General features: G+C 39.5%; 1 protein-coding gene across 1 annotated transcript; it reads right to left on the bottom strand.

Moving 5' to 3' along the window:
* Positions 1–7,345: 7,345 nt before the first annotated feature.
* LOC109041728 (serine-enriched protein) lies at positions 7,346–94,439 on the bottom strand. The gene is made up of 10 exons (XM_072296258.1): positions 94,239–94,439; positions 76,057–76,342; positions 75,434–75,590; positions 57,317–57,482; positions 55,760–55,893; positions 46,906–47,065; positions 37,983–38,158; positions 35,059–35,211; positions 12,701–12,879; positions 7,346–7,622 (listed from the first exon to the last, which is right to left on the bottom strand). The coding sequence occupies exons 2-10, from the start codon at positions 76,227–76,229 to the stop codon at positions 7,439–7,441; spliced, it is 1,482 nt and encodes a 493-aa protein (XP_072152359.1). The 5' UTR covers positions 76,230–76,342; positions 94,239–94,439; the 3' UTR covers positions 7,346–7,438.
* Positions 94,440–104,811: the final 10,372 nt, after the last annotated feature.

Consider the following 104,811-nt stretch of genomic DNA (forward strand, 5'->3'; position numbering starts at 1 on the left):
CCGTTTTAAGTTGTTTCTCTGTTACTGTTTCGGGCCGATTAAGTTGTTTTTTATTGATGTTTCGAAACGAATGAGAAGGGGGCGGCAAAATACAGGTGGCCCATAGGCAGCAAGTAGGTAAATCCGGCCCATGGGCGGCAAGTAGGTAAATCCGGCCCTGTTTTTTAAATGAATTTTGAGTCAAATTTACGTGAGAAATTGATTTACCAAGATTATTTTTCTTAATTAAAATTAACTTTCTTTTTAATACAGTTTTTACGTAAATACATTTGTTCGTAATTTCCAATACTTTTTACGAAATTTTTATGTTAATTTAATTGTTATGTAAATTTGACTTCCTTTTCCGACTTTTTTCTTTTTTCGCGTTTTTCTGTGACTTTTAACAATTTTAGACTTTCTTTCCTTACTCTAGTAAGGATCTAGTCGTCAGAATCTATCCTGAACGACAACTTACATTCATGGAAAATAAAGCTTTAAATGTTCCTGACCATTTTTTACCATCCAAACTCACTAGAACACATTGTACAGGTATATGAAAAATTTGAAGAGCATCGCTGTCAAAAGCTAAGTTCTCCTTCAATTTAGCTCTTTTTGTATGGTCTACAGGTAAGGACAAAACTAACTGTTTTTGCTAAACGCGTACTGTTTTTTATTCATAAAATTTGAAAGTCTCAATGAAAGCAAAGCTATGTCCAATCACAGCTATAAAGGTATTTTTATTTTGAGACTGCACATCCCAACTTCTCCCACTTTTTCAGCCGAACTATTTTTTTTTTTTGGGCTAGATTTTGGTTGGTGCAGTAATGCTGATGGTTATTTTTACGAGGGCTGTCCCAAAAGAAACCGGACTTTTGTCATAGAAGGCGAACCGAGCGTCGTAATGAAGTTTTCTTGGGCTTGTTTGAAAGCTGATAAGCTACTGAAGATGCTTGTTTTTACAGAATGCAAACATTGGTCTTGGTAAGGAAACTACACGCTTTGGAATAAAGGAAAGTCAAACTCGAGTTTGGATTTTTGTCTTTATTTCAAGAAAAATTTAGATACAACTTAAAAAAAAAACCAGGTTTTAAGTTAAAAACTTCGTTGCAATCTTATTCAAATGCTTAAAAATAAGGAAATCAACATTTTAAGCAGCTTACCAAGTCATCACCTATCCCCTTCAAAATACTCGCCAGCTTTGTCGATGCATTTTTGCCACCGTTTCTTCAATTGGGAGAAACACTGTTGGAAATCCTCAGGTTTGAATGATCGCAATTCCTTCAAGGTGTTCTCTTGAATTTCCGGAATGGTTTGAAAACGTCGACCTTTCAAGGTAGATTTAAGTCGTGAAGAAAAAATCACACGGAGCCAGGTCAGGTGAATAGAGGGGATGAGGGAGGACACTCATGGCATTCTTTGCACAAAATTCGCGAATTTGGAGGGATGCTTGGGCAGGTGCGTTATCATGATGCAGAAACCAGGAATTCTCTCTCCAAAGCTCGGGCCTTTTTCTGCGGACATTTTCGCGTAATCGTCTCAGAACACCATTGTAATATTCTCGGTTGACGGTTTCACCTTGAAGGAATTGCGATCATTCAAACCTGCGGATTTTCAACAGTGTTTCTCCCAATTGAAGAAACGGTGGCAAAAATGCATCGACAAAGCTGGCGAATATTTTGAAGGGGATAGGTGATGACTTGGTAAGCTGCTTAAAATGTTGATATTCTTATTTTTAAGCATTTGAATAAGAGAGCAACGAAGTTTTTAACTTAAAACCTGGTTTTTTTTTTAAGCTGTATCTAAATTTTTCTTGAAATAAAGACAAAAATCCAAACTCGAGTTTGACTTTCCTTTATTCCAAAGCGTGTAGTTTCCTTACCAAGACCAATGTTTGCATTCTGTAAAAACAAGCATCTTCAGTAGCTTATCAGCTTTCAAACAAGCCCAAGAAAACTTCATTACGACGCTCTGTTCGCCATCTATGACAAAAGTCCGGTTTCTTTTGGGACAGCCCTCGTAGAAGACTATGATGGTGAAACCTAAATTTTCCAGTGATATTTTATCAGCATAGTAAACTCAACCACGACTTCAATCATAAATAATTCCATTTAGCGAAATCAAGCTGAAAGGCACAAGTAAGGGTTCATGAAAGTTGAAGTCATAGCTCAACATTATAGGGTAGGTTCAAGTAACTTTTAACGTATTTTAGACTTTTTTTCTTACCGTAGACCCTGAAAAACCACTTAAATTCAAGGAAAATAAAGCCTTAAATGTTCATACCCATTTTTAAATGTCAGAACTCACTAGACCACATTATATTCATGATAAATTTGAAGAATATCGCTGTGAAAAGTTGAGTTTTCCGTAGATTTAGCACTTTCCGTATGGTCTTTAAGGTAATGACAAAAAGTGCTAAATTGAAGGAGAACTCAACTTTTGACAGCGATATTCTTTAAATTCATCATGAATATAATGTGGTCTAGTGAGTTCCGACAGTTAAAAAATGGTTATGAACATTGAAAACTTTTAGTTCGATGAATTGAAGTTGTCCCTTAGGGTCCATTAGCGCTAAGGAAAAAAATTCTAAAACTTGTTTGAACCAACCCTATAATATTCTCCACAGGATTCACTTTCAGACAGTAATAATTAATCAACATAAACATCAACCATTACTGATAAATCATCAAAGATCCTATTGGGCGAAATTCAGCCAAAAAGCACCAGTTTGGAGTCTTGACATTTTGGCCACCATTGGTTGCTTATTTACGCTATTAAACTGTGACTCGATGATAAAGAATGCCATAGGGCGACATTCCGCCGAAAGGCACCTGTGTGGGTTCTTTACATTATGGTCACAGTTGATTGCTAAAAGCTACCAAACCATGGCTAAATGATCGGAAATTCCATTTGGCGACACATGTTAACACTCTTTGAACATCTGAGGTATGAGTTCTGGAAATTTTGGCTATACTTGGTTGCTAAACGCTACTTAACAGTAATTGTTCAACAGTGACTTGATGATAAAGAATGCCATAGGGCGACATTCCGCCGAAAGGCACCTGTGTGGGTTCTTTACATTATGGTCACAGTTGATTGCTAAACGCTACCAAACCATGGCTAAATGATCAGAAATTCCATTTGGCGACACATGTTAACACTCTTTGAACATCTGAGGTATGAGTTCTGGAAATTTTGGCTATACTTGGTTGCTAAACGCTACTTAACAGTAAATGTTCAACAGTGACTTGATGATAAAGAATGCCATAGGGCGACATTCCGCCGAAAGGCACCTGTGTGGGTTCTTTACATTATGGTCACAGTTGATTGCTAAAAGCTACCAAACCATGGCTAAATGATCGGAAATTCCATTTGGCGACACATGTTAACACTCTTTGAACATCTGAGGTATGAGTTCTGGAAATTTTGGCTATACTTGGTTGCTAAACGCTACTTAACAGTAATTGTTCAACAGTGACTTGATGATAAAGAATGCCATAGGGCGACATTCCGCCGAAAGGCACCTGTGTGGGTTCTTTACATTATGGTCACAGTTGATTGCTAAACGCTACCAAACCATGGCTAAATGATCAGAAATTCCATTTGGCGACACATGTTAACACTCTTTGTACATCTGAGGTATGAGTTCTGGAAATTTTGGCTATACTTGGTTGCTAAACGCTACTTAACAGTAAATGTTCAACAGTGACTTGATGATAAAGAATGCCATAGGGCGACATTCCGCCGAAAGGCACCTGTGTGGGTTCTTTACATTATGGTCACAGTTGATTGCTAAACGCTACCAAACCATGGCTAAATGATCAGAAATTCCATTTGGCATATTGCATGTGTGAGGAATTTGCGATTTGACTGTTGAATCTTGTGTAAAAAGTCACGAGAAACACGATGGTGCCACTGGTTTTCTCTGAAATCATCTCCCAAGCTCAAAAAAAAGCACTCAAGTTGAGGCCAAAATGGAGGGAATATCCCACCCTACCCTGAGAGTCAAAGCCTAGATCAAGACCTATTCTCCATGCAAAGATAGGGAGCTAATACTTTGACAGGGCTACCAATTTATCTGGGGACTCCAAAACTGAATACACGGCAACCCTGCTAATGTATTTGCTCCCTATCTTTGTATGGAGAGTTTGTCTTCATGTAGACGTGGACTCTCAGGGTAGGGTGGGATATCCCCTCCATTTTGGCCTCAACTTGAGAGGTTTTTTTGAGCATGGAAGATGATTTCAGAGAAAACCAGTGGCACCATTGTGTTCCTCGCGAACTTTTATACAAGAATCAACAGTCGAATTGCAAATTCCTCGCACATGTAACATCTCCATTGGGCCAAAATGCACCGATATCAATACCTCATATGTTACTTGGTTCCTCGAAAATTCTCCTCTTGGACTTAGCCTAAAAGTGTGGACACTTTTTAGCCTCCGGCGAAACCTAGAGTCTATACGGCTTCGCCGCACGACTAAAAACAAAAAAAAAAAAAACAAAAATGAGAACCAAATCACTCAGGGTGACAAGCTGATCGTTGGCAACAACAACGCGAAAATCCCCCAACCTCAATGACCTCCCGGATGCACATCCAGAACCACCCCATTGCTGGCGGGGTAGTTCCGGACGCTACAAAAAATTCACCAATAAATTTTGACAATTTTTTTCTCAACAAAAACTAGCTTGACTAGCTCTCCACAATATGAGGAACTGCCTGATCCAAAAAAATTTTGAATTCAATCAGTTTGACTGGTGGAAACCAAGGGTCAAAGTACAAATTAGGTTGCAAGGGTGAGAAGCGTCCGGATTCACCATAACCGGACAAGGGCAATAACTTCGGTATCCACCACACCTCATCCTGCTGGATGCAATAATATGCTTACCGAGAATTATTTAAAATCTAAAGGGAATAGTGTTCGAAACTCAGAGGGGCCGACGCGCCAAATGCGCCTACAAAATCAGTCATGGCGCCCCAAGAATGAAGATATCGCGCCAACGTGGCACGGTGGGCCAGATCGTGTCCGTAGCGGCGCTTCATTGATAACTCCCGCTAGATCAAGCATATCGTTCAAAACATGATGATTCCTAGGGTAATTTGATTCCCTCTTTCCAAATTTTGTGTAAAAAAAAAACGGAAAAAATGTCTAAATGTAGGTTTTGGACGTCGAAAGCTGAAGAAATTGCTCGATAAAAAAGAGGATCTTGTGCTCTTATAAAATGGGGGAAAAACACAATCATCGAACCGGAAAATGCAATCTTATCATCTAACCTTGTAATTCTATTGGAAGGAGAATATTTTCGGTTTTGCAGATCCGAAAAATATTGATTTTTAGCTGCAGGGCATGAGATCAAAGTTGCCCGAAAAATAAGCCTTAAAAAATGAATTTTTCAGAATATTGTAGACTGGGAAAGTGTCATTGCGGTTCGTTGCGCGGTTCTCTCTGGTATTTTTAGAAAGCACATGTCCTAGAGATACCATATACCAAAGCACAAACGGTACAAACCGACACAACCATATTTGTCGGATGCTTATTTGAGGCGACCTCTAATTTCCGCGAAAATCAGATGTAGAGGTTTTAAGGAACTACGTTACACAGTAAAGCGGCCAATGAAATATTTCAACACAAATTCATGTTTTAAGGGTTTTTAAGGTTTCTAATAGCATTTCTCGCTCTTTCGATACTTTAGGGTGGATGGAGGGGGAGGGGGAGGCCGACCAAAATCAGACAGTCAAAAATTTTTTATGGTTAACAATTTTCTTGAGCTCAGAAAATAATGATAATTTTTTTACATCCGTTCACGCATTCAGCCCAAATAGGACTGGTTTTAAACCAATTTGGCAATGAATAGGAAAATTCTACAGTCACATGGCACCTAAGTTTAGAGTGAGTTGACCGTTGCTGACACCAATATAACTGCTGAAATTTCAACTTCTCTGTTGAACTGTACTTTATGCAATCTTGCGTGCTTGAGGATGATATCTTCAAGGGAGAGGAGGATTCTATATCGAATTCTCTTAATTCGATCAAACATTAATATTGGTATGAAAATAACGCAATAACAAGAACCGACTCGTACACAGCTCAGGATACCGTTACTTACCTAAAACAACACATTATTTACAAGATGGCAATAACTTATAGGAGGGGTGTAACACTAAAATAGGCATAGTTGTATTTAAAGAAGTCAATATTTAGTTATCTGAGTGACTTCAATCATACGATATTACATTACTTTCAGTCTAACAATGAAATTGAAATTTCATCAGTTATATTGGTGTGAGCGACGGTCAACTCACTCTAAACTTACGTGCCATGTGACTGTAGAATTTTCCTATTCATTGCCAAATTGGTTTAAAACCAGTCCTATTTGGGCTGAATGCGTGAACGGATGTAAAAAAATTATCATTATTTACTGAGCTCAAGAAAATTGTTAACCATAAAAAATTTTTGACCGTCTGATTTTGGTCGGCCTCCCCCTCCCCCTCCTTCCACCCTAAAGTATCGAAAGAGCGAGAAATGCTATTAGAAACCTTAAAAACCCTTAAAACATGAATTTGTGTTAAAATGTTTCATTGGCCGCTTTATTGTGTAACATAGTTCCTTAAAACCTCTACATCTGATTTTCGCGGAAATTGGAGGTCGCCTCAAATAAGCATCCGACAAATATGGTTGTACCGGTTTGTACCGTTTGTGCTTTGGTATATGGTATCTCTAAGATATGTGCTTTCTAAAAATACCAGAGAGAACCGCGCAACGAACCGCAATGACACTTTCCCAGTCTACAATATTCTGAAAAATTCATTTTTTAAGGCTTATTTTTCGGGCAACTTTGATCTCATGCCCTGCAGCTAAAAATCAATATTTTTCGGATCTGCAAAAGCGAAAATACTTGTCATGCAATGGAGTTTACCAGTCAGATGCATATAATGGTTTGAGGTTCACGAGTGCTCTGTGAAATAAGCGAGTATACAACGCGCGCCTCAGGTTGCAGAAATCTGGGTTCATCACATTCCACATGCTGCATATCTATCTACGTGGAAACCGCAGATATAATGAATATTTTAGATATTCCCATGTAATTTCGTTATCAGTAGGTATCTGAGCATCGATTAAGATAGCTCTGATGTGGAAAAAAAATGTCGAAAAATTGCATTTCGCGCCGCTACGGACACGATCTGGCCCACAGTGCGTGGCCCCTAAAAATCGCCCTCCCCCCAACAAAATCCTGTTCTTCTCTTCGGTCCCATGGCTCCTAAAACTCATGCAACGGTGAGTTTTGAACACTGAAAAGGAGCTCTGGAGCAATGTTGTTGCAACAAGAGTATTTCAGGGAAACCTCTGGAGAACTAATAATGAATATAAAATAAGAAGAAAACATTAAAGTTTACTGTTTTTTGTTTTTCATTTTCTTTTTCTGTTTGAATTTTTTTGTAAATCTTCAGTCTTGTAATTATTAGCTACTTTCCAACAGGGGTGAAGACCTCGTAGTCTTGAACACTGAAGTAATAATCTCCCATAAGTGAGTTGAATGATGCATTTTCACCATCGTAACTATGAGGCAGATTAGAGTAGCTATCAACATTTGCATTACAGTTATCAGCAATTAAGAGATCTGCTCCAGCACCAAAAATTGGTCCAACTCTGAAACAGGAAAAATACAATTTAAAAAGTGACAACAATTGTAACGAAAAGTCTAATCATAAAAATTAATAAAACAGCGGCTCGAGGCCATAACTTTTTCTGTAAACTACCACCAAACATAAAGAAAAAAATCAAAGATGAGCCCCGAAGCCACAATGCCATGGTCAGGCAATATCTACTTGAGCAATGTTCCTGTTCCATCAACAACTTCATAAACGGGACAGGTTGAAATCATTGTCTGTATCTATATATTTATTCTTTTTTTTTGTTTTGAAAGTTTGACGCATTTGAAAAAACCATGTGCACAAAACAACAAGTAAAGCAATATTTTTTTTTTTTTTTTTTTTTTTGTTTTTGTTTTTTTTTTTTTTTTTTTTTTTTTTTTTTTTTTTTTTTTTTTTTTTTTATTAGCTTGGAAGAGGGAACACTTCCGGTACAAGTATTAATTATTATTATTATTATCATTATTATTATCATTTTTCATATTCACTGCTGTCACCAGCTTTGCTGGGTTGCTTTAAGCCCTCACACAGGGGCAAACAATGCTCCTAGGTATGAGGGCTGTTTGTGGTTTGGGTGGCCGGGTGGTGGTTATTTCACTCCCCCTTGGGGGGTGGCTCGTCACGGACTAGGATACCTGTTTTAGGAACCGAGGCAGGGTAGGTGTCTGGAGGACGCCTGCCTAAAGGTTTCTTTCCTGAGGTGGTAGGCGGTAGGGGTGTTTTTGGTGTAGGGGAACGTTCTAGGTGTATTCGCGCTGCTCCACCTAGCTTAAGACCTTCCGGAGGATTCTGGCAGTGCCTAACACAGCAGACTTCTGGGCCAATACTAGCGAATGTTTCCCAGGGATTTCGTTCTTCAGTTTAGTCCAGTCTTTAGAGACTGCTCCGGTAGCCCCTATCACAAAGGGTATGACTCGGGTTTTGGTCTTCCACATCCTGCTGATTTCGATCTCTAGGTCTTTATACTTTAGTTTCTTCTCAGCTTCCTTTTTTGTGATGTTCCTGTCTGCTGGGATAGAGACGTCAATCAGCAGACACGTTTGGCCTTTCCTACGTAGGATGATGTCCGGTCTGTTTGCCTCAACAGTTCTATCGGTTCTGATAGGGAAGTTCCACAGGATCGTTGTCTCTCCATCTCTGGTTGTTGCAGTGTTTTTCGGTTTGTGTTCATACCATTTATCTGCGTCGACTTCGATTCCATATTCTTTGCAGAGGCTGTAGTGAAGTTGGGTGCATACTCTGTCGTGTCTCTCGATATAGTCCTTTTGGGCTAGAATTGGGCAACCTGATGTTATGTGCTCAATGGTTTCTTCGGACTGGTGACAGATTCTGCATTTGCTATTCACATGTTTCTTGTGGATTTTCCTCTCTCGGTACCTTGTGTTTAAGGCTTGATCCTGTGCCGCTACAATTAGGCTCTCTGTTTCTGCTTTTAGTACACCTTTACTGAGCCAGATGGTAGAGAGATTACTCTCGATAGAGTCATTTTCTAGCATCAGTGGATACTGCCCGTGCATGATCTTTCCTTTCCATTTGGTTCTGATGCTTTCTGAGATTTTCTTTTTGATTTTTTGCTTCCTGCTGTTTATGGGGGCCACTTCAAAGTTTTCTCCGAGCTCGGCTTCAAACTTGTTTGCTTCTTTCGCAATGTGGTCTTTGTCTAGAGCAAGGTTGACGGCATATACGGCTTTGAGAAAAGGGTCTTCGTTTTTTTTTCCCTGGAGGTAGTACTTCGCATTGATGATGGAGGATAATGATCTGTTTCAGCGTAATGAGAGAGCCTTCTATCGAAGGATGAGAAACGCCGCGGATGTGAGAAACGCTCCCGAAGAAATCCCATCGAAAAATGACGGAACGCGATTTTGGCGATCCATCTGGTCAGAGGCCAAGGAGCATAATATCCTTGGATTGAGCAGGAAACAGTGCGTCATGCCCACATTACACATGAAGGTGAGGTTGAAATCACTAAGGAAGATGTGCGGAGAGCAACTTTGCATATTCATAACTGGAAGGCTCCGGGACCAGACAAAGTTCACAATTTCTGGCTGAAAAAGTTAGGTAACATGTGTGCATGCGCAGCTTTCAAGAAGCATTCAAGATATTATTACTCATCCTGACAAAATGCCGATATTTCTGACTGAAGGAGTGACGTTTGCGAAACATAAAGGAGGCGATTCGAAGGACCCATCTGAGTATAGACCGATTACATGTCTCTCCACGCTCTATAAAGTCATCACATCCATTGTAACCCGATTAATTGGGAGACATGTAGCTAAGTGGAAAATTTTGTGTGAAGAGCAGAAAGGGTGTCGCAAGGGAAGCTTCGGGTGCAAAGAGCTGTTAATAATTGATTCGGTTGTGCTCAAGCAGGCTGTAAAGGAACGTCGTAACTTACATGTGGGTTACATCGACTACAAAAAAGCTTTTGATTCAATGCCGCACAGCTGGCTAATTCACGTTTTAAATATCTACCGAGTCCATCCTGTCATTGTTCATTTCCTGAAGAGCATTTTGGCATCTTGGCGCACCAGAATCATAATACAAGGATCGGCGAGTGAATTGGAAACTGAGGTCATCCACATCCTGCGAGGTATTTTTCAAGGTGACAGTCTTAGTGCATTGTGGTTCTGTTTAGGCCTCAATCCCCTCTCAAATTGCATTCGAGAGATGAAGGTAGGGTTCCCTCTACGTCGGAACAGACAAGTACTCCACGTCATCAACCACCTAGCCTACTTGGATGATATTAAGATCTATGCATCCCAAAGAGACCACAGTTGCATCAACTTTTCAAGGTGATTGAAGAGGTCAGTGATGATATTGGCATGATGCTTGGAGTACCTAAATGCGCGACGCTCCATATAGAAAACGGCATTATAGTGCGAGAGGATGGTTTTGTGACCAATTCTGGTGACGTCATCAACAGCTTGACAATGGAGGATGCTTATAAATACCTTGGAATGTGGCAGAACTCTTCCATCCAGAAGGTGAGAGTCAAAGAGCACCTGGTTAACACCTTCGTTGATCGGCTGAGTGCGATACTTAAGACCTCTCTAAACTCAAAACATACGACCAAGGCAATCAACACCTTCGCCATTCCTGCGTTAGCGTACTCATTTGGCGTTGTCCCATGGTCTGACACGGAGCTTGAGGGGCTTAATAGGAAAGTCAGAACCTTGATGACCAAGTGGAATAAGCATCACCCAAGAGCCGTGAAGGAGAGAATACACATCCCCCGCAAACAGGGGGGAAGAGGTATCCTTGATGTGAAGGAGGTCTGCCACAGCCAAGTCCGTAACCTGCGAAATTACTTCCTCAGTAGAAACGACAGCACTTTGCACGCTGCAGTAAATGCCATAGATAAATCCTACACGCCTTTGCGCCTCGCTTGTCACGATCTGAATGAAGAACAACCCTCAGACCCAGTTGCTGGCCAGTTGGAGGCATGGGCCTCCAAGCCGCTGCGTGGACGCTTTTATCATTCAGTTGCGCAGGATCATGTTAGTGAAGGAAAGTCTTTCTTGTGGTTATCGAAAGGGCAGCTGTATCCAGAAACGGAAGGATTTGTTCTCGCAATACAAGACCAAGTGATCAGTACCAGGAATTACAAGAGATATATACTGAAGGAGAAGATCGAGAGCGATAAGTGTAGGAAGTGTAATGCTGCATCAGAGACAATAGATCACATTACATCTGGTTGCGCATTGCTTGCAGGGAAGGAATATACCGAGCGGCATAACAACATGGCTAAAATTATACATCTAGCGCTGGCCAACGATCGAGAACTATGTGATACTGCTGAACCCTACTACAAATATTGCCCAGCCACGGTCCTGGAGAATCAGCGCTTCCGGCTCTATTGGGATAACCCGATCCTAACCGATAAAACCATCATGGCAAACAGACCGGACATAGTGCTTGTTGATAAGCGAGATCGCGCCGCTTACATCATTGATATTAGCATCCCTAATAATCATAACTTGGAGCTGAATTATCAGGAAAAGATGGTAAAATATCTGCCCTTAGCTGCAGAAATGAAGCGATTATGGAACCTGAATATTGTTTGTATCAAGCCCCTGATAATGTCAGTAACGGGGATAGTTCCAAAAAGTTTAGTTCAACATCTTCGAGACCTCGGAATAAACAGTTACCTGCTTCATTCAATGCAGAAGTCCGTCGTTATAAGCACGTCAAGTATTGTCAGGTCGTTTCTTAATATCGAATAATTTTTTGATTTCACTGAAAATTTAATTTTTTTTAAATTTTTTTTTTAAATTTTACTTTAAAATAACGTTTACCCTTTTTTTTCAAGCAAGGTAGTATGTGTTACTGACTTTGGCCTGTGGCTCGTCAGTAATACTTGTGCCGGAAGTGTTCCCTCTTCTGAGTTACAAAAAAAAAAAAAAAAAAAAAAAAAAAAATAATAATCAGGGGTTATTATTATTATTGTTTATTATTATTATTGTTATTATTATTATTATTTTAATGAGTCAGTTCAGCCCTAAGCAGGACCAATCAGCACAGTTCAGCCGTTCCAGTGCAGTGGACCAGTCAAGACCCTTCTGTGCATTGGTGGGGGATTGTTTCAATGCAACGCATTTCTTACAGGAGGAGCCAAGAATCCGTCACTTGAGTACCCATCAAGTGAAGATCGAGCAGGGGAGCAGATCTCAAAAAGATGGGCAGTGAAAGACCTATGCAGATTGCTTTGACTTGGAGAGATTGGCCCTGACTGACTTGGTTAGAGTTTCTTTGTATCGTTTTGATACACTAAGCACATGGTGTATCTAAACAATTTCATTTTTTTTTCAACTCGATTACATTATCATTTTTTTCAACACACAAAACGCCATTTTGCATTAGACAGCTGATTCACCCGCTGATCAGGGTTTACACATTTTGTTGAATCAATAAGAAGACACATCCTCACTTATTAAAAGGCTTTGCATCAGCAAGTGTGCATTGTACCACTAACTATGAGAGGAGAGCCTAAATCGTATGTTTTAATAGAATACGATGTACCAAAAAACCATAGGAGGGTTGTATTTAAGGGAGAAACTTGAATTTAAAAAAACTTACTCAGGATGATAGCATATTGCAAAAGGTTTCTTGACAATATCATATTTTGTTGGTGGTAAATCTTGATTATTACTCAGACTGAACAAAAAGGCTTTCTCTGAGGGTATATAGTGACTACCTTTAGTGGACTTCCCCCACGGTACATCACTGAATCCGCCACAAACTTCTCCTCTATTACCCTGTAAAATAAAATAACAAGAGTTAAATGGTGTGTGAATAAAATATTTGTCAGTAAATTTTGACAGTTATTATTTTCAAGAGATTAGGGGAGGGTGCGGATTAACAACCAAAAAAAAAAACAGGCAAAAACCGCTGAAAGGTCGATAAAAATCAAGTTTTCCATATTGTTAAGACCAGCTTCTACAAAGGCTGTCCCAAAAGTTTCGCATCGGTACACCGTATACCTAAGCCAACAAAGAAAGCTAACGAGTTGCGGTTTGCGGGGTTCTTTAGATCAACTCATTAGCTACAAAACGAGCCCTTGTCGAGCTCATTTTGTCAAAAATTGACTAAGATAGGTACACTCAAAAAAAAGGAAATGTCGAAGTAGCATTAACCGCCATGTTGAAATGACATCACAGAAATTATGTTGATATAGGCTGCACTCCCCGTAACCCAACATGGTTTGACTTAATTCTACATTTGTCGTCATGTTGAACCAACATGACCGAGAATGCTTCTACCTGTCATGGTGAATCAACATGACGGTGATATTCGAGTAACATTACGCATGTTAATTCAACAAAATTCATGTACATTTAGCATTATGTCAGACTGAAACTGTATTACACATGTTGTTTTACCATTCCTTTGGTTGAAAGAACATTAACACTTGTTGAATTAGAATATGCAGTGTTATGTTACCATTTGCTTTCATATTGTTTCAGGAGTACCGTGGTGCTCTTGAAACATCATCTACGTACTGAAAAGGGGATGGCGTGTTCTCCTCCTCTCCCTCCTCCTCATCTCCCTCCTCCTCCTCCTCATCTCCCGCCCCCTTCCTCCATCCTTCCCCCTCCCCCTCCCTCCCCCCTCTCGCTCCATCCCCCCTCCCACCACCCACCTCCCCTCTCCCATCCCCATCCCCATCCCTCGTATTTTGCTCCTTGGGAGGCGCGGTTATAAGCTTTACGTATGTTAATCCCCTCCTCCTCCCCTCCTGACATCTCGGGAGATTTCAAGAAGTCATGGGCCGATTCCATAGGAGAATTTGAAAGTTTGCGGTCGCTGCTGGCTGTTGACCGTACGCCCAATCATTCATTGAGAGGGGATATTGAATTTCCATGGATGAGATTTTGAGCGTTCTGGAGCCACAGTCAAATATATACAGCACCGAACAGTTAACATAAGACATGTTGCAGAAGCTTCATGATTTCGTTTCATAAGCTAGACATCTAAGCCACCTGACTCGATAGTCTTGACACAAAGACAAGATTGTCTACTCACTGCGAGTAACGTTCAAATTAAAAAATAGCGTACCTATTTTTTATTCAGAGAACTGGTACTATTACTCTTTTCAAACCATTCGTTGGTACATTCTGAAAAAGTCTCTTAAGAAATACGTCCCAAAGTATTTACTTAAAAAAATTTCTGGATACCCAATTGATAAGGTAAAAACACAATTGAGACACTTTCGGAAACAAAATAAATCGACTCGAATAACGCTATTAACGCTCACCCTGAAAAAAAAATGGTAATATGGTAATAATACTTACACATGAAACAAAAAGAATTACTTTTCAGTTGATGATAGTTTATTATTCTTTTTTCAAAAACATTTTCGCTCGTGTGGTTAAGGCTCTTAAAATCCTACGTTTCTAAATACCTATTTGATTATATTTTTTATTTTCAATGTTTGATTTATTTATATTATTAATTATTATCATGATATAAAATAAGAATAAAAATGACAATCGTAAACACTGAAGAAAGTAAACACCGTTGTTGGAGGAGAAAAAAATAGGTAGTTTGTGATAAATTGTTGATTTTTATACGGTGCATAATGTAAATTCCTTTTCGTAAATAGTGAATGGAAAAAAGAAAAACCTAACAATCTAATGCGGTATGCATTTCACACAACTTAGACGGCAAAAAAATGAAAAAGTAATTCAGTGGGATATGGAAACACTGTAACCCGGTCTCCGGACATATAATTTGAATATGCGCGGTTTGGTCCCTCTGGTCCCCGGGCACGTTGATTGGTCTCTCTCTACTGGCTGTCGGCCAGTGGGGAGAGGGCAATTGGCATTGCCTGGGGAGTGGGGGGGCCCGGCCGCCATTCAGTTTTTTGCCATCTCCCAGAGATACCTCATGTAAGTTTTATCATCTTTTTGAAAGGGAGGGGCTTCGGCCCCATCTAGTGTTTTTTGTCTTTTATCATGTGCTTCAGGGTCCTTGCCCGCTATTTGAACTTTAAAAACCGACGTTCGTCCTTTACCTATCTGTTTTCATTCATCTATCTCGTCTGAGGCTTACGGGCCCCGGCTTCAACACTTAAAATTCGTCAACCGGAACCACATGCCCGGGTGGCTCGGTTGGTAGAACACTCCGCTTGTAATAGGTAGGTCCCGCGTTCAAATCCCGAAAAAGTCGGAAAAATTTGATAGGTCGGATGGGATGATTCTGGGTTGAGAGTAATATCGGAAGTATAACTACATTAAAAAACGATACAATTTTCATAAGAATAACGTAATTTATTTTAATTTGTAGCATTTGACGTACTCCTATATCAACATGATTGTCATGTTAAATCAACATGATTGTCATGTTAAATCAACATGATTGTCATGTTAAATCAACATGACAGCATGTTGAGTCAACGTGACGACTTCGTATGGCAACATGATAAGTCATGTTGATTTAACATGACGGCTATCATGTTTCTTCAACATTTTTGATTATGTTCCCGTAACATGCTGTAAGCTTGTACCCGTTTTTAAGACGCCCGTCATGCTGAATCAAGCTTGCTCAAGCTTAAAGTAACATTTTTTTTTTTTTTGAGTGTACCTACAGCGTTTTTTCGGGGACGTGTTGGGTGGACCCCTACCAGATTTTAGGACTTTTTTCTAAGGAAAACATAAGAGTTTACCAACACTATGTGCTTCCAAAGCAAACGGTTGATAGTGCGTATTATATCAGTGTGTTGATTCTCTTCGAACCCATTCGTACAAAACGCCCCGATATGAAGGAAACGTGGATCTTTCATTAGGACAACGCTCGTCCACACACGTCCATTCTCACGCGCGAATTTATGGAGTCAAAAGACATGGTGATCCTCCCCCCGCCCCCCCTACAGCCCGGATCTCGTGCCTTGCAATTTCTGGCTTTTTCCAGAATTAAAAAACGCTGTACGAGGGTACCAGGCTCAATTCAATTGCTGAAATTAAGGCCGCAGCTCAAGCTTTTCTTGGAACTCTCACTCCCGAATGATTTCGCAAAAACGATTTTGGTCAAATGGGAAGAACGCTTGCGTATCTGTGCGTCAAAGCTGGAGGAAAGTAGGTACTTTGAAAAAGAATGAAGAAGCTTAGAATTGTCAGATGAGGAGCCATAAAGTATGTAAACTTCATTAGAAATACTAATTCAGTTCATGTCTTAATACACGCATCTAATGTTTAAACTTTGTTTGTATGTTTCCCCCCCCCCCCTGAGAAAAGTTCTAAAATCGCACCCAACACGTCTCCGAAAAAACGCTGTATCTTGGTCAACTTTTGACGAAATGAGCTCAATAAGGGCTAATGAGTTGATCTAAAGAACCGCGCAAGCCGGAACTTGCTAGGTTTCTTTGTTGGCTTATACGGTGTAGGTACCGATGCGAAACTTTTGGGACAGCCTATGTAGGTGGCACAAAAACTTCCTCCAGTATAATTATAATTCTTACACACTCTTATAATGAACCATAAAATTAGAATGTCTATATGTTTAAATTGAAAGCTCAATTTTTGCATGCTCGCTAGTCACACGAAAAAATCGGTGAAAATCGCTGACAGGTCAACAGATTCTTCTCAATTTTTTCTAAGAAGCAAAATTCTGAAGAACGATCACTGCCGATAAACGAAGGGGGGGGGGGGGGGGTGTAGAGTCCCTTTATGCTGAGAGTCAAGACAATGCGAATCCATTTCTGATTGGTTAACCGGATTTTAGGCCTTCACAGTGTCACAACCGGGAATAAAGATTACATTTTCACCAATTGCAAAGATTATAATCTGGAATGGACCGAGGAATTTCGGGTTCGACAAGGAACAAACGGAATGAAAGAAGGAACGGAGAAAGGAATTTAAGAATGAGCCGATCAAAGATTACGAAAAACGCTCAATTTCTGTACCTAATCTTTATTCCCGTTTGTGACTCCATGAGGGGTGTTGTCTTGACTCTCAGTATAAAGGGACTCTGGGGGGGGGGGGGGTGTCAGGATGGGGCAGAATCAACATTGAGAAATCGTGATTTTGATTCATGGCTCAAACCCACATAGCACAGAATATTGATATAATACTACAATAGTACTGACACGTCAGTAGTGTCAGTATTTATATAATGCTGATGTATCCTGATTTAATATTATATCAAGACTATGCCAGTATTTATTAGTTACTGATTTGGAGCTGTCAAAATATTGTTACAGTATTGGCCGAAAAGGTTGATGTCATATGGAAATCAGGGTTATGACAAGGTCATCAGAATACTGCAGGACAATGTCTTGTCGATGTTGTGAGGCATCTTCAATTAAATATGTAATTGTATTGTAATGAGTAAATTGTTATTTCCATAGGTCCAAAATGAAAATAGATTAAGACATTATTCACAAACCAATCTCATTTTCATTTTAATTGATCAATTTGTTGATGTTGTTGTTTTTGTGTGACAGACATCGCAGGATTCCTGATCCTTATTCCTCAATATCGTTCGTTAGGGTGCACTCGTTTCGGCCTCCATGGCCAGCCAAGGCCGGCTGCCAGTCAGCTGATAATCGACTTGTCTTAACTCTGGGTATAAAGGGACTCTAACGAAAACAATAGAAAGCGCCACCTTCTTGCTGCTAGTAACTAGAGTACCTATATTAAGAGAGTATGGCCACTGGGCCCCATGGAGAGGCTTAGGACCCAAAAATGGCGGTGCTTTGTTTTGGTTTTTGTGGATGGGAGAGGGGTCATTGCCAACTTTTGACGGTTACCACCAACCGTACTTGCTGCCAACCTTACTACATTCAAGATAATTTTTCTCAAAAATTGCACACGATTAGCCTTAAAAATATGTAAAGATGTCGCAATGGTGCATTTGAGTAAATTTCTCGTTACGATAAGCAAAGAAAACTACATTTTAAGTCATTTTGCATTACATTAATTTATGGCGTCCGCCATTTTTGGGTCCTAATAGAGTCCCTTTATACTGAGAGTCAAGACAATGCGAATCCATTTCTGATTGGTTAACCGGATTTTAGGCCTTCACAGTGTCACAACCGGGAATAAAGATTACATTTTCACCAATTGCAAAGATTATAATCTGGAATGGACCGAGGAATTTCGGGTTCGACAAGGAACAAACGGAATGAAAGAAGGAACGGAGAAAGGAATTTAAGAATGAGCCGATCAAAGATTACGAAAAACGTTCAATTTCTGTACCTAATCTTTATTCCCGTTTGTGACTCCATGAGGGGTGTTGTCTTGACTCTCAGTATAAAGGGACTCTAGGTCCTAAGGGCTCCATTCAGCCTAAGATGGCTGAGCCAATCAGAGGTGGTAACCCCAGTGGCCATACTCTCTCAATATAGGTACTCTACTCGTAACCTGTCGTAACCCCGTGTATTTAAACAACAACAACAACAAACGTCAACAAACCTCGACGGGTTATAACGCGCTTGACGCGCTTTATTATCAATAATTATGTTTGTGCAGTTTTATTATAGTATATTTCTGTTCAGTACCTAGTAAAAAGGAACCGCGAAAGATGGAATCTGCCGGGATTCTAAATTCATTAACAATAAACATATTAGTTTCTAATAAGGATCTAAGTGTCAATTCTTGCGTTAGCTTTGATGATGTAATGTAAGTACCTAATTAGCTGTCTGATTTTGCCTAGTGTATACCTACGGAGTAATTCTGGAGATAGTATATGATGCATTATATAATGCATTTGAATTCCTAGGTTTCATCTGACTCAAAGCGTTTGCTGCTATTATCTAGGAGCGTACCGACTCATTTATCGGAGAATTGAGAGTTTCCTATCGGCCCCTCTGCAATTATAAGATTACACCAAGGATCCTTTAGGAACTTAATGGGCCTGTTGCAAACTTTTGCTAGAGCAAAAATAAGAGTTGTTTCTTATAGATAATGCCTCAAAAATCACGATGAGCGTATCGGCAAAGTCCGAAATGCACTCATAACTTCACAGTCTGCGTAAGAAATTTGCGGTTTTTTGAGCTTCCCGCTTCAAAAACGATACTACGGCACAGGTGAACATTTTGTAAGAGGAGTCGTTCCATCGTCGGCAATAATCATCATGGCCGACGCCAATCCGCCAAAACACGTTTGATGGGACGAGATAACACCTGAACTGAATTAGACCAGATAACAATCGGTGTGTTAACGTTCATATTTTCCACGCCCGAATTGATTGACCTTGAACTCTCCTCGAATTACGCGCGGAACTGCGCGCAAGCGTCGGTCATGATGAATATCGCCGACAATGGAGCGACTCCTCTAACAAAATGTTCACCTGTGCCGTAGTATCGTTTTTGAAGCGGGAAGCTTAAAAAAACGCAAATTTCTTACGCAGATTGTGAAGTTATGAGTGCATTTCAGACTTTGCCAATGCGCTCATCGTGATTTTTGAGGCATTATCTACAAGAAACAACTCTTACTTTTGCTCTAGCAAAAGTTTGCAACAGGCCCATTAATGACTCAGGTGGTGCTTTTGAGCCAACTTTCAAAGAATTAAAGGCATTTTTTCAAAATCTACCGTCCATGTGCTCTCCGTCTGACCGAAGTGCTCTCCTCGCTACATGACGCGTAACCCTTCAATTTTTAGTTTAGTCCAAAGACTGTTGGATAGCCTGGGTTGGTTACCAGGCACAGGCTGGCAACACTGCCCCCAGAGGGTCAGGTGACCACAATCGTCATGGCGTCAGCCGATCATCATGTCGTGATACCAGTGTTACCGTGTCGTGTTCATTCCCTTTTTATTTTATAATAAATATGAATATCGTTTAACCGAGTGTTCACTTATTCAGTTATTACCCACACCAAACATGGCGACGAGGATGTAAACGGGTGATCAACGAAGCGCAGCTAAAAATACGGAGGTGCGCGTCGTGAACCGGCACAAAAGGCCTAAATTCAACCATAGCCTCGCGCTCGGTATTTAAGTGAATTCAAGTGCAAGACATGTAATTTCGTCAAAAATGTTCAATTTTAGTGTATCGATTAAGTTCGAAAATGACTTTTAGTATATATCGATTAAGTTCGAATTTTAATTTCTCAATTGCACATGGGTCAATTTCTTCTAAGTTCATGATAATCTGTGTCGTTATCAACCTTCACTAATTGAAAGGTAATCATTGTTCGGACGGTACAATGGAATTTCTTACAAAGCCAGAACCACTGGAAATCAATGATAATATTAAAGAGAATTGGAAAAAGTTCAAAAGACGTTAGAGAAACTACGCTCTTGGCGCCGAAATCACCGAGAAATCCGAAGATGTTCAGAAGGCCATTTTCCTTAACCTCATCGGATCCGAAGCAGAAGAACTTATCAACTCCCTTGCTCTCACTAGTAACCAGTCTAAAACTGTCGATCTTCTAGTCAAAGCTATCGATGAGTATGTCAAGCCCAGGACAAACGTGGAATTTTCTAGATACCAGTTTTTCACAAGATCGCAGAAAGACGGTGAGGATTTTGAAGAAGAAACTTCTCTCACTCAAGAAGCTGGCTGACAATTGTGGCTTTGGTGAGCTGAAAACGTTGCTCATCCGTGACCGCATCATCATTGGCATCTCTAATTATGAACTTCGCCAACGTATACTCGGAGAGGAATACGCCTTCGATAGGACGGTCAAGCTATGCAGGTCAGTCGAGTCTGGGAAACTGCGGGCGAAGGAAATCAACGATCAAGGGACATCATCCACAACTGAGGTCAACTGGGTCAGCAAACCGCATTACAGCCGAAATCAACGCAAAAGTCAAGAACCAAGCTGCAGCTCAGGTACTGGAACTACAACTAAACAGCCAAAGGACAGCCCTCCAACATCTCAACGGCGAGGCAAAGTGGTCGACTGCCGAAATTGTGGAACGAGCCATCCTATCAACCAATGTCCAGCATACAAGAAGCAATGTAATTACTGAAAGCGTCTTAATCATTTTTCCTCTATGTGTAGATCGCGGCATAATTCTGTGTTACCTAATTCCAATGATAAAATTGCACCTTCTACAGCTAATTCCAAAGCGGCTGATCTAGTCAATGTCCATTGTCAGTGCTCATGTTCTCCAAACAGTATCTCTAATCCGACGGAAATTTCAGATATTCATGCTAGTGATTATGTTTACATTTCAGAAATCTCCGTCCAACCAACTTTTAAATTGGAGCATTTTACTAATCAGTCTAAATTCAGTCAGCTTGAGGATCAATCAATTATCGATCATCAGCTTAATCAATCTAATTTTAATGAGTCAGTTAAGTAGTCTGTCAAAATTCATAATTTGTCAAATATTTCCAAATCCACGGATAAGTGCTGGATGGAAAATTTAATTATTAACAATAACAAGGTCATCTTTAAGTTAGATTCGAGAGCAGAAGTTAATACCACGTTACCACGTTACGCACCAGTTTACCACGTCAAATTTTCGACCTGATCAAAAATTCAACAAATGTGCTGTTACCCAATCTTTCAGTTGTTCTAGGCTACGGAGGTGCCCAGATTGATTCATGTGGGCATGTGGTGCTGGATTGCAAAATTCCTAATCAAAATCAAATTCATAAACTGTTCTTCACCGTTGTCAATACTGGCACTACTCCTCTTCTAGGTCTAAAGTCCTGCGTAGATTTAGGTTTTATCACCAGGAATCATGTGCATGCTCTATTCAAAACCAAAGATCAGGTTGTAAATGATAATAAATCCGACTTTAAGGGTCTAGGAACATTTCCCGATAAATGCGAAATCAAAATTGATCCAAATGCTATGCCAATTTCAGACCCACCAAGGCGACTGCCTGTCAGATTATTAGAGAAGCTCAAACGTAAAATTGCTGAACTGGTTATGTTTGATATTATCTCACCGGACACAACGTCCGTCAAGTGGTTCAGTAATCTGGTCATTGTAGAAAAGAATGGCAAAATTAGATTATGCCTGGACCCCAAAAATCTGAATAAAGTCGTTACACGAGATTTTTTCCTAATTCCATCTTTTGAAGAGATAAAACCGAAATTGAAAGGGAAAACATTTTTCTCTGTTCTAGACATTAAAGATGGTTTCTGGCACTGCCAGTTGACACCTGAGGCCTCTGATTTGTATGGTTTTCTTACCCCCTTCGGGAGTTGCAAATTCCTGCGAATGCCCTTCGGTTTAATAAACGCACCCGAAGTTTTTCAAAAATATTTAACAAAATACTTTGGGGACATTCCCAACATAGTCATCTACTTTGATGTTATTTTAATTTGCGGGGAAACCGAACAGGAGCATGACATTGCTTTAGCTAGAGTACTTAGTAGAGCACGTAAATACAACATCAAATTTAATGCTAGCAAATTCCAGTTCAAACAACCCGAAGTTCGGTATATGGGCCACCTAATTAGTGGTGACAGTGTCAAGCCCGACGATGATTACCTTCGGGCGTTACAAGAATTACAAATTCCTAAAAATCGAAAACAATTGCTAAGTGTCGTAGGTACCATTAATTACATTCGAGATTTTATTCCTAATCTTGCGGATCTAATCGAACCATTTTGGAATCTCTTGAAGAAAAATACAAAATTCCTTTGAACGCCAGGACATTCAGAGCATTTTGATAAAGTCAAGGATGCTATCTGCAACGTTACAAGGTTGCATAGTTTTGATCCATCCAAAAAAATAACAGTGCAAAGTGATGCGTCAAAATTTGGGTTGGGCGCCTGTCTGTTACAGGAAGGCTGCCCAGTTGCTTTCGCTTCTCGTAGTCTCACTGACACCGAAACTCGGTGCGCACAGATAGAGAAAGAAATGCTCAGTATTGTCTTCGCTCAGTTATTTCATGTTAATTTTAAGTGCTCTTATTCATTCTATGTAATGTCATATTCATAAGCGACACCAACAATTATTTTACTCAATCTAAGTCATGTTATATTGTACAATTCTACATAAAGCTTGTCACCGTATTAATTTCTAAATAACCAATGTTAATCCATTTAAGCCCAATGGCTGTAAATTTCAATTTCTCTACATAACTGCGATTTAATAATTTCAATGGGAGTCTGAACAAAAATGCTTCAAATCTCTCATATGTATGTCTCTTAATTTCGGAATTGCAAATCATTTGAAAAAGTTGTATAATTCCAATTTCTCTACATAACTGCGATTTAATGATTTCAATGGGAGTCTGAACAAAAATGCTTCAAATCTCTCATATGTATGTCTCTTGATTTCGGAATTGCAAATCATTTGAAAAGCTGTATAATTTCAATTTCTCTTCATAACTGCGATTTTAGTACTTCAATGGGATTCTAAACAAAAATGCTTCAAATCTCTCATATCTCTCTTGATTTCGGAATTGCAAATCAATTGGAAAGTTGTTTAATGTCCTGGCTAATAGGTACATGTTAACTACAGCCTATGACTAAAAGTTAATTTCAGTAATATTTGTCGATTTCAGAACTGCATATCGTTCAAATCTATGTGAACTCATAAGCATTGTAACTTCAACCAAATTCTGAGTTCAAATGTCATAAATTGCTTGGTTTCATAAATGCAAATTAATCGAATAAATACTGTCTAAAAATGTCTAAATAAATACTGTGTCAGTTTTCTGTCAGTGTACAAGTTCTAATTCCTCAATTGTAACTGTTAAATCTTTTAAAAAACTTTTCTTCATGTATAATTTTAAATTTCACTGATGAAAATCATACACCTCTGGAATATTTTTGACTTGGACTTTACTCCCTCAATTTCTTCGTTTGTGTTTGCAAAAGGGAGTGAAGTGTAAGGCGAAAAAAAAAATAGAAATTGAAAACGGGGAGGTGTTGGATAGCCTGGGTTGGTTACCCAGCACAGGTTGGCAACACTGCCCTCAGAGGGTCAGGTGACCACAATCGTTATGGCGTCAGCCGATCATCATGTCGTGATACCAGTGTTACCGTGTCGTGTTCATTCCCTTTTTATTTTATAATAAATATGAATATCATTTAACCGAGTGTTCACTTATTCAGATATTACCCACACCAAACAAAGACCTCACAGGAACTTAAATTAATGAACCAGGTGATGCTCTTATGCTAACTTTCGAAGAATTACAGGCATTTTTTTCTAAAATTTACAGTCCTTGAAAATGAGCTGTTTGTGATGTCGCGGAGCAAAGTGCCCTACTTTTGGGCCTCGTAATCCCTTGAAATTTGAGTTTAGTGCAAAGATCTTTTAAGAACTTAAATTAATGACCCAGATGATGTGCTTGATGCCCATTATTAAAGAATGAAAGGCATTTTTCCAAATTTACAGTCTTTCAAAATGAGCTTTCCGTGTGATTTTGCTAAAAATGGACACTTTAGGGTATCCCCCCCAAATTTTAGCGTACCTCAAAATTGTTTGACGTGCATAAGGAGACCAGAGATATTGTGTTCTGTGGGAATTTTGAATGAAATCGAACAGATAGATTCTGAGATATCGCTGTACACAGATTTGGGGGGCATCGCACGGATGGACACACATTTTTTCGAGTATGGTTATTTTGACTCCTGGGGCCTTAAAACGTCTGGAAATGATGAAATTTCAACTTTTTTTTTTTTTCTTGGAGGATGACAATACTTCCTCTCTACCCTAGAGGAGCGAGAAAGTAAAAATGTTGTTAACAACATTGCACAAATATGGTAACATGATGATATCAATTTTGACTTTCTTACCATCATGATAAAGAGTTGATGTAAAGTTTGGTATCTGTTGGTCCCATCATGGGAACATACTGATATCATTGCACTGAAAAAAAAAGTTCGGCGATTTTTACCAAACCCTTCGGTGTACGGTTGTTCGGTGGCACAAACCCAGGTATTGCAAGGGGTTTTTTGAACTAAACGGCATTACGGCGTTTGGAACACACGACCAACCGAGTTCGGTAAGGTTCCACCGAACTTTTAAGGTCACAGAAATCCATCATTCGGTTATTCGCACCGAACTTTCAGTATATATTCGGAGAAAGTCGGAAACGTTCGGTCGGCGTCTTATTATTGTATGTGTTGATCCATAGATATGTTCAAAGAAGATTTTCTTATTCTTGCCTTTGTGACCTTATTAATTTTTGAAATCCATGTTGATATTTTTTCTGTGAGTAAATTTTCCTTTAGACTTTTTTTTATCTATTTCATTTTCGAAACTCATTTCATTGAATAAAATTTCATTTATATCTGCGGCTTAAATTCAAAAGAATGTTGCTCAATTAAGATGGGACCGAGAAATCATTACCTATAAAAATTATTGAATAATAATACGAATTTTGATTATTAATATAATCAATCATAATATAATAAATATAATATATAATATAATAAATTATAATATATTATTAATAAAATTATTCATTTTTCATTAATTTATATTATTTATTTATCTTATTTCGTTTTTAATATTTTCATTTTTAATAACTATTTATCAGTCCATATTTTATTTTATTTTTTTTCATGTGTTATTCGTACTCCTCTCTTTCAAAAACTTGATCTACTTTATATTATTTTCGTATCCTTCATTGTGAAACTGAATGATGTACAAAAATGCAAGAATATCATCGCTTCTAATCATTATAGCGCATCTGTGGACGTTTATTAGTGCTAAATTAGCCATCGTTCCTGCGCGAGCGTCCGTGGCCGAGCGGCAGCGACACTCGGGCGATCACCGAAGTTCAGCAACGTCGGGCGTAGTTAGTACTTCGATGAGTGACCGCTCGGGAACTCGGGCGCAGCGTGGCCTAATTCTGGCGAACATTGAGTGACAGGTTCTCTCAGCGTTACTTCTCTGGTGACTGCGATGAAAATTAAGTCTATGAACGTGCAGCGCGCCTAAATTTAAGCATTTTGGCGTTCACCAACAGGTTCCATTCACCATGTTGCTACCATGTTGGGCCAGACCAACTTGTTACCAACATGTTCATTTTTAGCAGCGAATTCCGAAATATACCAGGTTTTCTGTGAATTCAGGTAATAAAATATGGCAACACCGGCTTTTTTTGGGAGGGGGGCTTTGAATCCAACAAAGGTCTTAGAGGAAGGTTTTGACCACCTACGTCCACTTTCTGCCAAAAAAGTTTAATTCTGGTACCAGATGAGTCGCCTTTTTTAAGCCATTTTAAATAATGATGAAAAACAGGGAAATTCTGAAGTTTTTCTTTAACTATGAGCGCAAAGTTTGACATCGACGAAAATTGGCCAAAGTAACTCTCTTACATTCCTAACGAACATACTTGATGAACTTTTTGCTCCTCCAAAGGGATTGTTTTGGAAGAGCGTGTAGAATGCCGAAAAACCCGCATTTTTCGCCAAAATTGGCCTTCAGGCCCATGTTTAAGCCAGTGGTAGACCCCGAAATAGAACGGAAATGACCAAACCACGGTGCATTCCGTAAGATATAGACCTTCAATGACCAAAAAATCACGGATTTAAGGAATATCAGGATGGGCCCACAAAATGCCTTTAACGATACCCCTCCTTTTGATAAACTTCCCTGACATCTGAGGGTATGCAGGATGGTTAAAAAGACATAATTTGAAATACTTTTCTTGAAAACATATAAGTTTTATGGTGAATAATTATATGTATTCACCTAGTTTTTTGTCATTGACAGCAACTAAAGGAAGTTTCACCTTTGAATGGCCTGTTACTAAAGAAGTTTTGGTCAATTTCTCATGTTGTAGGTATCTCCTCTAAGTTTACATTGACATCAGGCTCTGACTGCCTCAGACTAAGAGTAGAAATCCTGCAGTGCTTATCAATTTGTGAAGTATTTGCTGGGTGCTTGCCCACTTCCATTTAGGACTAATACTGCTGTGCAATGCAAGAACGCCGTAACTCCACTGCCACGCGAACCGAGAAAATGGCTCTCAAAGTTTTCATCCTTTCCCTTTATCTCTTTTGAAGTTTTTTCCCGTCATTTTGCTTCTTAACACACTTGTGAGTCTGACTGAATGAAAAAATCGTGCTAAAGGCGACGTTAAGATTTAGACGATATTGGTTTGTACCCAGATAACATCGAACGTTTCAGCAACGTGGAAATTAGCGTAGACCTTGAAACATTCCGGGAACGTATACAATTTCTACGTTGTAATCAACATGGAAGAACAGGGGTGCTCCGAAGACGTCTCACTGGCGATGTAACAGGAACGTGGAAAGGAACGTTGCTCCTAACCTAAAAAGTTAAAATCGCACTTTCGCCGTTTCGCTGTCTACGTTTCCGGGACGTAGAATTCAACGTAGTCCAAAACACGTTGAACTAGAAAAGGCGGCACAGGCAGGACACAGGCCAGGAGCGCCCACTAGGTGGCGCTGCATTTCGCGGCGCAGATTACTCAAAAAGTCTACAGCGCATGCGCAGCCCATGTCGGCACCAACCAAGTTCCTGGAATCAGTCTGATCAGGAAAGGTTGCAACTGTTCGAGAGTGTCCACCATTGTTATCTTGATATTGGCGTACCAAGTGATTTTCGCAGTTTAATGTTGTACTAGAAGTGATGCTTATACCTCCGTGTTTTACATACATAAAAGTTCATTAATCATCTGGTTTACACATACTTGTCTGTTTCTAATTCTGTATTCTCAAGTCAATGTCCACAATTTTAACCCGTAGATCTCATGTTCTACTCTAAAACTGAAAGTGCTTATTCCTCCTCTAGTAGGTACGTACACCTATAAGTACCTAAATGAAAGTCGTGCCTGTGAAGTGAATCATTGTATTTTAATTAATCGTCATCTATCGCAAATAAGTAGATAATTAACGAAATTTTCTAATCGTAAACACGTTAGCGGTTAGGGGGGAAAGAGACGCACAAACTGTGAAAAGCCGAAAAATGAATGCCACACTATGTTTTGCAAATAAAATGGATTATAATGTTACTGCACGTTGGTGCAATGTAGTCACTGCCGCGTCCCTGCAATGTAGACACTGCAACGTTCCTGCGACGTGGACAATGAAACGTTCCTGTAAACGTTGTCGCCGAAGACATAAAAACGGAGCGCTAAAAGCAAAAAATGAAGCTTCTTTTCAATCACCTCTACTATTGGCTAGAGGATTGGCGGCAAAATCGGGACAAGTTTGAAATTCAAATGTAGGGCGGGAACTAAATAAAATTGCGGAAACAAAGTATTCTAGGTTGATTTTTGCCCAAATTCACTTTACCCACTCATATTTTTTTAACTTTCGGTTAGCTTTGGTCCGTCGACGACCGATTAATTTAATTTGGGAGTAATGGTCATCTACCGTAGAGTCCCTTTATACTGAGAGTCAAGACAATGTGAATCCATTTCTGATTGGTTCCCGTATTTTAGGTCTTCACAGTGTCACAAACGGGAATAAAGATTACATTTTCACCGATTGCAAAGATTATAATCTGGAATGGACCGGGGAATTACGGGTTCGGCAAGGAACAAACGGAATAAGAGAAGGAACGGAGAAAGAAATTTGAGAACCCTTGTAGCCAAAATAGGATTATCGAATAGGTATCGGCCAGAATTCCAGAAAGGCTATTTTATAGCTATTTATTTTGTTATTTTATATGGTATCGTACAGATAGTATATTTTATAGCTATTTCGTAGCTATTCCATGCGCATTTATCTTGGTTTAAAATTTATGTTTGGAAATATGTATTTTATAGCTATATACTAGGTTTTTTTCTTCTTTCAAGCCCCTCATCCTGTTGCAAGGGGTAGGTACATACCCAGTTCCCAGTTAGCATCTAATCTTCCGAAAATATCCGTGCAAAATCCGGCACCTTTGCATCATTTAAGAATATTGCGGACAATCTTTTTCTGTATTATAATGAGTGCGCCTCCTCCCTTTCGTGTAGCAGTAAGACATTATTTGAACAATTAAATTAAGGGAAGTAATGTACTTTATGGGATAGTGAATAATTTAAAACACTAAATGGGTGGAATAAATTGCATCATTCAACCTTAACATTTAAGAAACCCAAGAATTATTGTATATTTTCTTAAACATGTTAATGAATTTTCGTACTATTGTTAGTTGCAGCCTTAAGAACCATAAGATGATAAGTACATTGCAACGTTGCTATGATAGAGCAACTTTATTTTTTGCAAACCTTAATACAAAAAAAAAAAAAATCAGCATAGCCCAGGGAATTTTTGCTAAAAGAGTTTCACCTCTACATGGTTTTGATTTGCTGCATTTATCGTATACAGTTGCACAATCTTGGCAACGTATCAATGCACTTACCACCTTATGGTTTTCAAGGTCTCAATTTTGGTTCTTTTTCAAAAGTAAAATACCTATTAAATACCTTTTCAGTAGGTATCCATACACCTATTAAATAGCTATTCAGATACCCACTTTATAGCTATCGAGAAAGCTATAAAATAGGGTATTTATAGTTGAAAAAAAGGACACTATATAGGGTATTTAGATAGGATATTTTATGTCTAATTTCAGCTATTTTATACCCTATTTCATAGCTATTTGGATACATATTAAATTGCTATTTCGATAAGTATTAAAAGGAATATTTTGGCTACTAGGGAATGGGCCGATCAAAGATTGCAAAAAACGTTTAATTTCTGTAATCTTTATTCCCGTTTGTGACTCCATGAGGGAGTGTTGTCTTGACTCTCAGTATGGGGGGACTCTACGGTCATCTAGAACTGTAACGGCCTGTTTGAACCTGCAGAACCACCATGAGCAGAAGAAAAACTAACTTTATTTGAAATTACTGCCTGTTACCGAGCAAAAGTAGGTGTATTATAATAGGACGCAGACCCAACTTTCTTAATATATTCGTTTTAGGCATTTAAAATACGTTTCGAAGAAGAAATGTGGAAAAATTAAGAGGACAAGTTCAAATCAAATTTCCGTTTGCCGCCATGGATTCCCGCGCTCATTTACACACTCATATAAGCACCTAGCGCCAAACCAGGCTTCACTTTTTCCCCGTGCTTTTAGATACGAGCACTCCGTCTTTATGTCTTCGGTTGTCGCTGACAACGTTTACACGGGAACGTTCCGGAAACGGTACTTAATACATGGACATCCACGTAGAATTAGGTACACGTCCCGGTACACGTTGCTTTCCACGTGGAAGGTTTCACGAGAAACGTGGAATTCTACGTTGTTGTCAACGTTGAAATTGTTATCTGGGTTAGAGTCCCTTTATACCCAGAGTAACGCCAACTCGATTATCAGCTGACTGGCAGCCGACCTTGGCTGGCCATGGAGGCCGAAACTAGTGCACTCAAACGAACGATATTGAGGGATAAGGATCAGGAATCCTGCGATGTCTGTCACACAAAAACAACAACATCAACAAATTGATCAATTAAAACGAAAATTAGATTGGTTTGTGAGTAATTTCTTAATCTATTTTCATTTTGGACCGATGGAAATAACAATTTACTCTTGATAAACCACAATTAGGTAATATTTTCATTATTCTTGTTCACATTCGAGGTACCGCCATCTTGGTGCACTAGTTTCGGCCTCCATGAGCGAGGACCAATCAGAATTGGATTTTTTTTTAGGCCACTTTCAGCCCAATCCTGGCCCAACCAAAAGTGAGTTGTCGTAACTCTGGGTATAAAGGGACTCTAATCTGGGTAGGGCCAGGCCGGTCGCAGTGGTTCATACAATAGACCGTATTCGATAACGGTTCGATGTATCGTTTGGTTCAAAACAATAGAACATAACCTCAAACCAAACTTAGAGTACCTATATAGCGAGAGTATGGGCAGATCGCTTCATGGAGGGCTTAGGGCCCAAAAGTGCAGCCACCCTTCTAACCAACTTCTAACGCACAAAATTTCATTGCCAGTCTGCAGATTCCAATTCTAACCAAGATGGCTAAGAATGTACATAAATTAGCGTTCTTCCGCAAAAACGAGTAAAATGCAAAAACTAAGTCAAATACGTGCTTTAAAAACGATGGTTCGTAACAATTGTATTAGTAAAGCGCTCTGGATAATTGAGATTCATAGGTTGGCTCATGCATTCCTGGGCCCAAACTTTATTCGTGGAGACATCGGTGAAGACCTGATGGATTTTCGGAGTTTCATATCCGTCTATACTCTCGCTATACAGGTACTCTAACCAAACTGCAGTAAGGATTTAAGTTGGAAAAGCTGAAAATGATTAATGCTTGGCTATGTTTATGTTTTGAACCAACCGATATCGATACAATCTCACCCGTTTGATGTATCGAATATGATCTATGGCAAAGTGCCGCTCGGCCATCGCTCGGATTTTCGGTGCATCTGCCATGCAGTGGGCGCTACCTCTTCGGAGAAACCCGACCCTCGATCTAGCTTCAGTTGTCTTTGTGCGATTCTTAAAATCCAGGAGCATCAAGCACGTGATTAACCTGCTTCTTGCATTCAATTCATACCCCAACCCTTACTTTTCCTCTTAGTTGCCCAAAGACATAAAGACGGAGCGCTGAAAGCAAAAAATGAAGCTTCTTTTCAACCACCTCTACTATTGGCTAGAGGATTGGCGGCGAAATCGGGACAGGTTTGAAATTCAAATGTAGGGCGGGAACTAAATAAAATTGCAGTAGTAGGTATTCTACTTAGGTTGATTTTTCCCCAACTCATATTTTTTTAACTTTATTGGGTTAGTTTTGGTCCGTCGTCGACCAATTAATTTCATTTGGGAGTAACTGTCATCTAGGACTGTAACGGCGTGTTTGAACCGGCAGGACCACCATGAGCAGAAGAAAAACCAACTTTATTTGAGATTACTGCCTGTTACGGCAGAAGAACAGAAGAAAAATAAGTAGAAAAATAAAGTGTGTGTTCGCATGTGTCGATCACGCCAAAGAAAGGTAACACGTTGACGCGAACACACACGTTTTCAGAAAACACTGATCGATGGACAGGACGGGTGGAGAAACGGCGAGCGCAGCTTCGTCGCAACAGGCGAAAAACACCGAACGCTCCCGCACGTAAGTGCCACCTGCACAGTAAAAACGCGGCTCATCCATGCAGCTCCGCTGGATGCGCCGCGTTCTTACTGTGTACTGTACCTGGCGGTTGCGGCGTTCTTGCTTCGTCGAGGTACCAAGTTCGGTGGATGCACGGCAAGCGCGGGCTCCATATCTCGGAAACTAACGGTGATATCAGAATTCTGATTTCACCATTAAATTTCCCATACTCCATATCGACGGTGAAAGTCGGCAATCACATAACTCGGTTTGCGACGTTGCAGACTTCCTTCATACTTTATTTTTTAAATGGAAAACTACTCAACGGCAATTCTTTAAAACCGTCATGATTTTTCTTCTCAATATGCGAAGAAAATTCTGCAAAAACTTCAAGAAATAATATCAATTTGTTCTCCTTTAAAAAAATGACGCAGAGGCGGAGATTTTCAGACACCGCAAACGAGTTATGTGATTGCCGACTTTCACCGTCGATATGCCCTATTTCCATATCCGACTCAATTTTTTCAAATTTTGGATTTACTTACGGCGTTTTTACGTTGGACGGCAGAATAGTAGGTATAACTGAGTCTTTTGTACAAAATGAATGAAAAGAAAAGAAGTTAGAGCTAATCATTTTTCACTTTCAAAACATATTGAAAACCAGAAAAGCTCTGTATTTTGCACAGAAACAATGCCTTGCTGCTAATATAAAACCTCGTAGAGACAAAGTCACAAACACATAAATTACAGCAAAAATGAACCAACCCACTTCCTTAGTTCAAATTTTAGTATTGTTTAACACAGTTTCATCCTTCGGAAAGTCAATACGAAAATGACTCAAAGACATCGATTAGTTGTAAGACAATAATACTGAATAAAAATGCATGAGTTATTGAAGCTAGGTAGAGAGAGGTGGTCTCCTTTCATTATTGCTATGAGTCAAGGGTTAAATCGGTACATACGCGTAGGAGGAGGCGGTATGAAGGGGGCGACTGAAGGGAAGCAGTGGCGGATTCAGAGTGAGGGGGGGGGGGGTTGCAGCCATTTGCTGGTGCAGAGTGGGGGGCCTCTCCCAGCAAAATTTTTAAGAAAACAGGCCCTCCCTGATTGATTTTTAAGCAGTTTTAGCATAAAATTTGTGCATTATTTGAAAGTTAAAAATTGGCCAGAAATCTAATACCTCTTTCAGCGTAATTTTATTTTTTTTTTTTTTTTTTTTTTTTTTTTTTTTTTTTTACATGAACTAGTTATATTGACGGTGTAAGTCGGCAATCACATAACTCGGTTTGCGACGTCGCTGACTTCCTGTCATACTTTATTTTTTTAACGGAAAACTACTCAACGGCAATTCTTTAAAATTGCCGTGATTTTTCTTCTCTGTGCGAAGAAAATTCTGCAAAAACTTCAAGGAATGATATCAATTTGTTCTCCTTTAAAAAAATAACATAGAAGCGGAGATTTTCAGACACCGCAAACGAGTTATGTGATTGCCGACATACACCGTCGATATACTACCTGCTGCGGTGTTGAGCAACCTTTGGTTTGGTAAACTTAAGTTATATAGTTCTGTCTCTAAAATATTTCAGTAAATGTCAAGGAGCGCTTCCCCCTCCCCTTACCCATTTTTCTTTCTCTTTTTTTTGGCCCGAGGGGGCGGGGGGGGGGGGGGGGTCATGCCACCATGGCCCTCCCTCCTTGGATCCGCCACTGAAGGGAAGGGAAGGAGTAAGGGGAGCAGAGCGACGCGTTTTGTCAGCAGAATCGCCCCTTCCAAACCTGAATACGTAACATTAGTTGTTCGAAATTTCGGACTCAATCTTTGAGGCAGAGAATGCCTATCTTACGATTTTTCCCTGATATTATCGTCATTTTCATCATTTTCCCTGACATTTCCCGATTTTACCTGCCTGTGGCAACCCTGCGATGCCTATTACACCCACCATACTTCACATTTTTTCTTTGAGAGCTTTTAGCGTGAAGGATACATCTTTTTCAAATAGCTCCTCCCAGCATACTTAGATAATAATCATCATGTGTTCATCTCAAAGATATTGAATCACGTAGACCGTGCGTTCGGCTCGGTTTAGTACTGGCGGAGCGAGGCAAGTCTCTCGGAGCCGGAGCCCCATGATGGGCGGGCGGGGAAGGGGAGAGAGCGTGTGTCCCGAGCACTCGAAGAGGCAATGGAGAATTCATGCCCGCGCTCGGTTTTTCATGAATTTCTCGTTTAGAGTCCATTTTCAAACAAAATTCCTAAGAAGAAAAGTTATAGAACACATAATTTTACACCCGATTAGCATTGTTTCATTTTTCCGAACTAATTATTAACCGAGGAAAAAAGCCTCACAATCCGACAAAAATTCACTGGAGCCGCCAGGAGCCGCTACTGCGCATGCGCAGATGTGCGCAACTGGGACACACGAACTCATCGATGCGGGTTGGTTGCCACCACTCATCGCATGCGAATTTTGAAAGTTGCCTCGCCTTCCGTAACACAGGATGCACGGTCTACGTGATTCAATGTCTTTGGTTCATCTGTATTCAATAGAGTCCCTTTATACCCAGAGTTAAGACAACTCCATTATCAGCTGACTGGCAGCTGGCCTTGGCTGGCCATGGAGGCACAAACGAGTGCACCCAAACGAACGATATTGAGGGATAAGGAAGCCTGCGATGTCTGTCATCCCAAAACAACAACATCAACAAAATTGATCAACTATAACGAAAATGAGATTGGTTTGTGAATAATTTCTTAATCTATTTTCATTTTAGACCGATGGAAATTACAATTTACTCTTGATGAACTACAATAAGGTAATATTTTCATTATTTTTGTTCACATTCGAGTCACCGCCATCTTGGTGCACTCGTTTGTGACTCCATGTCATTATTTTTGTTCACATTGGAGTCATTGCCATCTTGGTGCACTCGTTTGTGACTCCATGAGCGAGAATCAATCAGAATTGGATTTTTTTTAGGCCACTTTCAGCCCAACCAAAAGTGAGTTGTCGTAACTCTGATTATAAAGGGACTCTAGTACCTATTCAAAAGTTACTCACGGATACAATAACATAAGTGGGAGCGATCCCGTCACAATGCCTGTGGAATGCCTCAGCTGAATATCCGTGAGTAGAGGCTCTGTACACCAAACGCCAAACTTGTTTAGGAGATCTATACCACTGATTCAGGAGTCTTTGATAGCATGTCTTTCCCTATGAACATAAAATGAATAACTAGGTACTTGGCTAATTTTGAGAATAAGTACAATATAACCTCTTCACATGCCAAAACCTGAATTTAAAATGTAATACCTATTTCTGTTAATAAAGTAAATTTGATTCGGGGGGCAAGTTAAAGTTTGACCATAAAGCTTGTACTGGATTGCAAGAGGCAGTCGCCGGTTTGGAATTTTCAGCACCCTGAACTTTTCTTGAGCAGGGCCAGATGGACTTCAGTTTATCCCAGGAAGGGTTAGTTTGATAGGGCAACTAAACTACCTGGAGGGCAAAGCTTCTCGAGCATCATGTGAAACCAGAGACACAGAGAGTGGTTATGTTTAGAGTACCTGTACAGCGAGAGTATGGACAGATGTGAAACTCCGATAATCCATCAGGCCTTCACCGATGCCTCCGTGAATGAAGTTAGGGCCCAGAAATGCAGCCAACCTATGAATTTCGAATGTCCAGAGCGATTTTTAAATACAATTGTTACGAACCGCCGTTTATAGAGCATGTATTTGGCTTACTTTTAGCATAAATTTACTTATTTTTGCAAAAGAACACTCATTTATGTACATTCTTGGCCATCTTGGTTAGAATTGAACTCTGTAGGCTGGCAGTGAAATTTTGTGTGTTAGAAGTTGCTCAGAAGGGTGGCTGCACTTTTGGGCCCTAAGCCCTCCATCAAGCGATCTGTCCATACTCTCGCTATAAAGGTACTCTAGTTATGTTCTGCCTCCTTCCCTGCATGAGAGAGACATATTTATAATATTTTCTAACAGCTGAGTCATGTTTATGCGACAGACAAAATCTAATTGTAAGTCTCTCATAACTCAGGTTTGAACGTTGAATGGAGCGTAGAATGGGGAGGCCGTAACTACGTTTCTGTGACGTCACACTAGTAGATGAAACTCGGCCGCGGTTTAACACGCGTTCTTTTGGAAGAAACGCTCGCCGCGCGATGATCTCTCACCGATATCTTTTTCAGGGTTGATCTGACGCAAAATTTTATAAGAACCTTTTCGAAAGAAGATGAAATTTCACTTTAGAAAACTACCTAACCCATTTGTGACATTGTCTAAAAATCGAGGAAATGAAAGCGTAAAACCGAAAATCGTTACTCCATTCAGATTCAAACGGGCCGCTCGCGCAACTTCGGCGGATCTCGCGCAACTTCGGCCGATCGAGGGCCACTCTGACTGGTCCACGCAGCGACTGCCTCACTCATCGACGCACCGATGACCCGGAGATGCTTGTTGTTTTCGGTAAATATCTACTAGCTTGACGTCACAAAACTAACTAGTTACGGCCTCTCTCAAAAGAATGGAAAAATAATAACTTAAACCCTCAGTATTCCAGAATTCTTTGAATTCCTTGAAATCTAATCATGTAAATGGGTAACTATGTAAGATGTGCAACAAATCAGTTGAAGTAGATGAAGTGCCCTAAGGCCTCCTTTCAGCCTTTCTACACCTTCCTCCTCTCAAGAGAAAAGAATCTAATGCCGCAATCGCACGCTGAATTTAGCAGCTGAATGTGGAAGTCAACAGTCATCGCCCAACGGCTGAAATTTAGCAAATTCGATATAAGCGTCCAGCCCACGTACAAACTGGGGCTCTCAAACTGGCACTAATTCTTCTATTTCTCAGCCATTTCTGCACGGAATGCCTTGAAAATTTCAAGATCTGATCTGTGATGTATCCCGAACACATCGGTTACCCTCAAAGATCGTCGGCCCGACGATCTTTAACCCTGGATAGATGATCAAATTCCCGAACCAATTCCGATCAAAATAGCATCAAAGTGTCGGGAGTCATCAGTCTTAAACTCATTAATTTGCTTCATTTTAAAATGAAAACTTGGCAGAAATGTTTCCTGTGACAGGAAATGATGAATGGTGGCACTCCGTTCTGATCTTACTTTGAACAAAAAAGTGCGGCCCGTCAAAATTTGATGGTAGATGGTGACCACCAGTCATCAGCATGTTTACTTTGATCGGAATTGGTTCGGAATTTGATCGTCTATCCAGGGCTTTAGAAAGGCAACAGTCAACAGTTCCATCGATGAGCCTCTTTGAGGCCCCTAGTTTGTAGGTGGGCTGGACGCTTTCTTTTCATTCAGATGTGTATCAAATCTACTCGAATAGTTCAAACAAATTCAAAATTGGTCCGATGGTTGCTGAGAATCGTTGCTGAATTTTGCGCGTGACGCGCAAAATTCAGGCATCGGGCCGATGACTTCCACATTCAGCTCCCAAATTCAGCGTGTGATCGCGGCATACGAGAAAAGGATCGCCCCTGCATTAAAACAGAGGTTTTTTTTTTTAAAAAACGACCCCAACACAAGAATTTTTTCAGTTTTTTTTTCCAAAGAGCCATGAGCAATTTATTGAGCCTGAAAACAAATTATTGAAAAAAAGCGCTCAGAAAGAATATGTTAAATATGAAGGAAAATCGATTTACGGAGCACTTCCAAATTCAAAGGAATCGTTCTAAAGACCTACATAAAGCTTACCCTACTGCATAAAATTGACAAAGTTTCAAACATAAATCAAGAAACAAACGACTATTGATGCAAAAGCAACGGAGCATGCAGAATGGAAACGAACAGATCAATCCACGTGGCTGACAACCGGTTGGTGGTCCCTCGAATATTCGCAAGCATGATATGTAGCGATTTGGGCTAGTCACAGCCTAATGGTATAACTAATAGTACGTCAAAGTCATATCCACTTCAGTGGCCATGCGCACTTAAAAATTTCTTACTTTTACTAAAATCAGTGAACCTGGGAAGAATTTAAGTGCTACGCGAAGCTGTAATTTTTTATCTTCGCTCCTTTCACGAAATTTATTTGGCAAGGCTGCATAGCGATATCTTTCCAAAGATAACTCTATTGGCACAGCACCCGTCGGCTCCACTTCTTCAGCAAAAACTTGCGAGTCTACAACAAATGAAAGAAACACCAGTTAGCTCAACATTGGTATCATATTTCTTTTTTCAACACAAAAAACCCATTTCTTTAAAATATCGATTTTTTGCAGAGCCAACGTTGAAGAAGACAGAAGTTATTGTACACTTCGGCAGAGAAAAGTAAGTGCGGGGACAACTCTACTCCTCAGTTATCAAGGAAAACCGGCGTGTCAGGCAATTTTCAGAAACCTAATCCTTTAACATTTCCCTGACAAAAAAAATAAAAGAGTTCTGACAAATTTTTAGCTGCAGAATTTAAAAATGATTATAATTTTTTTTTTACCTTGCAAAAATCTACCAGAAAATAGAGAAAACCCCGAAAAGCCCAACTTAAAAAGAAAAAATTCATGCTTTGCAGGAATACTTATACGATTAGACAAGGGCCGAATTTAAGCATATTGTCCATTTTGATAAATGTTACCTTTTTAAAATTTTATACAAAACAAGATTCGTGCAACGAGAATTACAGAAATGTTGAAAAAGCATTATCCATAAAATGGACGATGTCAACGACCGCCTGCCTCCCTCTGAAAGGGATATGGCCTTTTCTGTCATTCTTTGTAAATTACTGTAAGTTTTGGCGGTCGTTTGGTTGGTTTTCCACGATCTAGGTCTATCAAGGTGCCAGGTGCCATATGTCTCTTGATCAGAGATTTTAAAGCTCTTGGGAGAGGCTGAGGCCTCAAAATTGGATTTCAGGTTTCTGGGAAGCTCTGATCTAAAAGTTAATTAATGCAATGGGTTAATGGGGTTGTTGCATGCATTTTTTTGTAAATTCAGTTTCTAGAAGTTGGTGGTGTGCTGATTGTTAACGTATTTTTTTAAAAATTTTCTGATGATTGGAACGTGGAGAAAAAGCGTCGAAAGTTGAGAAACGATTTGAAACGGGGTTTCTTCCCGCGCCTCGAAATCACGTGACTCTGACGTCACAACGCATGGCCACGGGTTTTTGCCATCTGAACTGCGTGCTTATATGAGTTTTTGAAAAAATCACGAAAAATCGAGTTTTCCGACTAAACTAATTTTTTTTATCTTGATGGATACCTGAAGATAAGATGAATCAAATACAGACTGGGTTTTTGGCTCTTCACGACGATTTCTGGGTCGGAAAGTGAGTTAAAAATCGCTCCTTTCCCGTTTTCCTCACAGAGCGACGGAGCCGTTCGGCGGTGAGCGGAGGGCGGTGTGCAGCAGCTGGCCCTGCTCCGGTTTTTCCGGCAGCGTCCGCCCATCATCGTAGCCAATCGGAGCTCGAGATGAACTTAACCTAACCTAACCTCCACTAGATAAACACGCGGTCAAGATGTGGGTAATGGCGGCGAGGAGAGACTCCCGCGTAGTTTTGGACAATTTTTTGGACGTTACCATCGTTTTTATCGCGAAAAGTTCTATGACTACATATTTTTTATTCTTAAATCCCTCACCCATGCAACAACCCCATTAAAGTCATCCAACCCAAATAGCAGTGATCGCGATAAATTCCGATTGAATCGGAGAATGTATCGCGATTTTATCGAGGTCGATTTATTGCAATATTATCGGATAAAAAATCGCGATAAATTACGATTTCATCGCATTAAATTGCAATAAAATCGCGATTTTATCGACGGCGATTTATCGCGATAAATTGCGATTTCATCGCATTAAATTGCAATAAAATTGCGATTTTATCGACGGCGATGTATCGCGATAAATTGCGATTTCATCGCATTAAATTGCAAAAAAATTTCGATTTCATCGAACGAGATTTTGTAGAGATAAAATTGAAATTCCTTATCAACGCCCGATAACGCATGAATGACGCATATGAAAGATGTTCTTTAGCGGAGGTGTAAGAACGACTTGATACGAGGTTGGGCGTGGGGTTTGGATGGTGGGAGGTACGCCCACACTGAGAATAAATTCTCGGCGTTTTTACCAAGGTCCGTTGGTAACTTTACCATCTATATTTTTTTTACCAATTATGGGCAATGTTACCAAGGGAGACTGGTAAGCTTACCTAAAAACCGGTATTTTTTCTGGTTTTTTCAGGTAGGAATATGTACCACTTTTATTGGTACACAATTTCCGGTAACTTTACCATTTTATCTCGGTAATTCTACCATAGTCGATAAAAAAATGTTGGCGTTTTCACCAAGGTCCATCGGTAACTTTGCCATCTCACTATTATTGGTAATTTTACCGAGACAGAACGATGAGATTTATTACCAATAGAACCTTATTTTACCAACCGTATTTCAAGGTATGAAATAAAATACAGAGGAGGGAAAGTAAAATAAAAATCCAATGAAAACTCGGTGTCAGTCAACGCAATGACAAAAGTTGTAAGGATGCGAAGCGCCGATCCATGTATAGGAGGCTTTACTTCGCACCCGTGAATCAAATGGCGGCCATAGCCCAGTGGAAAAGTGCTGGTCTGCCACCGTGGCGACTGGGGTTCGAATCCCCGCGGAGACTCCGGGGATTTTACGCTCGTCCTCGTCAAAGGACCTGACGGCTGAACCTAACGGCAATCGGCTAGTAGCGTAGACCCCTTTTTTTTGGCGATTTTATCGGTGATAAAATCGCTAGGTTAGTGGAGTTGCTAATGTACAAAAAAGATGATTTGTCTGCAGTATTGTGAAAAAATTGTGTTCGATACATCAATCTCTTCGTCTTGATACGTAGAATCAGATTTTCGATGGTGTCAAGTTCAAAAATCAATCCGGCGCCCCCCATTCAAGATGGCGCCCAAAAGGGGCGCCGGGGGGTTGAAAAATTATAAACTTTCCTACAGAGTCGACTGAGGTGTCGATTTATATGTAATTTTAGTCGTAGAATCCGAATTTCACATTCAAAAAATCCTCCGACCTAAGGGGGGGCCCCAATTCCAAGATGGCGGCCAAAATGGGCCCCTTGGCGGGAAAATGGCCGTAGATGGCTGTATATACTGTATGACATATCCGCAGATAGGTTTTCTGGGTCGGGAATAACGAATATGAGGTCAGAAATTGTGCTAGACCCTTCGGGGAGGCTCAGGGTGCCCCCCAAAATGGCCGCCGGGGGTCAAAAAATTTTGAAATTCCTTAATACCCCGAGTGGGATGTCTATTTATAGGTAATTTTGGTCGTAGAACTCGAATTTCACATTGAAACGGTCATCTAGTCTAAGGGAGGGCCCCAAAATCCAATATGGCGGCTAAAATTGACTTCGTGGTGGGAAAATGACCATAGGTAGCTTCATACGCCGTATGAAATAGATGCCAATAGGTTTTATAGGTAGGGACTTTCAAATATAAGATAAGAAATTGTTCTTTGCTCATCGAGAAGATGCAGGGGGTGAGGAGGAGGCCCCAAGGCCTTCTCCTCTCCCCCTCGAAGCTTAAAATCCTCCATCCAGAGGCTTTAAAATTCTGAGTAAGTAATTAAAATGAATGTCAAAACGGACATGGACAAGGAACACTTAGCCGCTGAGATAAGTTTTAGAAGAAAATAGGGTAAATCGCTAAGGAGCAATCGCGAGTTGGCAGCCCCCTTCCCCCTCTGGACTTGAAAATTTCAATGGTTTTGCCTTTTCATTATTTTCATCGGTCATGAATTCATTTTGACGTGCCCAACTGACCATCCACACTCCGTTCTTTGCCATAAATCTTAAATTGCCTAATGAAAACATGAAAAAACTTTTTAAATGTTCCTCATTTCTAGAGAATAGGGTCTTTTCGATTATAAGAACCGCCCAATTTCTTTTGAAATGCTTAGGAAATGAATAATCAATTTATTATCAATGCAGAAGGAACAAAAATTACAAGGAATGAAAGAGTCCAATTAATTTTTCATAATTTAAGGAGCCTTTACCCTTCTAGCGTGCTCCTGTATTGAAAGGGAATTTTCTTCCCGTAAATCTGAGATAATGATTTTTGGATTGTAGAACTATATTTGGAAATTTTGTAGGAAATTTTATAGGAAATTAAACGCCAAGTTCACGGTTAGCCAGTTTCTTGCAATATCTTCATCCTGAAAAAGTCGAAATTAGGAGTCAAGAGTTTTGTTTCTGGGTGCTGCAAGTCGGCAAAACTGCCGAAAGTTCATCACAAACTTAGTACCTAACTTTCAGATTTTTTTTACGTATTGCGGAAGCGTGAACCAAAAATAACAGTTCCAGGTCGCGAGTTTTCCGGGATGCGGGTGCTTCCGAAAAATGTTTTATAGTTTTCAGATTATGATTCAGAATACCATATGAATGAGCAAATGGGCAAAAAAACTTCTTTTTTAGGGGCACAGACAACTTCTTCTTCAAACTAAAAATGAATTGAGATTTTGATGCAAATATTTCATAAATTCAAGGATTATTCTAGGAGTAGCCGTAACTTTCCGAAAGTATCAATAAAACAGGCACTGCACGACAGATCATTCAAACCTAAATTCATAGATTGAAAAAGCATTTCATACTTTAAAGCATTGAATCAACAAACAGCAAAGTTTCTAAAGTACTTTAATTAAGGGAGTTTAGAAACCCAAGATATTTCCTCTACAGCCAAAAGTGAGTAAATGAAAAATCATCGCAAAGTACTTAATCAGGCAAAAAATGTCGAATGCACAATACAAGAAGTGTTCGGCAGTATCTAAATCCCGAAAAGCTTGGCAACTGCGGCCGAAATTAGTGGTCCCAGCTGCTAAAATTCGTTAAAATTGCCCAAAGCCCGGCATAGCTATGCGTAGTTTTTGACAGTCCCTAGTAGCAGCGTTATATAAAAATTATTTAAAAAAAAAAAAAAAAAAAAATTCGTCATTAAGTAAGTTGTAAATAACCTGTAAATAAAAATTAAATGATGTTCACATAAAATTTAAGGCCTAGTTTTCATTTTTATCTGCTTGATTAAATCTCTTTACGTAAAAAATAGGTAATAATTAAGTAAAAAGGAAGAGAACAGGAGGAGTGAATGTCATAATTTCGTTATGATAGATAAATAAAATTTTTGTAAAAAGTACATGAAAATTACTTAAATATTAAGTAAACCGTACCTAATTTTTTTTTTTTTTTTTTTTTTTTTTTTTTTTTTTTTTTTTTTTTTTTTTTTTTTACTACTTCAAATAGCCCTCAAGGGATAATCCTACGCTTTAAGTCCCATCCCCCCTCCGTCCCTATGGAACCAGTCCCAGGCAACAATTGTTTGAGACCATCAAACTCGGGTCGCCTGGCCGGAATCGAACCCGGGACCTCCCGATCATAGAGCAAGCGCTACAACCACTACACCATAGGAGGCCGACGAAATGGTAAGTATTATTTTGATAATATTTTAGGCCTAGTTTCCATTTTCATCTTCTTCATAATTTCTTGTGTAGGTAAAAAATTTGTAATGAATAAATAAAAAGGAAAAGAATAGGAAGAGTTAATGTCATAAATTATTTTTTTCATGTTTTATTCACCTAAAAGTTATTCGGAAAAGACGTAATTTTTTGCTAACATTTCAATTGACATCCATCTAAAAAATATATGAACATAAAAAAATTCTTAAACTTTATATCTTTTCACCCGGATAAATTTGTTTCATTTTTTCAGGTCATATTTACATGAAATTTATTTGGAAATTGCGTAATTTTTACGCTAAAATTTCAATTAATATTGATTTAAAATGTGTATGAATATTACGTAAATTTTTTTAAAAATTTAAAAGTAATTCCTTACATAAATTTCTTTTTTTCCCTATTTTCATTATCTAAAAATTATATGCAAATTAAGTAATCCTTATGCTAATGTTTCAATTAATATTGATTTAAAAATATTATGAATATTATATAAAAAAACTTTAAAATTTATATCTTTTTGCTTACATAAATTATTCCTTTTTTGTATGTTTTTTTAAATAACATTTACGGTTTTTTAGTGTCAATAATTCTTCAACAAATTCTTATATAAATATTATGTTTTTTTTATATAATTAACCACTTTATACATTCTTTACATTAACTTTATGTAATTTTTATATAACGCTGCTACTAGGGGTGTTACCGAATTTTGGCCGCAGAGATCAAAAATCTCGGCTCCAGTGGCCGAGTTTTTCGGAAAGTGTATGTTACCGAAAATGTTTTGCCGCATGGGCAATTTTCCATAAGTAAAATAAAATTAAGACGGAAATGTACGCCCCAAAAAAAATCCTAAACATTTAAAATTGAATTTAAAATTTTTTTGTAAAAGCAACCAAAATATATAAATATAAATTTGAATAGATATAACTCCCTTTAAACACATTAAAATAAATTAAGTTACATTTCACTGACCAGAATGAAAATTTAATTGACTTATAAGACAGAAAAATAACGCCTCTCTGTCGTGTAAAGAGTCACTATGTGTCAATGTACATTGTTGTACTTTCTCCTTCATCTTCGTATTCTTCTTCAAGGTCGAATTTTTCGCAGAACTCTAGAGTACCCAAAGGTAATCCAGAGTTGTTCGTATTAAAGGCACTTGAAGGCGAAGTCGCCTTTGCACATCACGGTACACTTGAAACCGTGCGTCCGACAAGTGTAAGGTGGTGCGCAACTTTTTTGTGCACATTTGCACAGACATAGCTCCATTGCTCCATAGCTCTGGAACACATGCACTAAACAATTTTTCTTAGGATATCATATTGACTGACAATGAGTTTCTTATGGACAAAATCTGTTTTTTTTTTTGAGTTTAAGAAACGTTGTTTTGATAGCGTTTAGTTCCAGTTTAAAAAAAAAAAAAGATAGTGAAGCAACGTTTGTTTAACTGCAAAAAACAGATTTTAAGTACAATCCGCAAGAATTTAACGCAAAAAACCAAGTGTTGTTGACAAGAAACGACGCTCCAAGTCAAAATAATATTTCAAGAAAAAATGTTTTGAGTGTGGCCCAGTGCATACGACTTAACTGACTTTTTCTCCAGTATTTTTCCTGCCACAACCCAAATCTGGATTACAATGCCAGGGGCTGCCTAACTTGATGCAAAATATGGACGCCTGAAGGTGAGCTCTAAGAAACACAGAGTCCGTCTAGTCAATGGCAGGTTTTCGTCCTAGTATTGTTTCTTCGAGAAAATCCACTACATTGCTTCTTTTAAATCTTTAAGAGCTGCTTTTGGGGCACATCGTTGACGTACCAACTCCTCTAGGTGTTGTCTAACCTCTTCGGCCAGAGAAAATCCGGAGCCCAACTTCGCGAGAGTTTCCAACACGTCATTGCTTGCATTATTCATTAAGGTTTTCTACCTTGTCAGTTAACCTTTACTTATGAAAGATCCGGTGATATCGGCACCTGAAGGAGCGTGTAATTCAAGAAGAGAGGAAGCTTTCATAAGACGGGGTACGTTTCAAAGTGGGATGAGATCGAGGAACTTTTCTTCCCTTAAGCAAGACACATTCCTACTTGAGATGTAAGCTTAGGAATCCGCTTGCAAAGAACGGAGTGTGCATGGTCAGTTGGGCACGTCAAAATGAATTCATGACCGATGAAAATAATGAAAAGGCAAAACCATTGAAATTTTCAAGTCCAGAGGGGGAAGGGGGCTGCCAACTCGCGATTGCTCCTTAGCGATTTACCCTATTTTCTTCTAAAACTTATCTCAGCGGCTAAGTGTTCCTTGTCCATGTCCGTTTTGACATTCATTTTAATTACTTACTCAGAATTTTAAAGCCTCTGGATGGAGGATTTTAAGCTTCGAGGGGGAGAGGAGAAGGCCTTGGGGCCTCCTCCTCACCCCCTGCATCTTCTCGATGAGCAAAGAACAATTTCTTATCTTATATTTGAAAGTCCCTACCTATAAAACCTATTGCATCTATTTCATACGGCGTATGAAGCTACCTATGGTCATTTTCCCACCACGAAGTCAATTTTAGCCGCCATATTGGATTTTGGGGCCCTCCCTTAGACTAGATGACCGTTTCAATGTGAAATTCGAGTTCTACGACCAAAATTACCTATAAATAGACATCCCACTCGGGGTATTAAGGAATTTCAAAATTTTTTGACCCCGGCGGCCATTTTGGGGGGCACCCTGAGCCTCCCCGAAGGGTCTAGCACAATTTCTGACCTCATATTCGTTATTCCCGACCCAGAAAACCTATCTGCGGATATGTCATACAGTATATACAGCCATCTACGGCCATTTTCCCGCCAAGGGGCCCATTTTGGCCGCCATCTTGGAATTGGGGCCCCCCCTTAGGTCGGAGGATTTTTTGAATGTGAAATTCGGATTCTACGACTAAAATTACATATAAATCGACACCTCAGTCGACTCTGTAGGAAAGTTTATAATTTTTCAACCCCCCGGCGCCCCTTTTGGGCGCCATCTTGAATGGGGGCGCCGGATTGATTTTTGAACTTGACACCATCGAAAATCTGATTCTACGTATCAAGACGAAGAGATTGATGTATCGAACACAATTTTTTCACAATACTGCAGACAAATGTACACAAGCAACTGTACTAGGTCATCAGCATCTGAGCGATTATTTTCGCGATAAAATCGCAATTTTTTCGGGCCGATAAAATCGCAATAAAATCGCGAACAGATCGAGGATAATCGCTCAGATGTTGATGATCCTAGCGATTTTATCGCCGACAAAATCGAGGATAATCGCGATTTTTCCGTTGAAAAATGCTACTTGGGAATGAGATAGTAGGTGAAGAATTTCAATGGTGATGGTGAGACATCAAAACAGTGTAGTGGTGCATTAAGTTGGGCTGCAGCAAGATATTAGTTAAAAACAAAACTCACCTATCAATAACAAACGAACATAGCTAATGACTCCGGATAAATGCTGACAAACTCGAGCACGTTCCTCCTCTGTCCAGTGGGCAGTAGGTTGAGTTACTCCAGCTTGATATTTGGCCCAGTTCAAGACAGCACGCCATACATCTTCTTCCTCCAAAGCTAGCTGCTTGCAAACATTTAGTAACATTAGATATTATGTATAAGGACAAAGGCTATCCCAAAAATGATGCAACAGTTTATCTTCTGAGCAAACTAAAGCAGATATTAAAATTCAGTTTCCAAAGTTATAGATGTTACTTTGAATTTGGACTGTGTGTAGATGTACCTACAACCAGACAAAAAATACAAATTTCATCCTAAGTGTATATTTGATGCTATTCTCTCCAGGTATATTCTGAAATATCAATTTCATGTGTTAGTAACACCCTGAGTACAGCAAAAAACACGCTTTCAATTAAGGAAAACAGGTTTAATAAGTCAGTTTAATTTTGTACTACCTTTTTGTGACCCCTACTTTCTAAATGTTTAAATTCTGTACTATACAGGGTGTTTCAGACCACCCGTACCAGGCCTTTTCTCGGTTGTTTTAGGTCGTACGAAGTCGGAGACCGCGGGGTGGAATGGGGAATTGACGCCAAGGAATCTGAATTTCGTGGTCCGCAAACCCCCCACCCCCCCCTTGGGGGGGTAAAGGGGGGGGGGGTCACGATGTTAAAAGTCACGGTTCCCGACCGAATTGCGGATTAATCGCATCAGAATTGAAAAGCATGGAAAATTTCACGTGAAATTGACCCCTAAAAATCCATAATCGGCCTATCCAAGGACCAAAAATGACCCCCTAAAGAGGGGCCAGTACCCCCCTCGATAATTCCTCTTTGGTCTCAATATTGACGTAGATTCTCCAGAAAAAGATTTTTTCCCACGAAATTGACCCCGAAAAATCCAAATTTCATGGTCCCGAAGCTCCTCCATCCCCCCTTGGAGGATAAACGGGGGGCCCAATTTTAAAAATCGGGGCTCCTTTCCGAATCGCAAATTGATTGCATCCAAATTGAGGAGCAGAACACATTTACATCTTAAGTGACCCCCAAGAGTTCTAATTGACCCCCCTGAACGGCAGAAATTAACCCCACGAAGAGGGGGGCTTCGCCCTCTCCGAATATTTCTCAAGATTCCTCTTTGGTCGCAAAATTGACGTCGATTCTCCAGAAAAAGACGGTTTCTTCCCAAAAAGACGGGTAGCGGAGCTTAGGGACCATGAAATTCGGAGTCCTCGAGGTCGATTACCTGGTCCACCGTCTTAATCTGGAGAATCGACGTCAATTTTGCGACCTAAGAGGAATCTTGAGAAACTTTTGGAGGGGGCGAAGCCCCCCTCTTCGGGGGGTTAATTTCTGCCGTTCAGGGGGTCAATTAGAACTCTTGGGGGTCACTTAAGATGTAAATGTGTTCTGCTCCTCAATTTGGATGCGGAAAGGAGCCCTGATTTTTAAAATTGGGCCCCCCGTTTATCCCCCAAGGGGGCTAGAGGAGCTTCGGGACCATGAAAGAGCCGTATGCAAAAACGACATTTTTCGCCCCCTCACTAAAACTTATACAAACTTCGTCTATCAGTTCCTAATACTGGAGCGCTTCTTTCCCCAAATTTTCAGACCCCCAAAAAATTTTGGAGGGGGCGCTAGGGGGGGGTGGAAGTCAAAACCTGTGAACCTCGATATCTTTCGAACGAAACAAGATATTGAGGCCCGGTTTGGACGAAAAATCGTCTAATATTGCATACTTTAAGATTCTAAAGTTCAAAATCCCTAAATTAAATTTTTAACTTAACTTATGTGCTTTTTCTCAGTTTTTGAGGAAAAACAATTTCTTTTAAACACACTAAACTGAAAAAGCACAATTTTGTATTTGAACCAAAACCAGTTTTTTAAATTGCTCGTCTTTTTCCGCATCCAACGAGTGGGCGTATAAGCTGGAGAACCGAACGGTCCCGGAGTTATGATCGATTGAAGTTTCCGCTCAACGCGCGCCGACCGATTTTCGCGCGCAAAAAAGTCGGATTTGACTGTTGAGTAGAATCAAATAAGTTTTGCTCTACCATGTCTGTCGACTTTTTAGCAATTCAAAATGGAAAAATCTGACCTTTTTTTTAAATTTGTTCAAAATTTTACGCTTAATCAGATCCCAACATCGTTTTAGGCAGTTTTTTGCCATTTAATATCAGAATTTTGGCCCTAAACAGCTGAAATGTCCTGCAACGTAGCCTGTCTCCGGCTCAAGTGCGCAACTTTAACGCTACATAACCATCATCTTGCATCTAAATACTTCCACTTCTGCTGTAAATTCACACTCAACTTGTACCTAACTTATTATTTTCAGTTATATTCATCCAAATAAGTGAAAATATTGACCGTCTTTGCGTCAAGCAGCCTTGTCTGCGGAAATCGCGTCCTGTACCGTAGCCCCCTTTTTTCAGCATCATTTCGTCCGTTAGAGTGCAGCACTTATGAACTTTGTTTACTTTTTTTGCGTTATCGTGACTATCACACGCTGATGTCGAGCAGAGGAAAAAAACCCGCAGTGAAACAGTAAATTTTGACCGTTTTTTATGAGTTTCTAGGTTTAACGACCATCTAGGATGTCCTTACCGTATACCTACCTTTTTAATGCAGAAATCACTTCAAACTCTCGAATTTTGGTATTTTTTGATACGCTCTGATATCTTAACCTCAAATCCAGAATTTCAACCACATGCGTGAATATGCCCGAGCACCATTGCCAATAATCACACGATTTGTCCGCACCGTAGCCGTCCGTACCGTAGCCCGTAGCCGTCCGGTATCGTAGCCCGTAGCTGACGCGGTAAGTACGGACAAAATGCGAAAGTCATCCAAAAATCGGTGCGCTGTTTGATAGATCATCCCACTTTACTTTATTTTATCTATCACCAAAATTTGGAATTTAAAAAAAAAAGAGAGACGTATTTTTTTTTAGCACGACGCGACTTAGAAGAAGGAGGCTTTTTTTTTCGATGATTGCATGAGGATCGCCATCTTTTTATTTTTTTCATTTTGTCTTTTGGAACTTTGAGTCCTCTTTTTCGTCTGAAGTTCATAGCAATTTATTCGTTTAATATTTATTCGTTAATATCTAACTTATTTTTTTCTTATTGTCCTTTAAATATTTATTTAAGGTGATTTGTGACCACACTTTCGATAAATTTACCTTTTTGTTTTCTTTCTTATTTTGTAAAAGTGCACCTAAAACGTTCTAACGTTGTCAAGCTTGTTTTAAAAACTCAGCTTCTAAGATTTGTCCCTAATTATTTAATGCGTTTACTTTAAAATAAAAGCAGTTCATTATTTTTGAAAAACTGATTAACTTACTCTTTTTACCTTTATTGCCTGTAATTATTTATAAAAGTGGCACTTATAAGCTAGATATGCTATAACTTAGCAGTTTATTCCCCAATGAATTTCAGTTCTTTATAATTCGGCCCTTGCATACAGTAATATTTACGAATGCCTCTTCGTCCTTACCGTAGCCCGTTTGTGTACCGTAACGTTATTGTCCTGTACCGTAGACCAGTAAAAAATTGTACATTTGTAGCTTTAAAAAGAGCAAATCTGTAAAAATTCTTTAAAAAAGTTGTCTACCACATTTTCTAAGTTAGTTCTAAAGAAATTAATTAAAATTAAGCGTTTAATTACATTTCCTGGCTTTTTTAGGAGAAAAATGATGGCGCAAAATTTCTAGAAATCGGACTTTAGAGCAATTTGGGGCTAAATTTTGAAAGTAAAAACTTTGAAGGATATTTTGTTTTATTCTTCTACAAGAATATAGCTCTATGAGTGCAAAAAAACTTAAAACGGTATTATATCGCACGTATTGATAGGAAAACAAGCCTGTTTAGTTGGTCTACGGTACGGACAAAAAATTTAACTTCCAGTGATATAAGAGGCCAAAAAAAAATTTCTGTTGAAAACGAAGATTGACCACTTAGTCCAGGCATTATAGGAAAAATAGAAAAAAAAATTTATATATAAGGTTTCATGTGCCCAAGTTGTTCATTGGGGTGCCAGGGACTCCCAGCAAAAAGTCCCCAAGAATCCCCTGTACGCTCGACCCCTCGACCCCCCAAAACCCCCAAAAAATCGACCTTTCCTCGGTTTTTCGTAAATATCTCAAAAAGAATTGGTTTTAGCGAAAAATGAGTTATCTAGTGAATAAAAGTTCATAAAATTTCCAATAAAAATGACTTCTATGAATTTTTTTGTAAAACGACTTTGAACCCCTCAAAATGGCCGCCGAAAAAACGGGCATTCACGGAAATTTCAGTTTTTTCCCGAAAATGCCCATTTTTCTTTGAAACGGCTGCTCGCATGTAAAAGTTAATGGCGGATTCTGAAAGAGCGTTGAATTTCACATCAGAAATGATTAACATCGATCATTTTAGACTCACAGTCGATCTACGGAAATACGATATATCGAAGCTCTTCCGCCCGGGCCTAACAAATCAAGTACTGGGTAGTTACTCATTTAAGTTTACGGTTCTGCTGGAGCAAGGAAGCGTTCAATTATCGCGTAATGCATCTGAAGAGGGAGGAGAGTCGGGATTCTCTCATCCAGAAAACAGAAATTGTGCATTGAGAGTTGGGGGGGGGGGGGGGCTGAAAAATAGAAATAGAGCATTACTTTATAATTAAATGATTCCTCTTTTTCACTTCGATTTGTCTCTAGTAAAGCAATAAAACACATTTTTAAATGTTCACTTTTTCACTTCGATACCTCCAGCTCCAGTACAGATGGTTGTAAGCGGGGGGAGGGGAGACTCAGATTTTTTGAATGATTATCTTTTTAAGCGTAATGTGTTCATGTACTACTTTGAGCTTGAATAGAGTCAATTATAAAACCGTGCTAAAGAACAAATGATCAGTATATTAATCACAAATAATATTTTCGATTTGTTTCACTTAATAATCATTGTGAAGCAGTGTATTCTAATTAATTACAATTACTTATTCGAGAGCAAGTGGTTGCCCAATAACTTTTTTGAAGGAATGTCCAGCTGTAAAACTTAGAGAAAAGTCTTAAAATAATCGTCGTCTTTTTGGCCTAAGTGCGTAATTGCTTACAACTTTTTCTCTCTTCTTTTCCATCTCTTTTTCTTGTTTATCTTCTTCTCCTTCTTCTTCCGCCTTATTGCCGCTCAATTCTAGTGTTGCCCTCGCGTCATCCGTATTGACCTTTTCTTCTTCTTCTTACTCGTCTGTATTAAGCACAAGCGAGTTATCACACGAGATGCCGTTGCAATGCAAGCAAACGTTCGAACATTTCAGGCCTGTGTTTCTACAACCGCACGATTTTCTGCAACCCTTAACACAGCCACAGAAAATTGCGTCCAAAACTTGTTTAGGTGCAGGCCCTAAAGTGGTTCGTACAGAGTAAGCTGCGGATCCAATTTCCACCCCCAATTTAAAGGCGAGAGTGCATTACCGAGCCACGTTTGAATTTGAAGGAATGCTCTAAAACCGTGCAATTTGGTGGCATCTTCTGTCGGCGGTAGAATTTCGAGACTACTTGTTTTAGCCGTGACTGCACCTTTTTTAAACCTGATGAAACGATGTTCGTTCAAACTTTCGATATTTTTATTTGCATGATAAAGTCCGATATATATTAATCGGACGCTGCCTATTAATAATATGGTAATAAATATGCAGATATATAATATGCTTGGAATAAGAATGACACAGCCACAACGCGGATCGAGGGTGGAAGTCCGTGCAACTGCTAGAGATCAGTTCTCGAACTAATCGCAAATCGCAAAACATAGGAAGGAGCCCGACGAGATAAATTCGATGGGGGGCAACGAGAGGCGAAAGGGGAATTTTTTTGAAACCAAAGCCCCTGAACGAGCTACATATAAGCCCCCCGAGTTCTAGATAAGAAGGGCTCGTCCAGTGTTGCTAGGTATAATGTCCCTCCACTCCTCGGGCCTCTGCTCGACATCAGCGTGTGATAGTCACGATAACGCAAAAAAAGTAAACAAAGTTCATAAGTGCTGCACTCTAACGGACGAAATGATGCTGAAAAAAGGGGGCTACGGTACAGGACGCGATTTCCGCAGACAAGGCTGCTTGACGCAAAGACGGTCAATATTTTCACTTATTTGGATGAATATAACTGAAAATAATAAGTTAGGTACAAGTTGAGTGTGAATTTACAGCAGAAGTGGAAGTATTTAGATGCAAGATGATGGTTATGTAGCGTTAAAGTTGCGCACTTGAGCCGGAGACAGGCTACGTTGCAGGACATTTCAGCTGTTTAGGGCCAAAATTCTGATATTAAATGGCAAAAACTGCCTAAAACGATGTTGGGATCTGATTAAGCGTAAAATTTTGAACAAATTTAAAAAAAAAGGTCAGATTTTTCCATTTTGAATTCCTAAAAAGTCGACAGACATGGTAGAGCAAAACTTATTTGATTCTACTCAACAGTCAAATCCGACTTTTTTGCGCGCGAAAATCGGTCGGCGCGCGTTGAGCGGAAACTTCAATCGATCATAACTCCGGGACCGTTCGGTTCTCCAGCTTATACGCCCACTCGTTGGATGCGGAAAAAGACGAGCAATTTAAAAAACTGGTTTTGGTTCAAATACAAAATTGTGCTTTTTCAGTTTAGTGTGTTTAAAAGAAATTGTTTTTCCTCAAAAACTGAGAAAAAGCACATAAGTTAAGTTAAAAATTTAATTTAGGGATTTTGAACTTTAGAATCTTAAAGTATGCAATATTAGACGATTTTTCGTCCAAACCGGGCCTCAATATCTTGTTTCGTTCGAAAGATATCGAGGTTCACAGGTTTTGACTTCCACCCCCCCTAGCGCCCCCCTCCCAAAATTTTTTGGGGGTCTGAAAATTTGGGGAAAGAAGCGCTCCAGTATTAGGAACTGATAGACGAAGTTTGTATAAGTTTTAGTGAGGGGGCGAAAAATGTCGTTTTTGCATACGGCTCTTTCATGGTCCCGAAGCTCCTCTAGCCCCCCTTGGGGGATAAACGGGGGGCCCAATTTTAAAAATCAGGGCTCCTTTCCGCATCCAAATTGAGGAGCAGAACACATTTACATCTTAAGTGACCCCCAAGAGTTCTAATTGACCCCCCTGAACGGCAGAAATTAACCCCCCGAAGAGGGGGCTTCGCCCCCTCCAAAAGTTTCTCAAGATTCCTCTTAGGTCGCAAAATTGACGTCGATTCTCCAGATTAAGACGGTGGACCAGGTAATCGACCTCGAGGACTCCGAATTTCATGGTCCCTAAGCTCCGCTACCCGTCTTTTTGGGAAGAAACCGTCTTTTTCTGGAGAATCGACGTCAATTTTGCGACCAAAGAGGAATCTTGAGAAATATTCGGAGAGGGCGAAGCCCCCCTCTTCGTGGGGTTAATTTCTGCCGTTCAGGGGGGTCAATTAGAACTCTTGGGGTCACTTAAGATGTAAATGTGTTCTGCTCCTCAATTTGGATGCAATCAATTTGCGATTCGGAAAGGAGCCCCGATTTTTAAAATTGGGCCCCCCGTTTATCCTCCAAGGGGGGATGGAGGAGCTTCGGGACCATGAAATTTGGATTTTTCGGGGTCAATTTCGTGGGAAAAAATCTTTTTCTGGAGAATCTACGTCAATATTGAGACCAAAGAGGAATTATCGAGGGGGGTACTGGCCCCCTCTTTAGGGGGTCATTTTTGGTCCTTGGATAGGCCGATTATGGATTTTTAGGGGTCAATTGCACGTGAAATTTTCCATGCTTTTCAATTCTGATGCGATTAATCCGCAATTCGGTCGGGAACCGTGACTTTTAACATCGTGACCCCCCCCCTTTACCCCCAAGGGGGGGGGGGGGGGTTGGGGGGTTTGCGGACCACGAAATTCAGATTCCTTGGCGTCAATTCCCCATTCCACCCCGCGGTCTCCGACTTCGTACGACCTTAAACAACCGAGAAAAGGCCTGGTACGGGTGGTCTGAAACACCCTGTATTTCGATCTTTCCTCTAAGGTGTTAATGGCTCAATTGTTAAAAGCACCAAATAAACGTATCTACCAACCAATCAACCATTCATTCATACATACATATATACATACATTCATACATACATACATTCATACATACATACATTCATACGTACATACAAACATACATACATACCCCCTCTCAGTTAAACATGTTTTAATAAGCCCTACATATCAACAATTAAGATCCAAAATTTTCCCTCCACTTTCTGAACTCCACACCATCCTTTCAAAGTATTTTCATGAAATCCCTCTCTTTTTCAAACAAATTAATAGCCAAATTTAATGTATTCTTTTCTTATCCTAACTTTTATTTTTGTGTAGGTACAATCCTTTTGTGACCCCTACCTTTTAAATGTTTAAAGTCTGTACTACACTATTTTGATCTCTCCTCTAAGGTGCTAATGGCTCAAATGTTAAAAGTACCAAATAAACGTATCTACCAACCAACCATACATACATACCTATACATAAATACAAATGAATTTGGAGTAACATATATTTTCGTGATCTTCGACCCGTGATTAGTGCTCTTCACAAGGTCTCAGGTCTGGGTCCGACATCATAAGAGAATGCAATAGAATAGAGTAGTACTTCTTCGGAAAATACACTAGAGATATGCCAAACATAAAACATAAGCACTGCTGCACTGACACACCGTACCCCATCACTTATGCAGCCCCTTCTCTCTTACATGGTTCGGAAGTATAACCCAATTACCACCTATAAACGACTACCCGGCAAGATAAGTAGGGCACTTGTATCTTTACAAAAATATACATGAAGAATAATTTGAACTTACACAATCCGAAGATATTAATTTAATTAAGGCATCTTTTGGCAAGTTTAAGAATGAATTCGTTTTCACACATTCCACTGCATTGTCTCCTATATACGATATACAGCGGTCGACAAAATTCTGGGCGTTTTTCCCACCTAAAAAAGAGAAACACACGTTTGATTAATCATGTTCGATGCAAAGCTTCAAGAGTGAATTTTAATGTGCTTACACTATACTTTTATCGTGCATATTTCTCATACTTTTTATGTTAGGTTGGATCATACGGATAGGTAATATGTTTCATCATGGTGTTTGAGGGCGATCCCGCAAAGGAAGATATAAACCAAATGTGGCCATAAGCGGGTTCGTCATTGGTTTTTCATGGCAGTGGCTGCATGTCTAAGCCCAGCAATGGTTTCAAAGGCCTCTCGACCCAAGTAGCAGTGATCGCGATAAATTGCGATTTAATCGGAGAATGTATAGCGATTTTATCGACGTCGATTTATTGCAATATTATCGGATAAAAAATCGCGATAAACTGCGATTTCATCGCATTAAATTGCAATGAAATCGCGATTTTATCGACGGCGATTTATCGCGATAAATTGCGATTTCATCGAACGAGATTTTGTAGAGATAAAATTGCAATTTCTCATTAACGCCCAATAACATATGAATGACGCTTGTGATAGATGTTCTTTAGCGGAGGTGCAAGAACGACTCAATACGAGGTTGAGCGCGGGGTTTGGATGGTGGGAGGTACGCCCACACTGAGAATAAATTCTCGGCGTTTTTACCAAGGTCCGTTGGTAACTTTACCATCTCACTTTTTTTACCAATTATTGGTAATGTTACCAAGAGAGACTGGTAAGCTTACCTAAAAACCGGTATTTTTTCTGGTTTTTTCAGGTAGGAATATGTACCACTTTTATTGGTACACAATTTCCGGTAACTTTACCATTTTATCTCGGTAATTCTACCATAGTCGATAAAAAATGTTGGCGTTTTCACCAAGGTCCATCGGTAACTTTGCCATCTCACTATTATTGGTAATTTTACCGAGACAGAACGATGAGATTTATTACCAATAGAACCTTATTTTACCAACCGTATTTCAAGGTATGAAATAAAATACAGAGGAGGGAAAATAAAATAAAAATCCAATGAAAACTCGGTGTCCGTCAACGCAATGACAAAAGTTGTAAGGTTGCGAAGCGCCGATCCATGTATAAGAGGCTTCAATTCGAACTCGTTAGTCATAAAGCGGCCATAGTCTGGTGGCAATGTACTGGCCTACCACCGCCGCGACTGGGGTTCGTATCCCCGCGGAGGCTCCGGGGATTTTACGCTCGTCTTCGTCAGAGGACCTGACGGCTGAACCTAACTTCAATTGGCTAACAGCGTAAACCCCTTTTTTGGCGATTTTATTGGTGATAAAATCGTAAAAAAATCGCAATTTAATTGCGAAATATCGCGATTTTTCCGTTCAAAAATGCAACTTGGGCATAGCTGCGCCGATGGCACTGGCACAGTTCACCGTATCGAAAAACCATCACTTCCCACAGTATTGATGCTTACCTGCAATTCTGTCTTGAATGTCTATAGCAGCGGCTAGAAAGGTACACGCATTCAAGGCAGATAGGGTTGAGGCTACATGATCCTCGCAGCTGGTTCGCAACTCATCCACCCCAAGTTCTTGTGCCAGAGTCAACATCTCAAAGACACCACTGTCTTGAAGCAAAATCTGCAATAATTAAAAACAAATAAAAATCATTTTTAAAGAAAATAATAAAGTATCTTGCAAAAATGAATGGATTATGGAACCAAGGTATTGGATTCAGGCTCAGGCATTAAAGAGGGGGCTCTCGGTGGAAGGACCGCAAGAGCAACTTGATGGAGTGGGCTCCTGCTATTTGGAAGGGGGAAGAATATTCACCGATTCAACGTAGTCTTAGAATCGTTAAATAATTTTTAATTTTTTTTTTATTTTTTTAATTTATTTATTTTTTTTATAACTTATTTTTTTTTTAAAATTTTTTTTATTTTTTTTTTATTTGAGCCTTAATAGGTTCCACTGAAATGGGCTAAACACAACTTCAATCCTTCCTCCTCCTTCCTGCTCCCTTGGGATATCTGGTGCTCTTTTGCACCAGATTTCTCGAACCCTCTCCAACTATCCTGAGGGGGCGAGGTCGCGAGGTAGACTTCGACTTGACTGAAAATTCCAGCAATAGTTTCAATAAAATGAGGAAGATAGTTCGAAAAAGAAATGGAGGTTTGACTTGGACCTGCTTTACGGGCAGGAAGAAAATATCGTTCATTAATATTGACAATAAATATTGCAAAAAAGTAAAAGCTAAAATTTGAAAAAGGGTGAGACATCACGCTGCCTTTCCATACATCTGTATAATTTATTTGCTGGAAAACTCAGAATCCCAAATTTGAAGAGCGGATTAAAACCAAAGAAAAAGTGACGATACAAATGGCAGCCTGACACTGCTCCTTTAGATTGATATAATCCACTCCGTAGATTGATATTTCAGTTCCTCTAATCTTTTCTCTCCTGAGCTATAACAATGAGAAGGTGACTCAGAGTAACTGCCCCGGGGTTGGCCTCTTCCTTCTCTTTTGATTGAGCTCAGTGGTCAAGTACGGCCTCCAGTGATGCGGTCAGGTCAAGTCATTTTTCTTTCGTTTCTGAAACTCTGGTTTTTATGGTTTTACTAGCCGTTCTGGACGCGCTTTGCGCGTCCGTCACGGCCAGCCAAGGGGCTGTGCCCCCTTCACCCCCGATCACTCGCTACGCGAGTGACATTCGGCTCGCTCTGCGAGCTATTTTTCTCAGTGATTGGACATTTGATCACTAAGATGTATACATTTTGGAGACTCTGGAGGCAAAAATGATTTCGTCACAGAACCTTGTTGCCGGAGCGTGCCATCATTTGCACATGAATAGATAAGTGGAGATGAAGCGATGATGGGGATCGATCATATCTTCAAAAACACATTTGATTGGGACGTCATCCCATCGGGTGGCGAAAAAAGACAATCCATGGATCTCCTTCCGCGATTTGACTTGCTGAAGTAGCAGAATTTCATCTTTAACTCTTAAGAAGATTATCGGTGACGTATGGGTCTAAAAACTGCTCAACGATAATATAGTTCGAGTTCCGAATCGCAATGAGCCCACTCGTGATTTTTTCTTATACTTTCATCGCATATAAATTTCTCTGATGTTTTTGTTTAATTCTCTCCGATCGCATATTAGTAATCATATCCTCATTTCATTTCCTTTCCCTTCCCTTTTTCTCCTCTCTGTAGCATCTGTGTCCATTTACAATTATTATTTTAAAATAGCTTTCCCTAGTATAGATGCTGGTAGTAGATGCTTCAAACGGAATCAATTGTTTTAATGACATTTCCGGCTAAATCATGGGTTTTCCCAGGAAGGCAGCCTCTCGCCCCCCCCCCCCCCCCGGACTCTACTGTTGCCAGATAAGTTGTTTTTTTTTAACACTTTTCCCAATTCAAATCCATGTAAAATATTCACATTTATCGCAAATTCTGGCAGCCTCTCGAGTGAAAAAGTAGAAAAAGGTAGAATCGCTGAAAGTCTGAATCCATCGAAGTTTATATTCATGATGGTTTTGTTCTTTGCTCGAATTCATTTGTATCGTCGCTTTTTCTTTGGTTTTAATCCGCTCTTCAAATTTGGGATTCTGAGTTTTCCAGCAAATAAATTATACAGGTGTATGGAAAGGCAGCGTGATGTCTCACCCTTTTTCAAATTTTAGCTTTTACTTTTTTGCAATATTTATTGTCAATATTAATGAACGATATTTTCTTCCTGCCCGTAAAGCAGGTCCAAGTCAAACCTCCATTTCTTTTTCGAACTATCTTCCTCATTTTCTTGTAACTATTGCTGGAATTTTCAGTCAAGTCGAAGTCGTCTAAGGCACACTTGGTCCCTAATTGGACATCGTCCGCCGACGGATTCCCCTCAACCTCCTCCACGTGAGAAAAAAAAAAGTTAGGGCTGGCCGTTCTTCATCGCCTCTATTCAGAAGCCGTAGGGGTGTAATTCTTAGCTAGTTATTTTGGCTTCTAACTTTTTTGAAAGGAGTGTCAGGCTGCCTTTACCTTTAGAAAGGTCCTCCAAGGGATCGATGAAGTGCATCATATTTTTCCACCGTCAAGTTTATAATCGGCAATTTTTATGATGCAAGCGTCAGCTCCTTTAAATCATATCATCGATTCAAATCAACTCCACTTATTCAACGTCATTTATCGCCTTTTTTTTTTTTTTTTTTTTTTTTTTTTTTAGAATTTTCGGTCTATTTCTAATTAAGTTTTTTTGGATATTTTACCAATACATGGATAATGTGTAATGCAAGCTTTTCAAAAGTACACCTTGAGTTCGAAGAAGAGAAACAGAAATGAAAATTGCAATGACTATTCATGAGATGCTCGGATTACCGTGGGAAAACCCGCCTTTTTTTAGCATTTCCGGCCGGTTTCCATTTCCGTTTACTTAGCTCCGTAACACATCGATGCACTTTTATCAGTGTTAAGTACTCGATAGATTACACCATAAGGTTGAAGTAAAGAGAAAAAATTAAAATTTCAGTGACTATTCAGGAGATGCATCGGTTCCCGTGTAATAAATCGTTTTTCGCCGTCATTTTGAGCATTTCCGGCGGGTTTTAATTTCCGTTTAGATCCGTGCCCCATCGATGCACGTTAGTAAGTGTTTATTACTCGTAAGTATATACCTTAAGGTTGAAATAGATAGAGAAAATTAGAAATTGCAGTTACAATCCATGGTATGCATCGGTTACGATGTGAAAAATCGCCTTTTTGCGTAAATTTCGAGGATATTTGGTCGGTTTCCGGTTTCCCTCAGGCCGTTAATCGATCAGTGAATGTATGGGAAGCGTTGCTAGTCTGATTTTATACATATTACTTAGAGGGTAGAAAGGGAAAAAATATCGATAATTGAAGAGTTTACTATCGAAAGATTTGGATTAACATGTAAAAATTCGTCTTTTTTTACCATTTTTGACCTTTTTTGGCCTATTTGAATTTTTTTAGGCCCTTAACCGTCCGAGTTCCATTGAAAAAAGTATATGAACCGAAAGTATCATTAATATAAACTTCGAAGGATTCAGACTTTCAGCGATTCTACCTTTTTCTATTTCACTCGAGAGGTTGCCAGATTGTGCGATAAATGTGAATATTTTACATGGATTTGAATTGAGAAAAGTGCTAAAAAAGCAACTTATCTGGCAACAATAGAGTCCGGGAGGGACGAGAGACTGCCTTCCTGGGAAAACCCATGATTTAGCCTGATATGTCATTAAAACAACTGATTCCGTTTGAAGCATCAATTGTATACTAGGGGAAAGCTATTGTAAAATAATAATTGTAAATGGATACAGGTGCTACAGAAAGGGAAAAAGGAAAGGGAAAGGAAAGGAAATGAAATGAGGATATGATTATACTAATATGTAATCAGAGAGAATAAAACAAAAACATCTGAGAAATTAACATGCGATGAAAGTATAAAAAAAAACACGAGTGGTCTAATTGCGATTCGGAACTTAAACTTTACTATCGTTGAGCAGTTTTTGGACCCTTAAGCCACCGATAATCTTCTTAAGCGGTCAAGATGAACTTTTGCTACTTTAGCAAGTCAAATCGCGGAAGGAGATCCATGGATTGTCTTTTTCCGCCACCCGATGGGATGACGTCCCAGTCAAATGCGTTTTTGAAGAAATGATCGATCCCCATCATCGCTTCATCTCCACACATCAATTCATGTGCAAATGATGGCACACACCGGCAACAAGGTTCTGTGACGAAATCATTTTTGTCTCCAGAATCTTAAAAATGTATATACATCTTAGTGATTAAATGTACAATCACTGAGAAAAATGGCTCGCGGAGCGAGCCGACTGCCGAATGTCACTCGCGTAGCGAGTGATCGGGGGTGAAGGGGGCGCAGCCCCTTGGCTGGCCGTGACGGACGCGCAAAGCGCGTCCAGAGCGGCTAGTACATCCTAAGCTTGAAGTAAAAAAAAAAAATCGAAAATCTGAGAGACAGTTTTTTCGAGTTTTCAGTTTGAACATTTAATGGCGAAAAAATCCTAAATTTTAAAAAACCCTAAATTACGGCCATTGGAATAATTTTTAGCTAAATTTCGATGGCATATTCAGAATCTACATGAAAAACTGGTCTAGAAATACTCTTTCAAAGTATGATGGATTGATACAGAGTCTCGCTATGGAGAGTCAAAGAGAGGGAAGTCGAGAAAATGAGAATCGCTAAAACGGGCGTTTTTGAATATCGCTAGAATTCACCCCATCTTTGGGGGTCGATATCTCGCGAACGGGGCGTCAGATGGGAAAACCCTTCAAATTAGTTTCTTATAATGATGTAAAGACCCCGTATACCAATTTTCAGCCAAATCGGAGGGGGTCGGGTTCCGAGCCTGGTACAGTTGACGTGGAATGACCCATATTGGCCTCTTCATTAATGTGGAAATCCCATGAGGATCTGTTCGGAATTTCTCAACCATGGATTTCTTGCGTAAAAATTCACAATATTTCTTTGAAAGTTGTATGATGTTGATGTTAAATGTTCAAAAGGTTAGAGCCCGGTTCGTTTTATTTTCATTATTTCGGTTTACAAAAATTGTCCTAATCAAATATTCATAAAGATTTGGAAGGTGCAGACTAACGGCAGCACCGCACTGGACAGTGGATGGAGTCCCTTTCCCAAGTAGCATTTTTCGACGGAAAAATCGCGAATATCCTCGATCTTTTCGCGATTTTATTGCGATTTTATAGCGAGGATAATCGCTCAGATGCTGATGATCCTAGAGATTTTATCACCGATAAAATCGCCAAAAAAAGGGTCACGCTATTAGCCGATTGCCGTTAGGTTCAGCCGTCAGGTCCTTTGACGCAGACGAGCGTAAAATCCCCGGAGCCTCCGTGGGGATTCGAACCTCAGTCGCCGCGACTGAGGTTGGTAAATACCGCGGTGGTAGGCCAGCACTTTTCCACTAGGCTATGGTCGCTAGGTATATGATTCACGGGTGCGAATAATTGAAGCCTCTTATACATGGATCGGCGCTTCGCATCCTTACAACTTTTGTCATTGCGTTGACTGACACCGAGTTTTCATTGGATTTTTATTTTACTTTCCCTCCTCTGTATTTTATTTCATACCTTGAAATACGGTTGGTAAAATAAGGTTCTATTGGTAATAAATCTCATCGTTCTGTCTCGGTAAAATTACCAATAATAGTGAGATGGCAAAGTTACCGATGGACCTTGGTGAAAACGCCAACATTTTTATCGACTATGGTAGAATTACCGAGATAAAATGGTAAAGTTACCGGAAATTGAGTACCAATAAAAGTGGTACATATTCCTACCTGAAAAAACCAGAAAAAATACCGGTTTTTAGGTAAGCTTACCAGTCTCTCTTGGTAACATTACCAATAATTGGTAAAAAAAGTGAGATGGTAAAGTTACCAACGGACCTTGGTAAAAACGCCGAGAATTTATTCTCAGTGTGGGCGTACCTCCCACCATCCAAACCCCGCGCTCAACCTCGTATCGAGTCGTTCTTGCACCTCCGCTAAAGAACATCTATCACAAGCGTCATTCATATGTTATTGGGCGTTAATGAGAAATTGCAATTTTATCTCTACAAAATCTCGTTCGATGAAATCGCAATTTATCGCGATAAATCGCCGTCGATAAAATCGCGATTTCATTGCAATTTAATGCGATGAAATCGCAGTTTATCGCGATTTTTTATCCGATAATATTGCAATAAATCGACGTCGATAAAATCCCTATACATTCTCCGATTAAATCGCAATTTATCGCAAAATCTAATCTAATCTTTAATACAAAATCTTGTTCGATGAAATCGAAATTTTATTGTAATTTAATGCGATGAAATCGCAATTTATCGCGATAAATCGCCGTTGATGAAATCGCGATTTAATTGCAATTTAATGCGATGAAATCGCAAGTAATCTCGATTTTTTTATCCGATAATATTGCAATAAATCGACGTCGATAAAATCGCGATACATTCTCCGATTAAATCGCAATTTATCGCGATGACTGCTACTTGGGTTAATTTTTTTTTTTATTTTTTGATTTTTTATTTTATTTTATTATTTTTTTTTGTATTTTTTGTATTTTTTTCTGTATTTTTTTTTATTTTATTTTATTTTTTATTTTTATTTTTTTTTTACTAATTTTGTCTTTGTATAGTAACATTCTCATTCTATTTAGCTCTTCTTTTCCACGACTCATATTTACTCATATATCTTAACAATTTTAACCACCATATTCTCAGTCTTTCAAATTTGGTCTTTTCTTTTTATTGGTGTCAATAGACCACCAAAAAGTGCCTTTCTTATTCTAGTATACTTACAGTGTTAAATTTAAGTGTAAAAAGACTCGATGAGTCTGATCACATTGTTGTATTGTATTTTAATTGTATATAATACTGAATAAAAAAAAAAAAAAAAAAAAAAAAAAAAAAAAAAAAAAAAAAACTCGGGTTATACCCAGAGTTACGACATCTCACTTGTGGTCGGGCCTGGGTCGGGCTCGCTTGAATTGAAAGTGGCCAAAAAAAAATCCAATTCTGATTGGTTCTCGCTTATCGAGTCACAAACGAGTGCACCAAAATGGCGGTACCTCGAATGTGAACAAAAGTAATGAAAATATAACTAAATTGTGGTTTATCAAGAGTAAATTGTTATTTTCATCGGTCCAAATAAAAATAGATTAAAAAATCATCCACAAGCCAATCTCATTTTCTTTTTAATTGATTAATTTTGTTGATGTTGTTGTTTTTGGATGACAGACATCGCAAGATTCCTTATCCTTATCCCTATCCCTCAATATCGTTCGTTTGGGTGCACTCGGTTGTGCCTCCATGGCCAGCCTAGGCCGGCTGCCAGTCAGCTGATAATCGAGTTGTCTTAACTCTGGGTTTAAAAGGGACTCTAATTTCCAATAGTATAATTTTGTTCATAGCTACCTTTATTCGATTAAAATGGTAATGCTTTATTTTAATCTAAGTATCAAAGAAGATTGTTATATGAATCGAGATAATGAATTATTGACAGAGGTCGAAATGAACGCTGTTAAACAGTTTCCCTCAAATCCTATTGGTACTTAATTCCCATATTAATAAACGAGGGCCGACGAGGGGCGACCTTAAAAACTTCGATTTGAGGGCTGAAATTAAGCACAAGGCTCATTTAAGGGTCTACAGATTAATAATAATAGATTCATGGGTCTATAAAGTAATACCTAATTATCAAAATACCTAATTTTATTTAAACACCTAGTTACAGCTCAGTTTTCTGCTCTTGTTAAATGTCCGGACTTTATTTTATTTCTGTGAGTCTTAGATGCTAGTCTAAGAAACTGTAAGAAAGTTCACTTAGCGTTTTGAAAGACATGCTGAATTAACTGTCATGATAATGGTTTAACCATAGGCGGTTCTAGACCTTCATGCTTGGGGGTGCCCAGAGGTGGAAAATGTCGAAGACCGGCCCCGAAGGGGACGGTCGCTCAGGGGAGGCCGAAGTCTCGGCCCTCAAGTTTTATCCCTTTCCTACCCTCCTTTCTCTTTTTCTCTCCTTCTTTTCTCCTTAAATACCTATAAATTCAATGTAGAAAATTTTTCGCAAAGCTTTCCATCAAAACTACAATCTTACCATAAAAAACAGTATAATCATCGTAAAACACGGCTATCTATATTGATTCTGTTTAAAACATTTTCAATTATTTGCTGGGATTTTTTCCCAGCGTGAGCGAATACAGAATCTTTAAAAGCAGTAATTTCACAGTTCCGATAACCGTACTTAATTTTTGCCTGGGGGTGCCCGGCACCCACTGGCACCCCCGTAGAACCGCCTATGGGTTTAACTTATTTTTTTTCTGCATGTTTTTGTCAAGTCAGTTTGCTAATGTAAGTAACTCAAGAATTGGTCGCCTCCCAAGTAAAGCGGTGATCGCGATAAATTGCGAATTAATCGAATCATGCATCGCGATTTTATCGACGTCGATTTATTGCAATATTATCGGATAAAAAATCGCGATAAATTGCGATTTCATCGCATTAAATTGCAATAAAATTTCGATTTCATCGAACAAGCTTTTGTAGAGATAAAATTGAAATTTCTCATCAACGCCCAATAACGCATGAATGACGCATATGAAAGATGTTCTTCAGCGGAGGTGCAAGAACGACTCGATATACGAGGTTGGGCGTGGGGTTTGGATGGTGGGAAGTACGGCCACACCGAGAAAAAATTCTCGGCGTTTTTACCAAGGTCCGTTGGTAACTTTATCACCTCACTTTTTTTACCAATTATTGGTATAATGTTACCAAGAGAGACTGGTAAGCTTACCTAAAAACCGGTATTACCTAACCTCCACTAGATAAACACGCGGTCAAGATGTGGGTAATGGCGGCGAGGAGAGACTCCCGCGTAGTTTGACCAACTGTACTGCAGCCAATTAAAATCATTTATTTTCAACTTGAATTTGATGGAACTTCGACGGGTTTTTTCGGGCTGAAGGACTTGATTTTTAATTTTTTGGACGTTACCATCGTTTTTATCGCGAAAAGTTCTATGACTACATATTTTTTATTCTTAAATCCCTCACCCATGCAACAACCCCATTAAAGTCATCCAACCCAAATAGCAGTGATCGCGATAAATTCCGATTGAATCGGAGAATGTATCGCGATTTTATCGAGGTCGATTTATTGCAATATTATCGGATAAAAAAAATCGAGATTACTTGCGATTTCATCGCATTAAATTGCAATAAAATCGCGATTTTATCGACGGCGATTTATCGCGATAAATTGCAATTTCATCGCATTAAATTGCAATAAAATCGCGATTTTATCGACGGCGATTTATCGCGATAAATTGCGATTTCATCGCATTAAATTGCAATAAAATTGCGATTTTATCGACGGCGATGTATCGCGATAAATTGCGATTTCATCGCATTAAATTGCAAAAAAATTTCGATTTCATCGAACGAGATTTTGTAGAGATAAAATTGAAATTCCTTATCAACGCCCGATAACGCATGAATGACGCATATGAAAGATGTTCTTTAGCGGAGGTGTAAGAACGACTTGATACGAGGTTGGGCGTGGGGTTTGGATGGTGGGAGGTACGCCCACACTGAGAATAAATTCTCGGCGTTTTTTACCAAGGTCCGTTGGTAACTTTACCATCTATATTTTTTTTACCAATTATGGCAATGTTACCAAGGAGACTGGTAAGCTTACCTAAAAACCGGTATTTTTTCTGGTTTTTTCAGGTAGGAATATGTACCCACTTTTATTGGTACACAATTTCCGGTAACTTTACCATTTTATCTCGGTAATTCTACCATAGTCGATAAAAAAATGTTGGCGTTTTCACCAAGGTCCATCGGTAACTTTGCCATCTCACTATTATTGGTAATTTTACCGAGACAGAACGATGAGATTTATTACCAAAGAACCTTATTTTACCAACCGTATTTCAAGGTATGAAATAAAATACAGAGGAGGGAAAGTAAAATAAAAATCCAATGAAAACTCGGTGTCAGTCAACACAATGACAAAAGTTGTAAGGATGCGAAGCGCCGATCCATGTATAAGAGGCTTGAATTCGCACCCGTGAATCATATGGCGGCCATAGCCTAGTGGAAAAGTGCTGGCCTACCACCGCACAGTGGTTTTTTAGCGGCAAAAACCCCATTTTCCGAAGATCATTTATTTTAAAAAAAAATGTTATTTTCCAACACTTAAGGGTTCACACTAACGAAGTCAACAGTATTTTTTACCGTCATTCATTTATAAGATTGCTACAGCACGCTAAAAACAGTTTTTTTTATCTTGTAGAAAACATTCCTTGAAATAGGCATTTTTTACGCTAAATTTAGCTGATCCTATTTAATTCTAAATCAATTTTTTAGAGTAAATGCTTTAAAACCTGTCATCTCTAGTTCATATAGAAGTGATTTCTTGAGGTGGTTTAAAAAAAAGCAAAAATCTTGAATGACGAAGATAAAGCCAGATATTCTTCAAATTTAAAAATCCCTTCAGAATAATCGGCTTAGGAAGACTTTTAAAAAATCTGTCAAGGGATCCTAAAATATTACAGGCATTTTCAGAGAGTCAAAGGTATGTAGTAACTGCCCTGAAAATATTTCAACCCTATTCAACCCTATTTAGAAGTTACAGGGGTTGAAAGTTATCAAGGGCGCGAAGAAAACACAGTTTTCGAGACAGTTCGTGCGCTGCACCGCTGTGGCCGATTTCACTTGGTATAGTTTCTTTAAAAAAATTATCGAGCATGCTCATGAATACAAGCATTTTTGGATGATCAGAGATGTTTGCTAATTGCTGAGAAAAAGTTCTACTCTATTTTATTCTTTTTATAAATTACAGAAGTTAAAATATTACCACGAATCATTCATTGAATTTCGAAATCTATACAAAATGATCGGTGTAAAAAGACATTTGAAAATCATGTAAAATAGTTGCAAGTATTTTCTTGGAGCTGAAGGTACCCTCCTTGAGTCTTTTACAAAATTATAGAGATTAAAATATCAAAATGACTCGGAAAGAAACTCAGTTTCTTATGGTTCTCGCGCATCCCCGTCGCACCGCGCTGGCATGTTTACGCTAATCTACGCTGCTTGGTCTGTGGATGATTGGTCTGTGGTTGCCTCCAGCCCCCTCCTCGTCGGTTGTTTGTTTACGCCAAAGAATTCAGCTCAATTTTATTACAGAAACGAAAAAAGATAAAAAGTTTCCCAAATTTTTCCCAACCCCCAATACGTCCGTGATTAGTTCCTTTTCAATCCATGTGGGAAACGGCATAACACTTTTTAACACCTGAGTGGCTGACAGGGCTCTGGTTTGACACCCCCCCCCCCCCCCCCCCCCCCACATTTCCAATAGCCTTTGGGCAGTCAGACTTATTTACAAGTAAATAATAGCATAAAAGAAAAAACAGCAGCAGCATCAGCAGCACTATCTCTGAATTGACCCGGGCTATAAAAAGCGAGTGAGAGGAACTGCGCATGCTCCCGGGGTGAGCCTCTCTTCTTTTCATCAGCCTTGTCTGCAAAGATTTATTGTATATTCGGCTGCCATAAGTATACTTTATTCTTAATTCTTAATACATACAACAATAACAACACCAACATCAGCGATAATAAACACCTAAAAACAACAACACAAACAAAACTTTTCTCAGGCACCAAGAGTTGGGTTCTTTAAGAATTCATTATGCATTTAATCTTTGTGTTTTTTCCAATAGTTTAAAATGTACTAAAGGTGAATAATAAGTTTAGAGTCACATAAATTACTTTACATTAAAGTTTAAAATTAAAAATTTCATGTCTTTTTGTCACAGAAAACTTCACAGTACCGGAAGTTTTCATTTTTGAATTCATCCTCATATCTATATAAATAAAATCGTTGGGGGTTTCACTGTAACGCTTATTTCTGGAGTTCTACCCGACCGATTTCGACGATGCTTGACTCTGGTTAAAGCCCTTGACGTCCCGATGTCCGCAAAATTTTCAGACTTCCAAATTTTTCAGCCTCTTTCGCTTAAGACGCTTTTAAAGCCAAATCCACCCCCCTCCGACCTTAAGTTTCCGAGAGTTGCGGTATGTTTCCGTTGTAACGCCTAATTTGAGAGATCTACCGGGGCGATTTTTACGATTTTTGGGTCGACCGCAAGCTCCTAGCTTCTAGATGCTCGCAAAATTGTCAGACTTCCAAATTTTTCAGACTCTTCTTCCTGAGACGCTCTTAAAGCCAAATCCACCCCCCTCCGGCCTTAAGTTCCCGGGAATTGGTTATGTTCCTGTTGTAACGCCTATTTTGAGAGATCTACCGGGGCGATTTTTACGATTTTTTGGGTCGATTGAAAGCTTCTAGCTCCTAGATGCTCGCAAAACTATGAGAATTTCCAATTTTTCAGCCATATCTGTGTAAACCGCTGAGAGATGCAAATAGATCCCTCTCCATATTACTACTACACAGCCTTCACCCAACGCCGAAGGTCAAACTCGGACTCAGTCTCAGCACTGCTCTGTCTGAATAAAAGGAAGCCGCCCCAGATACGTGGTTCCATAAAACTGTCGAAGCGGTGCGATGACATGGGTTTTCCCGTCCTTTTGTCTAACAACCCTCGAGCCCGAGACTGCTCGCTACGGGATCGCAGCTCTATTGTCTCAAATGCCAAACAAAATCTGACCCTCAAAATTTAAAGACAATAAAAATGCAATTTTTTCTATCATTCGGAAATTTTTTTTACAGTGTATATTTTTCGATTCGCGGTGAAATTTTGAGCAGAATGGTGGTCAAACTAATGAAAATACATGATTCTACGGTACACTAAGATCGATACCACAACTGCTGCATTTATAACTTGCTGAACGATATTTCCGTTACTTATCAACATATCACGACGAAATTTAGTTCATTGTAATATACTTTTTTAGCAGAGCGTAAATTTACTGAGAAAGTTGAAATCGAACCCGATGAGAGAAATTTCATCAATTTTTTTGGAGCTCCACTAGGCCGAGCAGGAAGGGAAAAAAGGATGACGAATTGAGATCTATTGCTGCCGCCTGGTCTCCTGACTGTCCAGGCCCAGCTGTTCTTGAACGCTTTGACGAGATTTTGTCGGCAGACGAGTCAAAACATGATTTTCCGACCAGGGAGCGACATCCAAACCTCGCGCTAATCCTCTCATTGTATTTTTATTGGAGTTATGTCCGAATACTTTGAAGAAAACCGAAAATGGTCTCTTTTTTAAAGCGTAGTGTTTGCAATTCTGCCGTGCTAAGGAAGAACGACATATGAACATTCGGGAGTTGCCAAATTTTCTTTGATAAAATGTTTATTTTTGAGGAAAATTATGAATATTTTCCCCATGAAATATTCAGACGTTTTAGATCAAATTAAAAACAAAAGTATCCAAAATTTTCAAAAATTTTCCTGAAATTTAGCGGTTTTCCAGGGGAAATTTGGCAACGTCTGAAGACTCATACGGTGTTCTTCCTTACCAATGCAGAATTATGTTTGTCCCTCCCATTACCCCTACATCAGCTACCTTTATCGAAGAGCAAAGGAAAACCGTGGGAAAAAACAGGAAACAAAATGTTTTCAGGACTGAATTGCTTCCTCTGAGTTGCTCCGAAAATCAGTCTATTCGTGTACGCTGCCAACTTAGCTGCATCCTGCATCTCGAGAGCAACACTGATTAGATTTCGAAATCTCGCGACTTTTTGAGAGGTTGCCCATCGCTCATCTGCTTTCGTCGGATACGTTCTTTTACGGTTATGTTAGTTGATCAATGGGTACTTAACAATATCTGCTCAATTTTTCTTTCTTTTTTCACGGAACAGTTCCGATTTGTGAGTGTCCGATATTGAGTGATACTATTTTGCCTCTGTATTCGCGAGATACGTTCTTTTGCGGCCGCGCCAGTCGATGAATGGATATTTAGCAATTTCTACTCATACTTTCTTTCCTTCCTTTTTTTACGGAATATCCTCGGTTTTTTAATGTCCAACCCAGTGCGAGGCTATTGTACACCTGTTTTCGCCAGAAACGTTCTACACAATTTCTACTCATATTTTCTGGGTGCAAATGTGCGAGATTGTTGCGTCCTGTGCATGAAGTTTGTCTCTTTTTAGTGCGTATACTAATTAATGAGTCTAATAATTTACACATTCAAACAATTCACTCGAATTTTTTACGCAGAATGTTCCTTGAGTGAGTAGCTAACGACTAGGAGGAGTAACTCCAAATTTACATGTATTTTGCCGGTCAGTGCCGAGTAACCGAAAATCCTTCTTTTATAAGGTAATACGTTTTGTACCCCGTTCGTTCATACTTTTGCGCGAAATTCATTTGAAAATACATCCATTTATATGATGGCCAAATGCATGAGATGCTTTTTTTCATGTAACATTCGAAATTTGCTCTTTTCTTAAGTCCTAAATTTCTCTACTACTGGCGCCACCCGACGTATGATTGTTTAAGTCTGTAGCTTTGGCGTGGTGTTGGCTGGAGTCCTGGAGGACGCCAGTGAGCTACTCCTCCTGGCCAATACCAAGTGCGCAGGGCTTACATTGTCATATTCCGGAGGGACTTCGCCTTATTTAACTCACAGTTAATGCCCCCCCCCCCCCCCCGAAGAAAAATCCCTTACAGGAAAACTATCCATAATGCTTCTTGGCAATTTCGCGTAATTTCGTTTTTCTTTTGAAAATTTACAAGGAAGATCATTACGGAACTGAAAACAGGTAAACTAATTTAGGAAGGAATGCCTCTCGTATTCATGTATTCAGAAGAGTTCTTATTGGATTACATTACTTTATCATCTTTTTGCATTTACGGCACGGAATACGGCTCGCTTGCGAGCCGTAAGTCACTCGCGAAGCGAGTGACCGGGGGTCCAGGGGGCGGAGCCCCCGGCTAGACGCGAGGCGAGCGAAGCGAGCCACAGCGGCTAGTTACCTATATAACAGTGGGATTTATTATCAACGCCCCCCCCCCCCCCGGTCAAAAACTAATCTATTTCTAATTTTTGTGATAGTGTTTGTCTAATACAGGTATTTGAAGATACACAACGGTTAAAATCCATATTTGTTAATTTTACTCATGGTTATATGAGCAGGGCCGGATTTACCTATGGTGCATCGGTGCAGCTGCACAAGGCGCCATATTTTGAGGGGCGCCAAATTTTGGGTTTTTTTTCTAAAATCTGCAAAAAATTGCGTCGAAAGTTCAGATACTCTGATCTTTGATTGATTGTATAAAGGCAATGGAGACACACTATCTGACTATCTCGTAAGTTATTAACTAAACAACATTAACAATGTAAATATTGCATGTTATTACTCCATGTGCCTGTGCATGCATATGAAATGCCCATTTTTGTCCCACCAGAATTTTCTTCTGCAAAATTACATCAGAGAACCATTAATTTAATGCGTTCCATCTTTTAAATGACCTGACCCTAGACTTTAAGGGTGAAACTTTCTCTTAGTTTCGTAGTTAACAGTAACAGGAACCTGGTTTTGGTTTCTGCCCCAGAATCATTCACTCACTCGAAAAATTCGTATTAAGTTAGAGTTAGCACGTAGTACCAACGAAGACCGTCGGGTTGGGAAATGCGCGGGCGGGGGAGGGGAGGACGTGCGAGGGGCGCCTCGAAAGTTTCTGCACAGGGCGCCAAAAACGTAAATCCGGCCCTGGTCAAGAGGTTTTTGCCACTTTTGCCATAAGGAGGAACCACTGTGACCGTGGTGACTGGGGTTCGAATCCCCGCGAATGCTCCGGGGATTTTACGCTCGTCTTCGTCAAAGGACCTGACGGCTGAACCTGACGGCAAACGGCTAACAGCGTAAACCCCTTTTTTTTGGCGATTTTATCGGTGATAAAATCGCTAGAATTTCAACATCTGAGCGATTATCCTCGATTTTATCGCGATAAAATCGCAATTTTTTCGGGCCGATAAAATCGCGAAAAAATCGAGGATAATCGCTCTGATGATCCTAGTGATTTTATCGTCAATAAAATCGTGAAAAAATCGCAATTTAATTTCGAAATATCGCAATTTTTCCGTTGAAAAATGCTACTTGGGTTGGCTGGAATAGGTACTATTTTAATAGATTAAGCACCAAAACGAATTTGAAAGAACAGTTGAGCTGTTGAATTCAAAATGTATTCAAAACTGCATTCCAATACTTAGTCGTTGATGTAAAATTAAAATAAATCTTACTAAAATGACCCTCAAACATTGTTAAATATCCATTCTAAAAATGCTGCACTGTGCATCCTAGGAGGTGCTCCATTTGCAAGAGCAAATGTTGTGGTGGACAGTCTCCTCTTTCACAGAGGTGTAAACCAAACCAGAGCTCGGATCCTAGAACCCTGGGATCCGGAGAGTTTAGGAGTCCGGAGTTAGGTGATGGTGAGATTTAATATAAATCACATTAAAGCAACCACACGGATTTGTTTGCATTAAAGAAAATTACACGTTGCTGGTGCAAAAAAGGACAAAATTAGCGGAATAAACAGACTGAACTCACCAATTTTTGTGATGCAATGCGGAAGAAAATAAATCCTAATGTGCCCTTTTTAATTCATTGAAAAATAATTTACCTTTTTTCTTTTAAATACAATATTTTAAACTTTTATGAACCAAAATAATTTTGGCAGCCAATATAGAACCGGATCCCGAGCCGGAGCCCAAAGCATGACCTTGAGAGAACCAGACCTGGAACCTGAATCTTCGAAGTCGGAAACAGTTCCACAGCGCCTTCGGGTTCAAAGATCCGCTGCTGCAGCTATGGTTGCCGCATTGGCGTAAATCTATAGGCCTGCGTAGACGATCAAAGTCCGAACCAATGAGCCTGTTAACCTGTTTCTATAATTCTTGCATTTTCAGAAACTACATTGTCTCCTGATCACGCAGTAATTTTTTCAGATTTTTCCGAGCAGTTTTTCCCTCCTAAAACGACTTTTGAAGTTCGAAATTTTAAAATGCCGCGTTTGCCCCCCGCGTTTTAGCAGCAATCCAAAATGGCGCCGGAATTACCCCCTGAGATTTGACCACACATCTCCGCTGACGTACCTCTGTTGAGAGGGACAACCTAAAGGCCTAAATACACACGGCGATTAATCGCTGCGATTGGAAAACAAAAGCCATAATGGAGAGCCTTGATTTCGATCCATTGACGTCGATGTTTCGAAATCAAGGCTCTCAATTGGCTTTTGTCTTCCAATCGCAGCGATTAATCGCCGTGTGTATTTAGGCCTTTAGGTTGTCCCTCTCAACAGAGGTACGTCAGCGGAGATGTGTGGTCAAATCTCAGGGGGTAATTCCGGCGCCATTTTGGATTGCCGCTAAAACGCGGGCAAACGCGGCATTTTAAAATTTCGAACTTCAAAAGTCGTTTTAGGAGGGAAAAACTGCTCGGAAAAATCTGAAAAAATTCCTGCGTGCATGATCAGAAGACAATATAGTTTTCAAAAATGCAAGAATTAGAAATAGGTTAACAAGCTCATTCCGATGATCAAAGTAGACATGCTGATGACTGGTGGTCACCGTCTATCATCAAATTTTAACGGGTCGCACTTTTTTGTTCAAAGTAAGATCAGAACGGAGTGCCATACCATTCATCATTTCCTGCCACAGGAAATATTTCTGCCAAGTTTTCATTTTAAAATGAAGCAAATTAATGAGTTTAAGACTGATGACTCCCGACACTTTGATGCTACTTTGATCGAAATTGGTTCGAGAATTTGATCGTCAATCGAGGCTTAAAGGATGGCATGTAACTTTCTCTTGTCTTCTTGGAGTGATCATTATAGAGGATGGCCTCCCCTCTCCCTCCCAAAAAAATAAAGGGTTTAAAAGTCTGAAAAAGTGACTCTTATTTTGTCGCCTTTTCGGTTGCATTAAATAATTTCAATCGGAGGTGTGTGGAGGAAAGGAGAATTCTCAGTCACCAATAATGGAATGATTATGTCCTCTCATTAACAGCGCTAATTAATTTTAAAAGTGACTACAAGATGTAACTAAGAGGGATTCAACCTACATTGCCTGTATATATGTAATTGATGAATTGCTTGAAGGTCTCTGGCTCACAGTGAGCGAGACGTACCGGAGTCGGCGTGTCCGGAGCGGAAGGAGCCACTGAACATCCTGGTATTCGGCATATTTCCCCACGTTTTGCCGTTTGAAAACTTTTACACCTGCGAACAGAAATACGTTTTTTCTATTTTCAACATACGCATATGTTAGGGTAAATGCTGAGCTGTACTTACAATTACAGTATTGCGAAATAAAAATCCCTCGAAAAAACCTGTTGGGTAGCTGTTCCTTCCGCCAGCAAGTTAATTTACTTAAAACGCCTTGCTTTTGCGGTTGAAATCATTTGACATTAACAAATGTAAACGTCAATTCCAGGACTTCTATCGTATTCTGTCAACATTTTCCCCTTTTCCTTTAAAATCTGCTACAAGTTCGCACTAATATTAAAGTTCGGATTTCAATGGTTACAGTCTCCGGGTTTGTTTCACCACACTGGATTTGACAATATCTTGTACCTATGGAGATCTTCAAAGCCAATTTCTTGGGTCAAAATACATCCTGATGCCAGGACGCATTTGATGAGCAGAATTAAATATCGTAACGAAAACTACACAGGGGTTTCCTCACCTGGCTTTTAAAATAATTCTGTGAGCGTAAACAGGTATTTCCTCTCTGCCAAGAAGAAAGACAATATCGGCAGATTCTCGATCATCAGCTAATCGCTGCAGATCCTCCAGAAGCTTGGGAACGCCTGCCAAAGCTTTGTCAGTGAACAGAGTGGGCGCTCCTCGGGTGCCCATCCCTCTGACTGTTTTATGTGTGTACTCTGCGGAGGTTGGCAAGTGTACTTTCGGGTATTAAAAGTTCAGCTGCTTGTGATTTGAGATCCACACTAGTTATATCAGCAGGTTCACTGAAACAAAAAGTAAGTACCTACCTAATAAAAAGTGCCGGAGTCAGAAACAAGGGAAGGACTGATGATGTGAAATGTGAGAACTCGTATTTTTCAGAAGGCAATTATAGCATACTAGGGGGCTACGCCCCCTGGCCGCTACGCGGCCCAACCCCCTGAAGGCGCTCCGCGCCATCAATGGGCCGCTTCGCGGCCCTATTTTTACCTTCTATCAGTGTTAGTTTTATTTTTCCCCTAAAAAATTACGATATGAGGTATACTTTACTTTCAGAATGAAATAATTTTTGGTTTCAATGAATAAAGATTTTTTTTTTTTTTTTGAAGTCAAAAGGACGCGTTTTGGAATGACTGCTTGATGAAATATTGCAGTAAAATAACGAACAATGATAATCAGGTAATAATTAAAATAGTCAGAAGTCGGGGATCGAACCCACATCGCGGCTTAGGCGGAAGCATCCGACGTCTTAGACGATTCGGCCACCGCTCGAAAAGTGAAAATTGGCGTGAATCTTGTGTAGATAAGTATAGAGCTGATGCGCAGGCTACCCAGCTACTGCGCAACCTCTTCGACTACTGCGCATCCTCCCGCGCATAGCGGTAGCAGTCCCGGGGCATTCCGTAAATTCACTCAATTTTATAACTTGATTTTAACAAAACCTGGGTCCCATTTCCAAAATTTGATTAGAGCGGGCTCATCTAGGGCCTATTACCTGTCGATTTACGCAAAAACCATGGAAATCGGCCCGGTAGAACGCTCAAACGAACTATGACAAAAAGTATAAATTTACATTGTTTAAATGGGAGAATTCGCAACTTTACCACTCAATATAAAAAATACCTGGGCCATATTTTAAAAATCTGAAAAGAGTTGGCTTATCTAGAGACAATTGTACGTCGATAGCCGCAAAAATCATTAAAATCGGCCCGGTAGAACGCTGGAACTAAGCGTCACCAGTTACGCAAAATTAGGAGGTCTTGGAGCTTATATATATGAAAACGAAGAGGAGGGTCATTCAAAGAAAAACGACTTTTTAAGTTTCCAACCCAACCACTGGGTATTTGCTCTCATTCAAACTGGTGCACAGGGTTGTTCATCATTTGGAATTGATTTGGCGAATTTTTCTCTTCAACCAATAAAGGCGAGGTATCAGTCCGTCAATATAATCCCTGGCAGCACATCTCAAAATCGTACATCGATGGCCGAAGTGCGAAACCGCGTGTCTCCATTGCGGTGTTTCAAAGAAACTTGAAGACTTAATTGTTTTCCAAAGAAAAAGTAAAGGATGACAGGAAGTCTGCAACGTTGCCAACGAAAATACACGGTTTCGCACTTTGGAACTTCGTATACAGGGTGTCCCAGACTACCCGTACCAGGCCTTTTCTCGGTTGGTTTAGGTCGCACGGGGACCGCGGGGTTAAAGAGGGAAATCGACCCTTAGGAGTCCAAATTTCATGGTCCCGAACCCCCCCCCCCCCAGAACCCCCAGGGGAGGTAAAAGGGGAGGGGCGTGATCCTAAAAGGTGGGGTTCCAGATAGTATTGCGATTGGATTGCATTAAAATTGAAAAGTACGGAAAGTTGTATGTGAAAATGACTCCCAAAAATCCAACATCGGTCCCTTTTAGGCCTAAAAATGATCCCTTAAGTAAAGAGGCGGACAGTGGCCCGCACCATCATTTTCTTTTGAAAATTGAAGGCCAAAATTTTGCGTGGTCACTCAAAAACATTGGCAATAGTCGATGACAATCGTGTTTTTCTAAGTTGATAAAGGCTCCACGGAGGCATGGTAAGGACTCCACGGAGGCATAAAAACATTCCCTGGCAAAATAATTATTATATCCTCGTATTCTACTATAAAAAGAGTCTCCGAAAATTGAGGGTTTGATTTTTTACATGCTTGCCAGGTCGGACAAAAAAATTGCGGAAATCGCTGTCATTTCGACCAAATCGAGCGATTAGGCCTGACCGTGAGCTTGCAAGTAGGGGAAAAACCGCCCGAATCCGAAAAATTAATACTTTCCCTTAATCACTTAAACAGCTGGTGCGTTTCAAAAGTCCCGTCCCACCTCTAACTTTTGAACGGTTAGAGATAGAAAAACGAAACTTTGGGAATGTTTCTAACTCAAAAAGGACCATCTTCTAAGGGGGTTCAAAGTTTTTACCCTTCCCTTCAAGGGGGGCGGGGACCCCTAACTTTTTTTTCAAATGCCATTAGAAAAACTGGTTACCCCTATCTTGCGATAAATTAATGGAAAGCACTTCAAAAACTGAGGATTTTGGCGCGAACCACAGATCAATATTTTAATTTCCTTCGGAAAATACACAAAAAGTAAACGGGAAATTAACCAATTCGTAAGCACTTTTAAGTAAAAATTGCAGAAATCACTTCAAACTAATTTAAAGGGGGGGGGGGGGTCGGAACCCCAAATACGTCAGTTCAAAGGTCTCACGATTTTCCCGCGAAATGAGCCAATTTCCCTCAACTTTGACTCAATATTATCTCAGTAAGTTCAATATTAATTCAACAGTACGTTTTAAAGTCCCCAAATTTCGGGAAAATTACAAAAAAAAAAAAAAAAAGAAATTTAAACGTTCAAATTTAATCACCTAAAATTTTGTTTTTTTTCTTCCCCCCCCCCCCCCCCCCCGAAATTTGGGAACTTGAAAACGGAGTTACGATTTTTTTAAAATAGGTCAAAGACCTTTGACCTGTCATCAGAAATGGAAAATTTCATGAAATTTATTCGAGTGACTTTTCACGGAATTTCATAAAATTTATTGAAACTTTTGGGGATATATTCAGGAGGCTAAGAAACGCCCAAAACCAGTCATTCTAAATTTTGAAATTTTTTACCCCAAGCCTAAAGCAAAAGCATTCGCGGGTTGCAAATGGTTTCTTTTAGTTTAAAGGTTAGGTTGAAGTTTTTCTCTCTAAACTCCCCTTTTTGCTCCCTCTTCGTGTCTGGCACCTTCAGTTGAGTAGCATAATACCGCAGCATCAACAGAAAGACCATCTGAAACGCTTTCAGACCTCCAAAGGTTTACTTAATAATTATAAAAAAAAAAAATTAATAAATTTAAACTTTTGTAAAATTTATTCGAGCCTTATGAAATTTCATGAAATTTCGTGTGAAATTTCACTTTCCATCTCTGCCTATCATAACTCGGTCAAAAACTAAGATATTGATCTGTGGTTTGCGCCAAAATTATTAGTTTTTGAAGTGCTTTCCATTGATGTATCACAAGATAAAGGTTACCATCTGAAAAAAAAAGAGTTAAGGGCCCCTGCCCCCACCTGAGGGAGGGGCAACAATTTTGACACCCTCCCCCCCCCCCCCCGCTAGAAGATGGTTCTCTTTGAGATGGAAACATTTTCAAAGTTTCGTTTTTCTATCCCTAACCATTTAAAAGTTATACGGGTGGGAGCGGGACTGCCGGAACACCCTGAATAAATGGATCCTAAAAATCAAAAATTGTCTTTCTCCGTGGTTGTCAAGAAACCTAAAAAATTGATAAAACCGTTGACATATACGATTCGTGACTGGCCGTAATTGTGTTTTTTGCATTTTTGAGGGCATATGGGGAATGTGGGGGCACAAAACATATTTTAATCCAAAAAATAATTAACATACCAAAGCACTATTAGAAATGAGTTGATACTCAAAAATGAGGGCTCCAGCCAATTTCCATTATGCTTATACAGTGCGATGAAATCGCAAAAATCGGCTTGAAATACGTGCTTTTTTGACACAAATTAATTGTAAAAGCGGCACCTGTAAAATTTTTGTTTCCATGCTTTGGCACACTTTACTTCGATACCTAGGCGCAACTTTTCCCCCTATACAATTTTGAAATTCGAAAGTCGACGTTTTATGACTCACCCTAGCCCACACCCTCCATGAATAATTGCTAACCTAGTACCTATGTAAGACTTCACCACAAGACTGCATTTTCTACCCTGATGACGTGTTTTGTTGGAACAGTTTGAATTCTCCCCATTTAAACCAATGCCTCTTGTGCGGCGAACTTTTAGGTTCCCAGGACGAGGTGTAAACTGTAAAATGAACTTTTTTCCTTTCATGGCCTTACTGGGGCTAAAAGGAAGGGGAGATTACCCGGGAGTACAATTTTTTGGGTTTTTGCTACTTAAAGCATCCTACCATTGGACCCTCAAGGGTAGAAAAAACCCTGCCGCAAGCGGCAGGGTTTTTCCCTAGGGGGTTGCCGGCAAGTAGGGGACGGTTCTTTTTGCAGTCCGCGCATTTACCGCGGCATGATTGTATTTTCCGAAGGGTAGTGTCACATTGGGGAATGAAATCATTTACCCTACCCCTCTTACCACAGATATGTTTCAAGAAACAGCTCTCCTTGGCTGCGCAACTCCTACCCCCCCCCCCCCCCCTCACCCGTAAAAACGGTAAATTGCCACTATTATGGAACGCGGTGGCCGATTTCGCTGAAATTCAATAGGAAACCAGGCTTAGAAGATATCTAACTACCATCCAAATTTCAGCTCAAAATATTCATTTTTACTCGAGTTATCGCGTGGACAAAATTAAACCTCCCCCCACTTTGACCCCTCGCTGTGCGAAAAATAATTAACGTATTCCGATTTTTTCTTCACACTTTAAAAGTACTCTTAGGGGACTACAAACCCCAGAAGTTTCGTTTCAAGAAACTTAAAAATTAACTGCCGCTCAACGCTCTGAAAACTGAAAAATCCTCACGCTGGCTGAAATACATACATACATACATACATACATACATACATACATACATACACACCTACATACATACATACATAGTATTTACCAACCAACCATACATAACCATACATACATACATACATACATACATACATACATACATATATATATAATTCTAATTTCATGGTTATTTTATGTTTAATAAAGCGAACTTCATGAGTTGTATAACCGTAACTTTTTATTTATTTTAAACAAAAAAAAAAAAAATTTTTTTTGTTTAAAATTAATAAAAAGTTACGGTTATACAACTCATGAAGTTCGCTTTATTTATCATATATATGACAGAAAATGAATGACGTAGGTATATATTCGTGATCTACGACTCGAGATCGGTGCTCTTTACGTGGTCCCAGGTCTAGGTCCCACCATGAAGGAGAACGCAATAGTGTATCTTGCCTTCGGAAAATACACTAAAAAAGGCGGCCGGCCGCGGCTACTTTGACACAGTATACCTAACTCCTGATGGAGGTGTATCCCCGTCATGGGATTTGCTGAGTCTTGCAGAAAATCGAGCGCAGAATCTATAAAACTAGTTTTTGCTTTGCTGAAGTCATTGAGCAATGCCGAAGCATGGCTTAAGTTCAAAATGTTTGCACCCTGAAAAATCGAAAAACCGCTAAAACTTTGCACTAAAAATCAATTTGCACTATACTTTCAACGGTCATTACAGATTGGTCTTTATGAGATCTATCATCATTAATATGGATTACATTTTGCAATAAGGAACCACTATTTCTGGCTCATTTTAGAAACAACATGTGCCATTAATTTCCCTATGAAGATACGTGATTTTATGGAAGAGCCAGAGATAGTGGTTCCTTATTGCAAAATGTAATCCATGTAAACTTCGAAGGATTCATTCCACATTTTATTAGAGTCCGGCAGGGTTGCCAGGGCTGCGGATCATTTCCGCCCACTTTTCATTTCAGCACAGTTTTTGCTGATTATCGTTTCCGCCCACTTTTTCCGATTAATACCCTAATGTAAGGCAAGTACGGCAACACAGCGGACAGTAAGCAACGCGGTAGACCCGCGAACATAGCGATAACATAGCGATCCGGGAGGATCTTATATATCTAAGAATTTCATCTACTCAAATACATCCCCCCCCCCCTCTTTGTGGGCTTCAAATTTTACCATGAACTGCATTACTACCACAAATGCAGTGGAAAATTATAATGGTAAGCTTGACTTTGAATTTTACCACAGCCATCTGAATGCACAAGAAGCAATTTCAAAAATCAAAGATGCCCAAACAATAATTTCTTCAAGAGTTAAATCTATTAATCAAGATGAAACGTTTTATGAACGGAATCAGCAATTGGAGCAAGAGGAAATGATCTTGAGCCTAACAGATGCACTCTATACCTTCGGCTACGCACCATGCTTGGATGAAGAGGATGATCCGCAGGAGCAAGCATTGGCCTAGCTTTATAACCGGTGAGTGCTCCAAGACGTTGTTTCTTCTTTTTTTGCCTCATCGTTGCCAAGTCTCACAGGTAAATTATAAAAATAAAAAAAAAGTGGGCGGAAATGATAAAATCGCGAAAAGTGGGCGGAAATGATAACCGGTCGTTGCCAGATTGTGCGATAAATGTGAATATTTTACATGGAGTTGAACTGGGACAAGTGCTGAAAGAGCAACTTATCTGGCAACAGTAGAGTGTGGGCGGGACAAGAGGCTGCCTTCCTGGGAAAACCCATGATGTAGCCAGAAATGTCATTAAAATAAATTGGTTCCGTTTGCAGCATCACGTGTATTCTGGTGAAAGCTACTTTGAAATAATAATTGTGAATGGATCCAGATGCTATAAAAAAGGGGAAAAATGTAAGGGAAAGGAAAGGAAATGAAATGAAACGAGGATATAATTACTTTTGCAATAAGAGAATAAAACAAAAACATCAGAGAAATTTATATGCAATGAAACTGTAAAAAAAAGTACACAAGTGGGTTCATAGCGATCCGGAACTCGAACTATACTATCGTTGAGAAGTTTTTAGACCCCTATGCCTCCGATAACACAGCCCTACATATTTTTGGTCATGTTGAGTTACATGGCATGTTTTGATTTATTCTCATGTAATTTTTAGAGCTACATTCGGGAAAAAATCCAAACAATTCCATCACGTCAGGATTTTCCTCAAATTCAAAATTTCAGTTTTTTAGGGGGGGGGGGAATTTCCGAAAAATTGAATTTTTTCCTTTATTTTCTACAATTTGACCATTGATTTTGGTCTGTAGTGTGTCTACTAAGTAAGGAATAGCTATTGCAGGTCCAAATGAAGTCTCTAAGAGTGATAATTGTCCAAATTTCGTCAAATTTCATGCATATTTGGGTGATTTTTATCCCCAAAATAATCGTTTTCCAGTCAAGATTTTTCAAAACACGACTCGAATAAAATTTATTCCCTCATAATTAACCTCTGTTAGCAGCTAATCACCAGAAAACGGGAACACAAGTTTCTAAAATATTGAGAAGAGGGGGCGGCGCCCAAGTTTTATATTAATCTCCCATGCTCACTTTGAAATATGCAAAATACACTTTCCTCAATGGGCCTGTTGCAAACTTTTGCTAGAGCAAGAATAAGAGGCGTTTCTTACCGAAAATGGCTCAAGAATCACGATGAGCGCATTGGCAAAGTCTGGAATACACTCCTAACTTCACAATCTGCGTCAGAAAGGACACTACAACAAAACGGCCAAATCGGCCTGAACACGGAATCCTACGATTTTCTCAGGGATGAAAGAGGGTCTTCCCGGACACTCAAAACTGGTCATATTTTTTGCCTAACCCCAAGGGAAAAGGGAGGATGGGGGGTCAAAGTCAAAAACTTTAAAGTAGCATAACTTCTCAATGGTTTGTCGTAGAAAGATGATCTTGGTGTCAAAATTTCCAGAGAAATGAGAGCTTTCAGGATATGTGTATGAAATTAATAAAAATTTTGAATTTTGATCCACTTTTGGGGGAATTATACGAGGTCTCCCTTTCGTAAATTTTCGTTTTTCGATATTTTCGGTCGTTCGGTTCGCACGGAGCAAAACAAAAACAACCCTAAATGAAAGTAGAGGGTATAAAGTTTCAAACAAGCCCAAGTTCATCTTGGGTAAACAATTAGAAGCGGAGTTATGAGTCTTCAAAGTTGACGCGGCGCGCGGGAACCTTGTATGTTCCGAGTCTCAAGGTCACCGGCGCCCCCCGGATTGCCTGCAGGTCGCAAGTTTTTGTGTTTATATGCTACTGTAGGTCGTTTTTAATGTAAATCATTCTATGAAGACAGAATAATCGGGATTTTTGAATTTTACGGAGGGAGCGAGAGGGGGCATAGAGTATCAACCATTATGTCCATCATACCTTATTAAACATTTGCTGACGATTACGAGTCTACTCATATAATTTAGAAGAAACAGTGGACCCTCAGTTCAAATATACATACGATCCATACAGAACTGAACCATTTAGAAACTGTAACCCATTGATGCCAAATTTTGGGGTACCCCTAATTTTAAAATTTTTTAATTAAGCTATAAACTACAGCGTTTGACGGAACTCACTTGGTAAAGCCAAATAGTTTCTCGTAGAAGCAGACGAACTTTGAGCTTCAAAACTAGTACTTACCAGTTATTCTTGAGGGGGCAATTTGAAACGCAGTTAAAATTTTTTAACGTTAATGTGGTGTACCTCACGGAAGGCCCATTGTCAGAGTTAAGAAATTTCATGAAAGATTATAAAAAGAAATTTCATAATGAAATTTCATGAAATTTCATGAAATTTCGTGAAATTTCATTTAACACGCAGAATTCAGGATTAAACCCTTGAAACTTATGAATCTCCTTAAGTTCATTTGTATGCACGTGGTAAACTGTGAAAGGGAACTTTAGAAATGCCCAGAAAGTTGAGTAAAACAGCAAAAACATAATTTTGAATTTTTTTTCTTAAATTTTAGTTGAACACACAGCGCACAGCCGTACCAGTTGAACACCAAAATAAATTTTACGGATAAAGTAAGACGTTAGCTTTCATATTTGGAGCAAAACAAATTTCTTGACTATAAAGAATCCTAGTACCCCCTAATAGTATATCGTTCTATTTTGGTACAAAAGAGATAGGGATCTTGAACTATCTTTGAAACAATTTAAATGATTTTTTCATTTGTCTCTGATTTTTTTCAGAAATTAACAGTTTGAAATTTGAAGTTAGGGTCCCCGGTTCCCCTCCCCTTGATAAGCCAGAACTGCCAGAAGAGAAAGAGTAAGAGAAGACCAGAAGAGAAAAGCTGGGAGAAGACCGCGCTCCAACTGGTCTAATTGACGAATATTATTCTCTTTAAAAATAAAAACAAATTCTGTTAGAAAAAATAAGCATTTTTGACATTTTGTCGGTCGAAAGAAATTTCATTGGGAAAAAAGAAATTTCATGAAATTTCTTGTGAAATTTCATGAAATTTCATTCAATGAAATTTCTTTTAGCAACTCTGCCCATTGTGTAAAATTAAAAAACTCAGATTATACTCTCTTCATTGAACGATTTACATTGAAAACGACCTACAGAAGCATATAAACACAAAAACTTGCGACCTGCAGGCAATCCGGGGGGGCGCAGGTGACCTTGAGACTTGGAACATACAAGGTTCCCGCGCGCCGCGTCAATTTTGAAGACTCAAAACTCCGCTTCTAATTGTTTACCCAAGATGAACTTGGGCTTGTCTTAAACCTTATGCCCTCTACTTACATTTAGGGTTGTTTTTGTTTTGCTCCGTGCGAACCGAACGACCGAAAATATCGAAAAACGAAAATTTACGAAAGGGGGACCTTGTATAATTCCCCTAAAAGTGGGTCAAAATTCAAAGTTTTATTAATTTCATACATATATCCTGAAAGCTCTCATTTCTCTGGAAATTTTGACACCACGATCATCTTCCTGCGACAAGCCGTTGAGAAGTTATGCTACTTTAAAGTTTTTGACTTTGACCCCCCATCCCCCTTTTCCCTTGGGGTTAGGCAAAAAATATGACCAGTTTTGAGTGTCCAGGAAGACCCTCTTTCATCCCTGAGAAAATCGTAGGATTTCGTGTTTAGGCCGACAAACAAGCCAAACAACAACAACAAACAAGCGAAACAAGGACAGCCAATTGTTTGGAACCCGAGATCGTAGTCGAAAGAATCAATGCTGGCTATGACGTCACGACTAAATGAGTCCGTACTCAAAATAGCCGACGCTTCCGCGCGCAAATCGAGAGGAGAGCGAGATCAGCCAAGGCAGATCTTTATCAGCGCCAGGAAAATGTAGAGTACCTGTATAGGGAGAGTAGCGACAGATCGGTTCATGGAGGGCTTATAGGGCCCAAAAGTGCAGCCACCCTTCTGAGCAACTTCTAACACACAAAATTTCACTGCCAGCCTACAGATTTCAATTCTAACCAAGATGGCTAAGAATGTATATAAATGAGCGTTCTTTCGCAAAAATAAGTAAATTTATGCAAAAAGTAAACCAAATACATGCTTTCTAAACGACGGTTCGTAACAATTGTATTTGTAAATCGCTCTGGGCATTCGAAATTCATAGGTTGGCTGCCCTTTTGGGCCCTAACTTTATTCGCGGAGGCATCGGTGAAGGCCTGATGGACTTTCGGAGTTTCAGATCTGTCGCTACTCTCCCTATACAGGTACTCTAGGAAAATGTAAATATAAACACGCTGGTTGATCACATCCTGGGTCGTAACCAGAGATGGAAAGTGAAATTTCAAAAGGCTCGAATAAATTTTACAATAGTTGAAATTTATTGATTTTTTTTTTAGAATTATTGATTAAACCTATGGAGGTCTGAAAGCGTTTCAGATGGTATTTCGGTTGATGCTGCGGTATTATGCTACTCTACTGAAGGTGCCAGACACAAAGAGGGGGCAAAAAGGGGAGTTTCGAGAGAAGAACCCCAACCTAACCTCTAAAATAAACGAAAACATTTGCAAGGCGCGAATTTTTTAGGCTTTGGGTAAACAATTTCAAAATTTAGAATCACTATTTCTAGGCATTTCTTAGCCTCCTAAAGGTATCCCCGAAAGTTTCAATAAATTTCATGAAATTTCGATAAATTTCACGCCTGAAATTTCACTCGAATAAATTTCATGAAATTTTCCATCTCTGGTTGTAACATGTGTTTTGGCGGATTGGCGTCGGCCATGTTGAATATTGCGTAGTATCCCAGTTCACAGGGGTTGGATGGAACGACTCCTCTAACGAAATATTCACCTGTGTCGTAGTATCGTTTTTGAGGCGGGAAGCTCAAAAAAACGCAAATTTCTTACGCAGATCGTGAAGTTAGGAGTGCATTTCAGATTTTGCCAATGCGCTCATCGTGATTTTTGGGACACTTTCTGTAACAAACAACTTGTATTTTTACTCTAGCAAAAGTTTGCAACAGGCTCATTCTGATACATCACGTCGCTGATTCTGCACCATCAGCGCACCATAGGTGCTCTGCATAGGTGTTACAAAACACATGGTGACTTTTCGCACCCTGTGGAGGCCATTCGGCCGAATTTACGAACCAATTTTCGCCACAAAAAAAAACCGAATCTCGGGCAAACAGCGTACCGCTTTGTCTGCAATTTCAGCAATGGGAAATCAGGATAAAATCCCACTGAACTCATGATAGAACGCTAGACAAGTTGAAACCCGTGAAAATGCGTCAAGGTGTCAAAAATGTGTGTGCAATTCGGATAAGTCGGAACCTGCGACACGGCGCCGCGCTGCGGAAAGAAGATGCAAGCCGCGTGGAGCTCATGACATCTTGGCGCCGCCCCCCTCTTCCCAATATTTTAGAAACTTGTGTTTAATTTTTCGGGTGATTACTATGGGTATTGATGGAAGTAAATTCTGGGGGAATAAATTTTTTTTGAGTCGTATTTTTAAAGATCTTGACCGGAAAACGATTTTTTGGAGGATAAAAATCACCTAAAAATGCATACAATTTGACGAAATTCGGGGAATTATCACTCTTTGAGGAAACTTTTTGACGTGCAAGTGTTATTTCATACTTAGAAGAGATGCTACAGATCAAAATCCGTAGTCAAATTGAAAAGAAAAAAAAATTCAATTTTTCGTAAGGAGCTTGATGCAAAAACGGTTTTTTCGCCCCCCCCCCCCCCGGAAGTTCTTCAAACTTTGTCTATTGATTAGTCATCCTTGAGCGCTTCTTCTCCCGAATTTTCAGACTCCAGATAATTTTGGGGTAGCAGGGGGGGGGGGGGGGGGGGGTTGGAAGTTAAAACCTGCGAACCTCGTTATCTCTCGAACGAAGGAAGATATTGAGGTCTGGTTTGGACGAAAAATCGTCGACGATTGCCTACTTCAAGATTCGACAGGTCAAAATTCCGAAATCACGTTTTAAAAGTAATGTGCTTTTTTCAGTTTTTGAGTCGAGAAAATTTCTTTTAAACAAAGATTTCTCGAGGTACTCATTTTTTTATCAGAATCAAAACCAGTTTTACAAATTGTTTGTTTTTTTTCCGCATCCAACGAGTGGTCCATCAAGCTGGGGGAACCAAAGGGTTCATGAGCGATTGAAGTTTCCGCTCCACGCGCGTCGATCGATTTTCGAGCGCAAAACTATGGTTCCAAAGCCGGATTCGGGTGTTAATATATCAGATTAAATGTTCAAACCGTGTAGGGAGTCTACTACTACTACCAATACTAATACTATTCGGTGTTACAAACCCTCATGAACCTTGGCTTCCTTGATTAATGCCTCGCCATAACACTCTAGCTTCCGCTGCTTGCCCCCCAGCCCTTGATGTTTAACTTTCCTCAAGTCCTTTTCTGCCCCATCTAGCCACGTAAGTCCCAGTCTTCCTCTCCTTCCTGTTGAAAAAACTTTTCTTCATAATCCTTTTTGGTAATCTATCTTGTATCGCCCAGATAACAATTTCAACGTTGACAACAACGTAGAATTCCACGTTTCTCGTGAAACCTTCCACGTGGAAATAAGTACCGTTTCCGGAACGTTCCCGTGTAAACGTTGTCAGCGACAACGTTTACAGGAACGCTTCAGTGTCCACGTCGCAGGAACGTTGCAGTGTCTACATTGCAGGGACGCGGCAGTGACTACTTTGCAGGGACGTGCAGTAACATTAGAATCCATTTTATTCGCAAAACATAGTGTGGCATTCGCATTTTTGGGCTTTTCACAGTTTGTGCGTCTCTTTCCCTCCTAACGTGTTTACGATTAGAAAATTTCGTTAATTATCTACTTATTTGCGATAAATGACGATTAATTAAAATACAATCACTCACCTCACAGGCACGACTTTCATTTACTTAGGTGTACGTACTAGGAGAGGAATAAGCACTTTCACCTTTAGAGTAGAACATGAGGTCTACGAGTTAAAATTGTGGACATTGACTTAAGAATACAGAAGTAGAAACAGACAAGTATATGTGCAAACCAGATGGTTAACGAACTGTTATGTATGTAAAACACGGAGGTATTAGCATCACTTCAAGCACAACATGAAACTGCGAAAATCACTTGGTACCTACGCCAATCCCACCTATAATAGTTACCCGACCTTTGTCGTCAATTCTTTCGTTCACGATAACCATCGTTAGATTTACGTTAGCCTATTCAAATTTTGTAATTTTGTCCATTTTGGACTTTTAAAGAACGGGTTGCATTTATCGGCACGCAAAAAAAATGGTAAATTCACGGAAAAAGTATGTTTATCACGAAATCGAAAATGAATGTCACAGTAATTGTAATAATTCACGCATAACTAAAAAAGAATTCACGCAATGGAAAAAATGTTGCACGAAAAATCAAAGTTGTGAACAGAAAAAAAAATACTTACACGAAAAATGAAGTGAAGAACAGGAAAATATATCGGAACTTGCACGCAAATTTAAAGTGCAGGAGCGATAATCAGACGTCTTAAAGCTCATTAAAAATTCATAAAAACGTATTGTTCGTCATATTGTTAAAATTATGTTTTTAAAAGAAATATACTAAAAATGAAACGTCTTAATCTTGAACCAACAGAGCTTGCTTGGCTTTTGCGGGCCGTCCTCTCTTTCGCTTCTGGCCCAACGGAATTGTTTTGGCCTCTGGTGGTGCATTCACTAATTTCAGCCGGATTTGCATTCCCAATGTATGTTTACAAATGTGTTTTTTCAGGAAGTGAGGGCATGTGCAATCGAAGTCATTAGTATCCTGTTCATTAATCGCCTGCAGCAGAATTCTGTGGTATCAAATTAAAATGTCGTGCAAAAAATACCGCGCAATTCAATAAATTTTGCTTGCATTCAGACGATTTTAGTAAAAAAAAAATTGCGTGTGCTTTATTATTCCCCATAAAGAACTGTATAGATTTTTTGTTAAATCGCACTTACCGTTTAGGTACTTATAAACGGTAATTAACGTAAGTGCCCTACTTATGCTGTTTTCCACTAATCTGTTTTTATGAAAGCTCAATTCCTTGGTTTCCTTGGTAACCTTTGTTTGGTATCAGCTGATGTTTTATTTCAATTTACTTTGTTCTTATTTTTCAATTTTTTTTCTTTCTTTTTTTTAATAAATCATCGCTAGGTTAGTTCTAATTTTTTTGCCAGCATTTATTCTACCTCCCCCCCCCCCAGCTCATTTTTCTAGCTCTATCACCCTCTCCCCTTAACTCATTTTTTTATGGCATGTCTTGCTCCCCTACCACCATTTTTTCGGGGTTATAGATATTTTAGCGGCCTCTAGACCCGTGACTCCAGTCACGGGCATTTCTCTAGTATCAATATAACAATGGTGGACACTCTCGAACAGTTGCAACCTTTCCTGATCAGACTGATTCCAGGAACTTGGTTGGTGCCGACATGGGCTGTAGACTTTTTGAGTAATCTGCGCCGCGAAATGCAGCGCCACCTAGTGGGCGCTCCTGGCCTGTGTCCTGCCTGTGCCGCCTTTTCTAGTACAACGTGTTTTGGACCACGTTGAATGGGTCACTAAACCTTGTTTATTTTATTGAATATTCTGAAAGTACTATGTGAGTAGATAACGTGGTGATTTTTCCGCATTTTTATTGAGCCAAAATCTCGGAGAAAACCGCTTTTGAAAAATCTAAAAACTGCAAGACATTCCAAACGCACCCGAATGGCGGGAAACTGACGGTGTTGATATACCTACTGCGGTAGTCATGTCGCAGTCCTCTCTCATTTTCCTCTGATGTTTGTCAAAATAAAACTTATTTCAATGCGGAATTGTTGCTTGTTTATCACAGCTAACATATGAATGAGATTTGAGTTTTGAATTCAAAAGATATAATTTCGACTTTAGTATATTGCTCTCATATACGAAGAGTAGATAGACATTTGACTGACGTCGTGGATAGAGTCCCTTTATACTGAGAGTCAAGACAACACCCCTCATGGAGTCACAAACGGGAATAAAGATTACACAAATTGAACGTTTTTCGTAATCTTTGATCGGCTCATTCTTAAATTCCTTTCTCCGTTCCTTCTCTCATTCCGTTTGTTCCTTGTCGAACCCGAAATTCCTCGGTCCATTCCAGATTATAATCTTTGCAATTGGTGAAAATGTAATCTTTATTCCCGTTTGTGACACTGTGAAGGCCTAAAATCCGGTTGACCAATCAGAAATGGATTCGCATTGTCTTGACTCTCAGTATAAAGGGACTCTAGTCGTGGAAACCCGTGCCCGCTTCTGATTGGTGCCGGATGACATCATTCGGTGCGGCGCGAAACTGGGGCGTTTTAAATTTGCGTAAAGTTGAGCAATTTGAACTGCGCATTTCTCGGTTATTGAGTTACTTGTTCGCGTTTTTAACGTGCGCATCGTATTCTATGCGTCATTTTCCTTTAGAAAACTATATTCGCAAGTCAAAATTCGTTCATGGTTTAGTGACCCATTCTACGTCCCGGAAACGTAGACAGCGAAACGGCGAAAGTGCGATTTTAACTTTTTAGGTTAGGTTTACAGAGCAACGTTCCTTTCCACGTTCCTGTTACATCGCCAGTGAGACGTCTTCGGATCACCCCTGTTCTTCCATGTCGATTACAACGTAGAAATTGTATACGTTCCCGAAATGTTTCAAGGTCTACGTTGATTTCCACGTTGCTGAAACGTTCGATGTTATCTGGAGCGTCCTTTGACGTGACGTGATGTGCCCATGAAACAGGGTGACCGGTAAGTCTGGATTCCCTCCCCCCCTTCCCCTCACTCAAAGATTACCCATTTTGGGCATATCCTTTGATCAAAAGCTTCTTTTCACCGTATTCGAAATTTTGGGGGCACCTTTTAATAAGGGCCGGAACACCGAAATGTTTTATTTTTTTATAAGTCAAAATCCCTTGTGTGCCTAGCATATCAAACAGAAAGTAATACAAAATGGCGAATTTCCGTAGAAATCTTGAGCTAATGGCATAATTTTCGAGTGAGTTTTAGCAGTTCAAAGTTTCAAGTGGGTGAAATGAGCCAATTTTTTTAAAAAATACAAATGCCATTTATGACTGATACTTAGAAACATACTACAGGTTTACGATAACCACCTAGGTGATCGGTTCCTAAAAAATTAGAAATTCCAATTAAAAATTTTCGAACGGGATCCGCGGGTCTCCCTGAAACTGCTAGATTTTTACGGTTCTCATGGCGTAGGGGAGATGTGGCTGAGGTGGGACGGGTTTGAGTAGGGACAGTTTAGTTTTTTCATATGACAGTTGGTAGCAGGACGTCGATTTTTGGTGTGGTGTTACCCCTGAGACATCCAAGTAAACAGACCTTGAAACGGGAGCGATTGGCCGTGTTTTGCACTTTTCAGGTGAGATTGTTTTCTTTTTTTGGAGCCTAAAAGCTCGTATTTTTTTTTTTTTTTTTTTTTTTTTTTTTTTTTTTTTTTTTTTTTTTTAGAAAATGACGTGATTTTTACACATTTGAAAATTACGTGAAATTTAAACATTTTGCTGATGTTTTTGTACCAATGATGAGGGCAGATCTTCTGTCATTAGTTCCCTTTGCGTTTTCTTCCATATTCCTAACCTCAAATTCTCACCATCAATATTTACGCGGAAGGACCTTCCAGTCTGAGTTGGGACAATGCACTGGTGGAAGAGTTGGGACGGCCCAACTCATAGTATGTATAGGTTCTCTTCCAAAATGTATTGAAGTTTAGTCGCTGTATGCCAATTTGATGTTACTTACTTAACAAAAACCTAGAATTAGGTATTTGTTCTCAAAAGTTAAATTTTTACGTACTGATTTATTACTTTGTCACTACAACTGTCCCATTTTGACTATTAAAATAATTTTTCTAGCTATTAAAATAACTTTTTTACATTATAGGTAAAGCAATATTGTTTTTATATGCTTCTAAGTGCCTAAGTTCTCATTAAAGTTTAACTTGTTCTTAAATTTGAAGATTTTTCTACTCTGTCCCAACTCTCCCAGGGAGCCGTCCCAACTCTCCCAGGGGGTGTCTGAGTTGGGACACTTTTAAATTTTTTCTATTTAATTTGTAGCAAAGCTCCTATTCGTTCAATTGAGACCAAACCTCGCAGTAAGAAGAATAAGAGTGTATTAAATAAGAGGATATTTTTAGCTTTGTGATATTATGCAAATGTTGGGTGCTTTGGGGGAAAATGTAAAAAGTGTCCCAACTCTATGTAGGAGTGGTTTCAGCTTTTCAATTCATCATGTTTTATAACCTTTCAAATAACGTATCACATAAGAAGGGTTGCTATTAGACGGGGGGGGGGGGGGGGAAGCTGAGGGGCTGGATAATATTTAGTGAGATTGATTAGAAATCTTGCTGCAAACTTGCCCTGAAATCATTAAATTTGCATAGAAATCTTTCTCTAAGCTTGCATTGGTATCTTGCTCCAAGCTTCCTTTGCAATATCTCGGTAGGTCAGTATCGATCTTACTGCAAGCTTCAGTGCGAAAATCCGAGGGATATTCTTTGATGTTGTAACAATATACTGAGAATGTTTCAATGATATCCTCCAATTGGCAATGAGTATCCCTTGGATATTTTTCAAATATCCTCTTCTTATATGTTTTATTTAAGAACTATTTAATCATAACTTTAAAAAAATTTTTGAGGTTACAAACGATATGAAATTGATGGAGAAGACTTACTTATTGTGGAAAATTGTGGGATGGATGGGATTGATATCACTGGGCTTGATACAAAATTCACTTCAAATCAATCTTGAAGGTTAGTTGAAAATTATGAGTAATTCGCGCTTACGAAAAATACCACAAAATAATAATAGGCTTTTTCGATACCACCGGTTAACAGCGGCGTCGGCGGTTAAACTAAACCAACTGAGGTGAACACAGGGAGTTGAAAAAGTCTGGCATAGGCTGGTGACTGCTCTTGCGCATAGAAGCCACATCACTCAATAAATTCACGGACCTATATTTCTAATACAAACCCAGTAAATCTATCTTCTAAGTTAATTCGTTAAATTTGGTGATTTATCTGCAGGAAGAGCCTAAAAGACAATCGCGATGATAAAGATTTTTTTCTTCCTTTCTATATCATCTTAAAATTTTGGGGGAAGATATAGGAGGATCTCGAAGATTTGACAATGTTGCGACGGGGGAGACCAGAACCTGTTACCGAGAACCTTGGAGCCTTCACATTATTGTACCGATTCTGCTTTTCTGGCCTCTCAAAGAAGCCAGTCCCCTCCCCCCTCCCGCGTACCCCTGAACTCTCTTTTCTATTCAAGAGGAACAGGTACCGGGTGCCTCACTCTTCATTTCCGCCTCCTCCATCAAAAGTGCTTCTTCGTCCTCTATCCATAATCTGAATATGAAAATCGCAAAATATGACATTTATACTAGGTACGTATGAAGGTATTTACGAAATACATCCCGATTAGGATGCCAACGAAATGAGGTAAAATGGTAAATGCCGGTATCAAATAGTAGGTAGGTATATAATCAGAGATGGAAAGTGAAATTTCAAAAGGCTCGAATAAATTTCACCTAAGTTGAAATTTATTAATTTTTTTTTAGAATTATTGATTAAACCTTTGGAGGTCTGAAAGCGTCTCAGATGGTCTTTCAGTTGATGCTGCGGTATTATGCTTCTCTACTGAAGGTGCCAAACACAAAGAGGGGGCAAAAAAGGGAGTTTAGAGAGAAGAACCCCAACCTAACCTCTAAACTAAACGAAAATAACATTTGCAACGCGCGAATTTTTTAGGCTTTGGGTGAAAAATTTCAAAATTTAGAATCACTGTTTCTAGGCATTTCTTAGCCTCCTATAGGTATTCCCCAAAAGTATCAATAAATTTCATGAAATTTCACGCGTGAAATTTCACTCGAATAAAGGACCCTACAACAAAATGGCCAAATCGGCCTAAACACGGAATCCTACGATTTTCTCAGGGATGAAAGAGGGTCTTCCCGGACACTCAAAACTGGTCATATTTTTTGCCTAATCCCCAGGGAAAAGGGGGGATGGGGGGGTCAAAATCAAAAACTTTAAAGTAACATAACTTCTCAACGGCTTGTCGTAGAAAGATGATCGTAGTGTCAAAATTTCCAAAAAAAATGAGAGCTTTCAGAATATGTGTATGAAATTAATAAAATTTTAAATTTTGACCCACTTTTGGGGGAATTATACAAGGTCTCCCTTTCGTAAATTTTCGTTTTTCGATATTTTCGGTCGTTTGATTCGCACGGAGCAAAACAAAAACAACCCTAAATAAAAGTAGAGAGCTTTAGGTTTAAAACAAGCCCAAGTTCATCTTAGGGAAACGATTAGAAGCGGAGTTATGAGTCTTCAAAGTTGACGCGGCGCGCGGGAACCTTGTATGTTCCGAGTCTCAAGGTCACCTGTGCCCCCCGGAATGCCCGCAGGTCGCAAATTTTTGTTATTATACTTCTGCAGGTCGTTTTTAATGTAAATCATTCTATGAAAATAGAATATTCGGGATTTTTGAATTTTACGGAGGGAGCGAGAGGGGGCATAGAGTATCAACCATTATGTCCATCATACCTTATTAAACATTTGCTGACGATTACGAGTCTACTCATATAATTTAGAAGAAACAATGGACCCTCAGTTCAAATATACATATGATCCATACAGAACTGAACCATTTAGAAACTATAACCCATTGATGCCAAATTTTGGGGTACCCCTAATTTTAAAATTTTATAATCCCATCCCACCTATAATAGTTACCCGACCTATGTCAGCAATTCTTCCGTTCACGATAAGTATCGTTAGATTTACGTTAGCTTCCTCAAATTTTGCAATTTTGTCCATTTTGGTCTTATGAAGGACTGTATAGATTTTCGGTTAAATCGCATTTACCGTTTACTTATAAACGGTAATTAACGTAAGTGCCCTACTTACGCTGTTTTCCACTAAACTGTTTTTATGAAAGTTCCATTGCTTCGTTTCCTTGGTAACCTTTGCTTGCTATCAGCTGATGTTTGATTTCCATTTCCCGACCATAGAGTACATAGAGTCGTAATGTAAGTGGGAGAGCTGGCGCCACTTTTAAGCATTTTCCATGTCCCGAATTCCAAGACTCCTGTGTGACGCCGGGTCACTTTTTCGATACATAATCGATTGTTTGCGATACACAGGCACCGGTGCCCGGCCATTCGATGACTACAACAACAACAACAAAGGAGATAGAAATTACCACGTATTCCACACCGCCATTTTGGATCGAAAATGTATCGAAAAAGCGACCCGAACTCGGCGCACACCGGGCTCGAAATTCGTCGAGCAGAACATGCCGCTAGCTCTCCCACTTACATTACGACTCTATGTACTCTATGTTCCCGACCGAGTCAGCGGATTTTATAATACTTTTTTTTTTTTTTTTTTTTTTTTTTTTTTTAAATAAAACATAGCTAGGTTAGTTCTAATTTCTTGCCAGCATTTATTCTACCTCCCCCCCCCCTTCCAGCTCATTTTTCTCTCCTGTAGCCCCCCCCCCCCCACTCATTTTATTTATAATTGTTTTTCTTATGGCATACCTTGCTCCCCTACCACCATTTTTTCGGGGTTCCATTCATAGGGATAAAATATTGTATTGTACATCAATCCTCGATATATCGTTCGATATAAAGCAGGACAGACAGGGATAAATCGAATTGATATTCACCGGGATAAAAGGTAGGAATTTTAAGAAAAGGGGAATAAGCAGCGCGAAACGGGGTGGCTAAGGATAAAACAGGATAGGTAGGGTTATCCCACCCTTCGATATATTGGTCTGTGTTTATCGATTTTTGATATATTGTCCGAGATGGAACAGGATGGGAAAGTGGCATAATCGATTTGGAACGGGATAGATAGAATAAATCAGGATAGATCCGGGTAAAATAGGATATAGATAGGGATAAAACGGGATGTATTGATATTAACCGGGATAAAAGGGATGTTTGTCGTGTTTAAAGTTTATGCTGTGTTTGTTGTGTTTGATGTGTTCGTTTCTTTTCCAATCAACCCGACTATATTCTATCTTCAACTATACAGGGTATCCCCAAAGTCCCTTCCACCCCCTCTAAAATTTTACGTAATTAATATTTTGAAACAAAATTTCGGGAATGTTCAAACATCAATGTCAGCTACTTTCAGGGCCCCCAAACTTTTTGCCCCCCCCCGGGGGGGGAGGGGCTACGCGCTACGGACCCCAACTTTTTTTTCAAATGGCAACATCCCCGTCGTAACACATCGATTCAAAGATAATTAAAAAAGAAAAATTTTGGCGCAAACCGCAAGTCAAACTCTTGATTTTTGACAAACTGGCCGCCGGTCAAATTTCAAAATAACGGAAATTTACATCTCCGTTTCCGTCGACGGATTGGGATGAAACTTGGTTTTTTGGAACAAGAAAAACGATTCTGGCATTATTTTTCCGGAGAAATGTTGTCCTTTTCAAAAGGCGGGGGTCAATATGGCAACCTTGAGCGGCAAGAGAATATATTAGGCTGCTTATCGGTGAATTTGCATGAGACTTGGTATCAGGAGGCATTTCGACTTAAGAAAGACGAATCTGTCATTGGATTCTTGAAATTCTGAATAACTTCAAAATGGCGAGGAAAATGGTGGTAACTTGGTATTACGGACGTTTACGGGTGGATTCGCATGCTGCCATTTTGAAAGTATTTGACATTTCAGAAATGCGCAATGCGGAGGTGTCATATTTTGTCGAACCAAAAACCAACAGGGTTCAGAGTTTCATTCGCATCCCGCCGTAAACGTCCGTAATACCAAATTTCCGCCATTTTCCAGATGAAAAAGGATTGATAAGCATAAAACTGCATTTATCCCGTCTAATCTAAGTTCATCTTAATTCGTTTTCCAAGAACGTTTTTAAAAAATAGCATTTCATCAAACTAGAGAAGATTAAAATAACGTCATTTCATTCCGCCTTCAATTTCAGTGTAGGCAACAGGAGCTTCCGCGTGGTCGAATAGCGGTATCGTCGTGAAATGGCACGCTCACTCAGGCATAAAACAAGCGCCCATGTGGTCGAATAGTGGTACATCATCCCCGAAACAATATCGGCTTATAATGCTCCCCGTTATTAAATTAAACATTTTTTGTGAAGCATCTAGACCCGTGACTTCAGTCATGGGCTTTCCGCTAGTTGAGCTATCAGCTGCAGCGCTTGACGGAACTCACCTGGTAAAGCCAAATAGTTTCTCGTAGAAACAGACGAGCTTTGAGCTCCAAAACAAGCTTCAGTTATTCTTGAGGGGGCAATTTGAAACGCAGTTACAATTTTTTAAAGTTAATGTGGTGTACCTCACGGAAGGCCCATTGTGTAAAATTCAAAAATCCCGAATATTCTATTTTCATTGAATGATGTACATTTTAAGCGGCCTGCAGAAGTATAAAAATACGAAAACTTGCGACCTACGGGCATTCCGGGGGGCACAGGTGACCTTGAGACTCGGAACATACAAGGTTCCCGCGCGCCGCGTCAACTTTGAAGACTCATAACTCCGCTTCTAATCGTTTCCCTAAGATGAACTTGGGCTTGTTTTAAACCTAAAGCTCTCTACTTTTATTTAGGGTTGTTTTTGTTTTGCTCCGTGCGAATCAAACGACCGAAAATATCGAAAAACGAAAATTTACGAAAGGGAGACCTTGTATAATTCCCCCAAAAGTGGGTCAAAATTTAAAATTTTATTAATTTCATACACATATTCTGAAAGCTCTCATTTTTTTGGAAATTTTGACACTACGATCATCTTTCTACGACAAGCCGTTGAGAAGTTATGTTACTTTAAAGTTTTTGATTTTGACCCCCCCATCCCCCCTTTTCCCTGGGGATTAGGCAAAAAATATGACCAGTTTTGAGTGTCCGGGAAGACCCTCTTTCATCCCTGAGAAAATCGTAGGATTCCGTGTTTAGGCCGATTTGGCCATTTTGTTGTAGGGTCCTTTATTCGAGTGAAATTTCACGCGTGAAATTTCATGAAATTTATTGATACTTTTGGGGAATACCTATAGGAGGCTAAGAAATGCCTAGAAACAGTGATTCTAAATTTTGAAATTTTTCACCCAAAGCCTAAAAAATTCGCGCGTTGCAAATGTTATTTTCGTTTAGTTTAGAGGTTAGGTTGGGGTTCTTCTCTCTAAACTCCCTTTTTTGCCCCCTCTTTGTGTTTGGCACCTTCTTTCATCCCTGAGAAAATCGTAGGATTCCGTGTTTAGGCCGATTTGGCCGTTTTGTTGTAGGGTCCTTTCATGAAATTTTCCATCTCTGTAAATAATATCGACGGTGAAACTACCAGACCATGTATCTCGTTTACAAGCCTTAGGCTTGTTTTCGTATGTTTTTAGAGCCCCATTCTAACTCAGTTCGGCGTACCTTAAAGGGCTGTCCAAATACTACTTCAGGCATTTTTGCCAACTCTTTGCCCCCCCCTCCCCCCTGTAAAGCACCCGTAAGCAATGTCTGCCCCCCCCCCCCTTTAGAATTAAATAAGATTGGCCGGGACCCCCCCCCCCCCCTTCATTCTTCAGAAAAAAACGGAGAAAGCCTAGTAAAATAGCTGGTATAAAGAGGTGAAAGGAAAAACGGCCAAAAATGCCTCAAGGCATTCTCGGATTTTGAACATTTGGGGTGGGAGTGATACAGTAGGTATCTCTCGAGACACCCAAAACTGGTCGCCGTTTTGCTTAGAAGCGCCGGGTTGCGACGTTGCCATTTTTAAAAGTGGAAACCTTTAAAAATACATATTTCCGTTGCATCTCAACCGATTTCAATGAACTTTTTTTTTAAACGTTCCTCTTAAATAGAGCTTTCAAACGGTACCTATTTAGGGTTCTGGATTTCATTTAAATTAGAGAGGCACTCAGGCCGTTTACACGGCTCCTTGCAGAGATTTTTCGTACAAAGAATAGTGTTGGTATTTTTTTTTTTTTTTTTTTTTTTTCAGGAGGCGGGGGTCTTTATTTCCCCCGATTTTTCCTTTTTTCAAAAGTTTTTTGTTTTGAATTCTGCCATTTCAAACCCTCCCAAACCCCCCGAAAAAAAAGACAAAAAATAGCTACACTAATTATTGTACGAAAAATCTGTGCAAGGAACCATATAAACGGCCTAATTGCCTCTCTAATTTAAATGAAATCCAGAAACCTAAATAGGTACCGTTTGAAAGCTCTATTTAAGAGGAACGTTTTAAAAAAAAAAGGTCATTGAAATTGGTTGAGATGCAACGGAAATATGAATTTTTAAAGGTTTCCACTTTAAAAAATGGCAACGTCGCACATCGGCAGCCCAAGGTGAAAGAACGGCTCGTGTTGGACACCTTGCTGCTCTGTTTAATTATTTCAACGTAAATTGAACGTAAGGGACCCCTGGTTCACGAATGATTCAACGCCTTACAGTCCGGACAGTGATAAGACAAAGATAAGTGATAGGAAAGTGTCCAAATAATGCGCAAAAGTGCATGTGACCAACTTTGAGCGGTCATATCTTGGAAAATAAACGTTTTTCCGGGATGATCTTGTGCTCGTTAGAAAGGTGAGAACCTGAACTCTCATTTAGATTGGTCTTTGTTTAGATTCCGTCAATTCCACGATTGTGGTAAAATAAAAACAAAATTTTTGTGTCTATCAAAAACTGCTAAAACAGCGGACGTGCCGCTTAAAGCCAAGTAAATCCCAGAAAACTATACACCATCAAAAAGCTCTATTTAAGAGGAACATTAAACAAGCGGGAAAGTTCTAATACTGACGTATTAGAAAAGCGCTCAGGTGTTAGTAAATATATGTAGTGAAGAAAGGACGTATAAACTCCGTCGACTTGGGTGGGAAATGGAAATAAAACATCAGCCGATAGCAAACAAAGGTTACCAAGGAAACCGTAAACGCGTATTTTTGTTTCCCGAAAATGAGCTCACCGTTGAGCTCATCAGGCGCGTTTTTTTTAGGCTTCATTTGAGTTCAGAGATTAATTTCGATAAGAATTACTCTACCGCTAAGAAATTTTCTTATAGACAAACGATCGAAACTACCTGCGCATTACGTTAAAAGCATAAAATACAGTTTTCACAGCTTTATTTATTATAAAAATGGACCCCCCCAAAAAGCCTACACATCGATGAGCTGGTGCGCCACTTAAACACACGCCACATTCTGTTGCCGGCTACAGATGATTGTTTTGGCAGCGGATGGTTACTGCCGTTATCCACAAGTGGCCAGCTATTGAATGTCCTATCGCTGACTATTCACGGCTAACGCCGGCTGCAGAACGTTCTATCGCGGCCATTCGTGGCTATCGCTGGCTGTAGAACTTTCTATCGCCGGCTGTAGAACTTTCTCTCGCCAGCCATACGTGGCTATAGCCGGCGATTGAACGTTCTATCGCTGGCCATTCGTGGCTATAACCGGCGATTGAACGTTCTATCGCCGGCCATTCGTGGCTATAGCCGGCGATTGAACGTTCCATCGCCGGCCATTCGTGGCTATAGCCGGCGATTGAGCCTTCTATCGCCGGCCATTCGTGGCGATAGAGCTTTTTATCGCCGGCCATAAGGGCGATAAGAAAATCCTATCGCCAGCTATAAAAGCTATAGAAAATCCAACAGACGGCCATAAGATTTCTCTATCGCCTTTATGGCTTATTTTTACCAGGGCATGCACCCAAGTTACCTGTGAGCGAGTATAAAACTTATTAAAACGCAGATTCGATCGCAAATTGGGCAAGAACTATACTGACTTACTTGATGTTATTGTACGTAGAAAGAGATTTGACCTAATCTATTGATCACGAGATAATAATCAACTTGATCGCGGCAAATTGAACAGAGTTAAAAAGGCTGTTAATGGCGTAAAACTGTGTTTCTATTTCCAGTTTAATTAACACAATAATTTTCAAAGTGTCAGATTTTTGTCAATTTTTTGTTTGTATTTTTATTTTCATTTTTATTTTTATTTCGATGGCTAAATTCTGAAAACACGTATCTCGGAATCCGCATCATTAACACATGAACCCTGAGACTCATAAGGATACACGCAAAACATGAGCATCCTTACGAGTCTGAGGGTTCATGATGCGGATTCCGAGTTACGTGTTTTCAGAATTTAACCATCGATTTATTCATTCATTACGCGTCATTTAACTACCCGCCCGGCAAGGATGGTTGCGGGTTCGTTGCCGCAACGTTTTTTTACAATGTTTCTGAAAACGTTTAGTGGCAACGTTTTTAAAATTGTTGTCAAAACGTTGTGAAGAAGTTTCAAGTCGACATCTTTTAAAAACGTTTTTGCAACGTTTATAATAACGGTGTAAAAACGCTTTTAAAAAACGTTAGTTAAAACGTTGTTAAACAATGTTGTTTCGATGTGTTAGGCAAACGTTTTAAAAGCGTTTTATTGCTATGTTGTCAAATCGTTTCCATTTACATTGCTGCAACGTTTGATAAAAAATGTCATAGTTTGGCAAAAGCGCGTCATGTGCTGCACATCGGAGGGGACACTTTTACACTGAAATTTCAGGTGTTCTCCCCTCTGTTGTTTCTCAACAGATGATTTTCTCCGATCAATGTGAGGGAAATGTACCCTCATTCAATGTCGCAAAAATATTCAAGGGAAGACGGTTAGAGGAATATTAAATAATCAAGTGCACGGTAACTCAAAGTTTCACATCTTCAATTTTCAATAGCATGTCATCCAATCTCTCTTTTTGGCAAAAAAATGAGATGAATATATACATACCCCTCTCTTATAAGCCCCTCTCCCCCCCCCCCCAAAAAAAGGGGGGGAGCTATTAATAGATGTAAGACATAATATGAATAAACTATAAATTATTATATCATCATCAGTAAAAAAGTATAAAAGAAAAGAAAAACAAATTTATGGATGGATGCCAAAAATAGAGCAACCTAATCGTATAGAAATTGAGGGCCGTTATCGTAAAATACGTAACGCTAAATTTCGGATTTTTCGACCCCCCCCCCCTTCCACCCCACATAACGCTGTTATGACAGATCCTTATCATTTACCATTACATTTACCTTATCATTTACAACCAAGTGAGATAATGCTCTCTTTGCACCCCTCCCTCCACTATAGAGCGCTCTGTCTGTACATTATTCTATGAGCGGGCCTGCAGAAAGGTCCAATGAGGAGGGGTATCGGGTCATATCCTCCTCAGAATGCATTCATGTAAAAAATATTTCAGCAACACCCATGCAGGATAAATGAATAGACCGATTATTTTCTTTTCTATGAATGATTAATCGATGATTGATTCACCAATTGATTAAATAGAATTTGGTTGGAATTTGATTTTCCTGGAGTACCTGTATAAGCCCAAGTAGCCACGGTTGCAACTTGTTGCAACAACATCATAGAAAAGTTGCAACTTTCTGACGTAACTTTTGTTGCAACTTTGTTGGAAGAAGATGGCAGGAAAGTTGAAACAAAGTCTCAATATTTTTGCAACTTTTTCCTCGAACTTTTTGGGAGGAATTTTAAACAAGTAAAGTGAACAACCAACAATGAGTAACAAGAAAAATGTTAATAGTAATTGTACCCAATATGCCATTTGATTTATTTAAGTAAGACAAACTCCTGGAGGTACTTGTTTTTTCTGCATTCATGAAGCAGTTTGTGATTTCTCTGGTTAAAGAGCGATGAGGTTGACAATGCTGCGGAAATTGTGCATCTTGGCTTTTTATATTCAGTTAATCCACTAAAAAGTTCTGCTACACAGTTTTCTGAAAAGAAATCCTACATTTTTTCTATGAACAGATTTGGCAGTAAATCAATATATATATAATAATCTCAGATTGTATGCCAAATCGCACAATTTAGCTGCCCTGCCTAGCTTCATACTCTCAGACCCAGATGTGGAAAGAGCATATATCCCTGGTAAAAAAGACGACTATGCTGCGAATGTATAGCATAGTCGTGTGCATATGTGAGAAGTCGCAGTGTAGTCATCAGTATGCGCAGTGTATTCGCAAGGTAGTTGCAAGGTGGTCACCGGCTATAGTGGTCTCTATGAATGTGTAGTTGCAGATCAATGGTGGGTATCCGCAAGCATAGGTGCATATGTTTATGTACCTACCTTTACCCGCTACACATGTGACTACACAACTCTGGGACACTTAGTTGTGCAACTACATATTAACATCACCTTTACATTATGCCTCTGACTATGATTTAATTATAGCATACCGACGGTGAAACTGCCACACCAGCCAGATAGCACCC

Source organism: Bemisia tabaci, chromosome 2 (genome assembly GCF_918797505.1).
Source record: "Bemisia tabaci chromosome 2, PGI_BMITA_v3".
Classification (NCBI taxonomy): domain Eukaryota; kingdom Metazoa; phylum Arthropoda; class Insecta; order Hemiptera; family Aleyrodidae; genus Bemisia; species Bemisia tabaci.

Coding starts and splice junctions, on each gene's coding strand:
- LOC109041728 (XM_072296258.1), bottom strand. CDS start 76,229: ATGGGCACCCGAGGAGCGCCCACTCTGTTCACTGACAAAGCTTTGGCA. Junction 55,894..57,316: donor CATTCAAGACAGAATTGCAG/GTAAGCATCAAT, acceptor TCTCTTTTTTAG/GTGGGAAAAACGCCCAGAAT. Junction 7,623..12,700: donor GCAATATGCTATCATCCTGA/GTAAGTTTTTTT, acceptor TTCCTGTTTCAG/AGTTGGACCAATTTTTGGTG.